Source organism: Oncorhynchus gorbuscha, linkage group LG06 (assembly GCF_021184085.1).
Source record: "Oncorhynchus gorbuscha isolate QuinsamMale2020 ecotype Even-year linkage group LG06, OgorEven_v1.0, whole genome shotgun sequence".
Lineage (NCBI taxonomy): Eukaryota > Metazoa > Chordata > Actinopteri > Salmoniformes > Salmonidae > Oncorhynchus > Oncorhynchus gorbuscha.
The window spans coordinates 38142222-38286400 of record NC_060178.1 but is presented as its reverse complement, the minus strand read 5'-3'; the positions used below and the strand labels follow the sequence as shown (position 1 = coordinate 38286400).

Genomic DNA, 144179 nt, shown 5'->3' with positions numbered 1-144179 from the left:
CTAGGAATCTGATTCTTCAAACAAAAACAACCTGTCAGAAACCCTTCTACTTCAAATGAAGCACATTTAGTTACATTAACATAATAAGCATCACTACCTTTGAACAATATACAGAAGTCACCCATGCAGTTAGTTCCTGTACTGAAGTTACAAGATGGAAGGTTCTGGAAGGTACTGAAGGTTCCAGAAACCACCCTTTCATGTCAACACAACTTGAGCTATGGCAAAACAAGTGTCATAGTAGGACGTGTGGGTATGGTGGCATATCATGTCTTATTCAGCGTGACAGCCCTGCATTCATTAAGGCATTTAAATAGCAAGCAAGCAAGTGTTCACAGATGGATGCCTATATCCCTGGTTACAGTGACTTGTTTCACTAGAATAAGTTTAATATCAACACAATGTAAGTATGTAATAAAGAAGGAAAATGATTACTAAAAGAGCCTTTATCCAGATCCCCTTTACCCTTCAGAGAGTAATCACCTTCATCCATTTATCCAGCGTGAGTATACAGTAATACACAGCAGGTTACAGTCTAGATTACTCTCCACTGAGGAGAAAGCCAAAGGTACTGTGGCTAGGGCTCTATTCAATCAGATCCACTTTAGTGATATAGCGGTTGTTTTGAAGGTGTCGGTAGGTGGAAGTGCATTAGAGCTGTCAAATCCACAAGTGGCTCCTGGCATTATACCTAAAGCAGACATTGCCATTGGCTGCACAGTCACATTAACAGAAATCCAGCCTTGTAGCCTTGTTTACACGTTTGAATCCTCAAATGTGAGATGTAATCTAAACCCTCCATTAGCATGATAGAAATCTCCATTATTTGGTTGAATTACTTTTCAATTTGACCATAATTATTTTTATATAGCCTACACTTTCTTGAGGTGTGCAGGTGTGGCTTGATGACAATGATGGCAATGACCTCTTTAAGGAATACCTAGGATAGGATAAAGTAATCCCCTCTCACCCCCCCCTCCCCCCCTTAAAAGATTTAGATGCACTATTGTAAAGTGGCTGTTCCACTGGATGTCATAAGGTGAATGCACCAATTTGTAAGTCGCTCTGGATAAGAGCGTCTGCTAAATGACTTAAATGTAATGTAATGTAATGCAAGAGCAGCTGCTCACCGATTTTGATGGCTCCAACGCAGTTCCAGCTCCGACACTGCCAAAACATCAGCAATGCAGGTGTCTGCTATCGCTGGTCTGATTGAATATGGAATTCAGACCTCCACTTCCTTAAAGGCGCAATTTGGACTTTCAAATTAATGATATGTACCCATTGATTCTTGATTAATTTAACTTATAAATGCCTCATGACCTTAGTTCAACTGTCGTACACCTTCAGAATCCAAATTATAAGCTTGTTTTACTCCAATGTTTCTACACTAAGTAAATGTAAGCGAATACAATATAGCCTCAAAACATGGTCACAACTATAATTTGATATCATGGATGGGCAGTCCTTGCAGCCATTAGCTCTGTCTATGAATTTGAGAGTGGTTACATTTCTCTAGCCCCATCACTCAGCTTTTTACTGAAACAGGGGCACGCTTACACTTGTTTTTGTTTCAACTGCAGATTGGCCCCTTTAACAGTACACTACCGAAAAAACACTATATTTGGATGAAATGTATGTTTATGTGTGTATTACATTGAAGTTAATTAGTAGACACTCTTATCCAGAGCAACTTACAGAAGCAAATAGGGTTAAGTGCCTTGCTCAAGAGCACATCGACAGATTTTTCACCTGGGATTCAATGCTCTCAACTGCTAGGTTACCTGGCCTACTATGATATTTTAAAGAGTTGTATGTGTGAACGTGCGTGGGTGCATGTGTGTGTGTGTGTGTGTGGAGCAGTAAACAGAGCCAAAGCCCGCCCACACAACCCAGCGGCCTGGCGGACCCACTCCGAGCCTCTTGATGGATGAGTCCCTGTCTGGACGACATTTTATAAATTTGGCTTTTACAAATTAAGTGGAGGCTGTTTGCATTCCCAGCATGCTCCTTCCGTGTGAGCGTGACTTGTGTGGAGCAGATGTTCAGCTGGGCTAATAGTGAGGCTGTGAGGCGGCAACTGCTCTATGAGTCTACAGTGTAAAAACAAATCCTGTCATTTTTACAGTAAATTACTAGCAGCTCAGAACCCGGTAAATTACTGTAGATTTACAGGACCTGTACTGAAACACATATTTACAGCATATTTGTGGAACACCTGACTACAGCAACATGCTTTATTTCTAGAATGTACAGTGCATTACTGGAAGGAAAGTGGATAGTGAACAGTTGCAGATTTACAATGCAGGTAACTAGTGCTAAAGACGGGCAGTATTTCTGTTACATGTATTTGATATAGTTATTTCAATAGTTTCAATGCTTATTTTGTCATTTGTATTTCACTGCCATGAACTACAATTCATGTAGAGTATTTTGTAACAGTTTAATTGGAATGCATGTATTTTGTATTCTCTAATACAAAAATAAACTTGAAAGTACCCGCTGAACTTCAACAACATTCTCGGTAATGGTATGACTGTGATTTGTTTTTTGTTTATTTATCTTAGTTTAATGCACTGACTGTAAGTCAAAATACAAATATTTGAGGGCCAAGCTCATTAGAATAGTACCCAGCAGTATGATTGAAAGAGTTCATTTTTACATTTATGTTTTGGTCATTTAGCAGAAGCGCTTGTCCAGCTTGACTTACATTCAGTGAGTGAGACTAAGGTTGATTTTAAAAATACACATATCAGTCATAGCAAGTAAAACGCTTCTGTAACCATTACTGAGAATGTTGTTGTAGTTCAGGATAAATTGTTCTTCAAGGTACTTTGTATTAACTTGCTTGACCATGCTGCAGTTGATATAATTGCTTGTTACATGCAATGTTGGCTTTGTGGACTTCATTGGAAAGATGTCATGTTTTGTGCTATATAAGTAGTTGAATTTTTCAGCCACTGTGTGCCTGTTGTCTTTTCGGTGTCACTGCCTTATTGTATAGCCTTATTGTATATCACGGTGGTGTATTAACCAATGGGTTATAGAGTAAACAACGGAATTATTACAACTTAATGTAGGTTGTAATACGGATTTTGTTTTACTGATTTAGCTTGGCTTCCTCAGTGATTTCATCTATGAACCGCTACTGTCCGGAGCTAAACCATTTAATCACACAAGTAGCAGGTGCATTGTCGCCCTCTTTGGAGAATGCTTAAGAGGCGTTGACTTCAATATTACCACACAGACTGACATCTGTGTGATCAGGAAAATAAAGTGACTAGTCACGCCGATGATGGAAAAAACAAACAAGCCTGAAATCACAATTTATCTGTGCGCCCGTTTTCCCCGCTCGCGTTCTAAGAAATATCAGTCCATGATCCGCATTTACGCATGTGGCTGAGATGTACATTTTACTATCCAACTGCGTAATCAAATAAACGTTTGACTTTCCAGGTATTTTAACATCTCTTTCTTTTACACTGCTTTAATGTTATACATTCTCTGCATTTCAAATTAGAATATAAATATATTTAATGAATTGTATGCTCCCAAGTGAATACATGCTTTAAAAACACAAATATGCAGACAGAAAAGGCACAAGCTAACATTTGTATTGAATGGAAATAAAGTTTGATTGTTTGTTATCAATAACTTTCTTATCATTATTGTTATTGCTATTATTATTATTGGGCTATTACTAATATTGTCATTATTATGAACACCTTAATCATACGTTGTAGTAAGTAGTAAGATATAATCAATAACAGTTATTATGATAAGTAGAAGTAGGATTAGTATTTCTGCTATCATTGGTTTTATCAGAGTCTGATAGCAATACAAACGATTATAGGTTACATTGAATTACATGTAATTACATGCACATTTGGCATAAAGTCAAAGGATCATTACAGAGCACGGTAGAAAGGAGTCCAGTTCAAGCCGCGCTGGAGTTTGAACATGACTGCAATAACTAAGCTGCGCTTCCTGACATATTCTATGTAGTATAGGCTATATTAACCTTGTTTGCTTGTGTAGGCCATTATATAACCTACAATATTAACATTTGTTGTTGTAAGCAAAAACAAACGATACATTTGAATAAACATGGATTATTATACAACTATCCCACAAAACAACAGTGTTGATTTTCTTCTTACCTTTGCCGACTCTGACAAGCTTCCCAATCATGGACGTGTGTATGAGCAGAAAAATCTAAACGTTATAAAAAAAATCAATCTAAATGCAATGACACTTTACCCCCTAGAAAGCTTTCTCTGGATACCTCTCTTCTAAACATGGCATAGTAGCACAATCACAGTTTCAATTTAAAAAATATGCGGCCACATTTTTCTCAAAAACGTCCACATTACCAGGCTATAAGAGTTCTAAACTTCGCCTGACCCTGGGATTCGGTATGTTCCACAATGGACAACAATGCGCACGAGATGCGTTATGGACCGAACGCGCAACAGGTATCGTTCTCATTGAATTGAAAACGTCTCCCTCTTTCTTCACTGCAAACTGCAGATGTTAGTGTTAAATTGTAGCTCCAAATACAGATGTAAGTTGGCTCAGCTTTTTTAAAGCCTGGGGTGTCAAATTCCACCATCTATCACATGTTCCCACACACAATACACAGGTTGCTTTCTGTGACATGACACTCAACCTACAAAAGCTTATAACAAGGCCTACTTACTGATTTTTGTTCCTTCTTTTAATGTAACTTGAATAACATTAACTTGATTCCTTATGTCGTTCTTTGACCCGAAAGTTGACCCGGTTCAGTTTGAACATCTGGCGCGTTCCATTAGTAGGTCTCCAAAGGCTTGCGCCCGACTGGCGGTGTCTATTAACTGCGCATATAAATGAGCGCTTCAAGGCAACAGATATGAGTTACACCCCTTTTATTAGCACCAAATGCTTTCACACTGCTGCTGAGCTCAGCCCTAGGGCATTAACTTTACACACTGCACTGCAGTACCTGTATAATGTGTCATATCATGAAAAAAACTATAGACCTAAATTACCTCTAACAATCATAATTTGCCACCCATAAAAATGTGTAATTGTTATATTGTCTTCTCGTTTTGCCTGTTGAATGACCTTTGTGATATTTCGACATATCAGTACTTGATTGACTTGAAAGAGGTTGTATTTCAAGTGGTTTTCAGGGCAAGTACTTATCAATACCCAAACTTCTATCTGACAGCAATTGACCCAACGCTTTAAGAAAGAGGTTGTATTTAAAGTGGTTTTCAGGGCAATTATTTGCTTGATGTGGAATCAATACCCAGACTTTTCTATCTGACCACAATTGACCCAAATCTTGTTGTTTCAGAGATAAGGCTATTCAAACCAGCAGTCACACACTTGATAAAACAAACCTCAGTAATGAGCCTAGTTACTTACCAAATGGCAGTGCACTATGGGCCCTGGTCAAAAGTGGAGCACTAAATAGAGAAAAACACTCCGACAAAATGGTTCCAAAAGGGTTCTTTGTGGAGGGATAGAGTTCCACCAAAAAACGTTTTGATCTGAATAACCCTGTTTGCAGCACAAGGGTTCTTTGTAAGGCAAAGGGTTCTACCTATAACCTATAACCTTATAACCGTTTTTTGGAAGAAAGGGTGTTTGATGATTCTTTGGAAGGCAAGAAGGATTCTTTGGGAGGGAAGAAGGATTCTTTGGGAGGGAAGAAGGGTTCTACATGAAGCCATATTTTCCAGCATGCTCTATTGCAGGCTGATTTTCATAATTTTTCATTTTAATATCTGTGTTGATGCATGCAAATTGATTGATACATTCTATGCTACACAAAGATAAATTACATAATTATTATTTTTAACTAATCCCATGTGTTAGTAATTAGACAATTTATTGCACCCCTTGGGATGGTTGTTCCAGTTTAGAGGATTGCGGTAGTCTCAATATTCAATTTTTTCTACCCTGGCAGTCATTCTGAATGCAGGTTGCAGGTGACAAAAAGATTCCACTTCTTGGATATTCTAACTCTGGCTGGATTCCAATAGGAATTATACATCACTTTGCAAGCCAGCATAATGTGACTTTCAGGCCTCATGTGGCCTGTAAACTAGTTATGGAAAACCGAGGCTTTCTGATTGAGTCTTTTCACATTCACCAAATTGTGTCGATAAACAGTTCATTACTCTTCGCTTCATTATCTGTTCACAATACAAATGAGTGACATCTGCTGGTCAGCAATAAATAGCATTGTATGATTATCAGATATAAAACCATTTTCTCTACTCTTTTCATTAAAACTGAGTGGTACAGGAGTACGTCATTGGCATTTAATAGCCTATAATCAAATATAATACCAGATTCACATCATGCTTCCCATTTTTTGCCAAGTTTAAAACATTTCAAAAACAGAATATATGGCATTATTTAGCATGCTTCAGAGATAATTATTTTAACAACAGTACAGAAAGTGCCCTCACCTCCTCCCTATAGGCTGTCTCGTCATTTTTGGTGATCAAGCCTACCACTGTAGTGTCGTCTGCAAACTTGATAATTTAGTTGGAGGCGTGCATGTCCATGCAGTCATGGGTGAACAGGGAGTACAGGAGGGGGCTGAGCACGCACCCTTTTGGGGATCCAGTGTTGAGGATCAGTGAGGTGGAGATGTTCTTTCCTACCTTCACCACCTTGAGGCTGGCCCGCAGGAAGTCCAGGACCCAATCGCACAGGGCAGGGTCGAGACCCAGGGCCTCAAGCTTAATGTTGAGCTGGAGGGTATTATGGTGTTGAATGCTGAGCTGTAGTCAATGAACAGCAATCTTACATAGGTATTCCTCTTGTTCAGATGGGATAGGGCAATGTGCAGTGTGATGGCGATTGGGTCGTCTGTGGACCTATTGGGGCAGTATGCAAATTGCAGTGGGGTGACAGGTAGGTGCAGGTGATATGACCCTTGATTAGTCTCTCAAAGCACTTCATGGTGACAGAAGTGAGTGCTACGGGGCGATAGTCACTCGGTTCAGTTAATTTTGCCTTCTTGGGTACTGGAACAATGGTGGCCATCTTGAAGTATGTGGGGACAGCAGACTCCGACAGGGAGAGATTGAATATATCCGTAAACACACCAGCCAGCTGGTCTGCGCATGCTCTGAGGACTAGGGATGCCGTCTGGGCCGGCAGCCCAGGGGTTCTACCATTCTATCATCTAAAGGTTCTTGCTAGAATCCTCTATGAAGGGTTCTACCGAGAACCATTTCATCTTTGGAGGGTTCTTCCTAGAACCGTCGATGAACAGTTCCACCAGCCTTATTAGCATTTCAAATAAAATGATTTACGACAATAATGACATATATCATAAGACCTGTCACTCCTTACACATTGGTGTTAGGAAACGCCTGGTTTATAGTAGTGATGTTATGTTTGATACCGGAGCTCATAGAGGCATGCATCGAAATCTCTAAGCAGATAACTTGGAAGCAGTGTGCCAATGTGTGTATCACTTTATCAGAAGGATGGCATCATTGACTTCCGAAACTTCATTTGATTACGTGCTTTTTCTCAGATTCCAAGCTGCTTTCAAACATCGACCTCTACTGGACACCGAACTTACAAATATAGTTCGGGTTTTGTACCAAAAGCTTTTTGATTGGTAGAGTGGAACTGTGGAACATTCAGGGACGTGAGGGTATAGAAAGAAACCTCCAAAGATTAAATGGTTCTCGGTAGAACCCTTCATATAGGATTCCAGAAAGAACCTTTAGATGATAAAATGGTTATTGGTAGAACCCTACATAGTGAATTTTAGGCAGAACCCTTCATATAGGGTTCGAAGAATAACAATATACTGGGTTTTTTATGAATAACTCTACATAGAGGGTTCTAGGTAGAACACTTAGGCAAAGGGTTCTAACTAGCACCAAAAAGGGTTGTCCTATGGGGAGAAACCGAAGAACCCTATATGGTGCCATTTGGGACGCAAGCTTTCATGACCAAAGTTCCCGAAAGCGACTGGGGTGCAATCTAAATCTCAAGCTTTAGAGGAGTTATCAAGATTGGCCTGTAAACAAACCCACCCGACTGACTACAGGGTCAGCCAGCTCTAAACATTAAATGTCCTTCCCAAATGGCACTCTATTTCCTATGTTGTGCACTGCTTTTGACCAGGAATCATAGGACTCTGGTCAGAAGTAGTGTGCCCTATAGGGAATAGGGAGCCATTTGGAACGCAGTCTTTTCCAGATTGTGGATCTCTTCTCCACCCCTAACATGAAGCCATAGCATCGCCAAACAGTAGATTAAAGCCCCACAGAGGGTTGCCTTCTTTGGGCAGCGGTGGAAGGCTGACTGGCTCATTGGATGCTGCTGGTGCTTGACCTTGCCACCCTCCGCTGATCAAGCAGTGCCTAGCCTGGGAGGCTGTCTGACGGTGAGAGACAAGCCCCTGTGCCAGCCTACCTGGAGCTAGGGCTGTGAGACAGGACAGGAGGCTGACTGGGGCTTGACTGGGGCACCGGGGCAGGAGATAGAAGGGCTCACAGGGGCACTGAGGAGTGACTCTAGGTCGCACTGTTGACTCTGGGGCCAGGTCGTTATTCATGACTGCTCAGTGAACAGCATCAGCAGGACCAAAACGACCACAACCAAAAATGTTTAAAACCTGAATTTGATTCAGTATCCTCACTGTGTTTTGGGTTACGAGTCACAGGTGACTGTGGAGGGGTTGGACAGGGGCAGCAGGCATCCCTGGACTTTGAGTGTTTGACTAGTTTTGTAGTCTATAGAGCCATGTTGACCCCTGGACTGTGACCAGTGGCTGTGAGTAGTGTTGTGGTCTAAAGGTATGAGGTCCTGGCAGCAGACTGTTGTGGTCCAAAAGCATCAGGACGTAGTTGCCTCCCAGACTGTTCTTGTGTAGTGGTTTAGAGGTACTGTATGAGGACCCTGTTGACCTCTGCTCATAGGGAGAATATTAATGAGGTCCTCCAGCGGGGTTGGCACAATCCTCACAGCGAGACAGGCACCCAGGAGACCACACTGCCAGTCCCTGACTTAAAGCAGAAAGCCTTGTCCTTTCCAGCCCACACAGGTCCTCCCTGCTCTGGCCTGGAGTAGATGCTAAGCAAACATGGGCCCATATGCTCTGTCTCTGGAGCTCCAGACACTTGGCTAGCCCACCGCCACAAGCCCATCTCCCATCCACCTCTTTCAGAAGTTCAGATCTCCCTCACCACATTCCCCAAGCCTCTCTCTGCTATAGCCTCCTACTGTAAGTGCAACCGGCTGATTAAATTCACATGTATGTCTACCGCGGACCAATGACCATGAAATAATGTTCTCGGTACTTTCCAGGCTGCACAAGTGGACTTCCCTATGGATAAAATTAACTTTCCTTCCCTCTCTACATGAATGATGGCTGAACCTTTCAAAAGGAATTGATGACTAAAATAATTGTATTTCAAATAGCCATTTAAACTCAATTTGGCCTCTGTCAGAGTGATGTATTTTCAGTCGTATAGAATTTAGCTGGAACAACAGAGAGTTCATTGACTGCAACCCAAATGTCGGCCTGTTCCCTACATTTAGGGAATAGGTTGCCATTTGGGACACCGCCATTGACTGTTAGGATAGATAATAGTAGGGAAATCGGATCCCGGGCTGACAGTGTGTGCACAAACCGAAACCTGGGTATGTATTTAAACGGGCAGAGAGTTATTTGATGTAGTTTTCTATAAAATAAAAAAACTTTATTCCCGGTCTCGATCCAGAGTGCTTTTTTATGCCTTTTAAGTGAATTACAGTATTGCAACACAGCAGAGATGTAGGCTATATTTCTCACGAAGCAGAACCTGGTTGTTTAGAGCAAAGTGAAATACAATAGGTTCCACATTGCCAAACCACACATGTACATTCTGATAAGGTATGCTCACACTGTACCTAAGAGCCTCCTCAGACCTGGGCTAAGGGAGAGTTTAGCCAGGGGCTAAGCGAGTGTTCACACTTGCACATTCTAAAGTGGGCTAGCACCAACCTTAGCCCAGGGCTAGCTAGCCGTAAGACAGAGCAGGGTTAGCACCAACTTCTTTGGGGCTGGCCCCAGAAACACGGTGCCAAAATAGCCAGTGTGAAACGGGCTCAAGAACAACTCATAGAAATTTCATTGTCCAATCACAAAAGCAGCACTTTCACTTCATTTGCATATGCTTGTGATGGTTGTGATGAAATCTGCACACTATTTTAATAAGTACATTTATACTATTTCATCTGTCTATCTGAGGACAAAAACCTGAGAAATAAACAAATACTTTCATCTGTGCTAAAGTATTGGTTGCTGTGGCTAACAAAAACGATTGTTATGCAGGCTGGGTAATGTCTTCTCACTTACTGACTTCGCTAGCCAACTGAAGCCACAAACTCTACAGCTGGAAGGGCAGCAAATGCTCAATATTCATCTGTTTTCATAGCTTTTCTATTTACATTTAAATGGATATAGCTATCCATGATAATAATAATTTTGCATGATTTTGCCTGGATCAGAAATGTTGATGTGTTGTCTGTGCACAGCATTCTCTGTACATGTGCGACATCACATTTCAAAAGTGAAACATTGTTTCCGAGGTCGGACAGGCAGAAAGCAAGGTTTATACAAACCATCATTATTGGAAATAAAATGCGAGGCTAGAAGCAAGAGGAAATAACGTAATATTACTTATAACATTGGTCGTGTGCCAGAGATTGTTGCATGTGTGTTTGTCCGTTATTCCAGGGCTTTGGAATACACGTGTGAATCCTAAAGCTTAGCCCAGGGTTAACTAATACCAGGATAAACTAGCCAAGGGCCAGTCTTAGCCTGGGGCTAAGATAGCCTGGGGCAAATAACAATGCAGCGTGAAAAGGCCTATAAAGAGGTCACAGTAGCTGCATCAATAGGTTACATATACAGTATATTCCAACTAAAGCTTTATAGTCACCAACCATCCTTCCAGTCTAAAATCATCACAAGTTATCACTCTGTGAATCCAAAATAGAACATGACCCTGATTAACCTGTGCCCTATAGGTCAAGCCCCCTGTTGTGGTTGGCCGGTGAATCCATCCACCCACCCACCTATTCCAATGGGGTTTCTGTCTATAAGGAAACTCATAATCTTGACATCTGAGTAAGGCTCACAATGGCACTGGAGGACTAGATTTAGAGAATTAGAGAAAGGTTGATTTATCTGATATCTCTTTCGACCTGGGGTCTACTGGTCCTGTGGTGAGTTAGGGTTAGAGGTCAGGGGTCAGACAGTTTTTGCGTGGTCCTGCATGGTCCCCCTGGATCCCCCTGCTGTTCAAAGCTACCAAGTTCCTCAGCTCTCCTGCTGACTCACAGCATCCAGGTATTGTGAATGAGTTGGTGGCAGAGGATTCCTCCCAGGCTTAGGATGCCTATATCCGGGGAACACTGGTCTGTTCTGGTCTGCACGGGGTATCGTTACAGCCCTCTGTTACCCAGACTGGAGACTTCTATTCAGGTGCCATCTCTAGTTGAGAACCTGTTAATTATAGAATGGTTTCTGCACTGATTCTACTATAACAGAATGCCCTTGTAAAACACTGTGGGGCAGAGTACAGAACAAAGCAAGAATATACAAATATATGCCTATTACTCACATGACTGTATTGAGGGAGAGAGAATGAGAAGAGTAAGACAAGTCTCAGTGGATAGGCTTCTGGTTCTGTAGTCAGCACCTCTCTCTTTCGCTTTTCTAACTCACCTGTGGCCCAGAGGGACTAGTAAGGAACTACTAGATAGTGATTCCACTCTACTGAGCTAGGAACACAGTGAATCACTCTGTCTATTTCTGGAAAGCATACTAAATGTGACGATATCTCTAAAGCATCGGGCGACCTGAGAAAACAAGCAGTTGATCAGCGTTGTAAAAGAGGATTGCTGAAGAAACCTGGTCCACATTACATTACAACTTGTTCCAGAGCACATCACGTCCTATAATCTATCCCGTCAGTGTCTGACATACATTAAACATTATAATTGGAAAAGAGAACTTGTAGTGACCAGACCACCTGTTTCTCTGTCTTCTGTCCCTACTGTAGATGTGAACTGTGTATGTCAGGGTTCCCCAACTGGCAGCCCAAGGGCCAAATCTGGACTGCCAGCAATATTATTTGGCCCCCCTATAACCCACCAAATAAATTATCAATACTTTTTGCATAAAAAAATGTCATTATAAAAACATCTCGGACCCAAGATGCAAAAAGTCCCAAATGCTATGTCCCAAGAAGGACGTTAGCCTGCCTAAATAATGCAAAAGTTACATTTGATCTTAATTCAAGAGGAGAAAGAATGCAGGAGACAGTCAACTAATAAAGCAGGCAGTGGACCATTATGTGGTGCTGAAACGTAAAGCTGCAAACGCAGCGCAATCAATAGGAGGTGAACAGCAGCTGGTGATGCAAATATAGCTAACTTCTTTTGCAAGTGGCGCACAGCAACAGATGGAGAAAATCTACACCAGATGAGTAACTCATTTTAACAATAATCTTAATTTTAATTTGACTTTACAAACAAAAAGTGGGCTTAATTGGAGTATATTTTTTACGAGCCTAGGCCGATATAATATAACTTAACTGGCTGAGATAGACTAGTATCTTTCACAAGAAAAAAAATATGGTCTAATTTAATATATATATGTTTTTTAATAGAAGTGGGATTTTTAAAATTAGGCCTACTCACAATTGCAACTGGTCAAAAATGTAACAACCGACATGGTGATGTCTGTGTCTGAATGTCTGTATCGGTAGTCTCGGAATAGCTTGCATCTGTAATGACAGAATAAACAGAAAATACTGTCAGCATGACACCTAAATACCTCTGGATAAGCACTTTACTTACTTACTTAATGGGAAAAGTTGCATTTCCCTTCTTGTCGAGAGAATTGCGATCTTGTGGATGTCAGGTGAGAAGGATGTGATTTTAATGCCCAGGCAGTCCTCAATTGAGTTATGTGAAAGCCAGTTACTCTCATGAGTCTTGATTGCGTTCATAGAGGAAAAGGAGGACTTGCAGTATCGTAAGTATCACAAGTCGATCCAAACATTGTTAGCACATAAAATGCAAGTTTCTTTATTGTGCTGTATTCCTCTGAGCATGCCACCCAAAACGCACACAAGAACTCAGCACTCCTGAGCGCATCACTGATTTGGCTCAATGTCTGGATTCAATCAGCTCAGTTTGAATTGCGGCCTTATCGAGGAAGGGTATCGTTTTCTTAGCAAGAGAGGAGAATTCTCCACATGGGCGGACTGTGAGAGGATCACAGACAAAGACAATGATATCCTTGGGCATGCTGTAGTCTTCAAATCTGGTGGAGAAGTTGTCCCTCAGCTGCTTGATGAAATCTTCCATCACATCTGTGACAATGCTAAGGCCTGGTCCTTCTGCCTGTCGTTTCTTCGTTGTGCTGAAGTGCAGTAACCTTACACATGACAAGTCCAAATCTGGGCTGTACCCCTCCCAGTCCACCAGGTACTGAAGCTGACCCCCATGACGTCAGGGGTTCAGTAGAGACCAGACAGCATAGCCAGGGATCCCATCAATGTCCAGGGAAGGCGGAGGGGTGTCGCGGGGGACGGCATCAGCCAAGGGACCAGGAAACACCGGCCTGAGGAGGGAAACACAAAAAGAGGGTGAGATCGGGTAGTTGGTCGGGAGTTGTAAACAGTAAATTACCTCATTGACCTTACGGAAGACTTTGAAGGGCCCCACAAACCGGGGGCTCAGCTTCTGGCAGAGGGCAGGCGGGGCGGGAGGTTCCTGGTAGAGATCCAGACGCGATCACCAGGATGGAACACGGGAGCCTCACTGTGATGGCAGCCTGCCTGATCCTTCTGATGGAAAACGGAACCACTTGTCCACTGCAGGGGCCTCGGTCTGGCTCAGAGTCCATGGAGCCATAGTCGGTTGATATCCCAAGATGCACTGGTAGGTGTCAGCCCGGTGGAGGAGTAACGAAGTGAGTTCTGGGCGCACTCTGTCCAGGGAAGGAACCGGGCCCACTCCCCTGTCGGTTCTGGCAGTGATTTCTTAGGAACCTCCCCAGCTCCTGGTTGGTCCTCTCCACCTCCACGTTGGACTGAGGCCAAAGTCGGAGATGATGTCCTCCGGAAGGCCATAGTGCCGGAAGACCTGCTGCAACAGGGCATCAGCGACCTGGAGAGAGGTATGGAGACCAGAGAGAGGGATAAAATGGCAGGGTTTGGAGAATAATATAATATAATAATATGCCATTTAGCAGACGCTTTTATCCAAAGCGACTTACAGTCATGTGTGCATACATTCTACGTATGGGTGGTCCCGGGGATCGAACCCACTACCCTGGCGTTACAAGCGCCATGCTCTACCAACTGAGCTACTGTCCACAACAACCATAACAGTGGTGAAACCATCAGACTGGAGGAGACCGGTAACGAAGTCTACAGACAAATAGGACCAAGGCCACTGAGGCACGGGAAGGGGAAGTAGTTTCCCTGCTGGAGCGTGCCAGGGAGATTTGGTTTGGGCACATATGGAGCAGGAGTTGACATAGCGGGTGATGTCCTGCGCCAAGGTGGGCCACCAGTATTTATTGGAGAGGGATTGGATAGTGCGGGTGATACCTGGGTGTCGATTGGCGAGGGATGTGTATGCCCAGGTTACCAGCAGATCTCTTACCCCTGTTCGAATATTGATGCATTCTGGAGGGCAGGTAGCAGGATCAGTTTCCCTCTCCAGAACCTGGTGGATGTCCACATCGACATCCAGAAAACGCAGGGCCAACAATACCGGAGGAATGATGGATGGGCTGGAGGGTACTTACAGGACTCTCAACCGGCATGGAACCACAAGGTACGGGAAAGCAGGTCTTCCGGCATCATGGACCCCAGGAGGTGATTTTCATCCTCGACCAGGAGATGGCAGGGTTATGACTTTGGAGCCAAGGGAGGCCGAGGATGATTTTGTGTACGGGTGCAGTGTTGATGAGGAATGGAAGGCTTTCCTGGTGCATGGCTACCACAGTGAGGGTGAGTGGTGCTTTGATGTGCGTGATTGTGCCAGATCTCAATGGTCGCTTATCCAGGGCTTGCACCGGAAAAGGAAAGGAGAGGTACAAAGTTATGTTCAGGGAGGAGGCAGACTGGTTGATGAAATTCTTGCGGGACCGGCATCCACTAGATCTGTAGAGACAACACCTGAGGGACAGCCAGCAAGTGAAATGGGAACCAGAAAGGGTTTGACGGAACACGATGATGAATACTCATGCGGGCCCTCTGCCCTAGTGGACTCTGGGTTGGGACGCACAGGACACCACTTAAGCTGGTGCCCCTCCAGGCTGCAATAGGGACATAGCCCCAGCGGTTGACTTCCGGGTTGGAGCGAGAGGTCGCATCGACACTTCGCTCCGCAGGTAGTATAACTTTTTCATTACATTTCATTACATTTCATTATAGCACAACGGTTTGATTTGTCTAAATCTTAGCAATTTCTTCTTAGCTAGCTACATAGCCGTCTTTGTATCAAAGATAATTGCGTAATTATCGTATTTCGCCGTCCTAACGTAGTCTTCACTAGCCAGCTAGCTAACGTCCACTGATTAGCTGCACTGGAGAAACTATTACACTCAACTGAACGACTTGATTAGTGTAGTGTTAGCTAGCTACATAGCTGTCTTTGCTGTCTTCGTATCCAAGATAATTGTGTAGTTTAGAGTGTGTAGTCTTAGTGTGATTATCTTAATTTACAGAGGTTAGCTAGCCAGCTATTTGTCGTCCTTAACGTAGGAGACTCTGCTAGCTAGCCAACAGCTAGCCAACAGCTAGCCAACAGATAGCCGACAGCTAGCCAACAGCTAGCCAACGTCTTCTGAATAGACTCAACAACCCGGTCGCATTCACAGGTAGTATCACATTTTCATTTTATTTCATTACAGTATAACGATTTGATTTGTTTGATCGTAGCTAGCTACATAGCCGTCTTTGTATCAAAGATAATTGTGTAGTCTAGAGCGATTTTCTAGGTTAACTAGCCAGCTATTGTCGTTCTTTTAACAAAAACGTAACGTAAACAACACTACTAGCTAGCCAGCTAGCCCCCGAATAGCAGCACTGTCGAAACTATTACACTCAACGGAACGACTTGATTAGTGTAGTGTCAACAACGCACCCACTGCCAGCTAGCCTACTTCAGCAGTACTGTATAATTTTAATTATTTTAGTCAATAAGATTCTTGCTACGTAAGCTTAACTTTCTGAACATTCGAGACGTGTAGTCCACTTGTCATTCCAATCTCCTTTGCATTAGCGTAACCTCTTCTGTAGCCTGTCAACTATGTGTCTGTCTATCCCTGTTCTCTCCTCTCTGCACAGACCATACAAACGCTCCACACCGCGTGGCCGCGGCCACCCTAATCTGGTGGTCCCAGCGCGCACGACCCATGTGGAGTTCCAGGTCTCCGGAAGCCTCTGGAACTGCCGATCTGCGGCCAACAAGGCAGAGTTCATCTCAGCCTATGCCTCCCTCCAGTCCCTCGACTTCTTGGCACTGACGGAAACATGGATCACCACAGACAACACTGCTCCTCCTACTGCTCTCTCTTCGTCCGCCCACGTGTTCTCGCACACCCCGAGAGCTTCTGGTCAGCGGGGTGGTGGCACCGGGATCCTCATCTCTCCCAAGTGGTCATTCTCATCTCTCCCAAGTGGTCATCTGTCTATCGCCTCCTTTGAATTCCATGCTGTCACAGTTACCAGCCCTTTCAAGCTTAACATCCTTATCATTTATCGCCCTCCAGGTTCCCTCGGAGAGTTCATCAATGAGCTTGATGCCTTGATAAGCTCCTTTCCTGAGGACGGCTCACCTCTCACAGTTCTGGGCGACTTTAACCTCCCCACGTCTACCTTTGACTCATTCCTCTCTGCCTCCTTCTTTCCACTCCTCTCCTCTTTTGACCTCACCCTCTCACCTTCCCCCCCTACTCACAAGGCAGGCAATACGCTCAACCTCATCTTTACTAGATGCTGTTCTTCCACTAACATCATTGTAACTCCCCTCCAAGTCTCCGACCACTACCTTGTATCCTTTTCCCTCTCGCTCTCATCCAACACCTCCCACACTGCCCCTACTCGGATGGTATCGCGCCGTCCCAACCTTCGCTCTCTCTCCCCCGCTACTCTCTCCTCTTCCATCCTATCATCTCTTCCCTCTGCTCAAACCTTCTCCAACCTATCTCCTGATTCTGCCTCCTCAACCCTCCTCTCCTCCCTCTCTGCATCCTTTGACTCTCTATGTCCCCTATCCTCCAGGCCGGCTCGGTCCTCCCCTCCCACTCCTTGGCTCGATGACTCATTGCGAGCTCACAGAACAGGGCTCCGGGCAGCCGAGCGGAAATGGAGGAAAACTCGCCTCCCTGCGGACCTGGCATCCTTTCACTCCCTCCTCACTACATTTTCCTCCTCTGTCTCTGCTGCTAAAGCCACTTTCTACCACTCTAAATTCCAAGCATCTGCCTCTAACCCTAGGAAGCTCTTTGCCACCTTCTCCTCCCTCCTGAATCCTCCTCCCCCTCCCCCCCTTCCTCCCTCTCTGCAGATGACTTCGTCAACCATTTTGAAAAGAAGGTCAACGACATCCGATCCTCGTTTGCTAAGTCAAACGACACCGCTGGTTCTGCTCACTGCCCTACCCTGTGCTCTGACCTCTTTCTCCCCTCTCTCTCCAGATGAAATCTCGCGTCTTGTGACGGCCGGCCGCCCAACAACCTGCCCACTTGACCCTATCCCCTCCTCTCTTCTCCAGACCATTTCCGGAGACCTTCTCCCTTACCTCACCTCGCTCATCAACTCATCCCTGACCGCTGGCTACGTCCCTTCCATCTTCAAGAAAGCGAGAGTTGCACCCCTTCTGAAAAAACCTACACTCGATCCCTCCGATGTCAACAATTACAGACCAGTATCCCTTCTTTCTTTTCTCTCCAAAACTCTTGAACGTGCCGTCCTTGGCCAGCTCTCCCACTATCTCTCTCTGAATGACCTTCTTGATCCAAATCAGTCAGGTTTCAAGACTAGTCATTCAACTGAGACTGCTCTCCTCTGTATCACGGAGACGCTCCGCACTGCTAAAGCTAACTCTCTCTCCTCTGCTCTCATCCTTCTAGATCTATCGGCTGCCTTCGATACTGTGAACCATCAGATCCTCCTCTCCACCCTCTCCGAGTTGGGCATCTCCGGCGCGGCCCACGCTTGGATTGCGTCCTACCTGACAGGTCGCTCCTACCAGGTGGCGTGGCGAGAATCTGTCTCCTCACCACGCGCTCTCACCACTGGTGTCCCCCAGGGCTCTGTTCTAGGCCCTCTCCTATTCTCGCTATACACCAAGTCACTTGGCTCTGTCATAACCTCACATGGTCTCTCCTATCATTGCTATGCAGACGACACACAATTAATCTTCTCCTTTCCCCCTTCTGATGACCAGGTGGCGAATCACATCTCTGCATGTCTGGCAGACATATCAGTGTGGATGACGGATCACCACCTCAAGCTGAACCTCGGCAAGACGGAGCTGCTCTTCCTCCCGGGGAAGGACTGCCCGTTCCATGATCTCGCCATCACGGTTGACAACTCCATTGTGTCCTCCTCCCAGAGCGCTAAGAACCTTGGCGTGATCCTGGACAACACCCTGTCGTTCTCAACCAACATCAAGGCGGTGGCCCGTTCCTGTAGGTTCATGCTCTACAACATCCGCAGAGTACGACCCTGCCTCACACAGGAAGCGGCGCAGGTCCTAATCCAGGCACTTGTCATCTCCCGTCTGGATTACTGCAACTCGCTGTTGGCTGGGCTCCCTGCCTGTGCCATTAAACCCCTTCAACTCATCCAGAACGCCGCAGCCCGTCTGGTGTTCAACCTTCCCAAGTTCTCTCACGTCACCCCGCTCCTCCGTTCTCTCCACTTGCTTCCAGTTGAAGCTCGCATCCGCTACAAGACCATGGTGCTTGCCTACGGAGCTGTGAGGGGAACGGCACCTCAGTACCTCCAGGCTCTGATCAGGCCCTACACCCAAACAAGGGCACTGCGTTCATCCACCTCTGGCCTGCTCGCCTCCCTACCACTGAGGAAGTACAGCTCCCGCTCAGCCCAGTCAAAACTGTTCGCTGCTCTGGCCCCCCAATGGTGGAACAAACTCCCTCACGACGCCAGGACAGCGGAGTCAATCACCACCTTCCGGAGACACCTGAAACCCCACCTCTTTAAGGAATACCTAGGATAGGATAAGTAATCCCTCTCACCCCCCCCCTTTAAGATTTAGATGCACTATTGTAAAGTGACTGTTCCACTGGATGTCATAAGGTGAATGCACAAATTTGTAAGTCACTCTGGATAAGAGCGTCTGCTAAATGACTTAAATGTTAAATGTTAAATGTCTCCGGCGACATCGCTCTGCCTGGGAGAGGTAAGTGGCTCCTAACTCCACGGTTTCAGGCTCTGCCTCACTACAGCCAAAGGAGGGAGGCGAGGGGCGAGGTGGCACCGTGGCTCCCGAAGAAGGTTATCCAGACGGATGGCCATCGCAATGAGTGGATACGTTGTCATCCCGACACGCCAACTCTGTCTGGACCTTATCATGCATGAGGATCGCAGACTCATTCCATCCACTGGAGGCTGCCACAGTACAAAAGGTGAGGGCATACTTCGCAGCAGTTTGGGCACCCTGCTGGAGTTGGAGAAGTCGCTCACCTCCCTCTCTGGCCTCTGGAGGATGGTTGAAGACCGCTCTGAACAGAGCCATGAACCTCTTATAGGAACCCACCTCCTCCTCTCCCCTCTCCCAGACAGCCGTATCCCACTCCAACGCCCGCCCGGTTAGCAGGGAAATGACAGTGGCAACCTTGGACCTCTCGATGGTGGGGGCTCCCGTCTGATGGGTGAAATAGAGGGAGCACTGGAGTAGGAAGCCACAGCATTTCGATGAAGTACCGTCATACTTCTCTGGAAGGGACAGTAGGGCATCGCTGACCTGGGCAGATGGCTGGGTAGGCTGGGAGACTGGCTCACAGTGATGACCAGTGGTACTAATCAGATGTGTTAAAAATGTTGTTCAATTAGTAGTGTAGGCCTATTAATTGTGCTAATATTATTTGCCAATTATGTTCTGGCCCGCCGGCTATTAGCTCAGAAACAATTGGGCCTGATTTTATGACACCTACATAAGTGTTTCAAAGCCCACATAACCTACCACACATGGTAAAACATTCCATTACACCATAGCCTACATGTCAAGAGAATGTTTTAAGAAAATAACAAAATATTGACCATATTCAATTATCATTGTAATCGTGCACACATTCATATCAGATATGCACCTACCCCAGTGCTCTGTTGCTGCTGACTGGGATGAATGCAGGAGCAGATTTCAGTAGCAGGACAAAACAACCTCTTTTTGACTGAGGACTGATATAAGGACATGTATGTGATGTGCTTATCTTGTCTTTTCTTATATGATTATCATCTTGACGGTGTCATAAAGTGTATTTCCTTAGTCCAACCAAGTAAAATGACACAGGTTCTCAGCTCTGTAGATTTTGCTGTGAAGAGACAGAATCACTTGGTCATTTATTTTGGTATTGCCCCCATGTAGATTGTTTCTGGTCACAAGTTCAGAAATTGAAAAAAAATATCATATCACAACATTTACTTAAAATGATCCTTACAAATAGCAGTGTTGGGCGATTTGGAAAGCAATAGTCAATCAATCAATAATATAATAATACTTGTAGGCGAGGTTTTCAATCTAAATGTGTTTTTTTTTGGCAGAAATGCCTTCTCGAACACATGAACTTTCATGTGACTTGACAACAAACTTTTATGCCATCTGTAAATGGCAAAGGAAGAATCTCAAATATAGCATACATTTGGATTTGTTTAACACTTTTTTGGTTACTACATGATTCCATATGCGTTATTTCATGGTTTTGATGTTTTCACTATTACTCTAAAATGTAAAAAAAAAAGTACAAATATACGAAAACTCTTAACTGAGTTGGTGTGTCCAAACTTTTGACTGGTACTGTATGTACAGTTTATGTAGCTGAAAAGCTGTAAAAACAAAATAAGATATGTGTCCTCTGAAGAGGAGGGTGGGGATAAAAAATATGTATAAAAAATCAATGACACAGGATGATCATTATTCTTCATGACAATGCCATAAAGTGTATTTTCTACAAGTTATTTAAAAATATCATGAGAAAAACATGACTGCAAAGAATTCATTACAACAGCAAAGGATTTAAGAAACAAACTTTCAAACGAAATAAAACTTATTGGTAAAAAGTAATTTGAGTAAATGTTGGTTTTGACCCTCTTATGTAGGTGTCATGACCAGCTATAGAATAACGCAATGTATGTCACAACAGGTGTAATTATACGTGTCATGACACGTTATGTCAGCTTTTATGACATATCATGACATGTTTATTACCATGTCATAACATGTTATGACACTGGGTATCAAGTATTAGTGTTAAATGTTTTTCATCTGCAAGTGTCTTCCGTTTTCAAGTAAATACATTTTATAGGTTAGCAGCCATGATGCAGAGTCAGTAGAAACAGGTTGTGGAACCTGAGATTGCACAGACACACTCTGCTGGAGAACAGTGCATGGGTGGGCGGACCAAAACAGGGTCAGGGTTTAATTAAAACTAAATGATGTGATCCACCAACAAGAACCAGGGCTCGTATTTCAGGTCAGACAGAAGATGAAGAAAAATAAGATCAAAAGACTTGGGAGCAGCGACTGAACCCACTCTGGCCTTTTCTGCTGGTGGTATGTGAGAGCTGTCCCCTGGTGTCCCCTTCCCAGGATATCCATGTTGTCACTCAGATCTGAGGCCACCTAGATAGAGTAGAGAAGACCAGACAACCTGTCTGGTGTCACGCTCCTCAGCACGCCTGCAGCGAAATAATTACAATATAGCAGTTAAACAGTGGAGTGATAGATGTGCAAAAGATGGGTGTGCAAGTAGAGATACTGGGATGCAAAGGAGCAAAATAAATAAAATAAATAACAGTATGGGGATGATGATGATGAATGGGCTATTTACAGATGGGCTATGTTGCAGTGCAGTGATATGTGAGCTGCTCTGACAGCTGGTGCATAAAGATAGTGAGGGAGATATGAGTCTCCAGCTTCAGTGATTTTTGCAGTTCGTTCCAGTCATTGGCAGCAGAGAACTGAATATAACATGATTTGACGTCATTTTGTCTGTGGCCAATGACTTTGAGCCTTCTTGGATGGCTACTTCTAATGTAACTCTATGGCAGCACCCAAGGGGCTAGAATTGTCGGTGATGTAGTGTTCCCATGAGTGACAGAACACTGAGCCAATCATGGCACAACTAGAAAACATTACCAACCCCTACTATTATTTCCCACTGGCTGCCCGACCACCACAGTAAGCATGGAGCTGGGCTGAAACACTTGCATTTTGGAGCTGCCTTACTCAAGAAAGCAAAAAAGAGACCATGTTTGTATGCGGCTTCGTTAACTCAAATTAACTTTTTAATTGTTTGCAAACTGATATGTGACACATTTTAATGCCAAAATAACATGCAAAACAGCTAAACAGGTGGGGCTCAAAACAGGTGGGCGCTGGCCCAACTGCCTTGAATGAAGGGTCGCCAGTGGACAAATGTGAAACCAGTCATGTAAGCAAACAGAAAAGCATATCAATATGACAGGTATTTCTGCCCCTTTCCCACAGTTAAGTATAAAATGATGTGACCTTGTGCATAATATAAATTGTATGGCCTTTTAACTTGCAGTGATGAAACTTGGGAGACTCAAGACAATGGGTAGGCTAAGTGATGATGATGCAAAGCATTGCACAATGACAGGAACACCAAATTGAACCTTTGGGCAGTCTTGAAAGTTGTAGTTATATGTCCCGACTTTCTCTGTTTCCTACTATTTCAATCCCCTTAGATATTAGCCAATACTATAAATGTCAATGTGGTCAATAAACCCATTGCACTTACAGTGCCTTCAGAAAGTAATCATACTCATCAACTTATTCCACAATAGGTTGTGTTACAGCCTGAATTCAAAATAGATTAAATTGATAATGATTCTCACCCATTAAGAGGTCATCAGGTCATCAGGTCTTCATGGTCGAATTGCTGCAAAGAAACCACTACTAAAGTACACCAATAAGAAGAATAGACTTGCTTGGGCCAAGAAACATGAGCAATGGACATTCGACTGGTGGAAAACTGTCCTTTGTTCTGATGAGTCCATATTTGGGATTTTTGGTTCCAGACACCGTGTCTTCCTGAGACGCAGAGTAGGTGAACGGATTATTTCAGCATGTGTGGTTCCCACCGTGAAGCATGGAGAAGGAGGTGTGATGGTGTGGTGGTGCTCTGCTGGTGACACTGTCAGTGATTTATTTCAAATTCAAGGGACACAACCAGCATACTCTTGTGCTACCACAGCATTCTGCAGCAATATGCCATCCCATCTTTTTTGCGCTTAGTTATATATCCCGACTTTCTCTGTTTCCTACTATTTCAATCCCTTAGATATTAGCTAATACTATAAATGTCAATGTGGTCATTAAACCCATTGCACTTACAGTGCCTTCAGAAAGTAATCATACTCATCAACTTATTCCACAATAGGTTGTGTTACAGCCTGAATTCAAAATAGATTAAATTGATAATGATTCTCACCCATTGAGAATCATCAGGTCATCAGGTCATCAGGTCTTCATGGCCGAATTGCTGCAAAGAAACCACTACTAAAGTACACCAATAAGAAGAATAGACTTGCTTGGGCCAAGAAACACGAGCAATGGACATTCGACTGGTGGAAAACTGTCCTTTGTTCTGATGAGTCCATATTTGGGATTTTTGGTTCCAGACACCGTGTCTTCCTGAGACGCAGAGTAGGTGAATGGATGATCTCAGCATGTGTGGTTCCCACCGTGAAGCATGGGGAAGGAGGTGTGATGGTGTGGTGGTGCTCTGCTGGTGACACTGTCAGTGATTTATTTCGAATTCAAGGGACACAACCAGCATACTCTTGTGCTACCACAGCATTCTGCAGCAATATGCCATCCCATCTGGTTTGCGCTTAGTGGGACTATCATTTGTTTTTCAACAGGACAATGGTCCAACACACCTTCAGGCTGTGTAAGGGCTATTTGACCAAGAAGTGGAGTGATGGAGTGCTAGCATCAGATGACCTGGCCTCTACAATCACCCGACATCAACCCAATTGAGATGGTTTGGGATGAGTTGGACCGCAGAGTGAGGGAAAAGTGTTCAGCATATGTGGGAACTCCTTCAAGACTGTTGGAAAAGCATTTCAGGTGAAGCCAGTTGAGAGAATGTCAAAAGCCTGCAAAGCTGTCATCAAGGCAAGGGTGGCTACTTTAAAAAAGGTCAAATATAAAATATATTTTGATTCCAGATGTGTTATTTCATAGTTTTGATGTCTTCACTATTATTCTACAATGTAGAAAATAGTACAAATAAAGAAAAACCCTTGAATGAGCAGGTGTGTCCAAAGTTTTGACCGGTACTGTATGTTAATGAGATATTTCAGTATTTCATTTTCGATAAATAAGCAAACATTTCAGAAAACACGTTTCACCTTGTCATTATCGGGCATTGTGTGTAGATGGGTGAAATAAATAAAATCTATTTAATCCATTTTGAATTCAGGATGTAACACAACAAAATGTGGAATAAGCATCAAGTCATTACACAATTACAGACAGATAACATGAAAAACTACAGGTAATCTAGTAAAAAACTGTCATGTTTTGTCATTGATTGTCATGTCTTGTCCCTGTGCTTCCCCTTCTATTCGTTTCCCCCTGCTGGTCTTATTAGGTTCTTTCCCTCTTTCTATCCCTCTCTCTCCCCCTCCCTCTCTCCCTCTCTCGCTCTCTCTCTCTCTATCGTTCCGTTCCTGCTCCCAGCTGTTCCTCATTCTCCTAACTACCTCATTTACTCTTTCACACCTGTCCCCTATTTTGCCCTCTGATTAGAGTCCCTATTTTCCCCTATTTTCTCCCTCTGTTTTCCGCTTCTGTCCTTGTCGGATCCTTGTTTGATGTTTGCTGTTCTGTGTCCTTGTTCCGCCCTGTCGTGTTTTTGCCTTCTTCAGATGCTGCGTGTGAGCAGGTGTCTATGTCAGCTACGGCCTGTGCCTTCCCGAAGCGACCTGCAGTCTGTGGTCGCGTCTCCAGTCGTTCCTCTCTACTGACGAGAGGATTTCAGTTTTCCTGTTTTGTATTTACCTAAGATAATTTCCAGGATTATCGTTTTTGTTTAAGACTGGAATAAAGACTCTGTTTCTGTTAAGTCGCTTTTGGGTCCTCATTCACCAGCATAACAAAAACATAGAATTCACAAGAGTATAACAAAATCATAAAACAGCTAATTTAAAACATTGACATCTGTCTCGAAATTCTGCTCAATGATTAGAAACTCCAATCGGGACAAATTCTTGCAGATTAATAGCATTATGTAAGGTGTTCCAAGCCGATGGCACAGAGTACATAAAAGCCATTTTAACAATTTCTGTTAAAAAAACAACAACAAATTCGCAGGATAAAGTCCTGCGAAAGAAGAGAGAACCCGCCACATTTGTAAACAAGAACAATCCCCCCCCCCCCCAAAAGCGAAAACGGTGCGAAACCCAAACTAGCTTTGTAAATAAAAGTATACCAGTGACAGAGCCTACGATTGACAAGGTGTCAATTGATATCAAACACTGAGCGGATGCATTCATATCTAAAATAGGCATAAAGGTACCTGTTACCCCAGAGTATTTAATCCAGTAAAGTTACTTTACAAACAAAAGGCATAATACTACTCGTAATGACGAGAACAAACAGGAGACTTGATAGTCTAGTATAGGCATAAAACAGGTATCTGACCAGCAGGGGGAAACGAACAGAAGGGAAAGCATAATACAAGACAGACAAAACTCACCTTCTGGCTTCAAAAGAAAAACAGGCCTTATTCCTAAAATAAAATCTCAACTTCAGTTTAAAAAATTTTGTAAGTTACAATAAATAACAGTATCATCAGCATAAAAGTAAAGTTGCGCATTTTGCACATTTTTGTCTAAATTATTTTGCACAAATAGTGAATAAGAGGGGACCAAGTACAGAGCCCCGGGGCACACCATTACAGACAGACAATTTAACAGACATGAGCCCATTAAATTGAGTGCACTGAGTTCTATCAGACATATAGTTAGCAAACCATGCTACTGCATGCTCCGAAAGACCAACGCTCAATAATCTCTGCCTCAGTATAGCATGATCAACTGTATCAAAGGCATTAGAGAGAGCAATAAAAAATTAGACCCAATACTGTTTTTGTCAAGGGATTCAGTGAAATAATTTAAAACCTTCATGGCTGCTGTAATTGTGCTATGCTTCTTCCTGAAGCCCGATTGGTAGATAGGTAAATTGGTAAAATAGAGTTAATAAATAAAAACTCCTTTAGCTGTTCACTCACAAGGGATTTAAGTATTTTCACCAGGGGTGAGAGCTTTGAGATTGGTCTATAATTATTTAAGAGTTGTATCTCCCCCTTTTAACAAGTGGTAGGACAAATGCTGATTTCCAGATCTTTGGAATTTCATACATTCCAGAGTTCAATTGAACAGATATGTAAGTGGTTCAGCTATGAAATGAGCTGCCAGATTTAAAAAAGCAGGGATCCAAAAGATCAGGACCTGCAGGCTTTCTCTGTTCTAAGTATTTCAGGGCTTCATGTACCTCCTGCAGAGTGGCAAAAAGCTAAAAGTTTGACCAGCTCTCACTGGTTTATCCACACAGGGTTGTACAAACAGCCTACCAGATGATACAAAGTGCTCATTGAAACAATTCAGCAGTTCAGTTTTGTCATATACAGCAACAGACTCCTTCAATACCCATGAAGGTAATTCATTAACATTACTGTTATCAGACATAGACTTAGTAGCCTTCCAAAACTTTCTAGGGTCATTCAGGTTATAGGTGATAACAGATATAAAATATTCGGACTTCGCCTTTCTGAGACGAAAAGAACACTTGTTTCGTAGCTGCCTAAAACATGATTTCCTTGCTTTAGCCCAGGCAAGATTACGTTTTTGAATAATACAAGACAGCTTAGAAGAAAACCATGGATTATCCCACCCACTAACTCTGAGCCTGCAGAATGGGGCATGTTTGTTTACTATTTGGAAAAAACATCATGAAATAATTTCCAGGCAGTTTCCACATCAGTGTTAAGCTCAATCTTGCTCCAGTCAAAATAAAAAAAATCATGAAAGAAAGCCTACTCATTACAACTTAACATTTCTCTAACGAATAAAGCATGGGTTTGTTTTAGGAACCTTTCTAACAGCAACAACAGCAACAATAACCCTGTTGTGAGGGGTCCAGATTAGAGTTGTATCAACTTGAACATTTTGAGTAATGAAAATCGGTCTTTTCAGGAAAACATCTGTATATTATGACCACTCTATGGAAAGGGGAGACTCCGTTTTTCTCAATAACCACCACAAGTGTCACGAGAATCATCTGAAGGTAACACATATAAACAAACTGAAGTAGTTTTGTGCCAACATTAAAAAAATATTTCCTGAGGTTTCTTATTTGTCCATTTATGGATGTGTTATCCTAAATCGGTCCTAAAATTCCTAATCAAAATAGCTAAATTATCCATGGTATATCAATCAATTCCATATGTTAGCTTGGTAACTTCCCAAAATGTTCAGGTTTTCCAGAAATCCTGGTTAGACTTTTCCTGGAAACGGATACAGAAAATCCAAAATCCTTCAATCAGGAGGTCACCGGAATTTTGTAACCCTACTTGCAGGCCTGATGTGGCCTGAAGTATGAATTGGTGTACAATTATGCACTTATAACTAAAGGATGACCTTACAGGGTACCACTGAGCTGCAAGTGTTTATATCCCTTTAAGAACAAATCAAAAACTTTTTTTTCTGAGTGTAATATTTTGGCCTTAAACTCATGGTTTATAGGACACATCAGGCCTGTATGTCACATTATGCTGGCTTGCAAGGTGTTGAGTAATTCCTATTGGTATCCAACCAGTGTGGGGATTTCCAACTTTTTACATTTTTAATCACCTGCAACATGTATTCAGAATGACTGCCAGGGTTGGGAAGACTAAGCAATGACTCTACATTTATTATTGCTCAGAGCTTTTTTAACTACTTCTTTTACTGACTTGAGAGTCATGATTAGTTTTACTTGTTCATTTAAATTGCTGGCCGTAATTAATTCTATAGCATGATTACTCCGCTGGTGACTCTGGAGACATGCTCCGACGAACAACTGTCTGTTATATGTTTAGAACTGATAATTGATGGTGCAAGAATGAATGCATATAAGTGATTATTGAATGTTATAATGGATACAGCTTTGTCAAACCAAAATGTACACAGCCTCTGCTCAACAAACTCAAACATGAATTGTTTGGGGGGCTACAGTTCACGAACGATACTGTGCTTATCAACCTCACGGCATTCAAGCAATGCATTCCTCTAAGAGTCATTCACAATATAGTCAAGTTGCAGCAACAACTAGACTTAATTTTAAATGTACCAACAAATAATCGTATTTGTATGCCTAGCAATCAACACATGTACATTGTACAATACATACACACTTTTACAAGCCTCAGTCACGAACGACAGATCCAATAAGCACGTTACAGTGAACAATATGTGAACCAGAGGCTTGTAGTATTATGACTATTTTAAGTTTTCAGTTCATCGTTCGCTGGTAGGGGACCCTGCGTGCGCTGGGCATTACTGAGTCAAATGTGGAAAAACACCTAACTTCCCATCACTATTTGAGACCCCTGACCGAAGGAATGTAAACTGGAACAACCATTTCAGTAACATGTGCAATAAGTCAAGTAACATATTGGATTAGTTTAGTAATTTATATTAATTAATTAATTAATTAATCAATGACCATGCACAAACATAGATACGGAAATAAACAATTCTAAAAATCAACCTGCTATAGAGCATGATGGGAAATATGATACTTTTGTTCAAAGTTATGTATATGAGTTTCAGGACTCTTTATTATGGTAAAACTAGGCCCTCAAAATATGGACTTATGAAATAAGTATGGTATTGTGTAATAAAAAAAAAATATATAATGAAAAGTCAAAATTAAGTTAAAAAAAATGAGATGATATTTGAATGAGACCAGATCAAAGTATGATGATCAAAGTATGAACAATAACTGTTGCTTCTATGACTGGTCCCCTCACCAATGTTAAATAACTTGGATTCATTATTAAGGGAACATTGTGACATTTTCTCTTATCTAATTTAAATAAATACCGTCTTGTAACCAACATCAGAGAAGGCATGTTTGCAGAGGGGTGTGGTTTATACAGCAAGATAACTACTCCGCTGGTGCTAAAATTTTACTGTAGGGTGTCAAAGAATATATTTAAAAGTTGACCCTATTCATCTATCACATCTACTTATACAGTATAAGTACAGCATCACCACCCTGGATGGTTCCGACCTTGAATATGTGGACATCTATAAGTACCTAGGTGTCTGTCTAGACTGTAAACTCTCCTTCCAGACTCATATCAAACATCTCCAATCGAAAATCAAATCAAGAGTCGGCTTTCTATTCTGCAACAAAGCTTCCTTCACTCACGCCGCCAAACTTACCCTAGTAAAACTGACTATCCTACCGATCCTCGACTTCGGCGATATCATCTACAAAATTGCTTCCAACACTCTACTCAGCAAACTGGATGCAGTTTATCACAGTGCCATCCGTTTTGTCACTAAAGCACCTTATACCACCCACCACTGCGACTTGTATGCTCTAGTCGGCTGGCCCTCGCTACATATTCGTCGCCAGACCCACTGGCTACAAGTCCATGCTAGGTAAAGCTTCGCCTTATCTCAGTTCACTGGTCACGATGGCAACACTCATCCGTAGCACGCGCTCCAGCAGGTGTATCTCACTGATCATCCCTAAAGCCAACAACACCTCATTTGGCCGCCTTTCGCTCCAGTTCTCTGCTGCCTGTGACTGGATCGAATTGCAAAAATCGCTGAAGTTGGAGACTTTTATCTCCCTCACCAACTTCAAACATCTGCTATCTGAGCAGCTAACCGATCGCTGCAGCTGTACATAGTCTATTGGTAAATAGCCCACCCATTTTCACCTACCTCATCCCCATACTGTTTTTATTTATTTACTTTTCTGCTCTTTTGCACATCAATATCTCTACCTGTACATGACCATCTGATCATTTATCACTCCAGTGTTAATCTGCAAAATTGTAATTATTCGCCTACCTCATGCCTTTTGCACACAATGTATATGGACTCCCCTTTTTTTCTACTGTGTTATTGACTTGTTAATTGTTTACTCCATGTGTAACTCTGTGTTGTCTGTTCACACTGCTCTGCTTTATCTTGGCCAGGTCGCAGTTGCAAATGAGAACTTGTTCTCAACTAGCCTACCTGGTTAAATAAAGGTGAAAAAAATAAATAAATAAATAAACAGTATGTTTCCCATTTCTGTGTCTGGTGTCAGCTAGTTACTGGCTAGGTCTTCAGCCAGCATGGAACAATAGGGGGGAAAGGGTCATTGAAAACTCTGATGCAGTTATCAAGTTAAAACATCTGTCAGTGTTGCTTTGAATCGCATCACAAGAGACGTGACCATCAGGAGATGTATACAAATAAATTGATATCACTGATGAAATTTCAATGTTGTTTGAGCTGCTTTGTGTATCACCACATTAGCTTGAGATGATTTTACTGCTCACTGCATCCAAGTTGCTTGACATAGGCGTTTCAAAGAGCTGCCAGTCAAGGCGAGCTCATTAATATTAGCTCCCTGTCCACTCAGTCTGTCTTTTCATTCTTTCTGGCAGTTAGCCAGGAGAGAAAATGTACATTTCAGTATGGCTGTTCAGGACCATTAACACTGTTCCAGTGTGTATATGGGTTCACAGATTCCACACTATCCGTCGTGATTCATAAAAATAAAATAAAATTACTCTGGAGAATTTGCTGTGTCTATTCATGTACTATAAGCTTTGAAGATAAGTCACTTTCATTAGTGACTTCATTAGGTAAAATCACATTAGGCTGGGTAATAAACTGAAGTTGTCTACATCCCAAATGGCACCCTATTCCCTACGTAGCGAGCAAAAAAGTTATGCACTTTATAGGGATTAGGGCGCCATTTGGTGATGCAACCCTATTGTTGTGTAAGGGTGGCCTTTGTTAATCCAGCCGTTCAGGCAGCACTCCTAAAATCAACAGAAATAGACACAAATTCCCTGTGGAAGAGCAAAACATACACATTAGACTCCAGCCTCTCCTGGCTTCTCCTGTTTCTCTCTACAGAGATAAGATAGAATATCGGTTAGACTGGTGTTATGCAGTCTTAGCCAACGCCACAGCTCTCTAACTTGTCTAAGCCACAGCTCTGATCTAACTTGCAGACGAAATGGTTGGGTTGGACTCTCCCTCCTGGTTGAAGGCAATAAAAGCTTTGGTAGCTCACCAACACTTCTGGCTCATTACAAAAAAGGTATAGTTACAATGAAATAGTAACCATGGCAAAACCTATTTCCGCCCATGCACAAACACAAACCACGCACATACAAGTGATCAGTCTGAAAGAGTTATGATGGTCAGCAATCTGTTCCAAGAATACTGTTCTGTTGTTTCTCGTTCTTGACCTTTTCCACACAAATATCCTGCTAGAATCCACCCAGGAAGGCACCAGACCTGGGTTCAAACACTATTCAAAATCATTCCAAACACTTTATATGTGCTTGATTGAGCTTGCCTGGCTTAATGGATGACTATAAGATAAAAAATAAAAAAACTGCAACAGCCACCTACCTACCTGGCATTCCAGGCAGGATAGAACAAACTCTGAAAGAATTTGAAAGGTTTCGAATACTAGTTGAACCCAGCGCAAAGATGACTCAGATCCATCAGTTAAATTGAACATGTTTACCTGCACACTCCTATAAACATGTACTGTTTGTTGATGCCACCTATGAGAAGGGGAATAGTTTACAGCTCTCAAAAGTGGGACAAGAAAAAGCTGAGATGATCTTTCTGATAAGGCGTATCCACTACTGGAACACATGGATGGGTGGGTGGAGGACATATAAATACAAACATACTATATCTAAACAACATGGTATTAGAAAACAACACTTAGAATTAGCTGTTTTGCAATATCAAATAGATGCTTTGTAAATGCCCCAAAACGTTTTCTAGGGAAGACAGTAGATTTTATATTATATTAAACAAGTTGTATGCATTTCATGTAATTACATGGGACAGTCAGGTGATACAGCTTTTTAGAATCTGTTTTATTTCGTTTGTCAAACCATGACGCATGATGATCCATAGTATAGTCTGTGTATGAGCGATGAGAAATACATAATACATAAGTGCTTTGGCTTCCGCATACATTTTTAGCCGGTTTTGTAATTTTATCAGTAACTTACTGTATTAATCAACAGCATAATACTGTATAAACTGAACACAGTAGATTATCATAGAATGCACCGTAAAATACCATACATTTGTGTTACAGCACACTGTCAGACCTTGCTGTAATTTCAACAGTAAAACACTGTATAACGCACAGTAAAATGCTGAAAAATGTTTTACAGTATTAATTATGGAGCATTGTAGAAAATGTTGTGGGTGGGAAAGAGTCTCTGGCTCCTTAACATATTTTAAGGTGTGCCTTGTAAGAGGCTATACTGTATTTGTTGCACCCCTGAGTGAGAAAGCTGTACCCCCACAGAATGCGTAAATATACTGTATTTTAGGAATTCTACAACCCTTGTCCTGAAACTCTACAGTACCTTACTAGCTAATTGCTGCCAGTAATTAACTGTAATTCAGAACACAGTACCAATACGGCATCTTTGGAGCGCCAACAACCTTCTGAACACTAGTGGGTGTGTGGTATTGTTGTTTCTCACTCAATAACATTTTGAGGCATGTCTTGTAAGAGCCTAAATTTGTTGCACCTGTCAGTGAGAGTGATGTACCAATTTAAGTGATACGAAGTAGTGCTTCCATAACAATTAAATGTACATAGGGGACAGATCGGTGTGGAAGCAAGTCTCAAACCTTTAATGGTTGAGTGGCAGCCATGTCATTTGATTTTCCCTGTAGTCACTGTCAGTTTAGAAGCCTTTGTTAAGGTTTCAAAAATTGAAGTTATTTAAAAACACCAAATATCAGTTAGTATGCTCTAATATAGCATTCATTATTCACTCTTAGCAATTGCTGAATTTCTTTTCAATATAATTCCACAATAAATACTGTATTTCTGTTTCGCTATATATTTACTGCATCATACATTAATTAATGGTGCATTGTGGAGAAATATTGTGGGAGGAAGAATCGTTGGCTCATTGACACATTTTAAGTTCCTATATTTGCTGCACCCATTAGAGTCCTGTACCAATTTACATTTTGGTAGTAAAATCCCTAACAATTAAATGCATATAGGAAAGAGATTGGAGTGGTAGTGGGTCTTAAACTTTTAAATTGTTGAATATTTAACCATGTCCATTTGCTCTGTTTTGCCCTTTCATCACAGCCAGTTTGGAAGCCTTTGTTTAAGCCTCTAGAAGTGTACGCGATCTAAAACACCTGGTATTCATTAATACGCTGTAATATGCACTTTTACTGTATTGTACTGTTTCATTGCTCTGGCATCAAGTTACTGGGAATATCTCAGTATTATATTAGTACTATCCAGAGATAGTCAGAAATATATTTTTGTAATTACAATTATTTTGAAGACCAATGTATCCTTAACTACAACAGCCTGGGTTGAATGCACTGACTGAATAATGGCGCCAGAGGGGATGACTGCTGTTTTACAGGTTTCTAACCAACTGTGCTATTTTGTGTGTTTTGTTTTGCATTGTTTATAACTTATTTTATACATAATGTTGCTGCTACTGTCTCTTATGACCGAAAAGAGCTTCTGAATATCAGAACAGTGGTTATTCACCTCGAACTGGTCAAAGATGTTTTCTTTAATGAGTCCGAGGGAAAGGATATGCTGCTTCTCCGAGACAGGCCCAAATCAACATCATTCGTGTGAAGAAAAGATGTGTATGTGTCTATTTGTCAATAACAGCTGGTGCGCAATGTCTAATATCAAGGAAATCTCAAGGTATTGCTTGCCTGAGGTAGAGTACCTCATGATAAGCTGTAAACCACATTATCTAACAAGAGAGAATTCATCTATGTTTTTCATAGCTGTCTATTTACCACCACAAACCAATGCTGGCACTAAGACCGAATCAATGAGCTGTATAAAGCCATAAGCAAACAAGAAAATGCTCATCCAGAAGCGGCACTCCTAGTGTCCGGGGACTTAAAGACAGGCAAACTTAAATCCATTTTACCTCATTTCTACCAGCATGTCACATGCAACCAGAGAAAAACAACTCTAGACCACCTTTACTCCACACACAGAGACACATACAAAGCTCTCCCTCATCCTCCATTTGGCAAATCTGACCATAATTCTCTCCCCGATTCTTGCTTACAAGCAAAAACTATAGCAGGAAGTACCAGTGACTCGCTCAATACGGACATGGTCAGATGACGTGGATGCTACGCTATAGGACTATTTTGCTAGCACAGACTGGAATTTGTTTTGGGATTCATCCAATGGCATTGAGGAGTATACCATCTCAATCACCGGCTTCATCAATAAGAGCATCGATGACGTCATCCCCACAGTGACTGTATGTACATATCCCAACCAGAAGCCATGGATTATGCATCGAGCTAATGTCTAGAGCTGCCGCTTTCAAGGAGCGCGACACTAATCCAGGCGCTTATAAGAATTCTTCTATTCCCTCAGACGCACCATCAAATAGGCAAAGCATCAATCCTACTACATTGGCTCTGACGCTCATCAGCATCAATGAAATAAATGCCTCAGGGCGGCAAGGTAGCAAGGTGGGAGAGTGTTGGGCTAGTGACCGAAAGGTTACAAGTTCGAATCCCTGAGCTGACAAGGTACAAATCTGTCCCTGAACAAAGCAGTTAACCCACTGTTCCTAAGCCGTCATTGAAAATAAGAATTTGTTCTTAACTGAATTGCTTAGTTAAAATAAGGTGAAATAAAAAAGAAATGCATTGGCTCTGCATGAGAGCACCAGCTCATCAGATGTGGCAGGGTCAATATTCACAAAACTCTGAGCCAGACAGATGACGGACTAACTGCAAGCATGGGGAAACCCAGCTGTTCAACCTCTCCCAGACCGCTGCAGGCAAACCACCATAGTCCCTGTGCCCCAAAAAAGCAAGGTAACCTGCCTAAATGACTATCCCCACACACCCCAACAGATCCACAGATAACCCAGAAACCTTAGACCCATCTCACATACCACCCCAACAGATCCACAGATAACGCAATCTCAGTCGCACTCCACACTGACCCTTCCAACCTGGACAAAAAAAACACCTATGTGAGAATGCTGTTCATTGAATACAGCTCAGCGTTCAACACGAAAGTTCCCAGAAAGATCATCACTAAGCCAAGGACCCTGGGACTAAATACCTCCCTCTGCAACTGGATCATGGACTTCCTGATGGGCCACCCCCAGGTGGTAAGTGGCAGCAACAGCACATCTGCCACACTGCCCCCTCCTGTACTCCCTGTTCACCAATGACTGCGTGGCCAAGCACGGCAAGGATGTGCTGTCTCATCAGGAGGAGGTCAGAGACCTGGCAGTGTGGTGCCAGGAAAACAACCTCTCCCTCAACGTGAGCAAGATAAAGGAGCTGATTGTCAGTTACAGGAAAAGGAGGGCCCGAAAACGCCCCCATTACCATCGACAGGGCTGTAGTGGAGCGGATCAAGAGTTTTAAGTTCTTTCTGTCCACATCACCAACAAAATATCATGGTCCAATCACACCGAGACAGTCCTGAAGAGGGCACGCCAACACCAACGGCAGACTGGCCGTCGGGAGCACCGGGACATTTTCCGGTGCCCTGAGGGTTGTTTTGACCTACCGGGAATAGTCAACTTGACCACCGATAATATTGCAAGCAGGAATGAGTTGACGGAGAATCCACGCATCAGGCGCGACTCTCACTCTCTCGCTGCAGTCTCTCCGTGACGCACATAGCAACCATCTATCTGCTTCGCACAGCGAAATGAATGGTCAGAAAAGGGAAGGGGGAGCAGAGAGGGAGAGAATAAAAAAGAGGAAGGCCCTTGCCTTCCAGCTTGCCTTGCAGCTAAATGCTGCAAAATAAGTGACATGTTCGTCAGTAAGGGACCAGGTCAGTCAAAAACACTAGCTAAAACACCCACACGACACCCAGCATGGCTAGCTAAGTAGCCTAGCTAATAATAGTGACACAACAGCCGGTAGGCTAAACAGTTTGCACGTCTTACGTCTTCGTCGAGGAATTATATCATAGCAATGAGTGCAACATAGCGATCATAATATGACATTGAAGGCAACTAGTAAAAAATAGTAAACCTAGACTATGGACATGCCAGCATTCGGTCTTGACTCATGTCACATAAGCTGCACATACACTGTCCAGCGAAACAGGCTACAGTAACTTAACCATAATAAATCCATGCACGTAACACGGTAGCCTGTGTGACACAACACAGACAATGGCAAAGTCCATTAGAGCCATTAGTACCAGCATTACAAGTTACTACAATAATATACAGCTCTGGGAAAAATTAAGATGCCAATCCAAATTAAGAGGCCGCTCTTAATTTTTTCCAGAGCTGTATTACACTAATGATGTCTATGATAATAGAATATGTTCTTTGCAAAGGTGGAGAAGGAAGCAGCAGCACCACTAGGGCTTCAGGTGCTCCTGCAGAACTGGAGATGGTGGTCAGTTCTGAGTCAGACTCCGAGCAGGAACCTTCAGGTACAACTAAAGAGCACAAACCTAAACATGTAGGCTATGATTTCAGATTCATATGTGCTTTATTTATGAGATTATCAGTAGGACTGTAATCAGGGGGCATACAATCGATGACTGCAATACAAGTTTAAATTGAGGTTATTTACAATGTCTCATTCTGCAGAGCAGCCAGATGTGCAGAGAGAGAGAGGTTCAGAGCCCAGTACAGGGAAAATAGAATGGGACAGCGAAAGCACTGAAAATCCATTTGATTATTTTGCCCATCCTCAGTCCAAGGATTTTGACTTTTTTTTCAGTATCACCCAAAACAAACCCCTCAATGAGTCATTCCCAATGTATTCCACTCCAAAAATGGCACAAACAGAAAATGGATGTAATAACAGTAGCGAGGTAATAAAAGTAGCAAGACTACATATAGACACAGGTTAGTCAGGCTGATTGAGGTAATATGTACATGTAGATATGGTTAAGGTGACTATACATATATGATGAACAGAGAGTAGCAGCAGCGTAAAAGAGGGGTTGGGGGGAACACAATGCAAATAGTCCGGGTAACCATTTGATTACCTGTTCAGAAGTCTTATGGCTTGGGGGTAAAAACTGTTGAGAAGCCTTTTTGTCCTAGACTTGGCACTCCGGTACCGCTTTCCATGCGGAAGTAGAGAGAACAGTCTATGACTGAGGTGGCTGGGGTCTTTGACAATTATTAGGGCCTTCCTCTGACACCGCCTGGTGTAGAGGTCCTGGATGGCAGGCAGCTTAGCCCCAGTGATGTACTGGGCCATTCGCACTACCCTCTGTAGTGCCTTGCGGTCGGAGGCCGAGCAATTGCCGTACCAGGCAGTGATGCAACCACTGCTATTGATGTTGCAGCTGTAGAACCTTTTGAGGATCTCAGGACCCATGCCAAATATTTTTTGTTTCCTTGAGGTGGAATAGGCTTTGTCGTGCCCTCTTCATGACTGTCTTGTTGTGTTTGGACCATTCTAGTTTGTTGTTGATGTGGACATCAAGGAACTTGAAGCTCTCAACCTGCTCCACTACAGCCCCGTCGATGAGTATGGGGGCGTGCTCGGTCTTCCTTTTCCTGTAGTCCACAATCATCTCCTTAGTCTTGGTTACGTTGAGGGACTGGTTATTATTCTGGCACCACCCGGCCAGATCTCTGACCTCCTCCCTATAGGCTGTCTCGTCATTGTCAGTGATCAGGCCTACCACTGTTGTGTCGTCTGCAAACTTAATGCTGGTGTTGCCTGGCCATGCAGTCGTGGGTGAACAGGGAGTACATCAGGGGACTGAGCACACACCCCTGGGGATCTCCAGTGTTGAGGATCAGCATGGCAGATGTGTTGCTACCTACCCTCACCACCTGGAGGCGGTCTGTCAGGAAGTCCAGGATCCAGTTGCAGAGGGAGGTGTTTAGTCCCAGGATCCTTAGCCTAGTGATGAGCTTTGAGGGTACTATGGTGATGAACACTGAGCTGTAGTCAATGAATAGCATTCTCAAATAAGTGTTCCTTTTGTCCAGGTGGGAAAGGGCAGTGTAGAGTGCAATAGAGATTGCATCATCTGTGGATATGTTTGGGCGGTATGCAAATTGGAGTGGGTCTAGGGTTTCTGGGATAATGGTGGTGATGTGAGCCATGCACAACCTTTCAAAGCACTTCATGGCTACGGACGTGAGTGCTATGGGTCTGTAGTCATTTAGGAAGGTTGCCTTTGTGTTTTTGGGCACAGGGACTATAGTGGTCTGCTTGAAACATGTTGGTATTACAGAATCAATCAGGGACATGTTGAAAATGTCAGTGAAGACACCTGCCAGTTGGTCAGCACATGTCCGGAGCACACGTCCTGGTTATCCATCTGGCCATGCAGCCTTGTGTTTGATGACCTGTTTAATAGTCTTACTCACGTCGACTAAGGAAAGAGTGATCACACAGTCGTCCGGAACAGCTGGTGCTCTCATGCATGCCTTAGTGTTGCTTTCCTCGACACGAGCATAGAAGTGATTTAGCTCGTCTGGTAGGCTCGTGTCACTGGGCAGCTCGCGGCTGTGCTTCCCTTTGTAGTCTGTAATAGTTTGCAAGTCCTGCCACATAAGACGAGTGTTGGAGCCGGTGTAGTATGATTCAATCTTAGCCCTGTATTGAAGCTTTGCCTGTTTGATGGTTCGTCGCAGAGCATAGCAGGATTTCTTGTAAGCTTCCGGATTAGAGTCCTACATCTTGAAATCGTAAGCTCTATCCATGGCTTCTGGTTGGGGTATGTATGTACAGTCACTGGTTGGGGTATGTACGTACAGTCACATATGGTGTTACTCACATGTAATCAACCTTGTTCTAACTGACACCACTGGGGTTGTTGTGGCAAGTGAATCCCTTTTCTCACTACTGAATGACATTGTAGTGTTCGTTCGAGATTCCTACAAGCGCATGAAGCTATGGGAGGAAACCAGTGAGGACAGGAGACACAGACAGCTTGATGTAAATTGATGAAACACGCTGGTGGGCCAAAGACAAGGGCTTGAGGAAAGTATTTGGAAGCTTTGCAAAGCCTGACCATGCACTTTACACGGATGTGGTCATCACTATGGAAATAATGGAAAATAATGTAACAATAAAACCTGCAAGGCCCAAGGGTACAAGGATGCTCTCCCAAAGTATGAAACCATACTTACAGCTGAGGTTTTTCTCAGGATCTTTGAGCAGACATCCCCTCTATCTAAATACTTGCAAACAAGTGGCATGGATATTGTAACAGCACAGCACTTGGTTATGGGAATGGAGGATAACCTGAGAAAGTGTGACAAGACTTTGAGGGTTTGAAGAGGGCAGCAGACGACTTCGTTGAGTGGGCCAATGGCATTCTGGAGGAGTAGCAGGACTGTGATGCCGAAGCACAGACTGCTCTCCCAGAGAAGAGAACAAAAAAAGAAGAGAAAGCCAGGTGAGTTGGCAGAAGATGAGCCCATTACTAATGCAGACATGGATTACAAAATCAAGATCTACAATGTGGTATTGAACACTGTTGTTGAAAGTATTCACCTCCGTTAATGCAGCAAATGCAGTGCTGTATAGAGATGTCTCCTGCATGAATCTGAAGCATTTTCTCAGGTCAAACAAAAGGGCCTTCCAAAGACTATAACCCCGGTATTGTTATTTTATTGTGTAACTTTTTATTACATTTTTTACTTTAGTTGATTTAGTAAATATTTTTAAAACTCCATTCCTTGAACTGCATTGTTGTTTAAGGGCTTGAGGACAAGAGCACACGCTAAATGACCAAAATGTAAATATCAAAATGAGAACTTGCAAAGAACACTGCGTAATATGTCGCTGCATGGGTAATTCCAGTAATATACTGTAATTCAGATTACAGTAACATTTTTGGTAGCGTAAAATGCATTACCGTAAAATAGATTACAGTAGCTGTACTGTCAAATTAATTACAGTAAATTATTGGCCACTTTCTTCCAGTAAATTACTGTAATCCATTTTACTGTAATGTATTTTACTCTACCAAAAAGGTAGAAAATAAGACAATATGTAATTGATCTGAAAATGGCAGTTAAGACACCACATATTATTTCTTAAAAAATGTCAATGAATTTGGGCAAAAACAAAGAAATTATAATGTTTATACAACAACTGACAGTAGTCAGTAGTAACAGAGTATGTTTGCGGGCCATGCAGAGGCCTGACATAAAGGATGCATCCCAAATGACACCCTATTCCCTAAAGGGCTGCAGGTAGCCTAGCAGTTAAGAGCATTCAGGTCGAATCCCCTAGCCAACTAGATAAAAATTGTGCCTTTGAGCAAGGCACTTAACCCTAATTGCTCCTGTAAGTCGGACTGGATAAGATTGTCTGTTTAATGATGTATAGGCTCCGGGCCAAAAGTAGTACAGTACATAGGCAATAGGGCAGGGGTCTCCAAACCTGTTCCTGGAGAGCCACCCTCCTGTTTGTTTGTTTCTCCAACTAACCTAATTCAGTTTATCAGCCAGCAAATTATTAGAATCAGGTGTACTAAATTAGTGTTAGAGCGAAAACTTACAGGATGGTAGCTCCCCAGGAACAGAGTTGGAGAGCCCTGTAATTGGGTGTCAAGATAACAGCATTAAAACCAGAGTAACAGTGTGAAACGTGATCCAGGACAGTTCAGTGTTTGGGAAGATCACACAAAGCCCAGTGTTTCTCACAGAGAACAGTAAAATAAAATATAGGCTCTTACAAATAATATATGTTTATCTAGTGAGGGGATTGATTGTTCACTCATCTTCTTTGCGTTGAAAAAAAAGACAGAGTAGAACAAAGTAATCTCTAAAGGTAAATCATTGTAATACATCATAAAAGGTGGGAAGGAAGGAAGTTGAGCATCTCTGCTTCCTGATACAGTAGAACAGAATACGTATGTGCATTATTTGCTAACCCGGCGCCAACCATCCTATAATGACGAAGCCCAGATAAAGAGGGCACCGCAGCCATTACGAGATATTAAAATAAATAACAGTTTAAGAACAGTAACAGCAGTTTCTGCGATGCGTATGTAGTGACTGAATATATTCAAGTATACTGTATGAGCAGAGGTATGCACTTCTTCCTCCTCCAAAGATATTATCGGTCCATCTTTTCATAATACTGTATTGAGTCAGCAGTTTTAAGTTCCTCGGTGTCCACATCACTTGTCATGGACCAACAACACCACCACTCTTGTCAGCGTCTGTAATTCCTAAGGCGACTGAAGAAATTTGGCATGTCACCCCGGGTCCTCTCCAAATACTACCGATGCACCATCGAGAGTGCCCTGACCGGTTGCATTACGGCCTGGTACAGGAATCGCTCCATTCACGCCCACAAGGCCCTCCAGCGAGTGGTGAAGACGGCCCACCACATCACTGGGACCGTGCTCCGACCCATCTAGGACATTTACTCGAAATGGTGCCTGAGGAAAGCTCCAAGCATCATCAAGGACCCCCGCACACAAGTTGTTTACTCCCTTACCGTCAGGCAGACGGTATCGGAGCATGAGGTCTGATACCAAAAGGCTCAGTGACAATTTGTATCTACCAGCCATCAGACTACTGAACATTTGAACTTGACTGACCACCTTCTCTGATTCTCGGCACCTTAGCACACAGGCACACACACACACATGCACACACGCACACACACATTACAAATGCTGCTTCCAGACATATTGCGATTGCTAAATACTGCACAATTTAAACACTTGCCCCCAAATCCCCTCCTGCCCAAAACCCACAGATAAATACTGGACTATAAATTGTGCCTTCCTGTATTATACTTATACAAAAAAAAAATTCTATTCAACTGAGCCATTTACTTTATGTTCATATTCTTATAATTTATTATTTATTATTGTTGTTGCATTGTCGAGAAAGAACTTGCAAGTAAGCATTTAGTTGGACGGTATACCATGTTTATCCCATACATATGACTAATAAAACTTCAAACTATTATCACACTGCAGCAAATCATAAAATAGAATAGTATAACTCCGCGTTCAACAGAGTTCAAGTTCCCTTTGTTCTAGAGTATTCTAGAGTTGTTGTGTATCTCTCCAATGAAGTCCAGTGAAGATGCCATCTACCACAGTTATCTTCTGTCAGAGATAGGAACGCTTCAGAACCCTTCACCAGCCTTCTGTCCTGACAACAGTATGCCTCAGCCAGCGGTGAAGGTTAGGTTAAGGGGAACAGAGCAGGACGTCACAATGATGCCCCTGTGTTTCTCCTCCATATCTCTCTGCGATCTGGGATTGGCTGGATGTTGTCATCAGCACCCTGAGCCACAGATCCCATGGGTCAAGTCCTGTATAACCCCGGCCTTCACCAGCTTAATCAGGAACTCCTTCTCTTTAGAAATGTTATGAGTCCAGGACTGCGAACAGGAGACAGGGAGGGAGGAGAGGATAGGTGGGGAGAGAGGGAAGATGGAGAGACAGAAAGGACAAGGGGGTAGAGGACAGGAGATGCAGAGGAAACAATTAGGTACTTTACAGGGGATGGACGTAAAAAGTAACATTCTTTGAAAATGGAGGCAGGGAGGATGACAAAGCTGTTGCATCCACATACTACTACTTTACTTTCGACTTTTGATCACAGAGATTTTCTCAGTGGAGGCAAAGGCGAGAGGTACAATAGCAGACCGAAAGTAAACAGACCATTGAGGTTGACAGGGACACTATTGTGTCTTTTTAAAAGGAGCTTTCTACACTTACGGAGCTGCACCTTAAATACAGCGGATGAGAGAGAGACAACACCACATGACTGTACAATGTGGTTCACTAAACATTGTGGCTAAACCATTTTTTTACAGTGGGCTGTTGGATGCAAAAGATAAGAGAGAGAAATAGAACTGATTTATTATTATGACTCCACGAGCTAAATGCGAAAACCATTCACAGCTCAAAACAGCCATGTCCATAGTGAAAGATCTGATGGAGATGCCGGTACGTGACGGTAAATGATGGTGGGAAAACTAGTGTCATTGCAGGCATGTTCAAAACCTTTTACTAACCACGACCACATCCTTTACAGGAACAACCTATCCCATACTTGCCTCTACTGAAACCAATAGCTGTTATCAAACAGTTGAAAGGCAATAGCTATCGTGTGTCTGGTCTAAAATATCACCCTTTTTGATTCCAGGTAGAACCCGTTTGGGTTCCAGGTACAACCCTTTTGGGTTCCGTGTAGAACTCTCCGTAGAAAGGGTTTTACATGGAACCCAAAAGGGTTCTACCTGGAAACAAAAGAGATCTACTGGGAACCAAAAAGTGTTATTCAAAGGGTATGAGGGCAGACTAAGAATCCCTTTCGGTTCAAGATATTACCTTTTTTTCTAATAATGCAGTGAATCCTTTAGGTATCATTAGAAAGAGCATATGATAAGTGTTTGAACAGTCTTAGCTGTTCAGTACATAGCTGTGTTTGTTTGCTCCATTCAGAGGCAGGATAGCCTGTTGGACTGAGCGGTTCTACAGGCACAGACCCAAAGGTCTTTGAGTGTGAGGCCCAGCGTTCATCTTGGAATGACAGCTTCACACGGGCCCTGGGTCACCCACAGAGAGAATAATGTACTACCACAAGCTGCCAGTTGAGGACTTGTGAGTAGCCTGTTTCTCAAACTAGACACTCTAATGTACTTGTCCTCTTGCTCAGTTGTGCACCGGGGCCTCCCACTCCTCTTTCTATTCTGGTTAGAGTCAGTTTGCACTGTTCTGTGAATTGAGTAGTACACAGTGTTGTACGAGATCTTCCGTTTCTTGGCAATTTCACGCATTGGACTAGCATTCATTTCTCGGAACAAGAATAGACTGATCAGTTTCAGAAAGTTATTTGTTTTTGGCCATTTTGAGCCTGTATTCGAACCTACAAATACTGATGCTTCAGACACTTAACTAGTCTAAAGAAGGCCAGTTTTATTGCTTCTTTAATCAGTACAATAGTTTTCAGCTGTGCTAACATAATTGAAAAATGGTTTTGTAATGATCAATTAGCCTTTTAAAAATATAAACTTGGATTAGCTAACACAATATGCCATTGGAACACAGGAGTGATGGTTGCTGATAATGGGCCTCTGTCCGCCTATGTAGATATTCCATTTAAAAAATCAGCGGTTTCCAGCTACAATAGTCATTTACAACATTAACAATGTCTACACTGTATTTCTGATCAATTTGATATTATTTTAATGGACCAAAAATGGGCTTTTCTTTCAAAAACAAGGGCATTTCAAAGTGACCCCAAACATTTGAACGGTAATGTACATGTAGGTAGGGGTAAAAGTGACTAGGCAATCAGGATATATATTAAACAGACTAGCAGCAGCGTATGTGAAGATTGTGAAAGTGGGTCTATGTGTGGCATCAATATGCAAGTGTGTGTGAGAGTATGTAGTGTGTGTGTGTGTGTGTGTGTGTGTGTGTGTGTGTGTGTGTGTGTGTGTGTGTGTGTGTGTGTGTGTGTGTGTGTGTGTGTGTGTGTGTGTGTGTGTGTGTGTGTGTGTGTGTGTGTGTGTGTGTAGTGTTAGTGTAGTGGGAATGTGTGGGTAGAGTCTAGTGAGTGGGCATAGAGCCAGTGCAGGGGTGTCAGTGCAAAACAAGTGCAAAACAATTAAGATAAATATTAAGATAAATAATTAAATAATAAAGGGGATCAATGTAAATAGTCCAGGTAACCATCAGTCTTATGGCTTGGGGTTAGAAGCTGTTCAGGTACCTTTTGATCCCAGACTTGGTGCTCCGGTATCGCTTGCCATGCGGTAGCAGACAGAACAGTCTATGACTTGGGTGGCTGGAGTCTTTGACAATTTTTAGGGCCTTGCTCTGACACTGCCTGGTATAGAGGTCCTGGCATTGTCGTGCCCTCATCATGACTGTGTTGGTGTGTTTGGATGATGATAGGTCCTTAGTGATGTGAACACTCCACTACAGCCCCTTCGATGTGAATGGGGGCGTGTTCAGCCCTCCATTTCTTGTAGTCCACGAAAAGCTTATTTGTCTTGCCCATATTGAGGGAGTGGTCTGCCAGGTTTCTGACCTCCTTGCGATAGGCTGTGTCATTAGGCTTAGTGATCAGGCCTATCACCTTCGTGTTGTCGGCAAGCTTAATTGCGGTGTTGGAGTAATGCACGGCCACGCAGTTTGGGTGAACAGGGACTACACAAGGGGAATCAACACGCACCCCTGAAGGGCCTCCCTCACCAACCAGGGGCGGCCCGTCAGGAAGTCCAGGATACAGTTGCAGAATGAGATGTTCAGTCCCAGATTCCTTTGCTTAGCGATGAGCTTGGAGGGCACTATGTTGTTGAATGCTGAGCTGTAATCAATGAACAGCATTCTCACGTATGTGTTGATTTTGTCCAGGTGGGAATGGGCAATGTGGAGTGCAATAGAGATTGTGTCATCTGTTGATCTGTTGGGGCGGTATGCGAATTTCAGTGGGTCCAGGGTTTCTGGGATGATGATGTTGATGTGAGCCATGACTAGCCTTATAAAGCATTTCATGGCTACAGAAGTAAATGCTATGGGGAAATAGTCATTTAGACAGGTTACCTTGGCATTCTAAAGGCACAGGGACTATGGTGATTTGCTTAAAAAATGTAGGTAAACTACATGACCAAAAGTATGTGGACAACTGCCCATAGAACATCTCATTCCAAAGTCATGGGCATTAATATGGAGCTGGTACCCCCCCCCCTTTTGCAGTTATAACAGCCTCCACTCCTTTGGGAAGACTTTCCACTAGATGTTGGAATATTGCTGCAGGGACTCACTTCCATTCAGCCACAAGAGCATTAGTGAGGTCGGGCACTGATTTTGGGGTGATGAGGCCTAGCTCGCAGTTGGCATTCCAATTAATTCCAAAGGTGTTCAATGGGGTTGACGTCAGGGCTTTGTGCAAGCCAGTCAAGTTCTTCTACTACGATCTCGACAAACCATTTCTGTATGGACCTCTTTTTGTGCACAGGCGCATTGTCTTGCTGAAACAGGAAAGGGCCTTCCCCAAACTGTTGCCACAAAGTTGGAAGCACAAAACCGTCTAGAATGTCATTGTATGCTGTAGCGTTAAGATTTCCCTCCACCAAACCCAGCTTCGTCCGTCCAACTGCCAGATGGTAGAGCGTGATTCATCACTCCAGAGAACGCATTTCCACAACTCCAGAGTCCAATTGGCAGCTAGCTTTATAACCACTCAAGCTGACGCTTGGCATTGCACATGGTGATCTTAGGCTTGTGTGCGGCTGCTCGGCCATGGAAACCCATTTTATTCAGCTCCCGATGAACAGTTATTGTGCTGCCTTTGCTTCCAGAAGAAGTTTGGAACTTGGTAGTGAGTGTTGCAACCGAGGACTGACAAGTTTTAAGCACTTACATGCTTCAGCACTCTGCGGTCCTGTTCTGTCAGCTTATATGGACTACCACTTCACAGCTGAGCCGTTGTTGCTCCTAGACATTTCCACTTGACAAGAACAGCACTTACAGTTGACTGGGGCAGCTCGAGCAAGGCAGACATTTGATGAACTGACTTGTTGGAAAGGTGGCATCCTATAACGGTGACATTTTTAAAAATTAACTGAGCTCTTCAGTAATGCCATTCTACTGCAAATGTTTGTCTATGGTGGTTGCATGGCCGTGTGCTTGGTTTTATAGACTTGTCAGCAACAAGTGTGGCTGAAAGAGCCGAATCCACTAATTCAAAGGGATGTTCACATACACTATATATACAAAAAAAAGCTGGTCAGCGCATACTCCGAGTACGTGTCCTGGTAATCCATCTGGCCCTGTGGCCTTGTGAATGTTAACCTGTTTAAAGGTCTCACTCACAACGGTTACGGGGAGCATGATCATACAATTGTCCTGAACAGCTGGGGCTCTCACACATGCTTCAGTGTTGTTTGCCTCGAAGCGAGCATAGAAGGCATTTAACTCATCTGGAAGCCTCCCATCACTGGGCAGCTCTCAGATGGGTTTCCCTGTGATAGTTTGCAAGCCCTGCTATATCCGACGAGCATCAGAGCCGGTGTAGAAGGATTCGATCTTAGTCCTGAATTGATGTTTTGCCTGTTTGATGGATTGTCCAAAGGCGTAGCGGGATTTCTTATTAGCGTCCGGGAATTAATAGTTGCGGAGTTGTGTGTGTGTGTTTGTGTGCTGAAGGTGATTGCATGTCAGCCATGGAGGGACCAGAGCAGCCACTCTGGGCTCTGACATCCCTCAGTAAAGAGTGATATATGACCAGGCAGAGTGCTGTGTACTTAACCAGCAGATCAGATGGCCCCCGTAGACACAGGGACTTGTGTTTGTCTGTGTCCTTAGTGTCTGTCTGTGTCCCTATTCCCTATAGTGCACTACTTTTTTTAGGGCTATGGTCTAAAGTTGTGCACTATTAAGGGAATAGGGTGCCATTTGGGACACAGTCACTGTGGTGCTTGTGGTAGTGTCTCCTCTTTAGAACTCAGCACCCACAGGCTCCTATGCACTTGACTTTCTTTACACATCCTACTCCACATCTCGCCTCTCATGTGGTGGTGGGAATTGGGAAGTAAAATTATGAATATAAGAGAGTAACCACGAGACTCTTGGGTATTAAATAATGACAGAAAGGTTTGTGTAAACTTCCACTGGGGAGAAGTAAACTATCAAAGCTAAACAGACAGGATGTTGGTGGGCAGGGGAGACAGGGACACACGCTTAGCAGGGAATGCTAACACATAATCACCGGCTGGCTGTAAGGTTCATAGCTTTGGACTTTGAGTGGGCAGATGGATGGGTGGATGTTACTGGTATGTTCCAATAACTAAGGGTTCAGAGAACATAGCAACACAGTCAGTGACCTGTATGACTCATCATCAAAGGGATCCCCCGCAACGTTGTCTTTTTGTCTCTTTCAGATCAACCTAACTCTTTCATAAGGTGACCCTTTTGTAACGGCGTTCGTCTGTTGAAAGAAGAGAGTCGGACCGAAATGCAGCGTGTAGGTTACTCATGACTTTAATGAAAGAAAATACGAGGTACATGAAATAACTGAAACTAAATACAAAAACAACAGAACGGAACGTGAAACTATTTACAGCCTATCTGGTGACTACAACACAGAGTTAGGTACAAACACCCACGAAATACAAAGCGAACTCAGGCTACCTAAATACGGTTCCCAATCAGAGACAACGATAAGCACCTGACTCTAATTGAGAATCGCCTCAGGCAGCCAAGCCTATACCACACCCCTAATCAGGCGCGATCCCAAATAATACAAACCCCAATACGAAACACAACATATAAACCCATGTCACACCCTGGCCTACCCAAACATATAACAAAAACACAAAATACAATGACCAAGGCGTGACACCTTTCACAACTTTACCCTTTCACAACCTAACCCTTTACAAACTAACCCTTTACAAACTAACTCTTTCAGAACCTAACCCTTTACAAACTAACTCTTTCAGAACCTGACCCTTTACAAACTAACCCTTTCACAACCTAACCCTGTCAACACACTTAGAAATAAAGGTACTATCTAGAACTTAAATGTGTACTTCTGCTGTCCCCGTAGGAGAACCATTTAAAGAACCATTTTTGGTTTCAGGTAGGACCCTTTCCACAAAAGGGTTCTCCTATGGGGACCACCAAAGATGCCTTTTGGAACCCTTCTGCACTGAGGGATTCTAAAGTGAAAAAGAGTAGCACTAACTGGCGGTGGACTCCAATAGAGGTGCTGCTTTAACATGTTGGTACAACTGTCCTCTGGTAGAAGGCAGATAATGACAAGTAGGAGACAGATGTACAGAACACACTTTATTCCACATTCAAGACAGACAGGCACACATACACACACAGATAGAAATTGGACTGATGGTAGTAGTGAAAGGGATAGTGGTTGTCTAGGAAAAGACAAGAGAGAAAGAATCAGACAATGTACAACTGTGATAGCTACAAAGGCAGTAATAACAATGTAATTGTAATGCTACCGTAGTAATAGCAGTGCTAATAACTGCATCATTGTAAAGTGGCAAGCAATATATTGGCTAATAGCACACAATGAACAGAACAGGCTACAGGATGTACAAAGGAATAGCAGTAGCATGAGCAGTACTAGTACGTCAGCAATATTGGCTACACAGAGAGGCTAGTAAGACCCAGATAATGTAGCACACAATATGACAATATACATGTAGCACACTAGGTTAGGCAATAACAGGCTAGTAGTACAGGACAGTATATACAGAGGCAGGATAGCATGCTAGGCTGATAGACCACAGGCTCTTGGACATGGCAGACAACGTAAAAGCTATACAGTTAGCTATACAGTTAGTTAAAAGTTATACAGTTAATGATGGTGACAGGTGCGCGTAATTATAGGAAGCCTGGCACCAGAGAGGAGGAGCGGGAGCAGGCGTAACACAATTGTCAGGACCCGGTTACGAACCCGGGTCTCCGGAGTGAGAAACAGTCACTTAACCAACTGAGCCACGAATAGTCGGCAGAACCCAGAAGATGAGGCAGACACAGCAGTACTTGAGATGGTGCATTTAATGAAGTAAAAAGTGAAGTTCTTCAGGAAAACATGTAACTCCACAACCTCAAAAGGAATTCCACAAGAACAAAGGTAATCCTCCAAGACAAAAAAGGTAAATCCACAAGGTGGAAGGTATAGCACAAAAAGCCTCAAAAGATACTCAAAAACAAACAAACAAGAACAAAAAAACAGAATTCCACAAGAGAGTCCACCGGGATCAACAAGAGTTCACAGAGTACTAGGGCTGGGTGCTAACATTCAAACACAGAGCAAAGAACTGAGGAAAACAAAGGGTTTAAATACAATCAGGGGAAACGAGGCACAGGTGCAAATAATAATGGGGATCAAGGGAAAACAAAAGGTCAAAAGGCACAATGGGGGCATCTAGTGTCCAAAAACCGGAACAACCCTGGCCAAATCCTGACAGAATCCCCCCCCCTAGGAACGGCTCCTGACGTTCCTACCAGCTCTCTCAGGGTGGAGGGCCCTGAACTGACGAATGAGGTCAGGGTCCAGTATGTCTTTGGCAGGAACCCAGGAGCGCTCCTCGGGACCGTAGCCTTCCCAGTCCACCAGATACTGCCAGGACCGCTGCACCCGGCGGGAATCCAGTATCCGATGGACGGTATAAGCCGGCTGGCCTCCAATGACACGAGGCGGAGGGGGAGGTCTGTCTGCCGGGACAAGGGGAGAAAAAACAACAGGTTTTAATAAGGAAATGTGAAACGTGGGATTAATTTTAAGGGATCTGGGTACGTGTAGGCGATAAGAAACTGGGTTAACTCTCCTGGCAACCTTAAAGGGACCGATGTATTTTTGGGACAGCTTGCGAGACTCCACCCGTAGTGGTAAGTCTCTTGTGGAGAGCCAGACTCTCTGGCCGGGGCGCAGGGTAGGCCCGGGACGGCGACGTCTGTTGGCTTGTTGTTGGTACCTCTGTGAGGAACGCATAAGATTAAGACGGGTCTTCCTCCACATAAGCCGACAGCGTCTGATGAACTTCAAGGCTGAAGGCACTCTGACTTCTTCCTCCTGGTCCGGGAACAATGGAGGGGCATAGCCAAACTGACACTCGTGTGGGGACATACCAGTGGAGGAGGAGCACAAGGTGTTGTGCGCGTATTCGGCCCAAATAATGAAGGACGACCATGTGGACGGGTTGTTACGAGTCATACATCGGAGGGTGGTTTCCAGCTCTTGATTCATCCTCTCAGTTTGGCCGTTGGACTCCGGATGGTACCCTGAAGATAGACTGGCAGAAGCCCCCATGAGTTGGCAGAAGGCCTTCCAAAACCTAGAGGCGAACTGGGGACCTCTGTCAGAAACCATATCTTGAGGAATGCCGAAGACTCGGAACACATGATTAATTACCAACTCAGCCGTTTCCTTGGTAGAAGGTAACTTAGTCAGAGGGACGAACCTGGCCGCCTTAGAAAACCTGTCAATAATGACTAGGATAGTAGTATTGCCATGCGATGGAGGAAGGTCAGTAATAAAGTCCAACGAGATATGGGACCAGGGTCTGTGGGGAACAGGTAAAGGGTGAAGGAGTCCTTGCGGGCGGAGGTGAGAAGATTTGCCCTGGCAGCACACAGGGCAGGCATTGACGAAAGTGGCAACGTCTTCTCTTATGGTAGGCCACCAGAACTTACGCTGGATGAAGTCCAAGGTGCGACCTACGCCCGGGTGACAGGTGAGGCGAGAGGAGTGCCCCCACAGAAGGACCTGAGTCCTCACTGCCTTGGGGACAAACAACCGATTGGCAGGACCTCCTTTCGGGTCCGGTTCAATAGCTTGAGCTCGTCTCACGGTATCCTCAACATGCCACGAGATCGGAGCCACGATCTTAGCAGCAGGAAGGACAGGCATGTCCGTGTCATCTCGAATGGCAGGAGCGTAGACTCGGGACAGGGCATCCGGTTTGAGGTTCTTCGACCCGGGCCGATAGGTGAGGATAAACTGGAATCGATTGAAGAAAAGAGACCATCTAGCTTGTCTAGAGTTCAACCGCTTCGCCTGCTGGATATACTCCAGATTTTTGTGGTCCGTAAGCACTTGAAACGGGTGAGAAGCCCCCTTCGAGCCAGTGTCTCCATTCCTTCAATGCCATCTTAACCGCTAGGAGTTCACGATCCCCCACATCGTAGTTCCTCTCAGCCGGGGTAAGCCGGTGTGAGAAGAAAGCGCACGGATGAAGCTTCTTGTCTTCACCCCTCTGAGACAGGACAGCTCCAACACCAACCTCTGAGGCGTCTACCTCCACCACAAACGGTTCATCCGTAGTCGGTAGTATCAGGATGGGAGCAGAGAGGACGCGCTGCTTGAGTCTTTGGAAGGCCGTCTCAGCTTCTCTTCCCCACAAAAACCTTGCATTGCCACCCTTGGTTAAAGCTGAGAGATGGGCTGCCACCAAGCTGAAGTTCTTGATGAACTTGCGGTAAAAGTTAGTGAAGCCCAGGAAACGCTGAACTTCCTTAACGGATTTGGGGGTGGGCCAATTCGCTACCGCCCCTACCTTCCTGGGGTCCATTTGGACTCGACCGGGTTCCACTACAAATCCCAAGAATTGTACTCGGGATGAATGGAATTCACATTTTTCCGGCTTAACGTACAGATGGCTGTCTAGGAGGCGTTTGAGTACTTGTCTGACATGCTTAGTGTGTTCTTGAAGAGAGCTCGAAAAGATGAGGATGTCATCCAAGTAAACAAACACAAATATGTTAAGCATATCCCTAAGCACATAATTTATGAGCGCTTGGAACACCGCTGGGGCTTTGGTCAGGCCGAAGGGCATCACCAAGTATTCATAGTGACCAGTAGGCGTGTTGAAAGCGGTCTTCCACTCGTCACCAGGTCTGATCCACACAAGATGGTATGCGTTCCGCAGGTCAAGCTTAGTGAAAACAACTGCTTCCTGGAGCAGCTCGAAGGCTCTGGCCATAAGGGGTAGCGGGTAACGGTTACGGACGGTTATGGCATTGAGTCCCCGATAGTCGATGCAAGGACGTAATCCACCGTCTTTCTTGGCCACAAAGAAAAACCCTGCTCCCGCCGGGGAGGTGTATGGACGCATGAGGCCTGCTTCCAGAGCGTCCTTGATGTAGGTATCCATAGCAGCTCGTTCGGGTGGAGATAGGGAAAAGATCCAACCCCTGGGGGGGCAAGTGCCCGGAAACAGTTCGATGGGGCAATCATAAGGTCTATGGGGTGGTAGCATGGTGGCCCTCTGTTTGCCCTCTGTTGTATACCAGTTTGAGGTCATGGTAACACTCGGGAACTCGGGTCAGGTCGATGGATTCTAAAGACTCGGGAGTAGAACTCGGGGAATTCAGGAAAATACAAGTAGCTTGGCACGTAGGACCCCACTGCTTGATAGTGCCCACAGACCAGTCGATGTGAGGGTTATGGCTGTGAAGCCAGGGGTATCCGAGGACGAGAGGGAACTCGGAACAGGAGATCAAATGAAAGTTCATCAATTCCTGGTGTTGTGAAACTGAAAGTCGCAAGGAGGTAGTGACATGAGTGACAAGTCCAGATCCCAAAGGGCTTCCATCCAATGTAGTAACCCTCATGGGGTCACTTAGAGGTTCAGAGGGAACGCCATTCTCCTTCGCCCAGACACCATCCATGAAGTTACCTGCGGCTCCAGAGTCTACCAAGGCTTGAAGGTGAAGCTTGTGGTTGTCCCAGGAAAGGGTGACTGGAATGAGCAGACGGGAGTTGGACGGATGGGAGGAGGTTATGTTTCCCGTTACAGTTCCCCCCGGTCTGTACGGGACAGAGCGTTTCCCTGGAGCCCGGGACACGTGGAACGGAAATGGCCCGGTTTGCCGCAATATAGACAGCGTCACTCCCTCATCCGGCGGTCTCTCTCAGCCTGGGAGATGCGTCCAATCTGCATGGGTTCCGGTGGAGCCAGCGAGGATAAAGGTGGGGACTCGGAGCTGGGACTGATAGGGGCTAGAGGTCTACGGTTGAGTTCTCTCTCTCTCAGACGCTGGTCAATGCGTGAGGCCAACTTGATCAGGGACTCGAGATTGTCCGATGGTTCCTGAGTGGCCAGTTCATCTTGGATAGTGTCGGAAAGGCCTTTCAGAAAGCACACCGTGAGCGCCTCGTTGTTCCAGCCACTCGCTGCTGCCACCGTGCGGAACTGGATGGCATAGTCCGTCACGCTGCGCCGACCTTGGTGGAGAGTCAGGAGCTGTTTGGCTGAGTCAGAACCTGCTTGGGCCTTGAAACACTCGTTTGAATTCCTCAGCAAAGGCAGAGTAGCTGGCACAGCAGGAACTATGGGCATCCCACACAGCAGTATCCCAGGCCAGGGCTTTTTCCGACAGCAGGGTGATGATATATGCGATCTTAGACCGGTCGGTGGGGAACGACGAGGGTTGCAGCTCGAAGCAGAGAGAACATTGGGTGAGAAACCCTTTACAAGCACTTGGATCACCTGAGAACCGTTGTGGAGGTGGAAGACGAGGTTCAGCGGGTTAACTGCCATGGGTACGTGAATCTGAGGTACTGGGACGGGAACTGTTGCCGGGGTAAGTCGATCAGATATCTGCTTTATGGAAGTCAGCATCTCCGACAGAAGATGAGAATGTCTAGCCATTAAGGCCTCTTGCTGAACCAGGGCGGCTTCGTGGCGTTGGACAGTCTCCTGGTGGTGGGACAGCATGCCAACAAGGTCCTGGGAACTGGCTGCCTCTGGGTTCATATTGGCTCTGTGTTTCTGTCAGGACCCGGTTACGAACCCGGTTCTCCAGAGTGAGAAACAGTCACTTAACCAAATGAGCCACGAATAGTCGGCAGAACCCAGAAGATGAGGCAGACACAGCAGTACTTGAGATGGTGTATTTAATGAAGTAAAAAGTGAAGTTCTTCAGGAAAACATGTAACTCCACAACCTCAAAAGGAATTCCACAAGAACAAAGGTAAAGGTAAGACAAAAAAGGTAAATCCACAAGGTGGAAGGTATAGCACAAAAAGTCTCAAAAAACAAACAAACTGTCATGCAGGTGAAAGAGGACCCAAAAGCGACTTAACAGAAACAGAGTTTATTTAAGTCCAAACAGGGAAAACAGAAATCCTCTAGTCTGTAAATAACTGGAGAAGCGGCCACAGACTTCCAGTAGACAGAGACAAACATCTGATGAAGGCAAAAACACGACAGGACAGGGCGATCACAATCACAAAAAACAGTTGACACGCAATCACAGCATGGTGAATACTAAACAAGGAACCGACGGGACAGGAACGGAACACAAAGGAATAAATAGGGACTCTAATCAGGAAAGGATCGGGAACAGGTGTGGGAAGACTAAATGATGATTAGGGGAATAGGAACAGCTGGGAGCAGGAACGGAACGATAGAGAGAAGAGAGAGCGAGAGAGTGAGAGGGGAGGGGGAGAGAGAGGGATAGAAAGAGGGAAAGAACCCAATAAGACCAGCAGAGGGAAACGAACAGAATGGGGAGCACAACAAGACATGATAATAAATGACAAAATGACAGAACAAAGAGAACAAAAACAGAATCAATCAACAAGAGTTGACAGAGTACTAGGGCTGGGTGCTAACATACAAACACAGAGCAAAGAACTGAGGAAAACAAAGGGTTTAAATACAATCAGGGGAAACGAGGCACAGGTGCAAATAATAATGGGGATCAAGGGAAAACAAAAGGTCAAAATGCACAATGGGGGCATCTAGTGACCAAAAACCGGAACAACCCTGGCCAAATCCTGACAACAATGACACAAACCGAACAACTAAAAAGCACCCTAAGGAAAATAAAAGATAAAAAGATGTGTCCACAGTCCACATATGTCCAGAGTTTCGGTCTCCCTCAGGTTCTCTAGCAGGCTATTCCAGAAGCATAATAACTAAAGGCTGCCTCTCCATGCCTCTTGGACCTAGGCTTTGGGATAGTAAAAAGGCCAGTGACAGAGGACCTGAGGGACCTACTGGTTTCATAACTTAAAAGCATGTCTGACAAGTACTGGGGTGCAAAACCATGGATTGTTTTAAAAAACAACAGAAGAATCTTAAAATGTATTAAAAAACTCACAGGCAGCCGGTATTCATAGAGGAAGTGCATAGAGGATGTTGTTCCCACTGTGACGAATCCAAATAAAATAATATAAATTATTGGCAGCATTCGGACAAAACTAAAAGTGTAAACCACTGCAATTAACCACGGCAAGGTGACTGGGAACATGGACGAGTACAAACAGTCCAGCTATGCTCTCCGTAAGGCAATAGAACAGTCATAATTCAATGGCTCAGACACGAGATGTATATGGCAGGGAGTCCAGACAATCACGGATTATAAATGGAAAACCAGCCACGTCGCTGACACCGACTCCTTGCTCCAGGACAAGCTAAACATCTTCTTCACCCGCTTCAAGGACAACAAATTGTCCCCGGAACGGGCCAACACCGTTCATGAGGAATGTGAGCTCTCGTTCTACGTGGCTGACATGAGTAAGACATTTAACCTCATAGTCCGCCCCATCCCGCATGCGGTCGCGTTACTACAGCCTCAAGCTCATTACCATAACGCAACGTTAGCGATTTCTAAAAATCGCAAATGAAATGAAATAAATATGCCTGCTCTCAAGCTTATCCTTTTCTTAACAATCCTGTCGTCTCAGATTTTCAAAATATGCTTTAGAACCAGAGAAAATCAATAATTTGTGTAAGTGTGGTGATAGCTAGCTTAGCATTTAGCGTTAGCATTTAGCACGCAACATATTCACAAAAACCAGCAAAGGGATCAAATAAAATAATTTACCTTTGAAGAACTTCAGATGTTTCAATGAGGAGACTCTCAGTTACATAGCAGATGTCCAGTTTTTCCTAAAAGATTCTTGTGTAGGACACATCGTTCCGTTTTGTTACTATGCATTTGGCTACCGAAACTAACCGAAAATTCAGTCACCTACACGTCAAACTTTTTTCCGAATTAACTCCATAATATCGACTGAAACATGGAAAACGTTGTTTGAATCAATCCTCAAGGTGTTTTGTCATATATCTCTTCATTGAAATGGCAGTCCTAGAAGCCTTCTTTGTTCTCTGATTCGGATGGAAAAATACTGGTAGCTGACTTTTGCGCACCAATTTCCACGCAGACACCGTGCGGGACACTTGGCAATTGTAGTCTCTTATTGTCAATCTTCCAATGATATGCCTACAAATACGTCACAATGCTGCAGACACCTTGGGGAAACGCTAGAAAGTGTCCGTTCATTCCTGTCGCATTCACAGCCATATAAGGCGATCATGGAAAACGTACCTTCAGAAATCCTGTTCATTTCCTGGTCGCTCAAACATCTTGGTTTTGCCTGAAGCTTTTGTTATAAGGCACTCACAGTGAAAATCTTTGCAGTTCTGGAAACGTAAGAGTGTCTTCTTTCCAAAACTATCAATTCCAAGCATAGTCGAGCATCTTTTCGTGACAAAATATTGCGCTTAAAATGGGCACGTCTTTTTATCCAAAAATAAAATAATGCCCCTAGTGGACTAACAGGTTAAGTGTGTTAACCCTCGCAGGGCTGCCAGCCCAGACGGCATCCATAGCCGTATCCTCAGAGCATGTGCAGAGTGTATAACGACATATTGAAGCTCTCCCTATCAGTCTGTTGTCCCCAATTGCTTCAAGATGTCCACCATTGTTCATGTACCCAAGAAAGTGAAGGTAACTGAAGTGAATTACTATCGCCCAGTAGTACTCACATCTGTCATTATGAAGTGCTTTGAGAGGGTAGTTAAAGATCATTTCACCTCCACCTTACCGGACACACTAGACCCACAACAATTTGCATACCACACCAACAGATCCACAGATGACGCAATCGCCATGGCACTGCCCTATCACATCTGGAAAAGAGAAATATATATGTAAGATTGGTGTTAATTGACTACAGCTCAGCCTTCAACACCACAGTGCCCTCCAAGCTGATCACGAAGCTCAGGACCCTAGGTCTCGACCCCACCCCTGTGCCACTGGGTCCTGGACTTCCTGACGGGCCGACCCCAGGTGGGGAAGGTAGGCAACAACATCTCCACTACGTTGATCCTCAACATGGGGACCCCACAAAGGTGCGTGATCAGCCCTGTCCTGTACTCCCTGTTCATCCATGACTGCGTGGCAATGCACGCTTCCAACTCAATCATCAAGTTTGCAGACGACACATCAATGGTAGTCCTGATTACCAGCAATGACGACACCGTCTACAGAGAGGAGGTGAGGGCCCTAGTGGAGTGGTACCAGGAAAACAATCTCTCTCTCAACGTCAACAAAATGAAGGAGCTGACCGTGGAATTCAGGAGGCAGCAGAGGGAGCACGCTCCCATCCACATCAGTTAAAGTTAAAAGCTTCAAGTTCCTTGCCGTGTACATCACTGACAACCTGAAATGGTCCATCCCTGTTCAACCTCACTCTTTAATCTCAGGAGGCTGAAGAAATTTGACTTGACCCCTTCTACAGATGCACCACTGAATGCATCCTGTCGGACTGTATCAACACCTGGTACTGCAACTGCACCATCCACAACAGCAGGGCTCTCCAGAGGGTGGTGCGGTCAGCCCAACGAATCACTGGGGGCACACTGCCTGCCCTCCAGAACATCTACAGGCTGTGGCCCGAATCAGCTAGAGACCACTAGCTGGCCTGCGCCCAGTAGCCTGCCCTGAACGTTGGTCATTTTTACTAGCCGGCTACCACCCGGTACTTAACCCTGCACCTTAAGAGACTGCTGCCTTATGTGAATAATGTATTCATTGAGCACTGGTCACTATAATAATGTTTACATACTGTTTTACCCACTTCATATTGTCGTGTCTTTCCTATCATTAACTGAAGACTGATAGTTTTTATCAAAGATTCTCTGTAATAGTTACTACGCGATCAACTGATTAATAACATAACTAATTAACTAGGAAGTCGGGGCACCAAAGACAAATATTCAGATTACAAAGTTATAATTTCCTAAAATAACTTTTCAGATATTTTATCTGATCAATTAGTCTTCAAATTAATGAATTATTTACTTTACCTCACGTTAGTCCCATTCCAAACGTCGTAAAAGTGTTGGTTATCTGCACGAACCCAGTCTTCACTATGAGTCATCCATACATCAATTGTCTTTAAAAAATCTATTTATTACTAACTAAGTAATTCACAGAAATGCATAAACAAACAAACAAGGTAAATGTAATGATAGGAGAATGTGCCCGAGTGGGCTAAATCGGCAAGGCGGCTTTGTTAGACAAAGGGGGAAGTGGGGGTCGACTAAGAAGTCACTACAAAGTTATAATTATAACAATTGAAATGCTAATCCTTTGCACATGAACACTCACTCATTCGGGAACAATTGCAATCAATATATATATTTATGCTCAGTGTGTCGTCTTGATCGCTGGTGAAAAGTTAATTTATTTTGTAGAATTGTCCGTCTCTCTCCCTCTCTCTCACGGTTGTGGTTAGAGGGGATTGTATAGAATGGATGTTTCGGCAGTTGTTGTTCTTCGCGTTCAATGATACCTAATTCCTAGCTGCAGACTAGTAATTAATATCAAAGACTTGTTCTTATTCTGTCGGTATCGATAGTCTAAGAGTTTAACCACGTGGTATGGTTAAAAGATTCAACAATGGTCTACAACCTTTGTCCTCCCAATGGAGAAAAACATGGTCTGCAACCTTTAGCCATCTCGTAATTGAGGTATGCTCGGTCTGCTGATCATGTCTCAAAGTTGGGTTTTATTCGGAATGGCAGAAAAGGAGCTGTCCCAGGAGGCCATAAGCATTTTGCTACACCCACGATAACATCGGCAAAATATATGTACATGACCAATAACATTTTATTTGATTAGGAAGACGATGGAATTCCAACTCCAGCTGTCAGTAAAGGGAGAGTGTCGGCTACTGGATAGGCTAGGTAACTTTCAGGGAGGACATTATGAAAAGATTCTCATGTTCCAGTCCCTAGGGGCAAAGACAGAGAGATAATAGCAACATAATATTCAGTGCTGTCTAATTTGAGTATAATGAAGCATGTTTCTTTGTTTTCTGTCTTCAGGTATGTACATCAATGAAAACCTGTGTTCGCAGATGAAGAGAGGGGTACCAATGAATGTCCCAAGAGACAGATTTCCATACAGGATTTACCCCAGTGTTTTACCCAAAAGGCTCAGACTTTTCTGTTTCCATCTACGCAGGCCGGCACCCGTGTCTCACTGGGCCATGGCTCCAGCGGACCTGCTCTCCCTTGGGGCCAAAACCAGGTACTTTTCATCTTGCGTTTACAGAACAATGGCTAACTATGAACTTTAACACCTTCTCATAAAGCAACTGTGTATACCAGCATTATTTTGTGTGTACAACATTTGCTAACATACTGTAGATAGGCTACCTATATGCCATGAGTTACATGTGTAGGCCCACAGTACCTATATTAGCACGTTATACACATTGTATACGTTATATTACTCACAATGTATCAACCTATTACAACTGGAGCAGGTAAACCCTGCTGGAGGTCTGCATTGCTGGGCTAGCAATAACACACCGGATTCAACTTATCAACCCTAATGAGGTGATAATCAAGTGTGCTATTGCTGGGCTGAAACAGAAGTCTGCTCACTCAGTAGATCAGGAACCAGTGGAGCAAGATTTGCCACCGTTGGTATTGATTTCTTTTCTCTCACCTGAAATTATTCTTTAGTAATAATAGCCTACTTGTTACTACTCAATGATTTATTGTTGTTGATACCTAGATGTCTAATCTTTAAATATGAATTTATTTGTACATTTTGTAGTGATGAAGAGTTGATTCTTTGAAGAGAAGTGTTTAAAGCTGCAATATGTAACTTTTAAGGGCGACCCGGCCAACTTCACATAGAAATATGAGTTATAGAAGAGGTAGATGTATTCTATGTGCACAGTTTCTATGCTTCCCTTTCATAGGTTTTACATTTGAGTCTTTTACTTTCGGTTTTGTACACCAGCTTCAAACTTCAAGCTGAAAATACAATATTTTTGGATATTGAAAGGATATTTCACAGTGGTTTAGATGGTACAATTCTCTTCACTATATATAGTTTGTTTTGCCACCTTTAAACTTGTAAATATATTTTTTTACTATTATTCAAAATGAACTAGTGTCAATGTTGGTTAATAACATATCACAATCCTGCAATACAGAGGGGAAGGGGTTCTGTCTCTAATGTGTCTATTTCTGTGTTGTATTCACAAATGAACATTTCCTTTTTGTCTAGTTATAAGAGCTCCAATTTGTTTTATTTGATTGTCAATCTGTCTCAGTATATCTGAATCCCATTTAGCAGTTTATCATATGGCATGCATGGCCAATGCAGCCACAGGCCTGTAGCACTCAGAGAACAGCTAAACTCACACATTGTTTACTTGTTGAGCTATATGTTCTCAATTTAAAATGATACCAGTAGACAATGTATATGAGACAAACCATATAACAGATTTTGTACATTCCTTTGAAGTGCTGACATATGAAATTGTCTAGTGAAATTCAAACCTTGTAATTTAGGTGCAGTATGAAAAGAATAGGACAACAATTAGGCTACAGGAGATGAGCATTACAGGTAACATATTATGAGGTTCATTTAATTCATTTCAGCAATGTTACTTGCAAAAAGGTAAAAGTAGTTGTTTCCATAGCAGATAGACCAGGGGTAATTGAACTCTTACCCTACGAGGTCCGGAGCCTGCTGGTTTTCTGTTCTATTTTATAATGAAGTGCGTCCACCTGGTGTCCCAGGTCACCCTGTATAAGCTAGATACTCGGTCACAGCTAAACCTTTAGATCAATAATATGCTGTTTTTATTCAAATGTTGTTATAATCGTGAGAGAAATTAAACTAGCTAGTAGCTAACGGTAGCCAGCTAGTTATACCTTACAAGGTTAGCTGACTTTTCTCGAAACAAAACTCATTGTAGCTAGCTACATCTTGTCCCTCATGCTAGCCTGCACAGTCAAATTTCACTCCAGAAATGTACAAATGACATTTATATGACCAGCATTTGAGACCATTTATCCCCTCTTGCTGCAGCTTTAGCTCATCTTGAATAACAGTGAAATGCTGTGAAAACCAGCGTGCTGCAAATGTTCTAGAATGTTTTGTCACCAATGCTTGTTTGTTAAGAACATTTTGTCCACTTGTACATTTGCTCCTACAGCACTAAACTGGTGGGCACCTTTCGAGTTCCGCCAAGCAAGGCATTTCATTGGTTTGACGTGTTGTGAGGCGTCAGTGATTTACACTGGATTCACACTCATCTTTAGCTGATTTCTGCCATGAAACTTCCCCAGGCTTCCCGTACTAGGGAAGCCTGGTTTGCGATGAGGCAAACCTAACTCTGGCTTTCACAACCTAACTTAGGAGACTAACACCTCAGCTCACACAAGTTTGCGTCTGCGTCCTAAATGGCAGCCAATTCCCAATGGACCCTGGTCAAAAGTAGTACACTATATACAGTAGGCACTCTAGGGAATAGGGTGCCATTTGTTATGCAGGGTGAGTGAGTGCATGGAAAGCAGATCTGAGGCTTTCTAGATATAGCCAAACATACACCAGACACCTGTTCACTACACAGTAAAGTCTCTTGAAAGAACTCAGGTTTAATTGGAAATAGTTTACATTTACCGTGCCAATTATGGTTTAAATATTCAGGTACATTTTTTCTGTAAATCTCCCTCTTGTTTTACAAGATATTTATAAAAGCTTTTCTTAACGAAGCTATTTTGACCTTGGCACCAAACTAAGCCATCAGTTCTTCTCACTTTGATGCTGTGTGGAATGTGTGCATGTGTGTGTGTGAACATGTATTTGAGAGGTTAGTTGCTGGGTAAGGATGATACAACCATCATCCATAGTTAACTATCAGACTGACAACATACATTACACATGCCCCTCTTTCAGCTTCCATTATTTCAACAGGACTGCTAGAAATCTTAACAAACCTTCTGCTATACAGTAGGTCAGTGTGACCTCATGGTCAGATGAATGCATTGTATACAAAACAGTTTACATATTTATTTTCATGTTTCCATGATGTATGTAAGCGTGTGTGTGTGTTTGTGTGTGTGTGTCAAGGCCCCACTGTGACCCTTTAAGGGGTCGACAGAGAATACGTAGACGGGGCAAATGGCTGTTGTCAGTGTCAGGTCACTTGTACCTGTTTGATGGCCACCATCCTGATCTTCTCATAGTAGTGTAGGGGAGCGTGGGGGGTACTCATGTCATAACCAAATCCAGCCACGGCTACCTCATCACAGTTATGGAGGGCCATTGTTATGGCAACAGTCCCCAGTGTCGGAATATTCTGGAAAACACAGAAGAGAAGACAAATGTTCCCTGAAACAAGACAGTGAGTAAAGTTGACTACTGGAACTACTGGAAGTCAATAGCACATGGGGTAACAAAGAAGAAGTGTAAAAAGGTTACCAAACAGAAGTAATGGAACTATTTGAAAGACTTTAGTCACAGTTGAGTCAAGATTTGAAAAGATGGCGCCGACAGACATGGACATCCAGTTCCTAGCTCCTAGCCAACTTTGCAGTATTTCATTTTTTGGTGTTATTTCTTAAATTATTTGCTCAGAACATTTCTTGCATTATTACCTACAGCCAAAAATAACTTTTGGATATTAGATTTCTCGGTCACTCACCATAATTTCAACCATAAATTTGACTTTCCTGAATTGGCTCCTTTGTTTGTATCTCCCAAAAACATTTCCACTCATCACAGGGGCTGCTCCAAGACGCCCTCAAAGCAGAAGAGGAATACGGAGTGGGCTTTAATTTGCAAACCATCCACTGCCTCCAAGTATATTACTCACTAAGGTTTAGTCCATGGACAATAAAGTAGACAAGCTCAGGACGAGGATCTCCTTCCAGAGAGACATCAGGGACAGTAACATCATCTGTTTCACAGAATCATGGCTCTCTCCGGATATGCTGTCCCCATCCATACAGCCAGGTGGGTTCTCCGTAACATTCCTTGAACAGTAAGAAAGAACTTTCAGGGAAAAAGAAAATCGGAGGTGTAAGGTGCATGCTCAGCCCCCTCCTGTACTCTATTGTTTACCCATGACTGTGTGGCCAAGCATGTCTCCAACTCAAGCATCAAGTTTGCAGATGACAGCTGTAGTCCTTGATACCAACAACAACGAGACAGGATACAGGGAGAAGGGGAGGGCACTGGCGGACTTCAGGAGACAGCAGAGAGAGCACGTCCACATCCACAGGGCCGCAGCGGAGTGGGTGAAAAGCTTCAAGTTCCTCGGCGTGCACATCAGTGACAACCTGAAATGCTCCATCCATACAGAAAGTGTGGTGAATAAGGTGCAATAGCACCTCTTCAAGCTCAGGAGACTGAAGGAATTTGGCTTGGCCTCTAAGACCCTCACAAACTTCTAAAGATGTACCATTGAGAGGATCCTGTTGGGCTGTATCAATGCTGATACGGCAACTGCACCTTCTGAAACCTTTGGGCTCTCCAGAGGGTGGTGCGGTCAGCCCAACGCATCAACGGGGCACGCTGTCTGCCCTTAAGGTCATCTGCAGCACCTGGTGTCACAGGAAGGCCAATAAGATCATCAAAGACCTCAGCCAGCCGAGACACTAACTGTTCACCCCACTACCATCTAGACGGCAGACAATTCAGGTGCATCAAAGCTGGGACCAAGAGACTGAAAATCAGCTTCTATCTCCAGGTCATCAGAGTGTTAAATAGTCACCACGAACCGGCCTCCACCCAGTAACCTGTCCTGAACTTTGGTCATTGTTACTAGCCGGCCCTATGTACAGTTGAAGTCGGAAGTTTACCTACACTTAGGTTGGAGTCATTCAAACTTGTTTGTCTACCACTCCACAGATTTCTTGTTAATCAAGTTGGTTAGGACATCTACTGTACTTTGTGCATAACACAAGATATGCCTCCAACAATTATTTACAGCCAGATTATTTCACTTATAATTCACTGTATCACAATTCCATTTAGTCAGAAGTTCACATACACTAAGTTGACTGTGCCTTTAAACAGCTTGAAAATTCCAAAAATGATGTCATGGCTTTAGAAGCTTCTGATAGGCAAATTGACATAATTTGAGTCAATTGGAGGTGAACCTGTGGATGTATTTCAAGGCCTACCTTAAAACTCGACATCATGGGAAACATCAAAAGAAATATGCCAAAATCTCAGAAAAAAAATTGTAGACCTCCACAAGACCAAACGGCAAACGCCTGAAGGTACCACGTTCCTCTGCACAAACAATCTTAACAAACAATAGTAGGCAAGTATAAACACTGTCTCCTATGGGACCACGGTGCAAAAAGTGCAAATCATCCCAAAATAACAGCAAAGGACCTTGTGAAGATGCTGGAGGAAGGAGAAAAGTTTATATCCACAGATGAACGACATAACCTTTGGTGCAAAAGAAGTGCAAATCATCCCAAAATAACAGCAAAGGACCTTGTGAAGATGCTGGAGGAAACAGGTACAAAAGTTTATATATCCACAGTGAAACAAGTCCTATATCGACATAACCTGTATGGCATCATGAGGCAGGAAAATGATGTGGATATATTGAAGCAACATCTCAAGACATCAGTCAGGAAGTTAAAGCATGGTCGCAAATGGATCTTCCAAATGGACAATGACCCCAAGCATACTTCCAAAGTTGTGGCAAAATGGCTTAAGGACAACAAAGTCAAGGTATTGGAGTGGCCATCACAAAGCCCTTACCTCAATCCAATAGAACATTTTTGGGCAGAACTGGAAAAGCGTGTGCGAGCAAGGAGGCCAACAAACCTGACTCAGTTACACCAGCTCTGTCAGGAGGAATGTGTCACACCTTGGTCATTGTATCTTGTGTTTTTGTTATATGTTTGGGTAGGCCAGGGTGTGACATGGGTTTATATGTTGTATTTCGTATTGGGGTTTGTATTAATTAGGAGTGTGTATTAGTAGGGGTGTGTCTAGTTAGGCTTGGCTGCCTGAGGCGATTCCTAATTGGAGTCAGCTGATTCTAGTTGTCTCGGATTGGGAACCGTATTTAGGTAGCCTGAGTGCGCGTTGTATTTCGTGGGTGATTGTACCTGTCTTTGTGTTAGTCACCAGATTTGTATTAGTTTCACTCGTTTGTTGTTTTGTATTCTCAGTTATTTCATGTACAGCATTTTCTTCATTAAATGTCATGAGTAACCTACACGCTGCATTTCGGTCTGACTTTCTACAAACAACAGACGAAGTTCGTTACAGAATGGGCCAAAATTCACCCTACTTATTGTGGGAAGCTTGTGGAAGGCTACTCGAAACGTTTGACTCAAGTTAAACCATTTAAAGGCAATGTTACCAAATAATAATTGAGTGTATGTAAACTTCTGACCCACTGGGAACGTGATGAAATAAAAGCTGAAATAAATAATTATCTCCACTATTATTCTGACATTTCACATTCTTAAAATAAAGTGGTGACCCTAACTGACCTAAGTCAGGGAATTGTTACTAGGATTAAATATCATGAATTGTGAACAACTGAGAAGTTATTCCTTATCAAGGTGTATATAAACTTCTGACTTCAACTGTACATAGTCATTGAACACTGGTCACTTTAATAATGTTTATGTAACGCATGTCAACTAATGTTGAATACTTATTGTTACTAGTGAAATTCCAGTAACCAATCATATCATACTATATTGCTATGTTTAAGTTGACAGCTATTACAAATCAGCTGTCAGAAGCTGCATGACGAGCAGTTTATTTTGAGCCAATCAAAACTCAATATTCTCTTTGTCCTTCTAGTAACCTCACGTTATACACCATTCGGCACCAACATGCTGAAAAAAGAGCTAGAACATGAAGAGCTACCGCCATTCCATGGAAGAAAAACAAAGTTTAAAATCTTTAAAAAGAAGTTGTATAAAACTGAACTAAAAAGAGCAAACTGGATCGGGGCGGTAGGTAGCCCAGTGGTTAGAGCATTGGATTAGTAACTGAACGGTTGCAAGATCAAATCTCAGAGCTGACATGGTAAAAATCTGTTGTTCTGCGCCTGAACAAGGCAGTTAACCCACTGTTCCTAGGCCGTCATTGGAAAAAAATAATGTGTTCTTAACTGACTTGCCTAGTTAAATAAAGGTAAAATAAAACACATTAACACTCACTTATCTATACAAACGTGCTGTGAAGGGATTGAGGGAAAGATTGATGCCAGGATTTGGTGAGTTTTCAGAAGGAAAACGAGCTGCTAGCAATTAGGCTAGCTAAGCTATTGCTAGCATGTTGTGCACGTTCATACTGAACCAAGCAGACGCACAAGCCGTTAACATTTAGGATAGCTCAGCTATCGATCAATTGAAATAAAATTGAAATTGAAAACACTAGTGATCATTGAATCATACATACTATTTTAGTTTTCATACTGTCATAAAATGTGATGTGAACTAGTATCTAGTGTGATGTGAACTAGTATGTGAACTAGTATCTTAATCCATTTTCGTACACTTATGTCATAGATTACTTTATAAAAAATTACGTGTAGGTGTAAGCACTAGTACTTTTAATTTGCCTGGGCTAGTCTATTGTTCAGTCCACATGAGCCTGGTGCTGTCGTTGTAAAGAATTTTGACTAAGTTTATTTTCTTTTTCCTGTAAGAGAATGAAGCTAAGCACTGAAATAATGGTTTTTGAAAGGTACTCATGGTATATATATGTGGTGTGATCCTGTTTGTAAAACAGGTCAGTTTTTTTGAGTATTTAATCAGTTCCACCAAGGATGGCGAGCTGCCAGAATACAGGATATAAAATCAAATCAAAGTTTATTTGTCAGTGCAATGCTTACTTACAGTCTCTAACCAATAGTGTGAAGAAAATGTATGTGTGTGTGTGTGTAAGTAAGTAAGTAAGTAAAGAAATAAAACAATAAAAAGACATTTGAAAATAACAGTAGCAAGGCTATAGACAAACACCGGTTAGTCAGGCTTATTGAGGTAGTATGTACATGTAGTTATGGTTAAAGTGACTATGCATATATGATGAAGAGAGAGTAGCAGTACAGTAAAAAGAGAGGAGTTAGCAAGTGGTGGGACACAATGCAGATAGCCCGGTTAGCCAATGTGCAGGAGCACTGTTTGGTCGGGTCAATTGAGGTAGTATGTACATGAATGTATAGTTAAAGTGACTATGCCTTGCGGTCACAGGCCGAGATATTGCCGTACCAGGTCATGATGCAACCGGTCAGGATGCTCTCGATGGTGCAGCTGTAGGACCCATGCCAAATCATTTTAGATTCCCGAGGGGGAATAGGCTTTGTCATGCCCTCTTCACGACTGTCTTGGTGTGTTTGGATCATTCTAGTTTGTTGTTGATGTGGACACCAAGGAACTTGAAGCTCTCAACCTGCTCCACTACAGCCCCGTCGATGAGAATGGGGGCATGCTCGGTGCTCCTTTTCCTGTAGTCCACAATCATCTCCTTAGTCTTGGTTACGTTGAAGGATAGGTTTAGTCCCCGGTTGCTTAGCTTAGTGATGAGCTTTGAGGGTACTATGGTATTGAATGCTGAGCTGTAGACAATGAATAGCATTCTGACATAGGTGTTCCTTTTGTCCAGGTGGGAAAGGGCAGTGTGGAGTGCATAGAGATTGCATCATCTGTGGATCTGTTTGAGAGGAATGCAAATTGGAGTGGGTCTAGGGTTTCTGGGATAATGGTGTTGATGTGAGCCATTATGTCACGTTTGTCATAATGATTGGACAAGACGCAGCGTGCGTAGAATTCCACCATACCAGGCCAACATAGAAATAAAAATCACCGAGATGACCCACCCAAGTCACACCCCGACCTAACCAACATAGAGAATGAAAATCTTTCTATGGTCAGGGCGTGACACATTACCAGCCTTTCAAAGCACTTCATGGCTACGGATGTGAGTGCTACGGATCTGAAGTAATTTAGGCAGGTTGCCTTTGTGTTCTTGGGCACAGGGACTATGGTGGTCTGCTTGAAACATGTTGGTATTAAGACTCAATCAGGGTCTCACTCACATCGGTTACGGCGAGCGTGATCACACAGTCGTCCGGAACAGCTGATGCTCTCATGCATGCCTCAGTGTTGCTTGCCTCGAAGCGAGCATAGAAGTGATTTAGCTCGTCTGGTAGGCTCGTGTTACTGGGCAGCTCGCGGCTGTGATTCCCTTTGTAGTCTGTAATAGTTTGTAAGCCCTGCCACATCCGACGAGCATTGGAGCCGGTGTAATATGATTCAATCTTAGCCCTGTATTGATGCTTTGCCTGTTTGATGGTTCGTCGTAGGGCATAGTGGGATTTCTTGTAAGCTTCCGGGTTAGAGTCCCGCACCTTGAAAGCGGCAGCTCTACCCTTTAGCTCAGTGCGAATGTTGCCTGTAATCCATGGCTTCTGGTTGTGGTATGTACGTACAGTCACTGTGGGGTCGACGTCCTCGATGTACTTATTGATAAAGCCAGAGACTGATGTGGTGTATTCCTCAATGTCATCGGAAGAATCCCGAAACATGTTCCAGTCTCTGATAGCAAAACAATCCTGTAGTTTGGCATCTGCTTCATCTGACCACTTTTTGAATAGACCGGACATAAGAAGATTTGCATGCAAATATGTATTTTCCTTGGAGATCACTGATTTTGCACTGCCATACTACGGTGCGGTAGGATTTTTCTTGCAAGACATCATTGCATCATAAATTGCAGTGGGATTGTTATAAGCACATGCTACACTTAAACATCTTACAGTGTTTATTGATAGGCACAGTCACTCACATTTGATTCCATCTCATGGTCGTTTAAGTCAGTATTTGTGAATTGGTTTGTGTTTTTCTGTGCATTCATGTTATTGTATTGCTATTGAATTTTGAACATTGAAATCTGAGAGATCCTCAGATTAAGATAGAGTTGGGTGGACCCTCGTAAACTATAGGCAGGATATATGGCCGATATCTAAGTTTATTGTACTATTGATGTGTTTAATTCATATTGAGCTCATTGCACAAATATCAATATTTACTCAAGGTGATACATTTTTGTAAGTATTTTTTATTTACAAAACACAAGACGGCATCCTTTCCCTAAATTACTCAGTCGTGTGGTTTTCATTTCTCCCTACTGCTCCAGTAGCGGACCTAAATGGTCCAATATACAGTTTAAGCTTAAACATACAGTAGCCCATAGTGTTAAGCAATTGTTACATTTACATACTGATTTAACCACTTCATATGTATATATACTGTATTCTTGTCAGGGCGCATCCTATATTACTACTGCTGTACACATCTTTTCTATTCACATACTGTACACAATGTCTATACACACCATCATATAGACCAAAATATACACTGAGTGTACAAAAGATTAGGACCACCTTCTCTTTCCATTGCAGACTGACCAGTTGAATCTAGGTGAAAACTTAATGATGTCACATGTTAAATCCATTTCAGTGTAGATGAAGGGGAGGAAACAGGTTAAAGAAGGATGTGCAAGCCTTGAGAAAATTGAGACATCATTGTGCATGTGTGCCATTCAGAGGGTGAATGGGCAAGACAAAATATTTAAGTGCCTTTGAACGGGGTATTGTAGTAGGTACCAGGCACACCAGTTTGAGTGTGTCAAGAACTGCAAAGCTGCTGAGTTTTTCACGCTCAACAGTTTCCCGTGTGTATCAAGAATGGTCCACCACCCAAAGGACATCCAGCCAAATTAGACACAACTGTTGTAGGCATTGGAGTCAACATGGGCCAGCATCCCAGTGGAACGGTTTTGGCGCCTTGTAGTCCATGCCTTTGACGAATCGAGGCCTACAGTCCTTGCTCCCTCCATGGCTCGGAGCCATGCCTATAGAGGTGTGGATGTTGCAACAGGGAAGCGCATCTTCTTTAGACGCTATGGCAAAGCTACTGATTGATAAGAATGGCCAACCAACTCTAGCCTCCACATCTCCATCCCAGGTCTACTAGGTGTGGACATTACGAGGATGTTACTAAAAGCTACTAGTATCGGGCACCTGGAGGGTCAGCTGTGTGTCTACAGTGTGTTAGGGTAGTATGTTAGAGCTGACCTGGTCTGCTGTGTGTCAGGGCTGACCTGTCCTGATAGGAGCAGACACACAGACAAGGAGAGAACATGAACCAGTGCAGCCCAGCCCAGCAATTAACGCATGCTTATGTGTGAAACAGCTGAGTTTTTCTTTCTTTCTATTTAATTTCTTAGAATGTAATTTAACTACCTTGAGTATCCTGGTAACAGATATTCTGCAAGCTATTTATGTAAATGACTAGTTGTTAGCTGTATAAAACCAGGGCCTGATTATTGCGGTTGATGGCATTATGTTTCGATCAGTTAGTTTCCCAGTCTCTCACCCCTCTCCCCATCTGTCCCTTGTTGGGTGGCAGGCCAATGAACCTGAAGGCAGCCTCCTGGATGAAGTAAGGGTTGAGGATCCTCATCTCACTGGGCTCCCTGGGGACATGATGGGCCACAGACTTCCAGAACCCATCTGTACTATGCTACGTGAGAGAGAGTGAGAGAGAGAGAAAGAGAGAGGGAGGGGGAGAGGGAGAGAGAGAGAGAGAGAGAGAGAGAGAGAGAGAGAGAGAGAGAGAGAGAGAGAGAGAGAGGGAGAGGGAGAGAGAAAGTGGAAGAAAGGTTAGTTTGAATAATAGCATTAAAAATGATAAAAACAAATGAAGACATGAGTAATACATGTACCACTTGCTATGACAATGTGATGTCTCTCTGTTGGTGGTCTCTAACAGCACAAGTCATCCAGCTTTTAGACCTGACCATCAATTACATTTACATTTACATTTAAGTCATTTAGCAGACGCTCTTATCCAGAGCGACTTACAAATTGGTGCATTCACCTTATGACATCCAGTGGAACAACCACTTTACAATAGTGCATCTAAATATTTTAAGGGGGGAGGGGGTGAGAAGGATTACTTTATCCTATCCTAGGTATTCCTTAAAGAGGTGGGGTTTCAGGTGTCTCCGGAAGGTGGTGATTGACTCCGCTGTCCTGGCGTCATGAGGGAGTTTGTTCCACCATTGGGGAGCCAGAGCAGCGAACAGTTTTGACTGAGCTGAGCGGGAACTGTACTTCCTCAGTGGTAGGGAGGCGAGCAGGCCAGAGGTGGATGAACGCAGTGCCCTTATTTGGGTGTAGGGCCTGATCAGAGCCTGGAGGTACTGAGGTGCCGTTCCCCTCACAGCTCCGTAGGCAAGCACCATGGTCTTGTAGCGGATGCGAGCTTCAACTGGAAGCCAGTGGAGAGAGCGGAGGAGCGGGGTGACGTGAGAGAACTTGGGAAGGTTGAACACTAGTCGGGCTGCGGCGTTCTGGATGAGTTGTAGGGGTTTAATGGCACAGGCAGGGAGCCCAGCCAACAGCGAGTTGCAGTAATCCAGACGGGAGATGACAAGTGCCTGGATTAGGACCTGCGCCGCTTCCTGTGTGAGGCAGGGTCGTACTCTGCGGATGTTGTAGAGCATGAACCTACAGGAACGGGCCACCGCCTTGATGTTAGTTGAGAACGACAGTTTGTTGTCCAGGATCACGCCAAGGTTCTTAGCGCTCTGGGAGGAGGACACAATGGAGTTGTCAACCGTGATGGCGAGATCATGGAACGGGCAGTCCTTCCCCGGGAGGAAGAGCAGCTCCGTCTTGCCGAAGTTCAGCATGAGGTGGTGATCCGTCATCCACACTGATATGTCTGCCAGACATGCAGAGATGCGATTCGCCACCTGGTCATCAGAAGGGGGAAAGGAGAAGATTAATTGTGTGTCGTCTGCATAGCAATGATAGGAGAGACCATGTGAGGTTATGACAGAGCCAAGTGACTTGGTGTATAGCGAGAATAGGAGAGGGCCTAGAACAGAGCCCTGGGGGACACCAGTGGTGAGAGCGCGTGGTGAGGAGACAGATTCTCGCCACGCCACCTGGTAGGAGCGACCTGTCAGGTAGGACGCAATCCAAGCGTGGGCCGCGCCGGAGATGCCCAACTCGGAGAGGGTGGAGAGGAGGATCTGATGGTTCACAGTATCGAAGGCAGCCGATAGGTCTAGAAGGATGAGAGCAGAGGAGAGAGAGTTAGCTTTAGCGGTGCGGAGCGCCTCCGTGATACAGAGAAGAGCAGTCTCAGTTGAATGACTAGTCTTGAAACCTGACTGATTTGGATCAAGAAGGTCATTCTGAGAGAGATAGCGGGAGAGCTGACCAAGGACGGCACGTTCAAGAGTTTTGGAGAGAAAAGAAAGAAGGGATACTGGTCTGTAGTTGTTGACATCGGAGGGATCGAGTGTAGGTTTTTCAGAAGGGGTGCAACTCTCGCTCTCTTGAAGACGGAAGGGACGTAGCCAGCGGTCAGGGATAAGTTGATGAGCGAGGTGAGGTAAGGGAGAAGGTCTCCGGAAATGGTCTGGAGAAGAGAGGAGGGGATAGGGTCGAGCGGGCAGGTTGTTGGGCGGCCGGCCGTCACAAGACGCGAGATTTCATCTGGAGAGAGAGGGGAGAAAGAGGTCAGAGCACAGGGTAGGGCAGTGTGAGCAGAACCAGCGGTGTTGTTTGACTTAGCAAACGAGGATCGGATGTCGTCGATCTTCTTTTCAAAATGGTTGACGAAGTCATCTGCAGAGAGGAGGAGGGGGGGGGGGGAGGATTCAGGAGGGAGGAGAATGTGGCAAAGAGCTTCCTAGGGTTAGAGGCAGATGCTTGGAATTTAGAGTGGTAGAAAGTGGCTTTAGCAGCAGAGACAGAGGAGGAAAATGTAGAGAGGAGGAGTGAAAGGATGCCAGGTCCGCAGGGAGGCGAGTTTTCCTCCATTTCCGCTCGGCCTTCCGGAGCCCTGTTCTGTGAGCTCGCATTGAGTCGTCAAGCCACGGAGCGGGAGGGAGGACCGAGCCGGCCTGGAAGATAGGGGACATAGAGAGTCAAAGGATGCAGAAAGGGAGGAGAGGAGGGTTGAGGAGGCAGAATCAGGAGATAGGTTGGAGAAGGTTTGAGCAGAGGGAAGAGATGATAGGATGGAAGAGGAGAGAGTAGCGGGGGAGAGAGAGCGAAGGTTGGGACGGCGCGATACCATCCGAGTAGGGGCAGTGTGGGAAGTGTTGGATGAGAGCGAGAGGGAAAAGGATACAAGGTAGTGGTCGGAGACTTGGAGGGGAGTTGCAATGAGGTTAGTGGAAGAACAGCATCTAGTAAAGATGAGGTCGAGCGTATTGCCTGCCTTGTGAGTAGGGGGGGAAGGTGAGAGGGTGAGGTCAAAAGAGGAGAGGAGTGGAAAGAAGGAGGCAGAGAGGAATGAGTCAAAGGTAGACGTGGGGAGGTTAAAGTCGCCCAGAACTGTGAGAGGTGAGCCGTCCTAATTACAAGGGAGCTCAGCCAGCCCAGAGCACCTCAAGATCTCTTCTCATCAGACCTGGGTTCAAATACTAATTTAAATAATTTCAAATACTTTGAGCTTTTGCTTTAGCCTGCTTGGAATGCCAGATGGGCAAGATTTGACATTTCGGGACTATTCTATTAAATCATTAAGTCAGCCAAGCAAAATCAAACACATACAATGTATTTGAAATGATTTCAGTTTCATATTTGAACCAAGGTCTGCTTCTCATGTTCTTCTGCCTGATGATTAGTCATTCATTCTTCTCTTCAGCGGAGAAACTGGCAAAGTGAGAGCTGATGCTTAGCAGTTGGTCAGTGAATTTTAACACACGTGTCACCTGTACAAATAAACCAGAGTGCTTCCTTTGATATTTTCAAATAAAGAGTGACTAAAATATGGCCAAGTGGCTTTGAGGTGGTTTGGCTGTGTGCCCAGGACAAGCCCAGACACAACCCACCTCTCTGTCAGACCAGTTCTGAATAAAGGGCCTTTCTGATTCTGATGGGGCAACAACATCACAGCAAGGGACACATAAAGCCAGGCCCAGGGACACAGTCCCCCCCTTCCCCTAGGTAAACAAAAAACATATGGTCTCAGGTTTCACCTGATTGTTCAGACGGTGAAAAGTGATGGAAGATGACACCTACTATTGAGTATTGCCTTTATTTGATTTATGATGAAGTATATTTGTTATGCAGGTGAATGAGGACCCAAAAGCGACTTGGCGAAAACAGAGTCTTTAATCCAGTAAAGGAAATATGCAATACTCCTAGACAAATCGGAGCGGTAAATAAAGCATAAAAAACAATTCCACTCGTAATGACGAGAACAGACTGGAGACTCGATCATAAACTGTAGGTTGCCTCGGGAAGGCACTTGACCGTAGCAGACTCAGACACCTGCTCACCACGCAGCATCTGAGGGAAACACGACACGACAGGGCGATACAAAGACACAGCACGGTGAACAATATACAAGGATCCGACAGGACAGAAACGGAAAACAAGGGGAGAAATAGGGACTCTAATCAGGGGAAAAGATAGGGAACAGGAGTGGAAAGACTAAATGATTGATTAGGGGAATAGGAACAGCTGGGAGCAGGAACGGAACGATAGAGAGAAGAGAGAGAGGGAGGGAGAGAGAAAAAGGGAACGAACCTAAAAAGACCAGCAGGGGGAAAACGAACAGAAGGAAAAGCAAAATGACAAGACAATATAAGACAAAACATGACAGTACCCCCCCACTCACCGAGCGCCTCCTGGCGCACTCGAGGAGGAATCCTGGCGGCAACGGAGCAAATCATCAATCAGTGAACGGTCCAGCACGTCCCGAGACAGAACCCAACTCCTCTCCTCAGGACCGTAACCCTCCCAATCCACTAAGTATTGGTGACCCCGTCCCCGAGAACGCATGTCCATGATCCTACGTACCTTGTAAATAGGTGCGCTCTCGACAAGGATGGGAGGGGGGAAGACGAACGGGGGTGCGAAGAAAGGGCTTGACACAGGAGACATGGAAGACAGGATGGACGCGACGAAGATGTCGCGGAAGAAGCAGTCGCACAGCGACAGGATTGACGACCTGGGAGACACGGAACGGACCAATGAACCGCGGAGTCAACTTACGAGAAGCTGTCGTAAGAGGAAGGTTGCGAGTGGAAAGCCACACTCTCTGGCCGCAACAATACCTTGGACTCTTAATCCTACGTTTATTGGCGGCTCTCACAGTCTGTGCCCTGTAACGGCAAAGTGCAGACCTCACCCTCCTCCAGGTGCGCTCACAACGTTGGACAAACGCTTGAGCGGAGGGAACGCTGGACTCGGCAAGCTGGGATGAGAACAGAGGAGGCTGGTAACCCAGACTACTCTGAAACGGAGATAACCCGGTAGCAGACGAAGGAAGCGAGTTGTGAGCGTATTCTGCCCAGGGGAGCTGTTCTGCCCAAGACGCAGGGTTTCTGAAAGAAAGGCTGCGTAGTATGCGACCAATCGTCTGATTGGCCCTCTCTGCTTGACCGTTAGACTGGGGATGAAACCCGGAAGAGAGACTGACGGACGCACCAATCAAACGACAGAACTCCCTCCAAAACTGTGACGTGAATTGCGGGCCTCTGTCTGAAACGGCGTCTAACGGGAGGCCATGAATTCTGAACACATTCTCGATGATGATTTGTGCCGTCTCCTTAGCGGAAGGAAGTTTAGCGAGGGAATGAAATGTGCCGCCTTAGAGAACCTATCGACAACCGTAAGAATCACAGTCTTCCCCGCAGACAAAGGCAGACCGGTAATGAAGTCTAGGGCGATGTGAGACCATGGTCGAGAAGGAATGGGAAGCGGTCTGAGACGACCGGCAGGAGGAGAGTTACCTGACTTAGTCTGCGCGCAGTCCGAACAAGCAGCCACGAAACGGCGCGTGTCACGCTCCTGAGTCGGCCACCAAAAGCGCTGGCGAATAGAAGCAAGAGTGCCTCGAACGCCGGGATGACCAGCTAACTTGGCAGAGTGAGCCCACTGAAGAACAGCCAGACGAGTAGAAACAGGAACGAAAAGAAGGTTACTAGGACAAGCGTGCGGCGACGCAGTGTGCGTGAGTGCTTGCTTAACCTGTCTTTCAATTCCCCAGACTGTCAACCCGACAACACGCCCATAAGGAAGAATCCCCTCGGGATCAGTAGAAGCCACAGAAGAACTAAAAAGACGGGATAAGGCATCAGGCTTGATGTTCTTGCTACCCGGACGGTAAGAAATCACAAACTCGAAACGAGCGAAAAACAACGCCCAACGAGCTTGACGAGCATTAAGTCGTTTGGCAGAACGGATGTACTCAAGGTTCTTATGGTCTGTCCAAACGACAAAAGGAACGGTCGCCCTCCAACCACTGTCGCCATTCGCCTAGGGCTAAGCGGATGGCGAGCAGTTCGCGGTTACCCACATCATAGTTGCGTTCAGATGGCGACAGGCGATGAGAAAAATAAGCGCAAGGATGAACCTTATCGTCAGACTGGAAGCGCTGGGATAGAATGGCTCCCACGCCTACCTCTGAAGCGTCAACCTCGACAATGAATTGTCTAGTGACGTCAGGAGTAACGAGGATAGGAGCGGACGTAAAACGTTCTTTTAGAAGATCAAAAGCTCCTGGGCGGAACCGGACCACTTAAAACACGTCTTGACAGAAGTAAGAGCTGTGAGAGGGGCAGCAACTTGACCGAAATTACGAATGAAACGCCGATAGAAATTAGCGAAACCTAGAAAGCGCTGCAACTCGACACGTGACCTTGGAACGGGCCACTCACTGACAGCTTGGACCTTAGCGGAATCCATCTGAATGCCTTCAGCGGAAATAACGGAACCGAGAAAAGTAACGGAGGAGACATGAAAAGAGCACTTCTCAGCCTTCACGTAGAGACAATTCTCTAAAAGGCGCTGTAGAACACGTCGAACGTGCTGAACATGAATCTCGAGTGACGGTGAAAAAATCAGGATATCGTCAAGATAGACAAAAACAAAGATGTTCAGCATGTCTCTCAGAACATCATTAACTAATGCCTGAAAAACAGCTGGCGCATTGGCGAGACCAAACGGCAGAACCCGGTACTCAAAATGCCCTAACGGAGTGTTAAACGCCGTTTTCCACTCGTCCCCCTCTCTGATGCGCACGAGATGGTAAGCGTTACGAAGGTCCAACTTAGTAAAGCACCTGGCTCCCTGCAGAATCTCGAAGGCTGATGACATAAGGGGAAGCGGATAACGATTCTTAACCGTTATGTCATTCAGCCCTCGATAATCCACGCAGGGGCGCAGAGTACCGTCCTTTTTCTTAACAAAAAAAAACCCCGCCCCGGCCGGAGAGGAAGAAGGCACTATGGTACCGGCGTCAAGAGACACAGACAAATAATCCTCGAGAGCCTTACGTTCGGGAGCCGACAGAGAGTATAGTCTACCCCGAGGAGGAGTGGTCCCCGGAAGGAGATCAATACTACAATCATACGACCGGTGAGGAGGAAGGGAGTTGGCTCGGGACCGACTGAAGACCGTGCGAAGATCATGATATTCCTCCGGCACTCCTGTCAAATCGCCAGGTTCCTCCTGAGAAGTGGGGACAGAAGAAACGGGAGGGATGGCAGACATTAAACACTTCACATGACAAGAAACGTTCCAGGATAGGATAGAATTACTAGACCAATTAATAGAAGGATTATGACATACTAGCCAGGGATGACCCAAAACAACAGGTGTAAAAGGTGAACGAAAAATCAAAAAAGAAATAGTCTCACTGTGGTTACCAGATACTGTGAGGGTTAAAGGTAGTGTCTCAAATCTGATACTGGGAAGATGACTACCATCTAAGGCGAACATGGGCGTAGGCTTGTCTAACTGTCTGAAAGGAATGTCATGTTTCCGAGCCCATGCTTCGTCCATGAAACAACCCTCAGCCCCAGAGTCTATCAAGGCACTGCATGTAGCACCCGAACTGGTCCAGCGTAGATGGACCGACATAGTAGTACAGGATCTAGATGGAGAGACCTGAGTAGTAGCGCTCACCAGTAGCCCTCCGCTTACTGATGAGCTCTGGCTTTTACTGGACATGAATTGACAAAATGTCCAGCAAGTCCGCAATAGAGGCACAGGCGGTTGGTGATCCTCCGTTCCCTCTCCTTAGTCGAGATGCGAATACCTCCCAGCTGCATGGGCTCAGTCTCTGAGCCAGAGGAGGGAGATGGTTGCGATGCGGAGCAGGGAAACACCGTTGACGCGAGCTCTCTTCCACGAGCTTGGTGACGAAGATCTACCCGTCGTTCTATGCGGATGGCGAGAGCAATCAAAGAGTCCACACTGGAAGGAACCTCCCGGGAGAGAATCTCATCTTTAATCACTGCGTGGAGTCCCTCCAGAAAACGAGCGAGCAGCGCCGGCTCGTTCCAGTCACTAGAGGCAGCAAGAGTGCGAAACTCTATAGAGTAATCCGTTATGGATCGATCACCTTGGCATAGGGAAGCCAGGGCCCTAGAAGCCTCCCTACCAAAAACTGAACGGTCAAAAACCCGAATCATCTCCTCTTTAAAGTTCTGGTAATTGTTAGAGCAATCAGCCCTTGCCTCCCAGATAGCTGTGCCCCACTCTCGAGCCCGGCCAGTAAGGAGTGATATGACGTAAGCAACCCGAGCTCTCTCTCTAGAGTATGTGTTGGGTTGGAGAGAGAACACAATATCACACTGGGTGAGAAAAGAGCGGCACTCCGTGGGCTGCCCGGAGTAACAAGGTGGGTTATTAACCCTAGGTTCCGGAGGCTCGGCAGACCAGGAAGTAACAGGTGGCACGAGACGAAGACTCTGGAACTGTCCAGAGAGGTCGGAAACCTGAGCGGCCAGGTTCTCCACGGCATGACGAGCAGCAGACAATTCCTGCTCGTGTCTGCCGAGCATGGCTCCTTGGACCTCGACGGCAGTGTTACGAGCGTCTGTAGTCGCTGGGTCCATTCCTTGGTCGGATCCTTCTGTTATGCAGGTGAATGAGGACCCAAAAGCGACTTGGCGAAAACAGAGTCTTTAATCCAGTAAAGTAAAAATACAATCATAAAGCACAATTTCCACTCGTAATGACGAGAACAGACTGGAGACTCGATCTTGAACTGCAGGTTGCCTCGGGAAGGCACTTGAACGTAGCAGACTCAGACACCTGCTCACCACGCAGCATCTGAGGGAAACACGACACGACAGGGCGATACACAGACACAGCACGGTGAACAATAGACAAGGATCCGACAGGGCAGAAACGGAAAAGGGGAGAAATAGGGACTCTAATCAGGGGAAAAGATAGGGAACAGGTGTGGGAAGACTAAATGATTGATTAGGGGAATAGGAACAGCTGGGAGCAGGAACGGAGCGATAGAGAGAAGAGAGAGAGGGAGGAAGAGAGAAAGAGGGGAACGAACCTAAAAAGACCAGCAGGGGGAAAACGAACAGAGGGAAAAGCAAAATGACAAGACAAAATAAGACAAAACATGACAGTGTGAGCAGACAACACAGAGTTACACATGGAGTAAACAATTAACAAGTCAATAACACAGTAGAAAAAAAGGGGGAGTCTATATACAATGTGTGCAAAAGGCATGAGGAGGTAGGCGAATAATTACAATTTTGCAGATTAACACTATAGTGATAAATGATCAGCTGGTCATGTACAGGTAGAGATATTGCTTTGCTTTATTTAACCAGGTAGGCAAGTTGAGAACAAGTTCTCATTTACAATTGCGACCTGGCCAAGATAAAGCAAAGCAGTTCGACAGATACAACGACAAAGAGTTACACAAACATACAGTAAAACAAACATACAGTCAATAATACAGTATAAACAAGTCTATATACAATGTGAGCAAATGAGGTGAGAAGGGAGGTAAAGGCAAAAAAGGCCATGGTGGCAAAGTAAATACAATATAGCAAGTAAAACACTGGAATGGTAGTTTTGCAATGGAAGAATGTGCAAAGTAGAAATAAAAATGTATGATATGCCTAATATGTCTGCACCCCAGGAAGAGTAGGGGATCCAACAATAAATAGAAATACCCACCTGTCTGTCACTGTGTGAATAGTGATCCAGACTCACAGGACCACCCCAGTGATATGCCTATCATCCATCCATCCATCCATCCATCCATCCATCCATCCATCCATCCATCCATCCATCCATCCATCCATTCACTGTCTGTCTATGGGCATTGGGCAGGCCAGGTATGCCCAGATCTGAGATACTGTTGCTCTCTGATGCGCATCAGACCCCTGAATACCATAGCCTGTCAGCCTGTCAGCCTCCAGCCCTGCCCCCCCCCCAACCCTCTGAACCCCACACACCCTGACCCACCTCCTGCTCTAAGTGATCAGAGCATCGACAAGGACAGGAGGGTGTCTGTCTATGGAGCCCCTATAGATGTCCATATCCATGCAATTTATGCATGCCATCAGATACAATACTATAGGATTTGACTCTGACCCATCCTTCTATAAAGATTGGAGAATGAAGAGAGGAAGGGAGAATAAGGTATGCTGTTATTTTGAAAGTAGGAATGTGTTGTATGTGTTCTATTCCCATTCAACCATGAAGGAATGACCATAGTGACTGTAACCAGAGCTAGACATTTTTCTTCTCAGAGACCAAAACCATGTCAGTCACAGCCCTCTACAAAGCAACCTTAAAATGTCATAGCCCTCTATACTAAAAAGCAACATTGGAATGCTGCTCTAAAACTTTGGATTAAAATGTACTGTATGGTTATTATTACATTCACATTCATTTACAAGCAGGGATTAGAGTTATAACCCTTAAATGAAATTCCACAAGGACAATGACACCTCCCAATCCCATTCTGTGTCCCCACTTGCTTCAAGATGTCCACCATTGTTTCTGAACCCAAGAAAGCGAAGTTAACTGAACTAAATTACTATCGCCCAGTAAAACTCACTTCTGTCATCATGCTTTGAGAGGCTAGTTAGGAACATATCACCTCCACCTTACCTGACACGCTAAACACACTACAATTGGCATACTGCCCCAACAGATCCACAGATGACGCAATCACCATCGCACTGCAAACTGCTCTATCCCATCTGGACAAGAGGTACACCTATGTAAGAGCCTTCAACACCATAGTGCCCTCCAAGCTAATCACTAAGCTCGAGGCCCTGGGTCTGAAACCTGCCCTGTGAAACTAGGTCCTGGACTTCCTGACAGGCTGACCCCAGGTGGTGAAGGTAGGCAACAACACCACCGCTACACTGATCCTCAACAGGGAGCCCAACATGGGTGCGTGCTCAGCCCCCTCCTGTACTCCCTGTTCACCCATGACTGCATGGTTACGCACGTCTCCAACTCAATCATCAAGTTTGCAGATGACACAACAGTGGTAGGCTTAATTACCAACAATGATGAGACAGCCTACAGGGAGGAAGTGAGGGCCCTGGTGGAGTGGTACCAGGAAAATAAACTCTCCCTCAAACTTGAAAGTGTATTCCAGGGTTTCTTCTGGATCAAAAAGTGGCTTAGCTAGTGGATGTGGAAGGGGGCATGGCAATGGATGTGGTTGGCCAATTGCCGTGGCTGAATTTTAGAGAACATTTTAGAGGCTCCCATCTTGGCGGTTTAGAGAAAATGTTACAGGTTTTAAGCAAATTTCCTGCGTTTCTACATATTCTGCCATGGAGCTGAGAGAAAATGTTGCCGTCTTAACACTCATTTCCTGCAATTTTATGCATTTGCCATGGCTAAGGATGTGTTCTTATAATAAAATACATACAGATAAATTAATTGTTTTGGGAACTTTCATTTCTCCCAGACTGTTTAGCTTTTATTCTGGTGATAAAAATATCTAGATACATTATCTTTTCTACATATTTGTATATCTGTTTTGGTCATTTAAGGTTACACTGAAACGGTTCTCCATCCCAAAAATGTATTTAGTTTTTTACATTGTTTGGACTGAGGCGGCCCAAAAAATACATACATATTGTTCATACAATTCAGTATGGTATAATGGTACAAATGGTATAATGACAGTAAATATGAATTCTCCAGTCACAACAAGTGCGGAGTTCCAAAGTCAGATTATAAGGCTACTATTATCTAGTATTATCCAATTGAGGTAAACAGTGTGGTAAAGATGGGTATAAACAGGTAAGTGACAAAATAATGAAACACCAACATAAAGTGTATTAATACGACATTGGGCCACCATGGGCCAGAACAGCTTCAATGCACCTTCACATAGATTCTACAAGTGTCTGGAACTCTATTCGAGGAATGCGACACCATTCTTCTTTGAGCAATTCCATGATTTGATGTTTTTTTGATGGTGGTGGAAAACACTGTCTCAGGGTCCGCTCCAGAATCTCCCATAAGTGTTCAAAAGCAGAGGTGCATAAAGATGGCGGCTGGCATGCACTTACCACAAATTCCAAGTTCGCTAAATTCCTAAAAAAATGTTTATGGTCATTAGCAATGTATACATGATCCCAATTTTAGCTTTAAGATGCTGGTAATTATTGGCACATTAAACCATATCGCGCTCCCTACTGTATAGTTTAAAAACTCAGTGGATAGTGAAAATGTCAAGAACTTTGAACGTTTCTTCAAGTGCAGTCGCAAAACTATCAAGCACTATGATGAAACTGGCTCTCATGAGGACCGCCACACTAAAAGAAGACCCAGAGTTACCTCTGCTGCAGAGGATACGTTCATTAGAGTTACCAGGCTCAATAATTGCAGCTCAAATACATGCTTCATAGAGTTCAAGTTACAGACTCATCCAAACATCAACTGTTCAGAGGAGACTGCGTGAATCAAGCCTTCATGGTAGAATTGCTTAAAAAACAACACTACTAAAGTACACAAAAATGAAGAAGAGACTTGCTTGGGCCGAGAAACACGAGCAATCAACATTAGATCGGTGGAAAACTGTCCTTTGGTCTGATGAGTCCAAATTTGAGATTTCTGGTTCCAACCGCTGTGTCTTTGTGAGATGCAGAGTAGGCGAACGGATAATCTCTGCATGTGTGGTTCCCACCGTGAAGCACAGAGGAGGTGTGATGGTGTGGGGGTGCTTTGCTGGTGACACTGTCTGTGATTTATTTAGAATTCAAGGCACACTTAACCAGCATGGCTACCACAGCATTCTGCAGCGATATGCCATCCCATCTGGTTTGCGCTTAGTGCGACTATTATTTGTTTTTCAACAGGACAATGACCCAACACACCTCCAGGCTGTGTAAGGGCTATTTTACCAAGTAGGAGAGTGATGGAGTGCTGCATCAGATGACCTTTCCTCCACAATCACCCGCCAATGTAGAAAATAGTAAAAATAAAGAAAAACCCTTGAATGAGTAGGTGTCCAAACTTTTGACTGGTACTGTATATGTTTTGATAAAGTTTGAATAACAACTAAAGTAGCCAAACAACTTCTTAAAATTAAGCACGTTAATCTGCTTTACAAGGGTTGTAAAAGCTTAACTGGCATACATAAGCACTGCCTGAGTTTCATGTTTGGGGAAGATACTTTTCACAATGAAAACTGATTTAAAGATAGTTTGCATTCAATTTCAATGCTAAATGCATTGACTCCAGAAACAGGAATTTGCCCAATTATAATACAACTCAAGTTTAAAAATTCTAAATAACAATTCCATTTAAATTATTTTTATTTTCCAATTCAATTCCAATTCAGGCAGTCTGAATTCCAATTCCATTCCAGGGATGATTTTCTTTTACAATATGACAATTTAAATCCAATTCAATTCCAATAAAAAAAATATATGATTGCTACAATTCCAATTGAATTCCAAGTAAATTCTCCACTTCCTGCTTGATCTCCAGAATTGAATTGGAAATTAAATTGGAATTGACCCCAACCCTGATGTTCTCATGACATGGCTTTAACGTTTTCTCCATGAATTGGGATTCAATTGGAACTTTACCTAACGTTGTAGGAACGGTCACTCTTTGCTGGATTACCACTTACCAGCCTCTCTTTAAAGATCATGGACCGCAGCCATTTGAAGTCGAGAGCTTTGAAGGCAGAGAGAACGAAGAGGGAATCCTGTTCGTAGCGTTCAGTCTTCTGGATGGCTCCCTCTGGGTAGGTGATACGCATAGTGGTCCGGGAGCCCACATCTTTCTCATAGCCACTCACTGGGGCCTCGTTCAACCTGCAACACACACAGGTCAACTGGGACTAGGAATCTATAAACATATGGTTCTCACAATCACTGGCTCTTACTCAATTGGTCTTTCCTTAATTCCTCGCATCCTCTCTCTTCGCCTCCTTCTCAAAACATATTGGAGAAGGTCAGAACTTTGGATGTTCTCCTCTAGTGCTCTTGAGAAGGAGGCGAGAATAGAGGATGTAAGGAATCTAGAAAATATTATTTAAGAACCCTGGAGGTGATGTGCCTTTTAAAACTGACCTTGCAATCACATTGTACTCATCAATCCTTGCACCCATAGACTTGTTGGTCAGAATAGCACCATTTCCCATGATTATGCACTTTTTACAACTCAGACTAGAAGAGCAGGAAAAGAACAGCAGAAAAACAAAATTTCTGTGAGGTTTGTGAAAAGAGGAAAATGACAAGTACTGCAGTGATTTATTCAGATATCATGTGTAGTTGTGCAATTGCTATCAGGTTCAATGACAGCATTATGTAGTAGATAATGTGACCTCTGTTAAGACTGAGTTCTACATTCCAGGTGGAAAATTAAACACATTCCCAATTTCCTTAGTTGATGATATCAGGTCGGCAAATAATGGTTGTGGAAAGAACCAAGCCCTTAACAAGACAGAACACTGGAAAATCAGCAATGTTTTCGGGATTGGTAGAACATATTTCTTGCCTGGTCCCAGATCTGTTTGTGCTGTCTAGCCAACTTATATGGTTGTTTTGGCATGACAATGACCAAAAATGGGCAAATCAGCAAAAACATATTTGGGACCTGGCTAGAATATTTCTGAGTAAGCCGAGAGTTTGCATACAGGTTACTTTCTGAATGTCTTGAGAAGCAGGCATAACCCTTTAAACACCCCAAGATGCCCCTTGATGTTGCCGAGTTAGAGGTGTGAAATACCTGTCCAGCTCATCTTCCAGACCATAGCTCTTTGTGGCTGTCAGAATATTATCTATGATCTTTTCTGAGGAGAGAAGAGAAGATTTTTAAACCAGCACCTTCTCTGGGCAGCAATCCTTGGACCCCAAGGAATGAGGTTACACCAGGTTTCCCCAAGGATAATGCCCCCACCATGTTAAAGATCATTTAAAAAACAATACAAAAAATACAAATAAAAACACTATAGTAAATACTACAGTAATATCCGCAAAAACACCAAATTAATTACTATAGTATTTACAACAGTTTTTACTAAAGTAATACTACAGTATTTATACTGCGACTCATTTCAGGAAACTTCACAGGAGAGCCATTTGAACCTAAACTTTTGTTTTATCAAAATATTTTTGGGGGCAGAAATACCTTCTGCAACATGTGAAATTTCATGTGTCTTAATAACAAACTTGTACGCCATCTGTAGATAAGTGCCTTGCGAAAGTATTCGGCCCCCTTGAACTTTGCGACCTTTTGCCACATTTCAGGCTTCAAACATAAAGATATAAAACTGTATTTTTTTGTGAAGAATCAACAACAAGTGGGACACAATCATGAAGTGGAACGACATTTATTGGATATTTCAAACTTTTTTAACAAATCAAAAAATGAAAAATTGGGCGTGCAAAATTATTCAGCCCCTTTACTTTCAGTGCAAGCAAACTCTCTCCAGAAGTTCAGTGAGGATCTCTGAATGATCTAATGTTGACCTAAATGACTAATGATGATAAATACAATCCACCTGTGTGTAATTAAGTCTCCGTATAAATGCACCTGCACTGTGATAGTGCCGTTATGGAAACGACGAACAGAGAATGATAACTTCGCAAACAGAAGCTTCTAAAGCCATGACATCATATTCTGGAATTTTCCAAGCTGTTTAAAGGCACAGTCAACTTAGTGTATGTAAACTTCTGACCCACTGGAATTGTGATACAGTGAATTATAAGTGAAATAATCTGTCTGTAAACAATTGTTGGAAAAATGACTTGTCATGCACAAAGTAGATGTCCTAACCGACTTGCCAAAGATATAGTTTGTTAACAAGAAAGTTGTGGAGTGGTTGAAAAACAAGTTTTAATGACTCCAATCTAAGTGCATGTATACTTCCGACTTCAACTTCACATTTTCATATATTACACATTTCTAATTTTGTCAAAGTTGTTTATTTAAAGCTTACTGTTAGCTAGCTGGCTAATGTGTGTTACTTTAGTAATATTATTTGTATCTCAGATCCATTTGTATTGCTAGTTATAGTCTAATGTTAGGTAGCTAGCTAACATTGTAACTGGTTGGTTAGCTACCTGCAGATTCATGCAGGGTAGTAACGATATGAGTTGAGATTATGGTTCATTGTTTAGCTAGCTACCTTTCTAAACAAAAGACTCCACTATGCAAGTAACCATTTCAATAGAATCTTCATGATGTCACTGTGACAACTGTCAATAGACATAGCTGGTAAATTCGCTCTTGCTGTCTACTCTGATTTCAGAGCACTTGTCTGAGTGTGCCAGAGCACAGAATAACTGACAAATTTACGAACGCTTTGTCATTAAATTGTTGCCAGCAGCACAGTTATGGTCACCAAAGCTCTGGATAACATAAAAACAGCCTAACCAGCTCTGCTAGGGGGAGTAAAATGGTCAGTGAGCTCTTCTCTCATTTGTGTCTGGAAGTAGCTAGCCAACGACTGCTGTTTGACTGCTGTTGTTAGGTCAGAACGCTCGGCTCAACCCTACTCCTCGGCCAGAGTGTTCAGTGTGCGCTCTAAACGCAACCCCAGAGCGAAAAGCTCTGAATTTGCGAATGGACAATCTGACAATGCTCTGAGTTTACAAATGCCAAGAGCGCACTCTGGTACACCAGATTGAATTTACGAACACACCCATAGTATAAACCAGCCTTAAGTCTTGAAATCTTGGGTTGTTTAGTACATGGCCTTACATGTGAATCCTTAAAGAGATGGGTGGGGCTAAGGCTTAAGAGGGTGTGAACGATGGGTGCAGACAAAGAGCTCTCCAGTAGGTGTACCAAATATTCAAGGGCCATCAACTTTCAAAGCATAATAACTTTCTCATTGTTCCTCAACTGCAGGGTATGATAGACCATTTCTAGCTCTGAGTCTCTACTTTTATCCAAGGTTAAAAACACCACTTCAAATTTTGCAACATAAGACCAAATTGAGCCGGTCGGTCAACTATAGTAAACTTTACTACAGTATACTAGTCATGTCCACAAAAACACAACAGTGAATACTATATTATATAAATATATTAATGCTTCAGTATTTAGAGCATAGTATTTTTCATATGGGCACTGGGAGGCCATAAGTCTTTCTGTAAACTATACAGTAAACAAATGCTCTCACTACCTCACTTTGTTTCTTGTCCTTCCACACTGCTGGCCTTTATGCATCTTTGAAGTATGCTTCCCTTAAACTGAGATGCCTATTGTCTGCCTTTTCAACAACTCTTGCTATTTATCTAGTCAGTTATAGTTGGAGTACATTATTTTATAGGAAGGAAAAACTTAAGTACTGTTTCCTAGTCCATACTTTCCCTGGGTCTTTCAACTATTTACATATCCAGTTATTCTAGCAAGTCCTAGGGAGTAACTATGAAGTACAATTTCCTATAGTCCTTAGACTGAGATGCTCCTGTCTGCACAACAACACTAGCTAGGCCTATTTATATAGCCAGTTATTCTAGGAAGATATAAAAGGAAAGGAATGACTGCAATCCGGATGTTTTCTATACAATTGACAAGGGTAAATACACTTGGCATATAATTCAAGAGATCAAGTTTAAATTAACAGTAATTGCCTAAACAATTGTGAGAGCTTAATCGCTGGACCATCTGTCACGAGATGAAAGTCCACATTATTTGACTGTATACTGTAGGCTTAGGCCAAGTAGGCTACTTGCGTGCTATTCGTTATTATTGACGTTAAACTAAATTGCAAGAGCATTAAATTGCTATTAGGCACTTGTGTTCAATTCTCAGATGCAGTGGAGATCATAAAAACGATGATCCAAAGATGACCCATTTTAGAAAAATATGTTTTTCAGTTAGCATACTTTTTTGAACATAATTATTACTGTAATTAGGTCATGATGCATTAAAAAAATGGAATCAGCCCATTGTTAAAATAATATTGCCTATAGCAGTGTTTCCTAATGTTGGTCCTGGGGACACAAAAGGAGCACATTTTAGTTTTTGCCCTAGCACCAAACCCCCAATTTCACTAGTCAATAGTTTGATGATGAGTTGAACAGTGCAAAAACAAAAATGTGCACGCTTTTGGGTCCCCAGACCCTGTATTAGGGAACATTGACTATAGTGAATTATACTATAGTAGATTGTGTTACAGGATGTGTCAGTATGACACATGATTTTGAAATCCCGTGACACAATCTACTAAAGTATAATTGAGGATCACTCAGAGGCAGTGAAAAGCATCGATGTAGAGACAGTCTCAGCTCTGTCCAAAATGACTTGCATATCTGCATTGTAACTAACACTGGAGAGATGGGGAGGGAGAGGGCTGCATAATAAAAGGTATCCTTCTCCCAAAATAGTGCACTACTTTTGATCAGGGGCTATAGGGGTCTGATTTTCTGCTCTTTTGCACACCAATATCTCTACCTGTACACTCCCCCTTTTTTTCTACTGTGTTATTGACTTGTTAATTGTTTACTCCATGTGTAACTCTGTGTTGTCTGTTCACACTGCTATGCTTTATCTTGGCCAGGTCGCAGTTGCAAATGAGAACTTGTTCTCAACTAGCCTACCTGGTTAAATAAAGGTGAAATAAAAATAAATACAAAATTAAAAGTAGTGCACTATATAGGCAATAGGGTGCAATTTGGGATGCAGCGAGGGAGAAGAGTTGTTGACTACTGTGGTGATATCCTAGATATAAACAGACAAGATCAATCAGGCTGGATGGGAATCATTTGAAAGGATTTTCTCTCCTTCCAGCCAAACCACACAGCTGACATCAGATGAGGGCTAGGCTACCATGGCACCATCTGCAAGGGTGAGGCACCTAGGCTAGGCACACCCCTGAAACAGCCCAATGTCTGACAATGAAGGACTCTAGTTCTGCCAACCAATCAATAACAAGACAAAGGCTTACAGTATGACTTTAATAATCTATGTTCAGGCAGAAGTGGAAACCACATGTTTAGTGTGATCCCTCAAACTGCCCTTACTACCGAGTCACAGAACAGAAAATGCCCCGAATGTGTTGGTTAGTTGGGAGAATAGAGGGTGTTGGTTGGGCTTCCTGGTTCCTATCAGCCATGAGGATGAGGGCAGGCAGTCAGGCCACAAATAGCTCACTGATTATTACTGATTAATAGGTCTCTCTTACAGAATAGATTACTTCAATAACCTGTATAAATAAAGGTTAAATTAAATAAAACTGATTAGATAATGCTGTGACTGGCTACATACTGTAGCTAATCATTCCACAACTAACATGTGTTTGGGTGGGAGACTTGTGGCGTGAAGAACAAAGGTGTGGGGCTGAGACTGGGCTTTCCACTTGGGGCCTGAGACTGGTAGGCAGAAGGATCTGACAGTGGTCCTGTAGTGTGTTGGTGTTGCTCAATGTTACTGTTCAGTATTACAGAGAAAGGGCATGGATGGAGTTTGGTATCAGAAACAGACAGATTTCTATGAGAACACTAGATAGCAAACACCCTTCCTCTAATAATGAGAACCAAGAGAACCACATGCAAGATGGAGAGCTAGACTACAAAGTCATCCTCCTAATACCTTTCCAGGGATATTTATATATTTAGCACAATTTGAGCGCACTGACACCATCATTATCGTCATTACATTTAGACAGATTTCTATTAAAACAGCTATAACATTGATATTTACGTCAAATGAACCCAAATGTGTAACATCAACTTGGTGATCACATTGTTTTAAAAAATATAAGCGAGGGGCAGCAAAAAATGCTTTGCTTAGCTGTGATCCCTGCATAGCTAGGAGAAACAGTGAGGTTATTCTCAATAAGGCCAGTATTTGGACATTGTGTACTGCCCTCATCTAAGCAGTCACCCAAAGCACTACCTCCCTGTAGTTGAGCTAGTGGTCAACAGTGTCCTCTCCCAGGGGCTCCCCATTCCTCATGGTCATCCAAAATTAAATAGATCTAAAATGGAGGTCCATACCTTGCATTTTCATTCCAAAGGGTGGGAAGAATTTGCTGATTTTGGTGAATCGTCTAAAATTCGGATCAAGGAACATGGGGGCTGGTTTAGTGAACCTGGAGAAAAACAGAGAGAGCACAAGATATACCAAGTGAGAGTGAGACTAATGAGAATTAACAGGCCATAAATACAGTGCATTCGGAAAGGATTCAGACCCCTTGACTTTTTCCACATTTTGTTGTTACAGCCTTATTCTAAAATTTATCAAATAGTTTTTTCCCTCATCAATCTACACACAATATCCCATAATGACAAAGGAAACACAGGTTTAGACAATTTTGCAAATTTATTAAAAAGCACCTTTGGCAGTGATTACAGCCTGAAGTCTTCTTGGAAATGACACTACAAGATTGGCACACCTGTATTTGGGGAGTTTCTCCCATTCTACTCTGCAGATCCTCTCAAACTCTGCCAGATTGGATGGGGAGGGTGGCTGCCCATTTATTTTTATTATTTATTTTCAGGTCTTTCCAGAGATGTTTGATCAAGTTCAAGTCCGGGCTCTGGCTGGGCCACTCAAGGACAGTCAGAAACTTGTACCCAAGGCCACTCCTGCGTTGTTTTGGCTGTGTGCTGTTAGGTTCTAATTCTCAGAGTAAATAACTCAAAGGACACTATGAAAGCTTAACCAAGTTTAATTCTTCCCAGAGGATCAATACAGCTGCATTTGACAAAACATGTTTCCACCACCACAAGTATTTATACTCCAATGTAGGCACTCCTTCTCTCCAATCTATCATGGTTTGACAGGAAGAGGGTAATAAAACCATAATTTCTCCCTTAACCTGTAGTGACACCCCATCCCATGAATGGGACCGTTGTCATCATCTGACACTAATTAGCATAACACAATGGACATAAATCTTCCTAAAAAATATTCCTATTCACGAAAATCGCAAGTGAAATATATTGGAACACAGCTTAGCCTTTTGTTAATCACCCTGTCATCTCAGATTTTCAAAATATGCTTTACAGCCAACGCTAGACAAGCATTTGTGTAAGTTTAGCGATAGCCTAGCAGCATAGCATTATGCCTTGCTAGCAGCAGGCAACCTTGTCACGGAAATCAGAAAAGCAATCAAATGAATTAGTTTACCTTTGATGAACTTCGGATGTTTTCACTCACGAGACTTCCAGGTAGACAGCCAAAGTTCATTTTTTCCCAAAAGATTATTTTTGGAGGCGAAATAGCTCCGTTTGTTCTTCACATTTGGCTGAGAAATCGCGCGGAAATTGCGGTCTCCACAATGCCGAAAAATATTCCAAATTAGCTCCATAATATCGACAGAAACATGGCAAACGTTGTTTAGAATCCTTCCTCAAGGTGTTTTGCTAATATCTATTCGATAATATATCCGTCGGGACAATTCGTTTTTCACTAGGACCGATTGGAGTAATGGCTACCTCTGTATTTTACGCGAGAATCTCTCTCGGAGCCACCATGTGACCACTTACGCAATGTGGCCGCCTACGGCTATTCTTCAACAGAAATGCGTAAAACTACGTCACAATGCTGTAGACACCTTGGGGAATATGTAGAAAGCGTAGTAAGCTCGTTGATGGTACATTCACAGCTGAATAGGGAGTCATTGGAACGCAGCGCTTTCAAAACCTGGGGCACTTCCGGATTGGATTTTTCTCAGGCTTTCGCCTGCAACATCAGTTCTGTTATACTCACAGACAATATCTTTACAGTTTTGGAAACGTTAGAGCGTTTTCTATCCATTATATGCATATTCTAGCATATTGTCCTGACAAAATATCCCGTTTAAAACGGGAATGTTTTTTTTCCAAAAATGAAAATACTGCCACCTAACACCAAGAGGTTTTAAGGGGATCTGACCTGACCTCAACCCCTCAGTTGCCTAATCCACATATGTCCATCCATATCCTCTATAGCAATCCTGTGACTTCCTCCTATCCACCCACCACATTCCAAAGCCATCTGGCTCCTGCAGATAACCATTAATGTCTGATGTAAAAACTAGTCTCTAGGATAGCAATGTTCCAAGTTTAACACAGCATCCAACAGTCCCCCCATTTTGAACATTTTAACTCCACACTGTTCAACATTACATACACTTGGAAATTACATATAAATGAACAAACAATAATAATAAAACATGAACAAAAATAGAAATAAAACATGATTATAAATTAACAAACAATGATAACAAAACATTCACCGTGAGGTTTACAAACTCAGACTTATGGCCTCTGTGCATGGTGTGATCATAAATCAATCTTATTTCCATCTCTCATCACACAACAGAATGACATTCCAGCTGAAGCTGGTGGCTTCCTCCACTTCAGCTAGAGCTGCTTTTAGTTTCTCCACTTTCTCCTTCTGGTTCCTAAGAGAGTGATAGCATAAGACTTGATGGCGCTGACAGAGATGGTTGCCATGCTTCAGGTCCTCAGATAACTATGCAGTTATTTGTTTTTTTAATGTACTATTTCGTACATTGTTAGCTCAGAAAATCTCAGGTGTTATTACATACAGCCGGGAAGAACTATTGGATATAAAAGCGATGTCTACTTACCATCGTTACGACCAAGGAATAAGTCTTACCCGAAACAGATCCTTTGTTCGGACCTCCACCCTGGACATGTGATCTTATCCCAGAGGCCGACCCAAAACAAAGTGGTCGCCGCAGGAGAGGCAGACAGAGTGGCCTCTTGGTCAGACTCAGAAGGCGAGCACACCATCCACCGCTTCCTAGCATATTACTCATTAATGTCCAATCTCTAGATAACAAGGTGGACGAAATTAGGGCATGAGTTGCCTTCCAGAGAAACATCAGAGATTGTAAAATTCTGTTTCATGGAAACTGCTCACTCGTACGTTGTCAGAGTCGGTAAAGCCACCCGGTTTCTTCATGCAACGCGCCAACAGAAACAAACATCTCTCTGGTAAGAAGAAGGACGGGTGTGTATGCCTTATGATTAACGACTCATGGTGTAATCACAACATACAGGAACTCAATTCCTTTTGTTCACCTGACTGATTGTAAGTATTCCTTACAATCAAATGCCGACTGCATTATCTTCAAGAGAATTCTCTTCTATTATAGTCACAGCCGTGTATATCCCCCCCAAGCAGGTACCTCGTCGGCCCTGAAAGATCTTCACTGGACTCTATGTAAACTGGAAACCATACATCCTGAGGCTAACCTAAGATCAAAGCTAACCTAAGATCAATAATAAGACCTAAGACCTTAATTCTATCAAAATATTGAATGAGTGACACGAGCTGGCAGAATTCTGGATCATTGCTACTCGAACTTGCGCAATGCATACAAGGCCCTCCCGCCCCCTGCCTTCGGAAAATCTGACCATGAATCCATGTTGTTGCTCCCAGCCTATAGACAGAAACTAAAACAGGAAACGCCCGTGCTCAGGTCAATACAATGCTGGTCTGACCAATCAGATTCCACGCTTTAAGATTGCTTCTATCACGTGGACTGGAATATGTTCCGGATAGCGTCAGACAACAACATTGATGTATATGCTGACTCATACCCGCTGTGACTATTAAAACCTTCCCGAACCAAAAAACATGGATTAATGGCAGCATTCGCGCAAAACTGAAAGCGCGAACCACCGCTTTTAATCATGGCAAGGCAACCGGAAACATGACCGAATACAAACAGTGCAGCTATTCCCTCCGCCAAGGCAATCAAACAAGCAAAGCGTCAGTATAGAGACAAAGTAGAGTTGCAATTCAACGGCTCAAACACGAGACATACGTGGCAGGTTCTACAGTCAATCACGGATTACAAAAAGAGAACCAGCCCCATTGCGGACATCGACGTCCTGCTCCCAGACAAATTAAACAACTTCTTTGCTCGCTTTAAGAACAATGCAGTGCCACTGACACGGCCCGCCACCGAAGCCTATGGGCTCTCCTCCTCCAACGTGGGTAAAACATTTAAACGTGTAAACCCTTGCAAGGCTTCCGGCCCAGACGGCCTCCCTAGCCGCATCCTCAGAGCATGTGCAAACCAGCTGGCTGGTGTGTTTACGGACATATTCAACCAATCCCTATACCAGTCTGTTGTCCCCACATGTCCCCACAAGGTAACTGAACTAAATGACTATCACCCCATTGCACTCACTTCTGACATCATGAAGTGCTTTGAGACATCATCACTTCTGACATCATAAAGTGCTTTTTCATATCCCCTCCACCCCACCTAATACCCTAGACCCACTCCAATTTGCTTACCGCACCAATAGGTCCACTGACAATGCAATCGCCATCCCACTGCCCTATCCCATCTTGACAAGAGGAATACCTATGTAAGAATGCTGTTCATTGACTACAGCTCAGCATTTAACACCTCCCAAACTCATCATTAAGCTCGAGACCCTGGGTCTCGACCCCGCCCTGTGCAACTGGGTCCTGGACTTTCTGACGGCTCGCCCCCAGGTGGTGAAGGTAGGAAACAACTTCTCCACCCCGCTGATCCTCAACACTGGGGCCCCACAAGGGTGCGTTCTCAGCCCTGCCCTGTACTCCCTGTTCACCCATAACTGTGTGGCCATGCACGCTTCCAACTCAATCATCAAGTTTGTAGACGACACTACAGTGGTAGGCCTATTTACCAACAATGACGAGGCGGCCTACAGGGAGGAGGTGAGGGCCCTCGGAGTGTGGTGTCAGGAAAATAACCTCTCACTCAACGTAAACAAAACAAAGGAGATGATCGTTGACTACACAAAACAGCAGAGGATGCACCCTCCCCATCCACATCGACGGGGCAGTAGTGGAGAAGGTAGAAAGTTTTAAGTTCCTCGGCATACACATCACAGGCAAAATGAAATGGTTCCACCCACACAGACACCCTGGTGAAGAAAGCGCAACAGCACCTCTTCAACCTCAGGAGGCTGAAGAAATGTGGCTTGTCATCTAAAACACTAACTTTTAGATGCACAATAGAGAGCATCCTGTCGGGCTGTATGACCGCCTTCAACCGCAAGGCTCTCCAGAGAGAGAGCGCATCACCGGGGGCAAACTACTGCCCTCCAGGACACCTATAGCACCCGATGTCACAGGAAGACCAAAAAGATCATCAAGGACAACAACCACCCAAGCCACTGCCTGTTCACTCCGCTATCATCCAGAAGGCGAGGTCAGTACAGGTGCATCAAAGCTGGGACCGAGAGACTGCAACACAGTTTCTATTTCAAGGCTGTTGACTGTTAAACAGCCATCCCTAACATAGAGTAGGCTGCTGCCAACATACAGATTAAAATCTCTGGCCACTTAAATAAATTGACTTAATAAAGCTATCACTAGTCACTTGAAATAACGCTATTTTAATAATGTTTACATATCCTACATTACTCATCTCATATGTATATATTGTATTCTATACCATCTACTGCATCTTGCTTATGTCGCACACCATCGCTCATCCATATATTTATATTGTGGCAAAGAAGGGGGTCGAGTGATAAATGGCAGATATGTGAGAGCAGAACTAGTAAACGGCCCCAGGTTCCGAGAGGTGTTCCCAAGCCATGTCATTTTCACTTTGTTCCCCATTTCCTCCATTGCCCCCTGATAAACACATGGTTATCCCTAATCAATGCTAAATCCTCTTGAGGTAACTCAGCACTGTACTTGCTTTCACATCAATGCCTTCAAAATGTTGTTTAGAGTACAATTACCCCAACTATCTATCCTCTTTCATATGATGCATTAACCAATAAAGCAGCTAACCTAAACCAACTATGATGTTTAAAAGTAGCTCCCAAACGCAACCCATCTGTATGTCTACAGTGGACTCTAGTCTCCCTCTCTCTCTTTAGCTCCGCTTCCTCTGTCATGGTGTCTTCAAGCTCACCCATTATGCAGCTGGACCTCATGTAAGAACTATGCACCCACCAAGCAAAGACAGTGCGATCTTTACCGCTGCAGGTGCAGTAAGGAGTACTGTGTGTGGACCAGACCAACACTTTCACAAACCCCCTGCCTGGTGTATCTTGATGTACACTCAATCTCCAGAATTCAGCCCGTGCCCTCGGTAATCTCCTGCTCCTCCTGTGCTGCTTTCACCTGAGGATATACACACTGCAACACATGGGTCATTTCCTGACAACATAGACTCTCCTCTTATGGCAAGATCACTAATTTGTGACATTTGAAAAACCGCCACCCCTGTACTCCCATCGGTCTCCCAGTTACCAAGCCATGTGGCACGAGTCCTCAAACTGATATCCCAACAATGCTACTAAAGGAACCCCTGCTACTACTAACATGGCCCATGACTATAGCCTCCTTCAATTACATTCCCTACAGCGACTGCCGTGAGAATAACTCCTGAATGTAATCTGTCAAGTGTTTTCCGACTGTTAGAAATTGGAAAATATATTTAATGAGTTGGAACAATATCCAACCTAACCAAACACTGAGTCACAGGTTTCTTGAATGTTTACCATAGTGTCTGAAATGCCACCACTATCTCTTCTACTCTCACCATAATCTGGGTATGCGTAATGTTCAATTTAACTTCACAATAGCCCCTATATTGTGCACAGTTAACTGTCCTCCCTCTCCTGTAACAATATACATAGTCTCTGGGAACAAAACACCTCAACCACCACAGCCTTCATTTATGAGCCCCTACAGATCTCCACTGCAGTCACGTTCCATCCCACTTAACAGCCCTATGTAAACATTCAGTCTCAAACACCTCGCCTCCTGCTACAGATACATCTGCACATATATCATTCCATCTAACCCATAACACACAAGTCACTACTACTAATGCACTTATACAGTTATAAACATACTAAAATATTCTCAAATCAATTAGTCAATATACATCAGTCCCTCCGCTGGAACAATGAAAATCCTTATATTCCATGAAACCCTTTCCAAGGAAAGAGGAAAAAAATACATGTAAATTGGAGTGGGTCTAGGGTTTCTGGGATAATGGCGTTGATGTAAGCCATTACCAGCCTTTTAAAGCACTTCATGGCTACGGACGTGAGTGCTACGGGTCTGTAGTCATTTAGGCAGGTTGCCTTTGTGTTCTTGGGCACAGGGACTATGGTGGTCTGCTTGAAGCATGTTGGTATTACAGACTCAATCAGGGACATGTTGAAAATGTCAGTGAAGACACCTGCCAGTTGGTCAGCACATGCCCGGAGCACACGTCCTGGTAATCCGTCTGGCCCCGCAGCCTTGTGTATGTTGACCTGTTTAAAGGTCTTACTCACGTCAGGTTACGTAGAGCGTGATCACACAGTCGTTCAGAACAGCTGATGCTCTTATGCATGCATCAGTGTGCTTGCCTCGACGCGAGCATAGAAGTGATTTAGCTCGTCTGGTAGGCTCGTGTCACTGGGCAGCTCGCGGCTGAGCTTCCCTTGGTCTGTAATAGTTTGCAAGCCCTGCCACATCCAGCCCAGTGCGAATGTTGCCTGTAATCCATGGCTTCTGGTTTGGGGTATGTACATATGGCCAAAATTCACCCAACTTATTGTGGGAAGCTTGTGGAAGGCTACCCAAAACGTTTGCCCCAAGTTAAACAATTTAAAGGCAATGCTACCAAATACTAATTGAGTGTATGTAAACTTCTGACCTACTGGGAATGTGATGAAATAAATCGTTCTCTCCACTATTATTCTGACATTTCAAATTCTTAAAATAAAGTGGTGATCCTAACTGACCTAAAACAGGGAATGTTTACTCTGATTAAATGTCAGGAATTGTGAAAACTGAGTTGAAATGTATTTGGTCAAGGTGTATGTAAACTTCCGACTTCAACTGTACATCCGTTTCTCCCACGTACACAAGTCTATCACCTGACCCTTTTTACTTCTTATGTGTTCATTAACCAATTCAATTAAAATACTCAGTCTGTATCCAGAGTTTGTAAGGTTCTGGGGGAAATGAAACAGATGGAGACCAGTCAAAAATAGTCAGTGACGTTTATTCTCGAGAGCCCATCATTTCATGTACATTGGTTTATATACCTCTCATTACGTCATAAATGTCCTTCCTCCTCTAAGACAATGACAATGCTGTTTTTCAATTCCATTCCAACACATACATATTGCTTAGCATATGCTACTACGTTACACAATCTACATTTACATTTACATTTAAGTCTACTGCAAGCCCAACAGTTTCTCCCCTCCCTGGTTGGGGACTAGACATCTTTACTGTTGTTAGTTTCACTGTGGTCATAGGTTGTCTGTTAACACTTCCTCTTTGCCTATGTACAAACATTCTTCATCAGACAGGGTAGAATTCTGTTAGTTACAATCCTGCGTTAAATGTATACATCATTTAGTCATTATTCATAAAATCCCATAACGGGTTCACACACACTGTTTGTGGTCAAATTATTCCTACCATGCATTAACACATGATCTAATATACCCTTCCATGATAACCTCAAACAATAACAAAAAATGGACCCCCGCAGTTACCGTTTTGATCACAGGGTTCAAACCTGCCATCAAAGCAGACGTGCAAGTTATATCAATGCACTCCTGTACCCACTCTTTCTGTGGCTGAGTACTAATACTAATTCCAGTTTTATCAGTTTGTATTTTTTTGTTGATAGAATGCTGACATCAAAATGCTGGTATATTGAGTTTTTTGATGATTCTTTGTCATTGTGCCAAGTCATAATTGCCTCCCTGAATTCTTTATTTGATTAGAATTCTCTGTTAGCAGGGAAATGTTGCCCGATTTTTTATATTTTTTATTTATATTTATTTATTTATCCAGTTTGCTCAATTTTTCCCATATTCGAGCCAAATTTGTAGAATGCTTGTGCGCTTCTTTCAGAGCCTCCATTGCTTTATTAAAATCCTCTAGCTCCTTATTACAGGGAGAATCGGGGCCATTTGTTGCCATATCAATAGTTATTTCCTAACCTCTCCCGAAGGTGTTCAGGGTATTTTAGATTTCTTCACTCCCGTCTATAATGCACACCTTCTATTAACTAGGCAAGTCAGTTAAGAACAAATTATTATTTTTAATGCCGGCCTAGGAACAGTGGGTTAACTGCCTTGTTCAGGGGCAGAACGACAGATTTGTACCTTGTCAGCTCGGGGATTCAAACTTGCAACTAGCCCAATGCTCTAACCACTAGGCTACCTGCCTTCCTAATGTAAGGATTGGAGAGAAGGAGTGCCTAAACTGGAGTATATATACTTGTGGTGGAAACATGTTTTGTATAATGCAGCTGTATTGATCCTCTGGGAAGAATTAAACATAGTTAAGCTTTCATAGTGTCCCTTTGAGTTATTTGAGAATTAAAACCTCTGAGAATTAGATTTAGAACAGTTGGCTCTGCATGTAAGACCCTGGTGGGGTTTGTTTCCTGCTAAACCTGTAACAAGAGGGTGAAGGTCTCAGTTGCACTGGCCGTGAGAGCGCAGAGTATGAGTGTGTGTGGGGGTGTGTATGAAGGTTTGAACAAGCTCTATTATAAGGGTTTGAGTCCGCTATTGTAAGGTTTGAGGCCTCTGTATTTGTGCTAGACGAGGTTTGCGTCCTCAAAACGGGTTATATAGCAATAAAGAGAGGTTGGTTTTATGCCCTGTTGGGGTGGTGAACCATGAAAGATTATGTGGAAATAGGAAGAAAAGTGTGAATAATTTTGGAGATGTGGCTTATCAACAACAGTGATATTTAAGGCGCAATACTGGAATAAGACATTAAGTCATCCATATTCTCCAGTAATACATTTGCAGATTCTATAGTATAGGTTCTAATACAAGGTATTAAGGTCCGTAACCAATTCATAGGTACGATTACCATAACTATTATCTGGGGAAGTGGGTAGCGCTACCTTGGAAAATAGTTAAATAAAGGTAAACAAAAAATAAACATCTTATGGTTCGACAGGAAGATGAAGTAATAGGGTAATAAACCATAATTTCGCCCTTAAGGGGCCTCAACCCCTCATTTGCCTAATCCACATATGTCCATCCATATCCAATATAGCAATACTGTGACTTCCTCCTGCCCATCCAACACATTCCAAAGCCAACTGGGCCGTACAGATAACCATTAACCAGTCTCTAGGAAAGCAACATTTCAAGTTTAACACAGAACCCAAAAGTGCTTATGGTCGTTGTCCTGTTGGAAGGTGTACCTTCGCCCCAGTCTGAGGTCCAAGCACTCTGTAGCAGTGTTACGGATACAGTTATCCTGTGTGTGTGTGTGTATCCTGTGTGTGTTTCTTTTCTCTCCTTCTCCCCTCACAGGTGAAAATCCTCACTCCCCAATCAGTCAACAATCAATCATCAATCAGAAGACACACCTCCTCCTATTTCCTGACCTATCACAGTTCCTTCCCCATGGTTTAAAAAACCCCATCATTTGTTTGTTCTAAAGCTCAGCTCAATCTCTCTGTAAATGCCATGTCTGTAGGTCTCTGTGTTTCACTCTCGCTTTGTATCTTAATCTCAAATCAAATCAAATTTTTATATAGTTTAAAAAAGTGCACCTCCAAACAGCAAACAATGCACTGTCATCCCCTGTGAGTATTGTTTTTGGTTATGGTGTTTGTTTTTGGTTATGTTTTGCTGGTGGGAAAAGGGGAAACCAAGACAAGTTGCCCATGGGCATACACTACCCGTAGGTGAACTTTGTTAAATACACTAGTTAGAACTGGGCGGACCACCCACTGTATTTTTGGTTAGTTAGTTAGTTGTTAAAGTAGGCTAGTCTAGCTTAGGGGTGTGTTATTGTATATTTATTGTTTCTTTCCTTGGGTCCAGCTCAGCCCCTTTTCCTGCTCCCCCCATTACCGTGTGTTTATAAATAATCCTAGAGTTTGACGGTAGATTTCTGTTGTCGTGGTTATTTCGTTCACACTTTTACTTTGTCACAATAATAATTTGCATGAGTTATGTTACGGGTCTCATTACCATACCCCCTAGACTGTCGGGCCAAAAGGGATTCGTAACAAGCAGGTTGTCATCAAGGATCTCTCTGTACTTTGCACCGTTCATCTTTCCCTCGTTCCTGACTAGTCTCTCAGTCCCTGCCGCTGAAAAACATCCCCACAGCATGATGCTGCCTCCACCATGCTTCACCATAGGGCCAAAGAGTTAATCTTAGTTTCATCATTGCAGAGAATCTTGTTTCTCATGGTCTGAGACCTTTAGGTGCCTTTTTGCAAATTCCAAGCCGGCTGTCATGTGCCTTTTACTGAGGAATGGCTTCCGTCTGGCCACTTTACCATAATGCCGTGAATGGTGGAGTGCTGCAGAGATGGTTGTCCTTCTGGAAGTTCCTCCCATCTCCACAGAGGAACTCTGGAGCTCTGTCAGAACGACCATTGGGTTCTTGGTCACCTCCCTGACCAAGGCCCTTCTCCCCTGACTGCTCAATTTGGCTGGGCGACCAGCTCTAGGAAGAGGTTTCAAACTTGGTGGTTCCAAACCTCTTCCATCTAAGAATGATTGAGGCCACCGTGTTCTTGGGGACCTTCAATGCTGCAGAAATGTTTTTGTACCCTTCCCCAGATCTGTGCCTCGACGCAATCCAGTCTCGGAGCTCTATGGAGAATTCCTTCGACCTCATTGCTTGTTGTCTACTCTGACATGTACTGTCAACTGTGGGACCTTATATACACAGGTGTGTACCTTTCCAAATCATGTCAAATCAGGTGGACTGAAATCAAGTTGTAGAAACATCTCAATGATGATCAATGGAAGATATCCCTCGAGTGGTGTGGGGCTGTGCTTTGGCAAAGTGGGTGGGGTTATATCCTTCCTGTTTGGCCCTGTCCGGGGGTGTCCTCGGATGGGGCCACAGTGTCTCCTGTCCCCTCCTGTCTCAGCCTCCAGTATTTATGCTGCAGTAGTTTGTCGGGGGGCTAGGGTCAGTTTGTTATATCTGGAGTACTTCTCCTGTCCTATTCGGTGTCCTGTGTGAATCTAAGTGTGCGTTCTCTAATTCTCTCCTTTCTTTCTCTCTCTCGGAGGACCTGAACCCTAGGACCATGCCCCAGGACTACCTGACATGATGACTCCTTGCTGTCCCCGGTCCACCTGACTGTGCTGCTGCTCCAGTTTCAACTGTTCTGCCTTGTTATTATTCCACCATGCTGGTCATTTATGAACATTTGAACAACTCGGCCATGTTCTGTTATAATCTCCACCCGGCACAGCCAGAAGATGACTGGCCACCCCACATAGCCTGGTTCCTCTCTAGGTTTCTTCCTAGGTTTTGGCCTTACTAGGGAGTTTTTCCTAGCCACCATGCTTCTACACCTGCATTGCTTGCTGTTTGGGGTTTTAGGCTGGGTTTCTGTACAGCATTTTGAGTTATCAGCTGATGTACGAAGGGCTATATAAATACATTTGATTTGATTTTTTGATTTGGAAACAGGATGCTCCTCAGCTTAATTTTGAGTCTCATAGCAAAGGGTCTGAATACTTATTTAAATAAGGTATTTCAGTTTATTTTTAATACGTTTGCAAACATTTCAAAAACGCTGTTTTCACTTTGTCGTTATGGGTTATTGTGTGTGAGGACTTTTTTAAATATATATTTTCGAATAAGGCTGTGACGTAACAAAATGTGGAAAAGGGGAAGGGGTCTGAACACTTTCCGAAAGCAGTCTCCAGACACCAACTAGACAGACAGAACCCCCATGTGGACATAAGGCAGGAGATGCTCTGATTTAATGTGAGGCAGCATGCTTTACAGGATTACAGGAGTTGTGTTTCAGGTCATCTACTGGCTGTCCCTGTCTTTATCAGCACCCAGAGTACAGCGAGGGAGGGAGGGAGGCATGGGCAGAGAGAAAGAGAGAGCGAGCGAGAGGTGACAGCATCCTTCATCCAACATAGCGTGAGAGGAAATGCAGAGATGCATCTAAAAACAGATCAAGACATAGGCTTAGCTGAGCGAACGCTGTCTGGACAACTGTCAGGAATGCATGGGAACACTACAATAACTACAAGGGGTTATGCCTCAATGGGAATCTCCTGCTCACCAGTCTGTTTCAAACAGTTGCCAATCCACTGACAGAAAGACTAGTTTTTGGCATCAGCACTGTTGTTTTGACAAACAAACCTTACTGCTGTCTATCTTCTGTCTGTGAATGATTAGCCACATCGTCTTGACAGACCACACAAAGGTAAAACCTATTGAATATGAAAAACCTGTGATGAATGTATGTGACACGCTACTAACAAAAGCAATGGTTGCATCATCCATGGAAATCAGATGCTTTGTGACATTCAGTAGTTCCACCCCTCATTGCAGGTAGTTGACTGATTCAGGGGCATATGATGGTGGTGGCAAGGGTGAGAAAGAGCTGTCATTCTGCACAGCATTGTATCTCATTGGTCTTTACAGTGAGAGGGAGAAACAACAGTTCACCCAGAGGCCGGAAAACCTCCTTCAAAATGCCCTGCCACCTGCACCAATGAAAATAAATTCTGCATGACCTCAGTGTAGATGTTTACTGTCCTCAACATGTCACCTGATATGTCAGATACATCTGATGAGGGTATTTTCCACAGTAAGGGTATCATCACAGTAAGCTGATCATTCTACCACAGGACTTATAGTAATTGTAAGACTCCTACAAACAACATTTCCAATTGATGATTCTCCCTTTTTATAGAGTTTTCCCCATACATCTGAAGTCCGATTGAGTTTCAGGGTGCATGTTCAACAATGCATGTAAAATGCATATTACATAGTTAACAAGTCTTTGTTGATTTAGTGTTTCAGCTAACATTGTATTATGTTGTCTATTTACTGCTCACATGTCTTCACTTTAAGGCATTCTGCCTCAGATGTACAGCGGCTATATTATTATGTTCCCAAAACACAAAAACTGTCCAGTTGTGCAGATGTTTCTAAAATGGCAGGTCGCCTTGTGGTTAGAGTGTTGGGCCAGTAACCAACAGGTTGGTGGATCAAGTCCCTGAGCTGCCACGGTCAAAATCTGTTGTTCTGAAATAAGAATAATAATTTATTCTTAAATGACTTGCCTATATAAATATATATTTATTTTTAAACGTGTCTTTTAGGCTGCAAAAACATTCACTTGATATTACAAGAACGTTCCCAGAAAACATTTAGTCTCTTTAAAAGGTTCCCAGAATGCTTATTTAGGTTGTGGAAACATTGTGGGGATATGGCAAGAAATTCCTAAAACACTTAAACTGTTCAGTTGTGCTGACATTAAGATAATATTTTCTATCAAGGGTGGGGCAGATCGTTTAAAGGCCCACCTCAATTTCCACATCCAATACTGAAGCAATACATATTCAGGAATTGGGGTGGGAACATTGTGGTGATTTCCACATGTAGCAGAGAAATAACAACAAATAGGGCACAGACTGACAACTGTCAGTGTAACTAGCTAGCATGCTAACCTTAGCCAGCTAATGGAAGCTATGAGAGCACCTTTTCAGTTAAGACAGGCATACTGTAAGTCAGGTGAACATCATTATTTCAGAAAGACTACCAGTTCTACATAGAGCATGCTGGGAAATATTGGTTCTATCGCATGGAGATTTTCAGAATAGTCTGTTTTACTGTAATATATGTGTTTTTGTATGAACATTGATTAGTTAATACATTTTATGCTACACAAAGATAAATAACATACAGTTTTCTAAACCAATCTAATCTCTTGGATTTATTGCACCCGTTACTGAGATGGTTGTTCCAGTTTAGATGATTGAGGTAGTCTCAGTATTCACTCATTCCTATCCTGGCAGCCATTATGAATGCAGGTTGCGGATGATTAACAATTCCACTTATTGGATTTCCTAACTCTGGCTGGATTCCAATAGGAATTACACATCACTTTGCAAACCAGCATAACGTAATTTGCAGGCCAAACCAGGAGATTCCTAACACCACTGTGTTGGGGGTATAATTAGGCCCTCAAAGAAAGGCCTTATAAAATGTAATGTATTGACATAAATAATACAAAATATAAGGATAATCTTTCATAGAAAGGTTCCACCATAACCCTCCAAAGACAAAGGGGTTCTGGGTAGAACAGTTCATAGACAGTTCTAGGAAGAACATTTAGATTATGAAGGGTTCTACCAAGAATCATTTTATAGAGTGTTCTAGGTAGTACCATATACAGGGGGTTCTTTGAAGAACCCTACACAGAGGGTTCTAGCTGGAACCTCTGCAAAGGTTTCTAACCAGCACCAAACAGGGTTCCCCTATGGGGATAAACCTAAAAACCCTATATGGTTCTACTTACACTCTTAGAAAAAAAGATGCTACCTGTCTCAGCTAAACCGTGCCTATACAATCTGTTGACATGTTAAGGGTTGACATTTTACTCTTGCCGTTTGATAATTCCAGTGAAACCGTGTTAATTTTTGGACATTCACACGGACATTATCAAATAGCGATATTCTTTGTCCCTGTCTTATTTCAGCAAGCTAGCAAGCTGTATATCAATGACTATCTAAATTGTGACCTTGAATCCACCCTGGAAATAGAAAGAATATGAGCTCAGGTAATATGGATAACCTAAATAGTGAACAGTTTGGAGCATGTATTGAAGCAATGGGTGAGATTGTTTTGCATGCCCTGGTGTCCCGGGTGGATGGAGATTTCTCTTTAGGGATCAATGGAATGGTCAAACGAGCAAACCATGCACACCCGGCCATGCAACACAAATTTGCCTAAAACGTTATTGATCAAGACCATTCATCTTGGGACGAGGGGGAGCCAGGTTCTAAAATGCAATCATATCACACAATTTTACTATTTATAAAATGTAGATTTTTTTTAATGCAGACTAGCCAAAAAAATAAGTAAACCTTTACAAATATCCAATGAATTGTGATAAGTTTGCCCCATGGCAAGGTGTCCAAGTGTAGGGTCGTCATTAGTTAACACAGCCACAAAGTCAGAAACACTGTTGGTTTCTAAATAAATCACACTGCTAACCTTAATTTAAGGTTAGGCGAAGGGACAAATCGAAATTGACAGAATGGTTACCTGGGTTCAGTGAATTGTTTGCAGCAAATATTTCAATATAACAGGCCGGAAGGACAACACAATCGTTTAATTTTATTTTTGTATTGGGTGTATCTATCGACTGCATGTATAGGTCCGGAAAGATTTATCCTTTGTTTTGTTATTTTTGTTTTACTCTGCCTGCAAACACGCTAGATGATTCAGAATCCATTGAAGAGCTTGAACGAGGAGGCGGATTCTGGTAGGAAGCGGAACATGGCGGAAGCAGAAGTGTTGTTTGATGCTGAAAGCATGTCGAGTACAGTTAGCGAGAAAAATGTGTGGACAACAGTGAAGTCCAAGAATGGAACAAAAAGAGCTCAAATAGTTGTGGAAAATGAGTCTGATGACTCAAAATGAGCCTGATGAACAATCTGGACTTAAATGGAGATGTACTCTTATAATATCCACCTGACCAGCCACCCCTCAGAGCCTGGTTTCTCTCTAGGTTTCTTCCTACGTGTCTGCTATTCTAGGGAGTTTTTCCTAACCACAATGCTTCTACATCTGCATTGCTTGCTGTTTGGGGTTTTAGGCTGGGTTTCTGTACAGCACTTTGTGACATCTGCTGATGTAAAAAAAAAAGGTTTTATAAATCGATTTGCTTGTTGGACTACGTTTTTTTTGGACAATGATGTTTATTTGGGAAACCCTTTTTGAAGTCCCGACGATGGTGAAGAAGGCATTGGGAAAAATGGATGCAGTCAAAGTAACCAGGAGTGGTGTGGTGTGGTGTGGTATCTAAAGAGCAAAAAGAGTGTGCATTGTGGCTCGCATGATGTGAACAGCTTTGATAATCCATATCTAAGGTAGTTTTACAAAGGGTCGGAAACTCTCTGGTAAATTTCTGGGATTTTTCCGGAAGTTTTCCATTGGAAGTTAAGCCTGGGAATTCGGGGAATTTTTAGGTCTTGTGGCATATTTTGGTTAAACTATCCTCAATTCAATGGAATTGCAACCCTCTGCATGCACAGTGCATTCTTTTATCACATGTGATGGAAGAGTCCACTGCACATGTACAGCTGATTCTCAAGATCTTGCACACTTATCTGTTCATGGAATTGTATTTGTTTTCTTTTCCACTATTTTTTTTTGTAATATTTTCAGGAAAATGCCACGGGCACTATCTGATGTGTGGAGACATTACACTGCCGCTAATGTAGAAGGAAAAGCTGTGTACATTTGCAAATACTGTGCCAAATCATATGTGAAGAATGCAACAAAGATGCACAATCATCTGGCCAAGTGCATAAAGTTCCCTCAGCTGTCACAACAAGCAACCTCTGAAAATAGTCCCTCTACTTATATTAGCTTTAGATTACATATAAAAATCCAGTAAAAATCATAATTGAGATTTACTGTAAAAAAATGTACATTGTGTAAAAAATGATATGTTTTTCATGATCTGCAGTGATCCTAGATCAGCACTCAGAGTCTTGGATACCTTATATAAAAGCAACATGCAAGAATTCCAAAGGTTTTAATGAGTTACAGTTCATATAAGGAAATCAGTCAATTTAAATACATTCATTAGGTCCTAATATATGGATTTCACACAACTGGGAATACGTATATGAATATGTTGGTCATAGCACCTTAAAAAAAACACTGGGACATTTTCAAGCTTCCAGTAATTGTTTACAGATCTCTGTGACATGGGGCCATGCATTATCATGCTTCTGAAACATGGGGTCATGGTGGTGGATGAATGGTACAAAAATGGGCCTCATGATCTCTTCACGGTATCTCTGTGCATTCAAATTGTCATTGATAAAATGCAATTGTGTTTGTTGTTCGTAGCTTATGCTTGCCCATACCATAACCCAACCGTAACCATGGGGAACTCTGTTCACAACGTTGACATCAGAAAACCAGTCACCCACACGATACCATACAAGCTATCTGCCATCTGCCCGGTACAGTTGAAACAGGATTTATCCGTGAAGAGCACTTCTCCAGCGTGCCAGTGGCCATCGAAGGTGAGCATTTACACACTGAAGTCAGTTACGATGCCGAACTGCAGTCAGGTCAAGACCCCGGTGATGACGACGAGCATGCAGATGAGCTTCACTGAGACGTTGCAGCCCGCCTGGTGTTCAACCTTCCCAATTTCTCCCATGTCCCTCCGCTCCTCCGCACTCTCCACTGGCTTCTAGTCGAAGCTCACACACACTACAAAACCATGGTACTTACCTACGAGCAGCAAGAGGTACTGCCCCTCCCTACCTTCAGAATATGCTAAAATCCTACACCCAAAACCGAGCACTCCATTCTGCCACATCTGGTCTCTTGGCCCTCCCACACTTTTCAATGACGGCCTAGGAACAGTGGGTTAAGTGTCTGTTCAGGGGCAGAACGACAGATTTGTACCTTGTCAGCTCGGGAATTTGAACTTGCAACCTTTCGGTTACTAGTCCAACGCTCTAACCACTAGGCTACTCTGTCGCCCCATTGGCAGGGCAGCTCCCAATGGTGGAACCAGCTTTCCCCTGAAGTTAGAACAACAGAGTCCATGCCCATCTTCAGAAAACATTTCAGATCCTACTTCTTCCAAGAATATCTTAAATAATCCCACATCACCCCCCCGAACTAACACTCACACTTGACTTTTTCTGCCTTACTAGCTCTGACTTTGCTGATAGTACATGTTTCCTCAAGGTAGCTTACTATGACTGTGATATGTGGTTGTCCTGTAAACTAACTGTAAATCTCTCTGGATAGGAGTGTCTGCTAAATGACTAAAATGTAAATAAGATGGGTGAAGTGATACCAATATTTCCCTGGATTAGATATGTATAAGAAGGTTTGAAAGAAAGCGTGGAATTCCTGATTAACCATACTGACATGGCTATAAACTGAAAACATTATATGGGAGAGCGCTTCCCTGGTGGTGCAGAGGATAAAAGATCTGAGCTGTGTTCGAATACCCATACTAACATATTGTATACTACTTACCTAATGAGTATATACTACATACTATTAGTTAATTTTAGTATCATGTAAACAAACGGTATCGTTTCCGGTGAGCGTACTAGGGCTTTGCCTGTCTAATGGAAGTTGCTGCTGTTGCAATGCAACCTCTCGCTAGCTTGTTAGCATATCAAATTACTAGCTAGACATTTTATGACTTCGGGTGTGTTCGTAAATTCAATCTGGAATGCCAGAGTGCGCTCTGGGCGTTCCAAAATCAAGAGTTGACAGATTGTCCATTCTTAAATTCAATGTGTTTTGATCTCGGTGCGTTCAGAGCACACACTGGATGCTCTGGCCGAGGAGTAGGGTTTGATCCGAGCATTCTGACCTCGGCAGTCAAGCACCCAAGCTAACTGGCTAACTATGGCTAGATTGCTAGCTACTTCCAGACACAAATGAGAAAACACCTCACTCTGACCATTTTACTCACCGTAGCAGAGCTGGTTAGGCTGTTTTCATGTTATCCAGAGTTTTGGTGACTGTGTAACTGTGCTGCTGGAAACACATTTAATTATGTTTTTTCTTTGCTGACGTTTACTAACACCGGTCTTATTCATCGGGTGTTGAGCGTTTCTAAACTCATCAGTTATTCTGTGCTCTGACGCACTCAGACGAGAGTGCTCTGAAATCAGAGTAGAGAGCCAGAATTAACAATGTCCATTGAGAATGCACAATGACTATACCACTTAGCTAAGAATGACATGAATAATCAAGACAATAAACATTGGGTAGTTAGTTAGATAGCATATATATACACACTATTGTTTTTTACCACTTTTTTGTGGTATTCAATTGGTAATCACAGTCTTGTCTCATTGCTGAAACTCCCATACGGACTCGGGAGAGAAGTGCATCCTCCAAAACACCAAGCTGCACTTGACACAATGCCCACTTAACTCAGAAGCCAGCCGCACCAATGTGTCGGAGGAAACACCGTACACCTGGCGACCGTGTCAGCATGCACTGCGCCCGGCCCACCACAGGAGTCACTAGTGCGCAATGGGACAAGGACATCCCTGCTGGCCAAACCTCCCATAACCTGGACAACACTGGGCCAATTTGTTCGCCGCCCCATGGGTCTCCCGGTAACAGCCGTCTGCGACAGAGCCTGGACTCGAACCAAGGATCTCTAGTGGAACAGCTAGCACTGCATGCCTTAGACCACTGTGCCACTCGGGAGGCCATGATAGCATATAGTTAATATATTGCCTGGCAAGTTCGATGTATTAGTAGCCAACTAACATTAGGTAGCTAGCTAACATACCAGTACATACAAGCAACTGCTGTAATGATATGCTATGCTATGTGGTTCATAAGGCTCACATAGCTAACAAATTGTCAGCCAATGTAACGCAACTTATTTGAAAAGTCATTACTTTATTATATTGCTCAACATGTTCTTAACATTTATCATAATTAGTTAAAGCAATGAATTTGTATCCGCTCTCATCAGACTTCAGCTGCATATTTGCTGCCATTTTCTTCAAATGTGAAAACATTGAAGCCATGCCCATTTTTCTGATGAATTGCATTATGGGTCCTAAAAGCTGCTTGTATACTTCATATTTTGGCAAATGTAGTACACCATCCGGGAACTTTTGGCATATTAACTATATCCATACTATGACCAATAAGCATACTACAGTACATATTCAATTTGCGTCACATATGGTTAGTATGAGTATTCAAACATAGCTCTGGCTTGAGACCCAAACATTGCAGGTTCAAACCACATGTGCAGATTGTCAACATATGAAGTGAAATAAATATGGTTGTATTTGTATGATTAAATGCTGTTCAAATGTCCTATGAGTGAAATTAAAATGACCCCATAATATTCTGGGCCCATAATATCACCTTAAAATGCAAATTGCCATTATATCAAGAGAGAAACATAATGGGGATTTATTCCAATCTGCTTTCTCATGCTTTACAGAGCTAAACATGTGCATGTTGAGAATGTTGTGGTAATATTAGATCAAACTTAAATATAAAATGTTCTATATGTAAGAAGGAGAAACACCTGGCTAGACAAGAACATAAATGTGAAATGGATCGGGATTGCTCACTGACCAAAGTCTTCTCTTGTCCCCAAAAAGACAAAGTCAACATTCACTACACACCATGATCATTCCTTGCAAGCTTTGAGAAGGTATTTGTGTATGTATCGTTCAAAGTGAATTACACTGTCCTTTTAATAATGACCAATATCAAAACAACCAAATAAAGTTCACGTCAGTGGTAACTTATTGAGACACCTGACATTTGTAATAGATAATGATGTGTAAAATAGAATGTGCCTGACATTTGTAATGACCCAGTATGAAAATGTGTTTCCATAGCGTTGTGGATGGTAGGATATCAGAGACCCTTTGCCTCTGCCTGGTGAAAGATCAATCTCAATTTTTATTTCCTGGATTCCTTGTGCCCTCTCTCCTCGCTTCCTTCTGAAAACACACTGGAGGAGAACATCCGAGGTCCTCTCACTCAGATCTTTTCCACTAATATTTTTTGAGATGGCAAAGAGAGAGGACCCAAGGAATCAAGGAAATAAAAATAGAGAAAGATGCTTTGCTTCTGCCTGGTGATAGGTCACTGATATCCTACCATCCACAACGCTATGGAAACACATGTTCATACTGGGTCAGTACAAATGAAAGATTCATTGAGATGAATCCACAGGAAGGTCGTCATCTTCACTGGGAGTCACTGAGGGTGCCCTGACCTTTTAACCCATGATCTGTCCAATGAGAGGACCATCTGAGTCACCTGGCTGCCTCTAACTAGCTGAGGAGGGCCGGACAATGGGCTAGTAGCCTGCCAGCAGACAAGGAAATGGTTTTATGTGGAAGTTTTTTTCTGGATGGAGGAAGCGTCTCATATAGTATCTGAGATGGAGCTGACAATAATCTGTGGGTTTATTGTGATCATGCTGAAAATCCATGATGTGGCATATATAATACAGTAGGACACTGGTGATTTAGAAAGTACAACTGAATGTTAATGAGATGGAAAGGTGTGGTCAGAGAGTGAAATAAAACCTTGAATAAGGCCGTCAAATTAGCGCCATCATCATCTCACCCGGAGGTAAAACGCTTTACTTAAATGGGAGAGGAAATATTTATGGGGTGCTGAATCATATCGATGCATCAAAAACCAAATTATAAAAACTGAAAAACAGATCAGATGATAACACATGCACATTAAAAGAATTAGCTTACTTTGGATAAATGGCAGTCATCTTAGCAGCTGCATAGCCAGGCTTGCAGACTCCCTCGCTGAGATTGCCATACTTGTACATCAGCTCCAAAGGCCTGTGGAACAAAGAGGAAAGTCAGAGACGGTCACGCAAGGAGAAGAAAGGGAAGGGGATACCTAGTAAAAACTGAATGCATACAACTGAAATGTGTCTTCCACATTTAACACAACCCCTCTGAATCAGAGAGGTGCAGGGGGCTGCCTTAATCAAGGTTATTGGCACATGGTTAGAGCGTTGGACTAGTAACCGAAAGGTTGCAAGTTCAAATCCCTGAGCTGACAAGGTACAAATCTGTTGTTCTACCCCTGAACAGGCAGTTAACCCACTGTTCCTAGGCTGTCATTGAAAATAAGAATTTGTTCTTAACTGACTTGCCTAGTAAAATAAAGGTATTAAAAATAAAAAATAAAAACATTGGGAGCCGTTGTTGGGGGATAACTGTCTTGATCAAGGGCAGAACAGCAGATTTTTCCACCTTGCCAGCTCTGGGATTTGAACCAGTAACTTTTCAGTTACTGGTCCACCGCTCTTAACCGCTAGGCTAGAGGAAAGGCCATTTCATTCCATTCATATTCTTATCTTGTATTATTTCTTATTGTTGTTGCATTGTCAATTACGAACATGCAAGTAAGCATTCCGTTGGACAGTATATACCCCCTCATACTCAATTGGCGGACTGTGGTCCGGATATGGACCCAGAAAGGGGTCTTGGTCAGGTTTCAACCCCTGGTGTCATATAAACACCAATTAGACATGGAAAAATGTGTAGAATTGCAGGAATTTTGCATTAAAATGACTAAATGTTCTCTCCACTAACAAGAGTGCCTTAGACCGCTGCGCGAGCCCAAATAGTACTTGAGTACCCCTGGTGTATCCTGTACATACGACCAATAAAACTTGAAAAAAAAAGAATCTAAAAGCCTAAAAAGCTGCATAAGCCTTAAAAAAGAACCAGGAGTACGCTGTAAACGTGTAACAGTTAAGAACAAACAACCAGATCATTGAACCTTTGAATCCCTAATAAGATTGCAAAGAATAGATGTTGATGACAATTTGATGGCTCTTACTTTAAAGATCCTCAAATTATACTGTAAACATAGATTTTCATTTCTTTAATAATGCATAAGAGCATTTATACCCTCCTAAAACTGTTTAGCCTCATATACCCGGAAACTGTTCTGACTGGAGCAGCTGTAGTGTAGCAGCTTTAGTAAGGGGCTAAATGGTAAACAAATCTGAAAATCTTTTCACCGAAAAGGGGGGCAGCCTCTCCGCGCTGTCGTTTATTTATCTTTCACCTCTATCCAATGATTCAGTGATAAAGGATGAATCATGCACAGTAGTGATCATTTTGATTAAACTTCCATTAAAGATGAATTGTTGACATTTTATTTGCATATCAAATTAAAATAGTAAAAACATACGTGTTTTACCTAATTTTCAAGTAAAATGTTAATTATATGAATCTGAAACTTGATTGAATGACTTATGCATCTAATGAATTAGATGTTTAAATAATCACTTTACCTATCTTTATTTTGCCATTGTTTTGCCTTGTTTTGGCATTTAACTTGTTTTAGTATTGACATTGCCATTTAAAAGTAGTCAACTGGGTGGGTTTCCTATGGGCTGGGAGTGATCAGAGAGCATTGTCTTCTTCAAACTGAGTGGCTTATGGTTTGTAAACAAATGATTAAGGTAATATCCAGGAGCCAAAACCAAGATTTATACCGTGATATTGGTCCCAAGATCCAGACCCGGTGAGTTGAAACCATGACAAGTTAAAGACTGAAATTATGTAGTCTTCCATACCACTAGATCAAGAGTCCATGGGCCCTTACTTTAATTGTAAGAAAATCAAAGTATGTGAACCCTTTGGAAATACCTGAATTTCTGAATAAATGTGTCATAAAATTTGATCTGATCTTCATCTAGGTCACAACAATAGACAAACACAGTCTGCTTAAACTAATAACACAAACAATTAAAAATGTCATGTCTTTATTGAACACACCGTGTAAATATTCACAGTGCAGGGTGGAAAAAGTATGGGAACCCTTGGATTTAAAAACTGTGTGACCCTCCTTTTGCAGCAATAACCTCAACCAAAAGTGTTCTGTAGTGGTGGATCAGAGCTGCACAATGGTCAGGAGGAATTTTGGACCATTCCTCTTTACAAAACTGTTTCAGTTCAGCAAAATCCTTGGGGTGTCTGGTATAAACTGCTCTCTTGAAGTCAAGCCACAGCATCTCAAATCGGGTTGAGGTTAGGACTCTGACTGGGCCACTCCAGAAGGCGTATTTTCTTCTGTTGAAACCATTATATTGTTGATTTAATTCTGTTTTGGGTCACTGTCCTGTTACATCACCCAACTTCTGTTGAGCTTCAATTGGCGGATAGATAGCCTAACATTCCATTGAGCACATCTGGGACCTGTTGGATCAGAGGGTGAGGGCTAGGGCCAATCCCCCCCCATTAATGTCCGGGAACTTGCAAGTGCCTTGGTGGAAGAGTGGGGTAACATCTCACCGCAAGAACTGGCATATCTGGTGCAGTCCATGAGGAGATGCACTGCAGTACTTAATGCAGCTGGTGACCACACCAGATACTGACTGTTACTTTTGATTTTGACAACCCCTTTGTTAAGGGACACATTATTACATTTCTGTTAGTCACATGTCTTTGGAACTTGTTCAGTTTATGTCTCAGTTGTTGAATCTTGTCATGACCATACAAATATTTACACGTTAAGTTTGCTGAAAATAAATGCATTTGACAGCGAGAGGACATTTCTTTTATGGCTGAGTTTATATTTTATATTTTTCAAAGTAGCCACGTTTTGCTTTGATGACAGCTTTGCACACTCTTGGTGAACGGATAACCTCCACATGTGTGGTTCACACCGTGAAGCATGGAGGAGGAGGAGGTGTGATGGTGTGGTGGGGGTCTTTGCTGGTGACACTGTCAGTGATTTTAGAATTCAAAGCACACTTAACCAACATGGCTACCACAGCATTCTGAAAGCGATATGCCATCCCATCTGTTTTTGGGACTATCTGTAACGGTTTTTGTCTGGTGAAGGAGAGGAGGACCAAAATGCAGAGTGGTAAGTGTTTATCATATTTTAATAGAAAAACTGAACACTACACAAAATAATAACGAAGAGAAAACGAAACAGTTCTGCCAGGTGAACATACTAAACAGAAATTAAACACCCACAACCAAAATGGGGAAAACAGGCGACCTAAGTATGATTCTCAATCAGAGACAATGAACGACACCTGCCTCTGATTGAGAACCATACTAGGCCAAAGACATAGAAATATAACAACCTAGAAAAAAGAACATAGACTACCCACCCCAACTCACACCCCAACTCACGCCCTGACCAACCTAACAAAGACATAAAAAAGGAACTAAGGTCAGAACGTGACACGATCATATGTTTTTCAACAGAATAATGACCCCCCAAAAATCGAGGCTGCGTAAGGGCTATTTGACCAAGAAGGAGAGTGATTGAGTGCTGCATCAGATGACCTGGCATCCACAATCACCTGACCTCAATCCAATTGAGATGATCTGGGATGAGTTGGACCGCAGAGTGAGGGAAAAGCAGCCAACAAGTGCTCAGTATATGTGGGAACTCCTTCAAGACTGTTGGAAAAGCATTCCAGGTGAAGCTGATTGAGTAAATACCAAGAGTGTGCGAAGCTGAAGAATCTGAAATATAAAGTATATTTTGATTTGTTTAACACTTTTTTTTTATTAATACATGATTCCATATGTGTTATTTTATATTTTGTCTTCATTATTATTCTACAATTTATAAAGTAGTACAAGTAAACCCTTGAATGAGTAGGTGTGTCCAAACTTTTGACAAAATTGACAACAATGTGTAATTTTGGTCATAAAGTCAGTCTCGTTCAAAACTGAGATTTTTCGAGATGATAGGAAAAAATTGTATGTCACAGAATGAAGGGTACCGTAACTGTTTTCTTGGGTTGGGTTTATTTGGATCCTGTCAACATGCCCACAGCTGGCAGTACCCAAGTAATCATCAATTCGGAGTGCAGGTTGTTACAGGTTTTGTTTTTTACATTTATTGTTTTGGGATTTGACTTTAGCACATATAGCACATTAGCATGTAGGGCGCAGCTGGATTGTACCTCCAAAATGAAGGACTGGGCTGCTACAATGTCTCGCAGAATCTTCACCGGCTGCCTTACAGTCGGCTTGTACCGCAGGGTTCATATCTCTGCAGAGTGGCGATGCTTTTAAGCAGCCGGTGAAGATACTGCGAGATATTGGGGCATCCCAGGCCTTCATTTTGGAGGGTGTTTTGCCTTTGTCTGACACTTCAGCAACTGGTTACAGTGTGTTAGTACAAGACATGGGAGATGGTTGCATGGAAGTTCCTTTGTATAATATGGAACTCAAGTCTGAACTTAAGTCTGAACAAGTTACGTTATCATTGGAGTGAGGCCTAGCCTACCGGTGAAGGGGGTGTCATGCATTTTGGGAAACAATGTGGCTGGAGGGAAGCTCGTTCCAAATCCTGTCGTTTGTAAGGAACCCAGAGTAGAGAAAGCTGATGGGTTATCAGAAAAGTGCCCTAGGGTGTTCCTAGTTTGTGCCGTTACACATACTATGTCTAAAAAAGTCGCCGGGAGCAAGTCTAGTGTTGAGGAGCGATCCCACCCTGGTCGATCTGTCCGAGACATTTATGGGTGATCTGGATTTTGCTAAACCCCCTGAGTTGACCTCTCCTTTGAAAACCCCAAAGGTGAGCAAGTATCTTCTAGGACCACTGAAGGAATAGAGGGTCCCCACAGTTGACACTTGAAGCAGCTGATTGCAGAACAGAGTAAAGATGTTTCCCTCACCCCTCTTTTTGCTAAGATACTGAAAGTGGCTAGCTCAGGGCTCTAGTTGTTTTGAGAGACCTTTAGTTGGCGCTCCCTATTTGATTTCTAGAAAAACATTCCTTTGTCTAAAATATTAATTTTTTTGATTGCTTCCCGTCTAAGTTTGGTGTGGGATTTTATTTTGTTTGCCTCTTCTTGAGCAAATTTACTGGATGCTCATGGTGGGTCTTTTAGGTTCGTTCCAGTTGTTGTTGCTAGTCAACTTTCAGTAGACCCCATGAGTGTCGTTCAGAATGCCTCCTAAAACCCCACCTGTTTTGGTTGTTGGTCACTGACCGTCAGTTCCCCCTCGTGTTTGGGCATCATTTTTGGTGTTCTTGCTGGGGAACGTAACAAGTTGCACGTCTGGTTTTACAGCGCCTCAGAATGGACCTTGAATGGGCGTCTATGGGTGCGTTCTGAGCGGATCCCTTTTCTCAAGTTGGTGACCATCGTTGGTGTGTGTTGCATTATGGGGATACAAGTTCCGACTCTGCAGTTGTCAGGCTCTTCACTAACTTTATCCTGCAGTCATCGCATGCATTGTGGGAGGCTCGTTTGTCAACCAATCATTAGGGTGTTTTTCGTAGACCCACGCGAACGTGACCAAAGACATGACTTAAACAGGAACCAACTTTGCCACAATTCATGTATACAATAGAAATGTACAAATTAATGTGATATTTTAGGTTCTCTTTCACCAATGTATTATACAATGTACACACATACATTCTCAATTTAAGTGTGTGATATGGTGGCTGGAGAACAACCTTTTATAAAGAATGGCAACGCTGCCATATTGCACTTAGCCTTGCTGTTAGAAAACCAGACCAGTGTCAGACTTGGCTGTCAGATGCCCCTCCCCCGACTTCACTCCTCGACTTTTTTCATCCACTCAAATGAGCACTTACGACTATTTTCATCCACTCAAATGAGCACTTACGGCAGGAGCGTCAAACAACCGCCAGTTTTTATTGGCTAATCTCTGTCCATCACCATCTAGTGCAACCCTTAGAACCTCCCCCCTACATTGTGAACTTCAAAGTTCAAGAGGCGCAAGTGATTTAAGGAAGTGAGTTAGAAAATCTGAAAGTACGCATCTTAGAAATAGTTTTTACACGTAAACTTTATATGCCCAACTCAATTGTGCTTCCCCAAAATAATATGGTTCATGTGATAGAACATCTTGTTTTCCACTCGCTTCCACAGCCACAAAGTAAAAATGGACTACAAAAATGTGCTTTTTGGTCATAATTTAAGGTTAGGGTTAGGCATAAGGTTAGCAGTGTGGTTAGTGTTAGCTTTAAAATCAGATTTTAAGAAGAGGCATTTTAGAAATAGGCAAGGTTTATGACTTTGTGGCTGTGTTAATTAGTGACATCCCTCTCCCGCCTCGATTTAGAGCTGCGCCTCTTAACAGAATTTGAATTGATTAGCATGTCACTCAGTAAATCCAATACCCCTGAATTCCAAACAGTCCCACACTGTTACCAGGCTCTATGCGCCAGCAATTCAAGCCTTGGGACGAGTTTATCCAAAGTCAAACCAACTTTGCCACGGTCACGCACCAGCCGGCTGAAGCTAATTGGCTAAATCATTTGTTTAACTCTTACCACCTACGAACACACGAGACACCCACATCAAACCACAACCCTCAACCAACTCACGGTTAATTCAGTCATGGCTGCTATCATTTCTTAATGAACCAAATCTAAAACGAGGAACTAAATCAGGAAGTGCCCCAGGAATTACAGTATCCCTCTGTTTCCAGCAAGCTAAATATATCCCCAAGAGGCCCCTAAAATGATTAGGAAAATGGTTTCTAGTCGAGGTGGGGCTGGTCGTTGGTGAGGGCACCAGTTGTCAACAGATCAATTAAGTAAAGAGAAAACGGTTGCCCTCACGGACAGTCTGTGTCACAAAAAGCCAGAGGAACTACATCAGTTGGGGAAAAGTAGGGCACAACACCATAGCATTGTAATACTAATCTATTCCACTTAGCAGACACGTTTGCATTTTATGAATGTGATCCCTGGGTCGTTCCACCATCTCAGATTGTTCTGAAATAGTTTGTTGTTAGAAACAGATAAGATTAGCATTCCTGCAACATTATTTTGTTGAAATCTAATTTAATTAACCTAATTGATTGCACCTAAATTGGCCATTTTAATTCATAAGATCCATATAATATTGAATAAATATAGTACCTAACTAAACTAACAATGTGTATATAATATCAGTTTTCTATATTTAACAAGTTGTCACGCCCTGGTCGAAGTATTTTGTGTTTATCTTTATGTATTGGGTCAGGCCAGGGTGTGGCATGGGTTTTTGTATGTGGGTGTGTATATATTGGGATTGTAGCTTGTGGGGTGATCTAGCAAAGTCTATGGCTGTCTGGAGTGGTTCTCAATCAGAGGCAGGTGTTTATCGTTGTCTCTGATTGGGAACCATATTTAGGCAGCCATATTCTTTGAGTTTGTTGTGGGTGATTGTCCTTAGTTCCTGTCGCTGTGTTAGTTGACACAAGTATAGGCTGTTTCGGTTTTCATTACGTTTATTGTTTTGTAATGTTTGTGTTATTTCGTGTTTACGTTTGTTTGATTAAACATGGATCGCAATCTACACGCTGCGTTTTGGTCCGACTCTCCTTCAACACACCTAGAAAACCGTTACACAAGTAGTATGGAGCGGTGGCTCTGAGTATTGTTTCTTCATACTATGTAATGCACAGTATTCTCAGTGAATTGGTGATGTTTTTTCCCCCCTGTTCAGATAAATTTCTCATTGAAGTTGTTGGGTTTGTCTCGTCCTACATCCTGAATCCCCCCATTGTTAAAGGGAGAGTTCACTCAAATTACATTGGTTTTCTTAAGCAGAAAAACTGTAAGCAGCCTATGGACCAGAGGGGTAATCCTACGAAGCAGGTTTGAGGAGTTAGTGAGGTAACTTTGGTCAACTCTGGGCTCAAATTGGGATAACCGTTCATCACTGAAAGTCACTCAATAAGCCATCAGCTAAAATATTTCAGATTGTAAGTTAGTCTTGCGGTCAGCAATCTAAACTTGTAGTAATCATGGTCTAATTTCCGACCGGGCGGCCCCCATTTGATTTTGTTAGTCACACACAGTCAGATATCATAAAAACTGCAAACATTTCTCTCCACCCCATGGTAAAATGTGTAGAATTGCAGAAAATGTTGGGGCCCCCAAAAGACTGACTGCATGTGGTATGGATGAGGGTACGCGGACCCATGAGCCACTGCGGCCCCCCTTGGTGACTGATTTTTTTGTTGTTGACCCCCACTCGCATCAAATTTGCCCCTCCCTGCATTGAACATTTAGCAATGACAGAATGCATTTTAGACTTCAAGCACAGTAACACTTTTGTTTGACTTAATAGAATGATTTTATCGATAGGAGTGGGGGAAAAGGGTGCTTGTGGTTGTGCATTCATAAGCACACAAGCACATCAAAGTTGGCATTAACGAGAAGTAATCAAATAAAAGACAACATTACTAAAAGCCTATTTCACATGATAGCCTGCTGCATTTGCAATAACTTTTCTTTCATTTAGACTTTGGCACAAATTAAAATGTGGCACTGACACACCCATGGATTGACGTTTCAGCATTGTCTCAATGAAGAGTTTGGCACTCGACTAGCCATGTGTGACATGCACGCACAGTTGCATCCCTGCTAGAGTTAGTGGCAGGGGGACAAGCAATATGCACTGCCGTAGTACGGATGAAGACTGAGCTGAAATGTGAAGCTAACTGAAGCTGGTTAGCTTTAGAAAACCCTGAGTAGATCTAGCTTGCTTCGTTGGCAATGTTCCCTGTTATTGTCAGCACTGAGCAAATTTCACGTCTTCTGAACGCAAACGTCCGGCGCGCGTTTACTGTGAACACTAAGGCTGTACTTGCTTTAAGTTAGTTTTAAACCGTGGCCAATTAAGTAACCGTGGCTATTTGATCCGAATGGCCTACCATAAAAACTAATGGAGAAAAATGCATCCCATAACATTAATATGGAAACAGCTGTTCTGTCATTCAGCCCACAGTAGCAGCAAATGTGTGGCGTTAAATGTTGGTCTACATTCCGTGAGACTTTTGAAAAAAAACATGCGGGGTTTGACATTTTAACCTGTTTATCCACTTGTCCTTCAGACAAGGAGGTGACTGAAAATGTTGTTTCATGCAAGAAACCACTTTCCAAAATCAAATGCATTATTATTCCCATACCATTATTACAGAGAACCAGACAAATTATGCCTATTGGCTACTTAGCTTATTCAAGACCGTCTCAAAATACAACACTGCCCTTTTAACACAAAAAAAAGCTCTTTACCTGACTTGCTTTTCAAAGTTGTCTAGAAATGCACACATTTTGTGTTCTTGTAGTAAGCAATCACTCCCACATTCTTGACTAGAAATGAGCTATAACAAGGCTAATAACTCATTAACTAGCAAATAATATGATCAAATGTGCACAGGTGGCTGGCTATATGCAGCTCTCGCTTTGATCTCAAAACAAGCACGTCTACTCGTGACCGTTCATGCTGTAAACACAAAACAGTTGAAAGTGAGTGGCACAGATCCATATATAGTAATGCATATTTGCATATTAGGCCTACTTTAGCTCTGACTGGTTATGGCATACCGGTCTATGTAGAGTGTGGGCTGAGTCGTGCCTGTCAATGCAATTGAATCCTACTCCAATGCACTCAGCCTACAATAACATCGATTGCAGTTAGTTTTGCATACTAAGTCTTGCATAGTTGTTTTGTTTCGGTATGTTACATTGAAATTGGCTAATATTGTGTTGATTTGAGCACAAATCCCATGGTAAAAGCAAAACGTTGATAGTGTTAACTAAATTAGAAAACTCTAGAAAGTTGAGCTCAATCTCGTACTTCTCTGCGCAGGCTGATATTTCTTCTGCGCCGGCAATCTGCTGGGGAGCTGGTATGACGGCAACCCAAGCTTTGGTTTGTTTACCTGGCAACTGTTTCAAATGCTAACTTTTTTTTGCACAAATCAATGCAAGTACCTGGACCATTTCTTTGGAAATTCTGCTAGGTACTATAATTATTGAATATTATATGAATCCTATAAATTAAAATGGGTGAAATCAATTAGTTTAACTTCTCAGAGATCAAATAATATTTCAACAAAATAATGATTCCGGAATGCTTAATTTTTTTCTAACTACAGAAACGATTTCAGAGAAATCTGTGTATCATGACTTGCTGAAATGAAATGAACGACCCCCCTGTGAGAAGGGAAGCCACAACCTTGACGTTTCTAGTATCATGCTCGTACGTATAACTAATCGATTTAATCGTTAACAAACACACACTAAAACACACTAAAACAATTATCTTGTGAAGTAACTCGGAATACTTGTGATAAGACTGTTACTGCTTCGGCTCCTTAAGAGTTTGATGACTGTCGAGGCTAACGAAAACATACACTGCTCAAAAAAATAAAGGGAACACTTAAACAACACAATGTAACTCCAAGTCAATCACACTTCTGTGAAATCAAACTGTCCACTTAGGAAGCAACACTGATTGACAATACATTTCACATGCTGTTGTGCAAATGGGATAGACAACAGGTGGAAATTATAGGCAATTAGCAGGACATCCCCAATAAAGGAGTGGTTCTGCAGGTGGTGACCACAGACCACTTCTCAGTTCCTATGCTTCCTGGCTGATGTTTTGGTCACTTTTGAATGATGGCGGTGCTTTCACTCTAGTGGTAGCATGAGACTGAGTCTACAACCCACACAAGTGGCTCAGGTAGTGCAGGTCATCCAGGATGGGACATCAATGCGAGCTGTGACAAGAAGGTTTGCTGTGTCTGTCAGCGTAGTGTCAGAGCATGGAGGCGCTACCAGGAAACAGGCCAGTACATCAGGTGACGTGGAGGGGCCCGTAGGAGGGCAACAACCCAGCAGCAGGACCGCTACTTCTGCCTTTGTGCAAGGAGGAGCAGGAGGAGCACTGCCAGAGCCCTGCAAAATGACCTCCAGCAGGCCACAAATGTGCATGTGTCTGCTCAAACGGTCAGAAACAGACTCCATGAGGGTGGTATGAGGGCCCGACGTCCACAGGTGGGGGTTGTGCTTACAGCCCAACACCGTGCAGGACGTTTGGCATTTGCCAGACAACACTAAGATTGGCAAATTCGCCACTGGCGCCCTGTGCCGTTCACAGATGAAAGCAGGTTCACACTGAGCACATGTAACAGACATGACAGAGTCTGGAGACACCGTGGAGAACGTTCTGCTGCCTGCAACATCCTCCAGCATGACCGGTTTGGTGGTGGGTCAGTCATGGTGTGGGGTGCCATTTCTTTGGGGGGCCGCACAGCCCTCCATGTGCTCGCCAGAGGTAGCCTGACTGCCATTAGGTACCGTGATGAGATCCTCAGACCCCTTGTGAGACCATATGCTGGTGCGGTTGGCCCTGGGTTCCTCCTAATGCCAGACAATGCTAGACCTCATGTGGCTGGAGTGTGTCAGCAGTTCCTGCAAGAGGAAGGCATTGATGCTATGGACTGGCCCGCCCATTCCCCACACCTGAATCCAATTGATGACATCTGGGACATCATGTCTCGCTCCATCCACCAACGCCACGTTGCACCACAGACTGTCCAGGAGTTGGCGGATGCTTTAGTCCAGGTCTGGGAGGAGATCTCTCAGGAGACCATCCGCCACCTCATCAGGAGCATGCCCAGGCGTTGTAGGGATGTCATACAGGCACGTGAAGGCCACACACACTACTGAGCCTCATTTTGACTTTTTGTTTTAAGGACATTACATCAAAGTTGGATCAGCCTGTAGTGTGGTTTTCCACTTTAATTTTGAGTGCGACTCCAAATCCAGACCTCCATGGGTTGATACATTTGATTTCCATTGATAATTTTTGTGTGATTTTGTTGTCAGCACATTGAAATTTGTAAAGAAAAAAGTATTTAATAAGAATATTTCATTCATTCAGATCTAGGATGTGTTATTTTAGTGTTCTCTTTATTTTTTGAGCAGTGTACATGAACGTCATGTAGTCAAAACACAGGTGAAGGGGTAAAACACAACACACTGGAAAAGAGAATGTATTAAGGGAATACTTACAGATTACCATCCAACTTCAGCAAGAATCCCTGTTTGTCATACACTAGAGCGAGAAAGAGAGAGAGAGCGACAGAGTGAGATTAAGTAAATGTTGATGGCTAGAGAACAAGGAACAAAACATTGCAAAACAGATGAATACAAACTAAAACAAAAAGTGTAGTAATCAATGTTTACTTTCTTTCATATTAATTTAGCTGTGGATCATCTATAGACAAGGTGCCATGAAGCCTAAAAGAACAACTAGTGGAAAGCAATGAGAGAATTACAGTTTTGGTAAGTTTCTGTTGGAGCCTGGGTCATAGGAAACGTCATGGATCATGAGGCAGTAGCTATTTCTACTTATGACATGGACACATATGAATCTCTTACGACATGGGTACATTTTCAACTTCATAAAAACATGTCTGTCTGCAATCATCATATTATATTCATCATCAGAGGTCACTGGAGCTGTTCTTTAAACTGGTAATGACTGTGTCCTCTCTGCCCTTTATTTTCAGGCCTGGTACATGACTTCATGTTCTTATGGGAGTGGAACAGTAACACATAAAATATCATAATTGCTCTTTTCAATGGTCTGGCTGGCAAATGTGTCTAGACAAATGATGTGGTTTAGTTGAACTGATTTACTGAGGTCAGGACAACTTAATCTCAATCTTAGCTTTCTTCATTTACAATACCATTGTTAAAAACAAGAAAACAAATGATAGTTTTGAATCCAACATTTCCTGTTAAAACAAAGGTAAACAGAGGTCACACTTGTATTTGAAAAGCAGCAGAGCACTGTTCACCCACTTTCAAAACCAGTACATTCAGTCAACAAAAAAAAAGGTACAGATCTTTGACATTTGCCCGGCAGAGTTCAATTAAATTGACACTGGAGTAGCCAGATCTAAGGCCTCCCATTAGTTACTCAAGTTATCCAGCTCTTTCATGGTGCTGCTATCTGCCCGCTAAAGCAAATAACTCTGTGCACCCTGCTGCTTAAAAGGAAATGAAGCACAAATAAAAAGAGAAGAGATCTTGGAGATCTTCAAGAACACTGAAGATAAAGCTGTAACTTGATCTAATACCATCTGGCTGTGGGAGACTAGACCACAGTGTGTGGTGGAGTGTGTGTTAGAGGTCGACCGATTAAACGAAAATGGGCGCCGATTTCAAGTTTTAATTTAGGGCCGATTTCAAGTTTTCATAATAATCAGAAATCGGTAATTTTGGATGCCGATTTTGCCGTTTTTAAGAAAACATTTTTTTTTACACTTATTTAATCTTTATTTACTAGGCAAGTCAGTTAAGAACACATTCTTATTTTCAATGACTGCCTAGGAACAGTGGGTTAACTGCATTGTTCGGGGCAGAATGACAGATTTTTAACTTGTCAGTTCAGGGATTCAATCTTGCAACCTTACAGTTAACTAGTCCAACGCTCTAATCACCTGCCTCACAAGGTGGGCGCCTGTTACGCGAATGCAGTAAGCAGCCAAGGTAAGTTGCTAAACTTAAACTTATTCAATCATAATCATTTGTTATAACTACACATGGTTGATGATATTACTAGTTTATCTAGCGTGTCCTGCGTTGCATATAATCGATTCCGTGCGCATTCGCGAAAAAGGACTGTCGTTGCTCCAACGTGTTACTAACCATAAACACCAATGTCTTTCTTAAAAATCAATACACAGAAGCATATATTTTTAAACCTGCATATTTAGCTAAAGGAAATCCAGGTTAGCAGGCAATATTAACCAGGTGAAATTGTGTCACTTCTCTTGCGTTCATTGCACGCAGAGTCAGGGTATATGCAACAATTTGCCAGAATTTTACGTAATTATGACATAACATTGAAGGTTGTGCAATGTAACAGGAATGTAAAATAAACATCTGTTCCGTATTTCACTGAAAGAATAAACGTCTTGTTTTCGAGATGATAGTTTCCGGATTTGACCATATTAATGACCTAAGGCTCGTATTTCTGTGTGTTATTATATTATATTATAATTAAGTCTGATTTGATAGAGCAGTCTGACTGAGTGATGGTAGGCACCAGCAGGTTCATAAGCATTTATTCAAACAGCACTTTCATGCATTTTGCCAGCAGCGCTGCTGTTTATGACTTCAAGCCTATCAACTCCCGAGATTAGGCTGGTGTAACGATGTGATGTGAAATGGCTAGCTAGTTAGCGGGGTGCGCACTAATAGAGTTTCAAATGTCACTCACTCTGAGACTTGGAGTATTTGCCCTCTTGCTCTGCATGGGTAACGCTGCTGCGAGGGTGGCTGTTGTCGTTGTGTTCCTGGTTCGAGCCCAGGTAGGAGCGAGGAGAGGTACGGAAGCTATACTGTTACACTGGCAATACTAAAGCGCCTATAAGAACACACAAAGGTATATGGAATACAAATGGTATAGAGAGAAATATTCCTATAATAACTACAACCTAAAACTTCTTACCTGGGAATACTGAAGACTCATGTTAAAAGGAACCACCAGCTTTCATATGTTCTCATGTTCTGAGCAAGGAACTTAGCTTTCTTACATGGCACATATTGCACTCTTACTTTCTTCTCCAACACTTTGTTTTTGCATTATTTAAACCAAATTGAACATGTTTCATTATTTATTTGAGGCTAAATTGATTTTATTGATGTATTATATTAAGTTAAAATAAGTGTTCATTCAGTATTGTTGTAATTGTCAATATTACAAATACATTTTAAAAATCGTCTGATTTAATCGGTATCGACTTTTCAGTCCTCCAATAATCAGTATCGGCGTTGAAAAATCATTATCGGTCAACCTCTAGTGTGTGTGTGTAATGTGTGTGTGTGTGGGAAGAGTGCTGTGGTGACAGGTTCAGGTTGAGTGCTGATGGGATTGAGAGGTTTGTTGTGAAGTGTGGTGGGTTAGTTGGGGAGGAGATAAATAGGTGCTTCTTAATATTGCTGGGCAGAGAGTGAGATTTGTTCTAGCAGCAGTTTCCTGATGGAAAGCAGCAAGCTTCTAGCCAGCTACCTCTGGGCTCTAGATTCCGGGGTCTGGAAATCAGGGGAGCTCATGGGTCCTGCTCTTACAAAGATATATCTCTTAACTGCAAGGTGGATTTTGGTCGACTATGGGTGTTTCTATGGCTCGTTTTCATTTCCTATGTCAAGGTCATTAATGAGGTTGAATGATCCACATTTGGTTATGAAATTCAAAAGAAGGCTGGTTCTCAATGTACAGTGAATCATTAAAACATTAAAGGTGAAGTCTTACATACACATCCAAAAGAGATACTGAATGAAATTGTACATTTCCAGCCATTCTTTTCCTATAAAATTAACACATCTAGATAGAAGATAATTGTCTTTGAAAGATATACTGTATTTCAACATGTGGACATACCATAGAAGATTGAACTGGTGGCAGTTTGGAAATGTTATAAAATGTTGGGAGGTGATGGATTTCAATAAATTAAATATATACCGGTAGTGTCAATAATACAGTGAATGACCACTATTATCATCTGATATGCCAGATACACTATTTACAGCAGTTGCACTCAATTCTAGATGTTTGTTAATCAAATGTAAGCACACCTAAGTGAGTACTATGAGAAAGCCAGGCTTTTGAAAATGCATATGAGTTCCTAAGATTGACAAAACCTCCCAACATGGATGCCGGGTTTATATGTGGCAGGGTTGGCTTAACTCTAAACCTTAATCTATACTACCTGAGTGAAATAATCGTCCCACGGAGAAAAAACTATCCAGGTCTTTCTCTGAAACACAAGAGTTAAGTAACGAGTTAAGCCCCAGGGTAATAAGTGTTCAGTTAGATATCGCTGGACAAGCCCTCCTATCCAAGGGAAAACCATAGAAATATAATAGCTTGCCATGGGCCCATCCATCACAGAACAATGACTTGAATGGGAATGTTCGTTGTAGAAATGTTATTTCTATGTGGAAAACACAGTGTGAAAACAGGTGGTTTGATTGAGTAGTGTTAGTCATAGAGTGTGACATAAACAAGAATCCATATTAACCACCACCCTCATAATTTCCACTAACACTACCAGCACGCTTTGTAAACGCCTTCAGAAGGAAGGTTATCATGATTATTTTCTTAACAAAAAACACTCGAACAAAGTAACAAAACGAAAGCGAACAGCTCTGTCAGGTAACGGAGACAAAACAGAAAATAACTACCCACAGACACATGTGGGAAAAAGGCTGCCTAAGTATGATTCCCAATCAGAGACAACGATAGACAGCTGCCTCTGATTGGGAACCATACTCGGCCAAAACAAAGAAATAGGCAACATAGAATGCCCACCCCAAATCACACCCTGACCTAACCAAATAGAGAAATAAAACGGCTCTCTAAGGTCAGGGCGTGACACCCTCTCAGAAGAGCACATCCATCTCCTGTTCTGTTGCTCCTAGGCAGCTAAGCTCTACCGCCAACATCATCATTCATTGTCGGCTCAGCCTGCCATTTTACAAAGTGTTGGACGATATTGCAAATCATGAGATTAAGCAATAACCCTATTAAAAATGAACAAATTAAAACTGTGATGACAGGATGATTAAAAAGAGAAGTAATTCAATCAAGTTTGCAGACAGAGTTCAGTGTGTCAAATCGGAGGGCATGTTGTCCGGTCCTCTGGCAGTCTCTATGGGGGTGCCACAGGGTTCAATTCTCGGGCCGACTCTTTTCTCTGTGTATATCAATGATGTTGCTCTTGCTGCGGGCGATTCCCTGATCCACCTCTACGCAGACGACACCATTTTATACACTTTCGGCGCGTCATTGGACACTGTGCTATCTAACCTCCAATCGAGCTTCAATGCCATACAACACTCCTTCCGTGGCCTCCAACTGCTCTTAAACGCTAGTAAAACCAAATGCATGCTTTTCAACTGATCGCTGCCTGCACCCGCATGCCCGACTAGCATCACCACACTGGATGGTTCCGACCTTAAATATGTGGACACCTATAAGTACCTAGGTGTCTGGCTAGACTGCAAACTCTCCTTCCAGACCCATATCAAACATCTCCAATCGAAAATCAAATCAAGAATCGGCTTTCTATTCCGCAACAAAGCCTCCTTCACTCACGCTGCCAAGCTTACCCTAGTAAAACTGACTATCCTACCGATCCTCGACTTCGGCGACGTCATCTACAAAATTGCTTCCAACACTCTACTCAGCAAACTGGATGCAGTTTATCACAATGCCATCCGTTTTTTCACTAAAGCACCTTATACTACCCACCACTGCGACTTGTATGCTCTAGTCGGCTGGCCCTCGCTACATATTCGTCGCCAGACCCACTGGCTTCAGGCCATCTACAAGGCCATGCTAGGCAAAGCTCCGCCTTATCTCAGCTCACTGGTCACGATGGCAACACCCATCCGTAGCACGCGCTCCAGCAGGTGTATCTCAGTGATCATCCCTAAAGCCAACACCTCATTCGGCCGCCTTTCGTTCCAGTACTCTGCTGCCTGTGACTGGAACGAATTGCAAAAATCGCTGAAGTTGGAGACTTTTATCTCCCTCACCAACTTCAAACATCAGCTAGCTGAGCAGCTAACCGATCGCTGCAGCTGTACATAGTCTATTGGTAAATAGCCCACCCATTTTCACCTACCTCATCCCCATACTGTTTTTATTTATTTACTTTTCTGCTCTTTTGCACACCAATATCTCTACCTGTACATGATCATCTGATCATTTATCACTCCAGTGTTAATCTGCAATATTGTAATTATTCGCCTACCTCATGCCTTTTGCACACAATGTATATAGACTCCCCTTTTTTCTCTGTGTTATTGACTTGTTAATTGTTTACTCCATGTGTAACTCTGTGTTGTCTGTTCACACTGCTATGCTTTATCTTGGCCAGGTCGCAGTTGCAAATGAGAACCTGTTCTCAACTAGCCTACCTGGTTAAATAAAGGTGAAATAAATAAAAAATAAAAACAAGTTTACACAGTTGAAGGGAATGGTTTGGTTTGCACATCATTGGACATTGAGGAGTCCAAACAAGTGAATAATACACATTCTGCCAAGTCCAAACTACCTCCTGAGAGGTGCAATGCTTGATAGTGGGTTCATAGGAAAACAAGCTATTGTTGTAGAACAAGCTGTTAGATAGGGGATGTGTCCCAAATGGCACTCTATTCCCTATGTAGTGTACTACTTTTGACCAGGGCCCATAGCACTCTGGTTAAAAGTAGTGAATTATGTAGAGAATAGGGATGCAGCCTCAAATCAGGGATGAGGACCATTTTTAAAGAGGTACACCTTACAAACCACATAAAAGAAAGTTCAACACACCCAACAGCGACACCGCAGTTGGCGTAAATGTACCGTAAAATCAGGACAGGGGGTGTGAGGTTGTTGAGTTGCTCTCACAATATCAGTTGTTTGAGGATACCTGTTAGCCTGCTTTCTTTCTTCTGCCAAAAAGCTTAAACACTCAGAGTAAAGTTAAATGCACTAATCTCCAAACGTTTACTTGGTTTTTACATAATGGGCTATTTTCAAATCAAGCCTGGACTCAGGTTGGCAGAGAACAAGAAGCCCTACGGCATCATGCTTGGCTCGCTCCTTCCATCCCTTTTCTGAACTTGGAAACTCAACTTGCATCTGTGGAGAGTGGTGAACAAACATATCTCCCAAATTGCTAACAAATGCTGATATGCCTGAGGTACATGAATCATTTTCCGCTTTGAAATGTGTGTATTTTCACAGACCCTGGGTGCTAGTAGACAGATAGAGAAGAGTAGTGTTGTTCTTGTTTCTCCTGAGTTAGACATTTAACCTAAACATGTAACTTTAAAAAAACATCATGATTTTGTACATAACTGTACAAAATACTGTACAAAAAACGGTACAAAATAAACACGACAAAGTCGTGTAATGCTCTATAGCTGTGTAGTTACGTTGTACGCCTACTGTACGTTGTTACATATAACTTTAGTTAGCCTATTCCGGTAATTGCATAGGAATAAAGTTAAAACATTTTGTTATTGCGCAGAGAAAATCTCAGGCTGGAATAACATTATTTAACAGTATAATAATTACTTGAAAGTAAGACTTGCCTAGGAGATTTCGAAACAAAAGGTGTCTTTTATACTGATAACAAGTTCAAACAGGTGCCATTAATACAGGTAACAAGTGGAGGACAGAGGAGCCTCTTAAAGAAGTTACAGGTCTGTGAGAGCCAGAAATCTTACTTGTTTGTAGGTGACCAAATACTTATTTTCCACCATAATTTGCAAATAAATTCATTAAAAATCCTACAATGTGATTTTCTAGATTTTTTTTCTCATTTTGTCTGTCATAGTTGAAGTGTACCTATGATGAAAATTACAGCCCTCTCTCATCTTTTTAATTGGGAGAACTTGCACAATTGGTGGCTGACTATCCCCCATTGTACCTTAGATAACCCTTTAGTTCCACCTCCCACACCTGTGGTGACCTCACCTGGTTTAAATGATGTTTCTAGAGACAATATCTCTCTCATTGTCACTCAATGCCTAGGTTTACCTCCTCCACTGGATTCACATTCTACCATACTTTTGTCTGTACATTATGCCTTGAATCTATTCTACCGTGCCCAGAAACCTGCTCCTTTAACTCTCTGTTCCGAAAGTACTAGCCGACCAGTTATTATAGCCTTTAGCCGTACCCTTATCATACTCCTCTGTTCCTCTGGTGATGTAGAGGTTAATCCAGGCCCTGCAGTGCCTAGCTCCACTCCCATTCCACAGGAACTCTCATTGGTTGACTTCTGTATCCTTAAAAGCCTTGGTTTCATGCATGTTAACATTAGAAGCCTCCTCCCTAGAATTGTTTTATTCACTTCTTTGGCACACTCTGCCAACCCGGATGTCCTAGCCATGTCTGAATCCTGGCTTAGGAAGACCACCAAAACCCCTGGCATTTTCATCCCTAACTATAACATTTTCCGACAAGATGGACCTGCCAAAGGGGGCGAAGTTGCAATCTACTGCAGAGTTCTGTCTTACTATCCAGGACTGTGCCCAAACAATTTGAGATTCTACTTTTAAAAATCCACCTTTCCAGAAACAAGTCTCTCACCATTGCTGCTGCTATAGACCACCTTCTAGCCCCAGATGTGCCCTGGACACCATATGTGAATTCTTCAGCGCTCCTGTTGTTAGGTGACCTAAACTGGGGCATGCTTAACACCCCGGCCATCCTACAATCTAAGCTTGATGCCCTCAATCTCACACAAATTATCAATGAAACTACCAGGTACAAACCCAAATCCGTAAACATGGGCACCCTCATAGATATCATCCTAATCAACCTGCCATCCAAATACAGTCATCAACCAGGATCTCAGCAATCACATTACCTGCGTGCGTAATGGGTCTGCGGTCAAACGACCACCCTTCATCACTCTCAAACGCTCCCCAAAACACTTCAGCGAGCAGGCCTTTCTAATCGACCTGGCAGGGGTATCCTGGAAGGATATTGACCTCATTCCGTTAGTAGAGGATGCCTGGTTATTCCTTAAAAGTGCTTTCCTCACCATCTTAAATAAGCATGCCTCATTTAAAAAATGTAGAACCAGGAACAGATATAGCCCTTGGTTCACTCCGGACCTGGCTGCCCTTGACCAGCACAAAAACATCCTGTCGCGTACTGCATTAGCATCGAATAGCCCCCGCGATATGCAACTTCCAGGGAAGTTAGGGACCAATATACACAGGCAGTTAGGAAAGCAAAGGCTAGCTTTTTCAAACAGAAATTTGCATCCTGTAGCACAAACTCCAAAAGTTCTGGGAAACTCTAAAGTCCATGGAGAATAAGAACACCTCCTCCCAGCTGCCCACTACACTGAGACCAGGAAACACTGTCACCACTGATAAATCCAATATAATTGAGAATTTCAATAAGCATTTTACTACAGCTGGCCATGCTTTCAACCTGGCTACCCCTACCCCGGTCAACAGCTCTGCACCCCCCACAGCAACTTTCCCAAGCCGCCCCCATTTCTCCTTCACCCAAATACAGATAGCTGATGTTCTGAAAGAACTGCAAAATCTAGACCCCAACAAATCAGCAGGGGCTTGACAATCTGGACCCTCTCTTTCTAAAAATGATCAGCCGAAATTGTTGCAACCCCTATTACAAGCCTGTTCAACCTCTCTTTCGTATCGTCTGAGATTCCCAAAGATTGGAAAGCAGCCACGGTCATCCCCCTCTTCAAAGGGGGCGACACTCTAGACCCAAACTGCTACAAACCTATATCTATCCTACCCTGTCTTTCTAAGGTCTACGAAAGTCAAGTTAACAAACAGATCACCAACCATTTCGAATCCCATCGTACCTTCTCCGCTATGCAATCTGGTTTCCGAGCGGGTCATGGGTGCACTTCAGCCATGCTCAAGGTCCTAAATGATATCATAACCGCCATCGATAAGAGACAATACTGTGCAGTTGTATTCATCGACCTGGCCAAGGCTTTCAAATCTGTTAATCACCACATTCTTATCAGCAGACTCAATAGCCTTGGTTTCTCAAAAGACTGCCTCGTCTGGTTCACCCACTACTTCTCAGAAGTGTTCACAGTGTCAAATCGGAGGGCCTGTTGTCCGGACCTCTGCCAATCTCTATGGGGGTGCCACAGGGTTCAATCCTCGGGCTGACTCTTTTCTCTGTATACATCAATGATGTGGCTCTTGCTGCTGGTGATTCTCGGATCCACCTCTCCACCTCTACTTCTGCCCCTTCTTTGGACACTGTGTTAACTAACCTCCAGACGAGCTTCAATGCCATACAACTATCCTTCCGTGGCCTCCAACTGCTCTTAAATGCAAGTATAACTAAATGCATGCTCTTCCGATCGCTGCCCGCACCTGCCTGCCCGTCCAGCATCCCTAATCTGGACGGTTCTGACTTAGAATATGTGGACAACTACAAATACCTAGGTGTCTGGTTAGACTGTAAACTTTCCTTCCAGACTCACATTAAGCATCTCCAATCCAAAATGAAATGCAAAAATCACTGAAGCTGGAGACTCAAATCTCCCTCACTAACTTTAAGCATCAGCTGTCAGAGCAGCTCACAGATCACTGCACCTGTACGTAGCCCATCTGTAAATAGCCCATCCAACTACCTCATCCCCATATTGTTATTTATTTATTTGCTCCTTTGAACCCCAGTATCTCTACTTGCACATTCATCTTCTGCACATCTATCACTCTAGTGTTTAATTGCTATATTGTAATTATTTCGCCACTATGGCCTATTTATTTCCTTACCTCCCTTATCCTACCTCATTTGCACACACTGTATATAGACTTTTTCTATTTTATTATTGACTGTATGTTTATTTATTCCATGTGTAACTCTGTGTTGTTTGTGTCGCACTGCTTTGCATTTTCTTGACCAGGTCGCAGTTGTAAATGAGAACTTGTTCTCAACTATCTACCTGGTTAAATAAAGGTGAAATAAAAATACAAATAAATAAATGTGAAAGACGGCAAAGAGGAAACATTGCCCTCAACCACTAAAAGTATCAACTAGTTACTTTACAAGTAACCTCGTCCACAGGCTATTGTGTACAGCACATGTAAGCCTTGGAAATCAACGATTCAAAGTTGGCCTTAAGCTGATTTAAGCCAACGCGCCGGTAGTAACTCCTGGTCTTTCTGTATTGGCTAATGAAGGCCAAGTTTGACTCGTTGGTCCACCAGACTCTTCGCACATTTAGACAAGAAGTGTCTAGGAACAAGATTACTGTACAAGAAAGTCACCCAAGTTGTGTTCAGTGGAGCACACCATAGCAAAATATTTTGCAACTGTTTTTAAACCCCGGCAACACATGCAATTAAATGCTTTAGTGAATCAAGTTGAATCTGTGAAAAGCTAGATGGCTAATGCTGGTATACAAAAGTGCTTTTCTTTATGCTATGAAAGAGTAAGGCAGACACAATATCACATGAAAAAAAGATATTTAAGCTTTCCATCGCAAATTAAAGACACAAAATAATGGTTGTGCAAATAATAGTTAGAGAAGTAGAGGCAGCAGTTCTAGCTGGTTCCAACATTACTACATGGTGTGATAAAACATGTCAGTTTATTGCTAATGACAATAAACAAACAGCCTTTGAAGAATCAAAATCATTCTGGGGACAAAAAGCACAACTGAAAAGAACAGAGTATATAGAGTATAGTCGCATCAAATACATTGATTAGTATCGTGTCACAGCATTTGTTAAAATACACTGCAGTTTTGCAACTCCAACTTATTAAGTAGCCTACATGTCCCTCTTGTCCGGTTTTTCGTTTCAAGGTGTTTCAGATGAGCCCACCACTGCAATCTCAATCTGCGATGCAGCCTATTTACATATGCACATGCCAGATGTAGTATTAATATTTCATATTTTATTGGGATGCCCAATTAGCTACTCTACAGGGGGTCGAAACAGGAAAGAAAACACAACAAATAAAATGCAGGAAATACATCATACACTTAGTGTACAAAACATTAGGAACAGCTATTTCCATGACAGACTGACCAGTTGAATCCAGGTGAAAGCTATGATCCCTTATTGACATCACTTGTTAAATCCACTTCAAATCAGTGTAGATGAAGGGGAGCAGAAAGGTTAATGATGGATTTTTAAGCCTGGAGACAATTGAGGTCAAAGGATTTACAAGTAGAGCTCCGAGACAGGATTGTGTCAAGGCACAGATCTGGGGAAGAGTACAAAAAATGTCTGCAGCTTTGAAGGTCCCCAAGAATCTTAAATGGAAGGATTTTTGAACCACCAAGACTCTTCCTAGAGCTGGCCGCCCGGCCAAACTGAGCAATCAGGGAGAAGGTCTTGGTCAGGGAGGTGACCAAGAACCCGATGGTCACTCTGACAGAGCTCCAGAGTTCCTCTGTGGAGATGGGAAAACCTTCCAGAAGGACAACAATCTCTGCAGCACTCTACCAATCAGGCCTTTATAGTAGAGTGGTCAGACGGAAGCCAGTCCTTAGTAAAAGGCACATGACAGCCCGCTTGGAGTTTGCCAAAAGGCACCTAAAGGTCTCTCAGACCATGAGAAACAAGATGATCCGCTCTAATGAAACCAAAATTCAACTCTTTGGCCTGAATGCCAAGCGTCACTTCTGGAGGAGACTTGGCACCATCCCTACGGTGAAGCATGGTGGTGGCAGCATCATGTTGTGGGGATGTTTTTCAATGGAAGGGACTGGGAGAATAGTCAGGATCGAGGGAAAAATTAATGGAGCAAAGTACAGAGAGATCCTTGATGAAAACCTGCTACAGAGGCCTCGGGGCCTCAGACTGGGGCAAGGTTCACCTTCCAACAGGACAATGACCCTAAGCACACAGCAAGACAACGCAGGAGTCCCTCACGACGCCAGGACAGCGGAGTCAATCACCACCTTCCGGAGACACCTGAAACCCCATCTCTTTAAGGAATACTTAGGATAGGATAAAGTAATCCTTCTCACCCCCCCCCCCTTAAAATATTTAGATGCACTATTGTAAAGTGGCTGTTCCACTGGATGTCATAAGGTGAATGCACCAATTTGTAAGTCGCTCTGGATAAGAGCGTCTGCTAAATGACTTCAATGTTAATGTTAAATGTTAATGTTAGGAGTGACTTTGAGACTAGTCTCAATTTCCTTTCGTGGCCCAGCCAGAGCCCGGACTTGAACCCGATGGAACATCTTTGTAGAGACCTCAGAATAGCTGTGCAGTGACGCTCCCCCTCCAACCTGACAGAGCTTGAGAGAGAAGAATGGGAGAAACTCCTCAAATACAGGTGTGCCAAGCTTGTAGCATTATACCCAAGAAGACTCGAGGCTGTAACCGCTGCCAAAGGTGCTTCAACAAATTGCTAGTTACCCATTCTAAAACTGACTGGAGCTCTATGTTAAGGGTGTCCGTTACTTATTTTACTGTCTTAGCTTACGTGTATACGGTTGAATTGTCAGAGTACATAGACACACAGGCTTTATTCAAGGTCAGTGAAAGGTCATTAGTAAAAACAGAAAACAATAATTACCCAAACCAGCTGCCCTTGTGGTTCACCACACTCGGGTAACTGTCATTCCATGATGAGGCAGAGGATGTAAATCCATAACGCCTACGTTTTTTCACCAAGAGGGTATGATCGATGATATCAAAAGCTGCACTGAATACAAACAAAACAGCTCCCACAAACTTCTTATCATTTTCTTTCAGCCAATCATCAGGAATTTGTGTCCGTGCCGAGCATGTTGAGTGCCCTTCCCTATAAGCATGCGAAAGTCTGTTTTTTTTTATTTGTTTTCTGTAAAATATCACTGTATTTGGTCAAACACGATTTTTTCCAAAGGTTTGCTAAGCATTGGTAACAGGCTGATTGGTCGGCTGTCTGAACCATTACGGGGGCTCTGCTATTTTTGGATAGTGGAAAGACCTTTGCCTCCCTCCATGTCTGATGGCACACACTATCTTTCTAGGCCTAAATTGAAGATATGTCAAACAGGAGTCACAATGTATTCCGCTACCAACTTCAGCAATTTACCATCCAGGTTGTCGGTACCAGGTGGTGTGTCCTTATTTAGAGATAGCAACAATATTTTCACCTCTCCCACACCAACTTTGCAGAACTCAAAACTACAGTCGTTGTCTTTCATTATTTGGTCCGTTATGCATGAATATAAAGGCTCAGCATTTGTTGCTCACATGTCATGCCTCAGTTTGCAAATATTGTCAACAAAAAATTATATTCAGGTGGTTGGCAATATCAAAGGGTTTTGTTACGAACAAGCCATCTACCTCAATGAAGGATGAAGCCGAGTTCGCTTTTTTTGCCTAGAATTTCATTTAAGGTACTCCAGAGATTTTTACTATCATGCTTTATATAATTTCTTTATTCTATAGTGTAGTTCATTTTGTTTGGTTTAGTTACGTGATTTCTGAATTTACTGAATATACAGTACATCTTTCAGTTCCATGTTTCCTTAGTTGCCTTAGTCTCTTAGCTCCCCCTTCTGGTAAGTAGTAGTATACACAAAACATGCTGCTACAATGACAGGAAACATTATGCTGGAAACATTATGCTGGATGGGGGTGGGGGCAAAGCATGGTGCATCATACTCATTATAAACATGTTTGGCATGACAATGAGTAACAATGATTTGGCATGACGGCACAAAGAGACTGGCACTCCGTCTAGGACACGGGTAGTTGCTATACTGTACTTACGTGATTTATGTCCCCAGCCCCAGGGGTGCAGTCTCCCAGAGGAGTAGTAGAGGAAGCCCAGGATCACCATGGGACAAAGCACCAGGAGCAGGTGACGGGTTGGCTTCATGATTCTCATCCCCTTCTACTGTACATGGCACCATCCGCATTGTAGGTGAAGAGGATTGATTGTTATCAGGATAAATTCAATTTCAAAATGCATGGATATTTTTTTTTAACAGGAAAGAGTAGTATAGAATATAAAATAGCATGGAATATGATACAATCCAATATATGGAATTACAATGCACTTTTTATAGAATAGTGTCAAAATAATAGAATAGAACAGGATAGAATAGAATAGCAGCAGGTTCGGTTCATTGATTGCGCAGAACTTCAACTGCACACCTAATTGAGGAACATTCTGTCCTCTAATATCAAGGCGATAATTGAGTTTTGATAACTGGTTGCAGGATGTGCTAGCAACAACAATCAGTTGATACTTGTAAAAATGTCAATTCTGAAGACTCTTATCTGTACCTAAGTTTATCCTGTACAACAACGGTCCTTCCACATAGTGTTCATATTCATAAAAAAATACCTTTTTTTTAATCGAATAAGTTAAAACCACCGACTTTTTCATCATTTGTGTTTTCAACTCAGCGCAAAAGTCAAGACAAGTCAAGACATCTCAAACGTCAAGACATCTCCACTTGAGCAACACAAATTAGGAAAAAAGTCACTGGTTGTATTCCATGATGGGCCGCAGTTGCAGGTAGGCGTTTTCTGAATTGGCATTTTTTTTAAAGTATCGACTGATGACTTAATGTTGTTGCTAGCAAATCGCTTGACCACTTATCGGCCTAGATTTAAGAGAACGGAGTTGAGCATTCCTCCGCTACCGCACTCCCTGCCTTGGCACCACCTGGGGACGTGCACCAGAATTTCATAACAATCGGAGCTCAGTCCTAAAGACCAGGGCTAAGGAGCTGGTGTGTCCGAGGAAAAAAAGTGCCTTTTCTAAAATCATTTCCTGTAATTCTAATTTTACATGAATGGAGACATTACAATAATATGTTTGTTTTTTATACCACACAAATGATCAAAATGACAAGCTACTCTGACATGTACATACTGAGATCAATAAAACAAATGTCATAAATGCAACCAATAAGGCCAATGAAAATAGTGGATAGGCCTACACAGATTTTAGGCCTAGAATATGAGGAGGAAATTATAGTCCACCAACTTTCCAGTGGCACTCAACTGTTCAAACAGATTTTTTTTCCCTCCGCAATTGTGTTTTGAAATATTGCGAAATACCTTCTAGCTGCCTGATTTTCATTGAAAGCTTCACCTCAACAATCAACTGTTTAATATGTTCTATGCGGGCTGCCCAATTGATGGATTCCCGACAGTAGACAAGGCCTATGCGCTCTTAATGTGACAAAACATAATTTACAGCTATTTACAGCTATTTAAATATATATATATATATATATATATATATATATATATATATATATATATAGATCTTCTGTAGCTAAATTGTGCTGGTGTAGTATTTTCAATTAATTCATGTATTTTTTATAGGGACAGGAGTAATTATAATTTGGCAAATCCAGCACCCTTCCCTCATCGCTGTTTTCTTCCATGAGCGATGCTCTCTCCAATGCCGAATAATCAACACTTATTATTAATTCAATAGATTGTGGTCAGTAACCACATAGCATGGGTTACTGTGTAGGTTGGCTTACTGTTACAATAATATTTAAAATAATATATCAGCAAGTAGCCTCGCTTACAATTACAAAATTATAAATTCAGTAAGTCAATGAAGCCAATAGTGGTTTCAGTTACAATGTTATTGAAACGATGTAGGCCTCATTAACATGTTAAACAATTCAAAAACATGTATAATTACTTTAATAGCCTATGTGAAAAGTGTACAAATGTGTTTTCGCATCAGTAGACTAAGCGACTGAGATGCATTAGAAAAGTATTGGAAAGTTCAGGAAAACATCAGGGATGCTCATCGGGTAATGTGTGTGTGTGGACAAAATCGCTTTCAATTGCTAGACTAATGATCATGAGCACTCACCTCGATTTAGCTAACATTTCCCAGCCTAACTGTGACCAAAGATCCGAACGGAGTTTCAGTTAAAACAAAAATCGGACATTGATTTATCCAGATCTATTGTTTTATTTTATTTATCAAGATGAGTTCCCATGCTTGTCTCAAATAAGTGCAATGACGCTGTCCCAATCAAAATGGTGCTGGAATTATCGGTTGACCACACATGGCAATTGCTTTACATTTATTATAACCAGTGGTTTAGTGCCATTTTTAAAAAAATAGATAGAACCATTTAAAAAAACGTTAGCCATAATTCCTGAATGAAAGTTGGTACCGACATGAAGCCTATGTATGAAATCATTTTAGAATATACAGACAATGTACCAGCCTAATTGCATGATTGCCTATACCGACACATACTGTAAGTGGCTAAAGGAAAATGTTATATTTTTAAAATCCTAAAACCCCAAATTAAGCCTACGTTATTATAAATTAGGCCACCATCACTGTCAATCGTGAATGATAATTCTTCACGTTTTACAGGTGATTACAAGTCAGTTTCATGGGAATATGCATTTCGATCTTGAATGATGTAAGGGTGGCTAACCAGCCGAACTAATCGAATTTTAGAACCGGTGGAGTTAAACTCTGGCATCGAATGAGAAAGACAATTCAACGTCTCAGCACAATCAGCCTAACTACTATAATAGTAGTCTGATAAAATCATGCTATTTTATTATGTTTATGTAAAATACTAATTAATAATTAAGTGATCTTGTGAGACATAGCACCATTGTGAAAAGTGGCGAAGCGTCGCTCTGCTGCGCACCAGCAGCACTACACCCCTGATTATAACCGTTGGATGACTTCGGGAGTTTCACGTGACCACAGCTCTATGAAGTAAGTGGCGCATTCAGTTGACTACATTTTTTTATACACCATTGTAGCAGCGCAAAAGATTCGGGGCTGACCCAAAATCAGCCCTGAAAGCCAGGTCCTGGTGACGTCCATGCTGTGCACCACCATGGTCGCCAGCCCAGCTCGGTCGTTCTTATTATAGCTCAGTGAGGTAGGTGGCTGTCAGGTATATCTGGACATGGAGGGACAGCTAAGCCAGCTAGCTAGCTAAACGAACAGCATTGCATACAGTGAACAGAAACAAAACGCAACACCAAACATGTATTGCACAGGCTTGTCTATATGTTAAATACCGGTATCTACTTTACATTCTATCACATTCTACTATTTAAGCATGGCTGGTCACAGTACAGAAGCTAGCTAGCGCTATGCCTAGTCACCTAGTCACCTTTTGTGTCCTTACCGTTTCTTTGATGATACGTGTTCCAGAAGTGACTGATAGCTAAGATAAACATTTCGTCTTTATATGCAAGCTAGCTGTCCATCTCCATCGTCAATTTCAAATTGATATCCAGCAGCGAGTGTATGTGGAACCCCCCTCAAAAGGTAAATAGCGGCCACTGTACAGTTGCACCATCAGCACACATAACACAGTGGACCCAACACTGACAGTGGGAGGGAACATCTCTGAAACGCCAAATTAGTGGCACACTGCTACAATGTAGCTAGTTGTGAGGGTGGAAAGAAGTCACGTTGTTGCGACTTGAATGTCAGTGCATTGGATTCAAATAGAAAAGCAGAAATAGGAAAGATAATCATACATTCATAAGGCTGTTCAGCACTTTATTGTCTTGTCTACATTTAAAAACAATGAGCAATGTTTGCTAAACACAAATGACATTCAACCTGTGTGCGAGCTGGTGCAAACCATAAACAGCAATATACAACTGCTATTTTTGTAAAGGCTGGGCTACTGTAATGTAAAGTATTCAGACCCCTAGACTTTTCCCACATTTTGTTACATTACAGCCTTATTCTAAATTGTTTTTATCCCTCATCAATCTACACACAATACCACATAATGATAAAGCCAAAACACATTTCTTTTAAATGTATCACATTTACATAAGTATTCAGATCCTTTACTGAGTACTTTGTTGAAGCACCTTTGGCAGTGATTACAGCCTCAAGTCATCTTAGGTATGACGTTAGAAGCTTGGCACACCTGTATTTAGGGAGTTTCTCCTATTCTTCTCTGCAGATCTGTCAGGTTGGGTGTGAAGCGTCGCTGCACAGCTATTTTCTGGTCTCTCCAGAGATGTTCAATCGGGTTCAAGTCCGGGCTCTGGCTGGGCCCCTCAAGAACATTGAGGG

At 43.0% G+C, this 144179-nt stretch overlaps 1 protein-coding gene across 3 annotated transcripts; it reads right to left on the bottom strand.

Annotated features, from left to right (window-relative positions):
• Positions 1–39884: 39884 nt before the first annotated feature.
• LOC124037912 (CMP-N-acetylneuraminate-beta-1,4-galactoside alpha-2,3-sialyltransferase-like) lies at positions 39885–143461 on the bottom strand. Of its 3 annotated transcripts, none has more exons than XM_046353158.1 (11): positions 143269–143461; positions 139892–140015; positions 125660–125702; positions 113578–113670; positions 91348–91442; positions 86126–86189; positions 85468–85563; positions 85023–85209; positions 71496–71642; positions 63281–63427; positions 39885–42914 (listed from the first exon to the last, which is right to left on the bottom strand). In XM_046353158.1, exons 2-11 carry the CDS (start codon positions 140007–140009, stop codon positions 42810–42812), a joined length of 1095 nt encoding a protein of 364 aa, XP_046209114.1. In that variant the 5' UTR covers positions 140010–140015; positions 143269–143461; the 3' UTR covers positions 39885–42809. The 3 variants fall into 3 exon arrangements, with proteins under 3 accessions (XP_046209114.1, XP_046209113.1, XP_046209115.1); XM_046353157.1 differs by having other exon boundaries at positions 39886–42914; positions 139892–140018; XM_046353159.1 differs by lacking the exon at positions 39885–42914 and adding an exon at positions 55354–55411 and having other exon boundaries at positions 139892–140018.
• Between the last annotated feature and the right edge of the window lie 718 nt (positions 143462–144179).

What these genes read in the sequence shown, in the direction of transcription:
- LOC124037912 (XM_046353158.1), bottom strand. Translation starts at nt 140,009, where the DNA reads ATGAGAATCATGAAGCCAACCCGTCACCTGCTCCTGGTGCTTTGTCCC. An exon ending in CTGAAGTTGGATGGTAATCT is followed by an intron (nt 113,671 to 125,659) that starts GTAAGTATTCCC and finishes TTTGTTCCACAG; the next exon opens with GCCTTTGGAGCTGATGTACA. An exon ending in CTGGAAGATGAGCTGGACAG is followed by an intron (nt 85,564 to 86,125) that starts GTATTTCACACC and finishes CTGCTCTTCTAG; the next exon opens with TCTGAGTTGTAAAAAGTGCA.